The 142,448-nt window shown below is 44.2% G+C and overlaps 5 protein-coding genes across 13 annotated transcripts in view; 2 read left to right on the top strand and 3 right to left on the bottom strand.

Annotated features, from left to right (window-relative positions):
• Window positions 1-31,405: 31,405 nt before the first annotated feature.
• Window positions 31,406-65,031, top strand: MARF1 (meiosis regulator and mRNA stability factor 1). Of its 4 annotated transcripts, XM_083372729.1 has the most exons (28): window positions 31,406-31,491; window positions 33,682-33,880; window positions 34,552-35,274; window positions 35,984-36,158; window positions 36,372-36,598; window positions 36,713-36,830; window positions 37,644-37,816; window positions 39,557-39,991; window positions 41,435-41,598; window positions 42,761-42,919; window positions 44,117-44,306; window positions 44,559-44,737; window positions 45,944-46,024; window positions 46,560-46,796; window positions 48,034-48,153; window positions 48,978-49,153; window positions 50,482-50,702; window positions 51,036-51,178; window positions 51,831-51,964; window positions 54,744-54,946; window positions 55,913-56,140; window positions 56,434-56,664; window positions 57,369-57,578; window positions 59,912-59,972; window positions 60,061-60,195; window positions 61,123-61,293; window positions 62,220-62,437; window positions 63,329-65,031. In XM_083372729.1, the coding sequence occupies exons 2-28, from the start codon at window positions 33,737-33,739 to the stop codon at window positions 63,335-63,337; spliced, it is 5,265 nt and encodes a 1,754-aa protein (XP_083228855.1). In that variant the 5' UTR covers window positions 31,406-31,491; window positions 33,682-33,736; the 3' UTR covers window positions 63,338-65,031. The 4 variants fall into 4 exon arrangements, with proteins under 4 accessions (XP_083228855.1, XP_083228856.1, XP_083228853.1 ...); XM_083372730.1 differs by having other exon boundaries at window positions 34,552-34,701; window positions 62,220-65,031; XM_083372727.1 differs by having other exon boundaries at window positions 62,220-65,031.
• Window positions 65,032-66,210: 1,179 nt separating this feature from the next.
• Window positions 66,211-84,986, bottom strand: LOC310646413 (bMERB domain-containing protein 1-like). Its single transcript, XM_083372874.1, has 6 exons — window positions 83,634-84,986; window positions 72,386-72,509; window positions 70,660-70,733; window positions 69,440-69,554; window positions 68,726-68,808; window positions 66,211-67,179 (listed from the first exon to the last, which is right to left on the bottom strand). Exons 1-6 carry the CDS (start codon window positions 83,740-83,742, stop codon window positions 67,046-67,048), a joined length of 639 nt encoding a protein of 212 aa, XP_083229000.1. The 5' UTR covers window positions 83,743-84,986; the 3' UTR covers window positions 66,211-67,045.
• A 10,025-nt stretch (window positions 84,987-95,011) lies between these two features.
• Window positions 95,012-103,884, bottom strand: MPV17L (MPV17 mitochondrial inner membrane protein like). The gene is made up of 4 exons (XM_083372875.1): window positions 103,354-103,884; window positions 101,997-102,067; window positions 96,994-97,023; window positions 95,012-95,448 (listed from the first exon to the last, which is right to left on the bottom strand). The coding sequence occupies exons 1-4, from the start codon at window positions 103,664-103,666 to the stop codon at window positions 95,266-95,268; spliced, it is 597 nt and encodes a 198-aa protein (XP_083229001.1). The 5' UTR covers window positions 103,667-103,884; the 3' UTR covers window positions 95,012-95,265.
• A 3,022-nt stretch (window positions 103,885-106,906) lies between these two features.
• On the top strand, window positions 106,907-140,427 carry PDXDC1 (pyridoxal dependent decarboxylase domain containing 1). Its single transcript, XM_083372776.1, has 23 exons — window positions 106,907-107,070; window positions 116,085-116,158; window positions 117,871-117,936; window positions 119,089-119,172; window positions 121,320-121,466; window positions 122,474-122,663; window positions 123,635-123,703; window positions 123,872-123,950; window positions 125,147-125,231; window positions 126,154-126,202; window positions 126,808-126,909; window positions 128,839-128,964; window positions 130,340-130,390; window positions 130,506-130,569; window positions 131,253-131,329; window positions 132,462-132,567; window positions 133,009-133,180; window positions 133,386-133,492; window positions 134,107-134,228; window positions 135,423-135,515; window positions 135,617-135,713; window positions 136,042-136,146; window positions 137,790-140,427. Exons 1-23 carry the CDS (start codon window positions 107,050-107,052, stop codon window positions 138,032-138,034), a joined length of 2,331 nt encoding a protein of 776 aa, XP_083228902.1. The 5' UTR covers window positions 106,907-107,049; the 3' UTR covers window positions 138,035-140,427.
• Window positions 140,428-141,845: 1,418 nt separating this feature from the next.
• The window catches only part of NTAN1 (N-terminal asparagine amidase), a 24,664-nt gene continuing 24,061 nt past the window's right edge, over window positions 141,846-142,448 (bottom strand). For all 6 annotated transcript variants that reach the window (XM_083372829.1, XM_083372831.1, XM_083372832.1 and 3 more), the window contains one exon: window positions 141,846-142,448. This exon is cut by the window's right edge and continues 504 nt beyond it. The gene's annotated coding sequence lies outside the window, so the exon portion shown is untranslated.

The raw sequence follows: 142,448 nt of genomic DNA, 5'->3' as shown, positions 1-142,448 counted from the left end.
TTCAACAGAATTGGTCACACTTCCCACAAACTATTCAGGTACTGGAAAAGATAATTCTCCACAGTCATCTGCCATCATTTAACTTGACGCTTTTGCCTTTTTTCTTCCCCAATTCTATCAATTCACTAAAAACACCGAACCAACACCACAGTGTGGTCAAAAAAAAAAGAAAGAACATCAAGCTGGTGACCTTGTGATCGTTGTTGCTGGTTAGATGATCACCTAACACTGGTGATCTAGCACTGATGATGTTACCTAGTTGGATAACAAAACATCTGCAAGAAAACCACCCAGCTCAGAGAGCATCAAGGACCCCACAGTTCTCCTCCTCCTCCTCCTCCTCCTCCTCCTCCTCCTCCTCTCCTTCCTCCTCTTTGCAAACCCCACTCCCTTCTAGCACTGATGATGCCACCTAAGTTTGGGTAATGAAACGTCTGCAAGAAAACCACCCAGCTCGGAGAGCACCAAGGACCCCACAGTTTTTCTCCTCCTCCTCCTCCTCTCCTTCCTCCTCTTTGCAAACCCTACTTCCTTCTAGCACTGATGATGTTACCTAGTTGAGTAATGAAACATCTGCCAGAAAACAACCGAGCTCAGAAATCACCAAGGATCCCACAACCCTCCTCCTCTTCTTCTTCCTTTCTCTTTCTCTTTCTCCTCCTCCTCTCCACAAGTCCCCACTCCCTTCCAGCACTGATGATGTTACCCAGTTGGATAATGAAACGCCTGCAAGAAAACAACCAAGTTCAGAAAGCACCAAGGACCCCCACAGTCCTCCTCCTCCTCCTCCTCTTCCTCTACTCCATAAAACCCACTCCTTTATAGCATTGATGAGGTTGCCTGAGATTCAAGGTGCTGGTGATGACCTATAAAGCCCTGAATGGCTTGGGTCCGGGATATCTGAGGGAACACCTGCTGCCGGCATCAAGCTCCCTTCGTCCAGTGCACTCCCACAGGGAGGGTCTTCTCAGGGTGCCGCCGATAAAAGATTGCCGGCGGATAACACCCAGGGAGAGGGCCTTCTCTGTGGGTGCGCCTACCCTCTGGAACCAGCTGCCCATGGAGCTTAGGACTGCCCCCGACCTTCGCACATTTCGCCGGGACTTGAAGACTTGGCTCTTTGAGCTCTCCGGCCTAGGCTGAGAATTTAAGGCTGAGCGCCAAAGAATGGAGGCCTTTGAACTCTGGTGCTGGAGAAGACTCCTGCGAGTCCCTTGGACTGCAAGGCGATCAAACCGGTCAGTCCTAGAGGAGATCAACCCTGACTGCTCTTTAGAAGGCCAGATCCTGAAGCTAAAACTCAAATACTTTGGCCACCTAATGAGAAGGAAGGACTCACTGGAGAAGAGCCTAATGCTGGGAAAGGTTGAGGGCAAGAGAAGAAGGGGACGACAGAGAAGGAGGTGGCTGGATGGAGTCACTGAAGCAGTAGGCGTGAGCCTAAATGGACTCCAGAAGATGGTAGAGGACAGGAAGGCCTGGAGGAACATTGTCCATAGGGTCGCAATGGGTCGGACACGACTTCGCAACTAACAACAACTGGTTGTTTTAAATGCCCTGTAAACCGCCCTGAGTCCTTCGGGAAAGGGCGGTATATAAATTTAATAAAATAAATAAAAACAAATAAAATAGTTTGATAATGAAACATCTGCAAAAAAACAAAAAAAACCATTAAGTTCAGCTAGCACTAAGGATCGCACAATTCAACCCCGAGCTATAACTATTCTCTTCTATTGGCAGGATCTGTGGTTTGCAAAATGCACCCACTGTTTGAGGGTAGCATCTTGACATACTTTCTTCTCCCGTTCTCATCGTGCTTCTTTTTGGCATCTGGGCCATTGATTTTGGATTGTGGGTCAGCCAAGGACTTCAGCGTGATCTTTTGACTCTTGTTTTCCTGATGCTTTAGGCCCAAGCCAGTCTAAACTGTCACGGCCAAAACCGCCTCAATGGATCTTTGGACCTCCACACCAATTCACGGAATCTAATGTTCCTGGAGGTCAATTTCGCCAAGGAGATAAAAAAAAAGATCCGAGCCTTTTGTGTGAGCGCTGCCCTAAAGCAAGGCATTCTAGATCAACTTAAATACCTGGGGCTGCAGTTCCTGAGTAAGGTGACACCATCCAGGTAAATAAGGTGGGGGTGGGTGATAATCCAGAAAGGGCTTTAAAGAAACTTTATATCTGTACTCTGAGGAAAAATAAAAGCAGAACATGCATCTTGACTCGTCAAAATGACCGGTTGATTTCCCCCCCCCCCCCCGTCGTTCTGCAGAATTGTAAACATTATTAGAAAGCTCCTTTACTTCAGTGTAAAATGGTACCGGCTGCTTCCTTAAGCCTTTTTTTTTTTTAGAATACCGATAATGTTGATTTTTTTCCCATCCGTTTCTTTCTTACGACAGGCTGCTGTTGACATCATCAGTAAAACTGAATCAGCGTTCCTTCCAGGTGGGCATTTCAGGATCCAAGGGACAGAAAGCCGGTGTGGTGACCCTCCGTGGCCATGTGCAACACAACCTTGAAAGCATACGGCTCATCGTACCTCAAGATCTTTCCCTTAATGGATCTCTGAAGCGCCGGATCAATTTTAACGAAGGTAGAGCGTCTCTGTTGGTTTGGACCAGGGGTAGGCAACCTTGGCTCTTTGATGACTCGTGGACTTCAACTCCCAGAATTCCTGAGCCAGCCATGCTGAGGGGAAAGGGAGAGGTTTCCAAGCTGAGCCATGCTGGCTGAGGAATTCTGGGAGTTGAAGTCCACGAGTCGTAAAAGAGGCAAGGTTACCTAGCCCTGGTCTAGGCCTAGGCCGCTTTATGACTCGTGGACTTCAACTCCCAGAATTCCTGAGCCAGCATGGGGGAACTATGGCCCCCTCATGACTTGTGGACTTCAACTCCCAGAACTCCTGAGCCGGCATGGCTCCGCTTGGAAACCTCTCTCTTTCCCCTCAGCAGGGCTGGCTCAGGAATTCTGGGAGTTGAAGTCCACGAGTCATAAAAGAGCCAAGGTTGCCTACCCCTGGTTTGGAGAATCAGATAATCGGGGCCACGCTGAATGCTACCAGGTAGATCTAGGATTTTCAACTTCTGCTGCTTTGGGGAGAACAAAGGTTAACAACCTTCTGTGGTGAAGCCTCGTGGTAATCAGGTTGTAATGGGGAAGCCACATGACCCTGCAAGTCTGCAACCATCGTAAATGCACGTCGCTTGCCAAGCACAGGTAGTCCTTGACTCACAACCACAATTGAGCCCCAAATTTTTGCTGCTAAGAGACACATGTACTAAGTGAAATTTGCTCCGTTTTATGACCTTTCTTGCCACGGTTCTTAAGTGAATCACTGCCATTGTTAAATTAGTAAATTCGCTTAGTTGTTAAAGTGAATCTGACTTTGCTTGTCAGAAGACCAGGATCCTGCAGCTGTCCCATAAACATGAGCCAGTTACCAATTTGGATCACAGTGACCGTGGAGGATGCTGCAAAGGTCGTAAGTGTGAAAAATGGCCGTAAGTGACTTTTTTTTCAGTGCCGTTGTAACTTTGAATGGTCAGTAAATGAACTGTTGTAAGTTGAGGACTACCTGTGTCCCAGTGTTGATGGCGTGGCCAGGGGGATGCTGTTACAATTGTCAAGGCAAGGACCAATGGTAGGACACTTCTTTCAGTGATTTTGAAGGATTGCCAAATCAATGGTTGTAAGACGAGGACAATCTGTCAAGAGTTCCAATTTCTCTGGCAATTCTGGCAGGGCTCTAATCTCGTAAACTTGGTTTATGCCGTCTTGATTCAACCCTGATTTCCTCACTTCTGTCTAACAGGCCTTCTGAGCGTTGCAGTGAACCGATCCGTTTTTTCAATTCATGTCCGAAGGAAATGTCTATTTGGAAATGAAAGCTTCTATAGCGTGAGGGCGGCTGTGACCCAGGATGGCGGTGGTATCTTTTTAGCCCAGGGAAAACTGAAAAATTCCCTGGAAATGAAACAAAGAATCCCAAGGGATGAAGCCCACGTTCAGAAGGGTGCAAGAGCTCTCCATGTTGACCCTGCAAATATTTTCCTTCAGAATGAGGCTGGATTCACAGGCACATTCACACACAACATCAGCCACCTGTATGCAAGAGGTAATGGTTATTGAATGGTTTGCTTCTTTCTTTTAGAATCTTTGAGAAAGTCACTTGAATTCATACTAGCTGGGATTTAAAGCTCAATCCATCATTGTCGTGCGAGGATTAGATTTATTTTTGCCCAGTTCTTCTCCACAAGGACACCTAACTTTTTCTTGGTTCAGAAAAACCTTCATGCCATGAGACTGAGCTCTCCACTAAAGGGTGTCCTTCTCCATTGTCTTCTCTAGGACTTCCCACAGAAAGTAGCCTCCAGGCCATGTATGGTCACAACGATACTTACCAGACAGTAACTGTGGACCTTCAAGGGGGCAACCAGAAGATTAGCATCCTGTTTGAAGTTGAGAAGTTGCACCCAGAAGCCCTTCAAACCCAGTTCGCTGCCGTCATTAACCATAGTATTGCAGAGCTGAAGAAACACGGGCTTCCATCTCAGGTACAATGCATCTGTTACTATCAAGTAAGGAAAACAATTAGTCAGAGATTAACTAATTGCTGCAAGACAGGAATTTGACCCTCATCACTTCTTGAGTCAGCCTAACGTACAGCTTGATAGTGGTCGGGGCAAGAGGCTTATAAGAGACTATCTCTAATTTCTCAGAGGTAAAGAATAGTTGGGTAAAGTTGGACCATAAGAAAGGCTGAGCGCCAGAGAATTAAAGCCTTTGAACTATAGTGCTGGAGAAGACTCCTGCGAGTCCCTTGGACTGCAAGGCGATCAAACCGGTCGGTCCAGAGGAGATCAACCCTGACTGCTCTTTAGAAGGCCAGATCCTGAAGCTGAAACTCAAATACTTTGGCCACCTAACGAGAAGGAAGGACTCACTGGAGAAGAGCCTAATGCTGGGAAAGGTTGAGGGCAAGAGAAGAACGGGACGACAGAGAATGAGGTAGCTGGATGGAGTCACTGAAGCAGGAGGCGTGAGCCTAAATGGACTCCAGAAGATGGTAGAGGACAGGAAGGCCTGGAGGAACGTTGTCCATGGGGTCGCGATGGGTCAGACATGACTTTGCAACTAACAACAAAAAAGAATAGGGGAAGAGAATTTTACTTCAGTCTGGCAAGACCGATGTCAACCTTACAGGTAGACCAGATAAGAAATATAACCAGATCATCTAGTTCTACTTTACTGTAAGGTGAACAGAAACTCACAAGTGTGGAAGTACTATTCTCTCCCATCTCCTTTACAGTCCAAGATACTAGGGAAGATCTCCTACAGTCTTACCAGCTGTAGACTGTGTAGACTCTTATCTGACGATCCCCTAGGCAGCAACTCTTCACCCAATCTCCCAAAGTCACCCCCACATACCATCACACCTTAGAACTTTTCTATGCCCATCTACTGCTCTGCCACTGAGCTAAAAATCTTCCCTGGCATGCACCAAAACGTGACTTGTATTTCAGCTGCACCATCCTTGTTGATTTTCTACAGGTCCAGTGTGATGGAGAACTCGGATCCCATCAGCTTTCTGCTCAATGTAGTGGAGAGTTGGGAAATCATTCTCTAGAGGTACAAGACTTTTCCTCCAAGTTTGGGCAACGATAGCATCGACCATGAAAATAACCTAACTTTAGGCTTAGAGATAGATAATAAGACGTACCCAATTTGTGTCTTTGTCTAGATTGGAGAGAAAAAATAAACTAGGGTGACATTTTGATCCTTTTTCTCTTGTAGGCATCATTTAGAATGTCACTCCGTGGACCAGAGGTGGCCAACAACTCCACGCCCAGTGTAATGTGGGAAACGTTTTCTAATAGCAGTTTTGCTCCGTTGTGTAGCCCTGCCGCATGCGACCTGGCGTACGTTCTAGAAACCAGCTTCAGCCACGCTTGGCCTTACCTTAAGTCTCTGGGCCTCGCCCAAGAGAACAGGGTGAAAATGGCCATCGCAAGAGGGGATCCACACAAAGTCCTTCTAGAAATCGCTCTGGGAAGTTGCAAGTGGACGGGCTATGGGGATCTAAGTGCTGAGGCTGGAGGAACAACTGCAGAATGGAGGCTGACTTTTCTGAACAAATCTGACGCTTTGGAGGTGATCATGCAAGACCTTCTGCTAAGGGTTTCTCAAGCTCCAGAGAGCAGATGAGAGAGGTCTCACACAGTCTGTGAAAAGCAGTGTAGTAGCAAATCCGACATTATAACTTATAAATTATGTACCTATTTATAAATTATAATTATAGCCAGTCTGGTCCAGTGAACAAGGCACCAAGTTCAAAACGGGGAGATCTTGAGTTCTAGTCCTGGCTTAGGCATGCAAGCCAGCTGGATGACTTTGGGCCAGTTTGGAGGTTTTTAAGAAGAGACTGGACAGCCCTTTGTCTGAAATGGTGTGGGGTCTCTTGATTGAGCAAAGGGTTGGACTAGATGTCCCTTCCAACTCTGCAATTCTGCATTCTGTCTTGTCCAGGACAAAGATAAGTCACGGATTGCCTTCCAACGCGTTGTTTTGCTTTGTGTCTCATGATAGGATCGTGGCTTCCCGAATCACGCACAGTTAAATGGATCCCTTCTGAAGGATGGTGGTCGAATGGAGTTTTTCAGCAACTTCCAAACAGGAGACCAAGGGTCCTATTTCGCAATAATGACCAAGGGCCAGCCAAAGTTCATTTTAGAAATGGAGCTAAGACACGGGCTTTCATTCTTCAGCAGGATCCCAACAGAAAACAAGCTGATTGTCCATTGTGGGGAGCGACTCAAGCATGCCCTGAGCTTGGAATTGAAATTTGGCCTTTGCCAACTCCAAGCCAGCTTGGAGATTGATGCAGGAAACCAGTCCCGGTGGCAAGCAGCGATAGAGAACTCTTGCAACATGATACAGGTATAATCTTGGCCCGTGTGCAACGTCAGGAAGGTGAGCTTATATTAAGACTTGCATTTCTGGTGAAACAAAGTCCTGCCAAGCTGGAACTGGGAGAGCACGTTTTAGCTACTGTTCAAGAATAACCATCCTTAGGCGGTGCCATGTTGAAGATTTCATTTTAATTTCAGGATCTTGGCATCCCAAGAAAAATGAACGGATCGGGGCACGTGTTAAAGGATAAGATCAATCTCGATTCTCAAGTGGCCCTTACTGTTGGTGAAAACACTGTCTCTGCATCCCTCCTATTAAAAGGCACGGCTGTAAGTAATTGCTCGGCCAGACTGAGTGGCTTTTGAACCTGGAGTGTGGGGCTATTGCTGAGCCCGATTTGGCTTGCTTCTTTCAATTGTCATCTTTTATTGGCTAGAGAAGATCAGGGCTTTCGATGATCTGGATGGCCTAATGCAGAAATGTCAAACTCGCGACATCACGTGACGTCGCGCAATGTATCGGGACGGTTTTGCCACCGCCGGCAATGGGGTGGGCACAGCTTCTGGATGACGCATCCGGCCCGCGGGGCAGCAGTTTGACACCCCTGGCCTAATGTAAGGCACCTGAGGAATTTGTCACCAGTATAGAAGCACTTGGAGTATTTGCAAATCAATAGAGAAATAATAATCCACATCTGCCTATCCCAGGTCCTTGGAAAGGACTCAATAGGTAGACAAAAATGCCAAATCCAGTCTGAACATCTGGCTGACTGTGCGATGGTCAATGCTACTACTACTACTAATAATAATAATATCCACATCTGTGTCATATATACGTGTGCGTATATGCAAAATGTTACTTTTTTGAGAGCTGTATGCAGCAAAATTTCATTTTAATTTATGCTGATTAGTGTACATTTAAAGTTTCTATTCTGTTCTATTCTACTCTACGCCTGAATTTTGATCACATGACCATGAGGATACCACAACAGTCCTAAGTGTAAAAAACGGTCATAAGTCACTTTTTTCACTGCCTAAATGAAAAAATGAACTAATGTAAGTCGAGGACTACCTGTAGTTTTGTTAACTGGCACACTTGAGTTCCTTTGATCGTCTTTCCCGCAGACTAGACAAGAATTTCAAGCACTTCTGGATCAACACATCAAAGGGGCCATTCACTCTGGCATTCCTGCAAGGACCGAAGTGGATTTAATTTCAGAAAAGAGTAGGACCCTTTGTAAAAGGCTGCTTCAGTTCAGGGTGGATGGCCAGCAGGTAAACCACACTTTCTTTGATCTAGGTTTCAGTTAGCCTGAGTCGGCTGCCTCCATCGCAGGTGAACCCCAAGGGTTAGGGGGGAAAAAAAACATACGTCAAAGTAATATTTTCCAAACCACTAACCATAGAACAAGGGACGCGGTGGCTCAGTGGGTTAGGACGCTGAGCTTGTCGATCAGAAGGTCGGCAGTTTGGCGGGTCGAATCCCGAGTGCCGCGTAGCAGAGTGAGCGCCTGTTACTCGTCCCAGCTTCTGCCAACCTAGCAGTTCGAAAGCACGTAAAAATGCAAGTAGAAAAATAGGGACCACTACGGTGGGAAGGTAACAGCGTTCCGTGCGCCTTTGGTGTCTAGTCATGCCGGCCACATGACCACGGAGACGTCCTCGGACAAGCGCTGGCTCTTCGGCTTTGAAACGGAGATGAGCACCGGCCCCTAGAGTCGGAAACGACTAGCACGCATGTGCGGGGGAACCTTTACCTTTACCTTTAACCATAGAAACATAGAATACACTTTGGAGGTCTTCTAGTCCAACCCTCTGCTTGAGTAGGAGACGCTATACCATTTCAGACAAATGGTTGTTCAATCTCTTCTTTAAAATCTCCAGTGTTGGAGCACCCACAATTTCTGAAGGCAAACTGTTCCACTGATTAATTGTTCTCACTCTCAGGAGATTTCTCCTTAGTTTTAGGCTGCTTCTCTGCTGGTTTAGTTTTGATCTGTTGGTTCTTGTCCTGCCTTCGGGTGCTTTGGAAAATAGCTTGACCCTCCCCCTCCTCTTCTTTGTGGAAGCCCCTGAGATATTGAAACACTACTATCATGTCACCCCTGGTCCTTCCTTTCACCAGACTAGACATTGGCACAAACAAGACCAGACTTCTTTTAAACAAGGGCTTTATACTCAGATATCAAAGATGACCAATGCTCTATTTGCTCCTTGGAGAGGTTGTACAGTTCCTATGAAGAACTGGACAAAAAAAAACAACAACCCCAACTTATCTTAGGAAAAAACAAGGTTGTGATCTTGTAATGGTGGCCTCAATTCTTGCCAAACTGTGGGAGGGATGATGAGGAGTTGAAGCTTCCCAAATCCTAATCTCTTAATCCAAAATAAAGCATGACCCTGTTCCCCCATCTACACTTCCCACTCTCGCCCAATCCTGCATGAAAAGAACAAAATCATTTCCTAGCCTGTTTGCCAAAAGTGTCACTCCACTGTGTGACATCTCTTTCTGCTGATAACCAACAGGTCTTGGTGTCTTCATCTCTCAAGCGTGGAAGAGCACAAATGGCTTATTCTGCCATCATTGAGCAGCCTTTTAACTTCACGATGAAGCACATCGAGGTTAGCTCCCTGACCCAAAGCCGCAAAGGAGCATATGCGCAGCAGGTAATTGGGGAGAATTATCTCCCAGATGTTCTACTCTGCATTCATTTGTTCAAAAATAAAGGTATCCGATTAAGTTCAACCGTTCCTACTTCCAAGGCATGAGATATTACGAAGCTTGATCCGCTTAAATTTGACCAGAGAATTATCTGCCTGGAATGGAGTTACGCCCTGTAAATAAAGGTGAAAATGCTTCAAATGCAGTAATGGGAGCAGATGGTCTTTCTTGAACGGTACTAAGAAACCAGGTTCCCTGATATCCAGCGTTAAACAACCAACATGATATATCATGGTTGACTTTGAGTTGGGACCAGAGAGATCAAGGTTGAAGTCTGCACGTAAAGTTGTAAAGTCTGGGAAGCTTATCAGATGACTCTGGAGCCTCCCTCTCTTGCAGCCAAATTGTGCGGAGTTATTGTTGTCCCCTTTGAGCTTCCAGGGAGAAATTTCTCTTCTGCGTTTTAGATGCAAATCGCTTGGAACCGTGGTCAGCCTGCCTGGGTGAACTTCACTTTTGGAGACAAGTCCAGGATGAGGGATACATTTTGGGATGCTTGTATCACAGCTTCTTCTGGACAGGTATGAACGTTGGCTTTCAGCAAAAAAAAAGGATTTCGGGGTTGGGCAATGAGTGAGCTATCCAGAGACACACAAAAAAAGTTATAAACAGTGGAAAGGAATAACATAATTTTTGGAGACAAATCAGATGTGGCATTACTACAAGTATATCTTTTTTGAGTTTGATAAAAAAAATGGCAATAACATTTAGACTTATACATCGCTTCACAACGCTTTACACCCCTCTCTAAGCAGTTTACAGAGTCAGCATATTGACCCCCCCCAACAATCTGGGTCCTCATTTTACCGACCTCGGAAGGATGGAAGGCTGAGTCAACCTTGAGCCGGTCAGGATTGAACTCAGGGCAGTGGGCAGAGTTAGCCTGCAGTACCGCATTCTAAGCACTGCACCAACATGGCCCACATCTTTTGAGTTCAGTACAGCAAAATCTTTCAATTCCAATAATTTAAAGAGTGCGCAATCAGGGTGGAGAAGGACTCTAAGCTGCTTTTGCTTTACTGTAGACCACAGGAATGGTCCTCTTCTGATGCTTGAGGAAGCTTCAGAAAAATTCCTGGAAAATCAAGAAAGAACATCTGGGAAACAGAAGGTCCTTCGTGCCAAAAGAATTGATTTGATTTTTCTCCAGGGCCGGGGAGCCAAAGGTTGGCCTCCAACAATGTTTTTTTACATTCTCTTTCGGCAGCTTCAAAACATCCTAACTGTTGCAAGTCTCCAGGCCTGTGGCTCCCTTACGCAGACAGCGGCTATGTTGAACCAGCACCTTGATCTTACATGGGATAACAAGACGGTTGTACAACATCTGACCTATGAGGTAAAGGAAAGCTGGTTTCGTCATCAAACTTTCACTCTCCTTCCCTGCTGAGGGCAGGATTTTGCAGTTCCTAGAACACAAAGTGTGTGATCCTGGGTCTCTGATAAAAGATTCAGAGGTGTAAATAGACAGCCGCCAAAAGAGAGTCAGGAATCTTCACTGAATAATCTTTGTTGCTGTTAGTTGTGAAGTCGTGTCCCATCCATCGCGACCCCATGGACAATGTTCCTCCAGGCCTTCCTGTCCTCTACCATCTTCTGGAGTCCATTTAAGCTCACGCCTACTGCTTCAGGGTCTCCATCCAGCCACCTCGTTCTCTGTCGTCCCCTTCTTCTATTGCCCTCCATCTTTCCCAGCATTAGGCTCTTCTCCAGTGAGTCCTTCCTTCTCATTAGGTGGCCAAAGTATTTGAGTTTTAGCTTCAGGATCTGGCCTTCTAAAGAGCAGTCAGGGTTGATCTCCTCTAGGACTAACCGGTTTGATCACCTTGCAGTCCAAGGGACTCGCAGGAGTCTTCTCCAGCACCAGAGTTCAAAGGCCTCAATTCCACCCTGTTGTTGTTAGTTGCGAAGTTGTGTCTGACACCTTGCGACCCCATGGACAACCTTCCTCCAGGCCTTCCTGTCCTCTACCATCTTCTGGAGTCCCTTTAAGCTCACGCTTCCTGCTTTGGTGACTCCATCCAGCCACCTCATTCTCTGTCGTCCCCTTCTTCTCTTGCCCTCCACCTTTCCCAGCATTAGGCTCTTCTCCAGTGAGTCCTTCCTTCTCATTAGGTGGCCAAAATATTTGAGTTTCAACCTCAGGATCTGCCCTTCTAAAGAGCAGTCAGGGTTGATCTCCTCTAGGACTGACCGATTTGATCGCCTTGCAGTCCAAATTGAATAATCTAGTGAAAAGAAGGACTAGAGATGACATGATAGCGGTGTTCTAATATTTGAAAGAAGAGGGGATCAACCTTATTTTCCAAAGCACCTGAAGGCAGGAGAAGAAGCAACGGATGGAAACTGGTCAAGGAGAGAAGCAACCTGGAACTAAGGAGAAACTTCCTAACGGTGAGGACAATTAACCAGTGGAACCGCTTCTCTCCAGAAGCTGTGGATGCTCCAACGCTGGAAGTTTTGAAGAAGAGACTGGCCAGCCATTTGTCTGAAATGGCCTAGGTCTCTCGTTAGAGCAGGGGGCTGGACTAGAAGACCTCCAAGGTCCCTTCCAACTCTGTTCCAATAATTTTATTTTAATTATTGTATTAAGCATTTCTGGAAAGAAAGAAAGAAAGAAAGGAAAAAATACATAACCACGTAGGTCCTTTTTGTCTCCCACCTCTCAGAATGTGTCACTGTTTTATTTCTGCCTCCTCCTTTTCCTTTGAATGCAGAGAAACCAAAGTTTGCACTGGGATAAAATGCTGGTACAAGCTACTTTAAAGGATCTCTTGACCTCGTGTTCCCATCAGCGTATTCTGGGGAAAGCTGAAACGGATTATTCCTCTTGGCTGAATTATGACATGAGACTCGGGATGTGTGACCTGCCAAATGTGAGTGGCGATTTGGGAGGGTTTCAGCCGGAAAGTAAATTTTCATAACTTCTGGATGTGAGGGGTCCTTGATGTTCTTTGGGCTTGACTCTTTTCTTACAGACATTACTAGTAACCTTATTCCCTTACCGGCACTGATGATGTTACTCTCTACATGGGGCTGCCCTTGAGGACCACGCGGAGGCTTCAGCTGGTGCAGAATGTGGCTGCGCGAGTTGTGATGGGAGTTTCCCGATACTCCCGTGTAACACCTCTTCTCCGTGAGCTGCATTGGCTTCCAGTTGCCCTCCGGGTGAGATTCAAGGTGCTGGTGATGACCTATAAAGCCCTAAATGGCTTGGGTCCGGATTATCTAAGGGAACACCTGCTGCCGGCATCAACTTCCCATCGTCCTGTGCGCTCCCACAGGGAGGGCCTTCTCAGGGTGCCGGCGATTAAGGAGTGCTGGTGGGTGATCCCCAGGGGGAAGGCGTTCTCTGTGGGCGCGCCTGCCCTTTGGAATGATTTACCGGTGGAACTTCGGACCGCCCCCGATCTGCGTTCATTTCGCCGGGATCGGAAAACCTGGTTTTTTGATCTATCAGGCCTGGACTGAAGGGGTTTTAGCTTTTAATATTGTTTTAATTGTTGGGCTTATGTAATTTAATCTATTTTAATTTATACTATTTTTATATTGTATTTTATGCTGCCCTGTAAACCGCCCTGAGTCCTTCGGGAATAGGGCGGTATAAAAATTTAATTAAATAAATAAAATAATAAATACCTAGTTTGGTAATGAAACGTCTGCAAGAAAACAATCAAGATCAGAGAGCACCCAGGACCTCACAGTCATTGTCCTTGTCCTTGTCCTCCTCCTCCTCCTCCTCCTCCTCCTCCTCCTCCCCTTACCCCTTGCCCCTCCCATTCTCTTTCTCTCCTCTCAGTAAACCCCACTCCCTTCTGGCACTGATGATGTTACCTACTTGGGTAATGAAACGTCTGCAAGAAAACAATGAAGCTCAGAGAGCACCCAGGACCTGACAGTTATCCTCCTCCCCCTCCTCCTCCTCCTCTTCTTTCTCCCCCTCCCCCTCCCATTCCACTCAGTAAACCCACTCCCTTCTGGCACTGATGACGTTACCTAGTTGGGTAATGAAACGTCTGCAAGAAAACCACCCAGCTCAGAGAGCACCAAGGACCCCTCATTTCAGCTCTGAGCTGCAAATGTTCTCTTTCATTGCTGCTTCTGAATGTCTTCTGGGCTCCAACCCAGAGCTCTCCAACTGGCCATTATTTTCTGAAGACTGACCATCTCCGACCTTATTTGCTTCCTGTCCTCTAGGCAATTGCTCTTTCTGGAAAATTCCAACTAAACCAGGGAGACACTGTCATACGATCCGAAGGGAAAATCAGCCTTGGAGACAATGAAGCGGCAATTATGGTGGCTTTACAGAACAACAGCAAGCTGGAAATGAGGAACTACTCGGCGACATTTTCAGTGAGCTGGTGGTAACTAATAACGGGACATACTGCATCTTTCTGGTCCTTTTTTTTCTTCCTTTAAACTCATAAAAGGATAGCAATGCTGTTTTCTCATTTTGGATTGCCCCAAAAGGTGACTATAGGAAAAGGGGAAGGAGACATGATGTGGCTCAAATTTGATCAAATTTGTACCATTTTGTACCATTAGAGAATAGAATAGAATAGAATAGAATAGAATAGAATAGAATAGAATAGAATAGAATAGAATAGAATAGAATAGAACAGAATAGAATTATTTTTTTCTTTTAATGACCCTGTAATCCCTTGTATTGGGGTGGAATTGGGGCAACTGAATGGAGCTGAGTGCTTACTGGCTGGATGCCCTTCCTGACACCTATGTGGAGCTCAGAGCAGATATTTTCTCTTTGCGTCCCGAGAGAGAAATATCTGCCACTACCTAGGATTGAATTCACAGTCTCCTGATAGGCCACCGTGCTGCTCAAAGATAATAACAATAACAATAACAATGACGAGGAGAAGGAGAAGGAGGAGGAGGAGGAGGAGGAGGAGGAGGGGGAGGAGGAGGGGGAGGAGGAGGAGGAGGAGGAGGAAACTTAGCAGGAACATAGCTGAATGAGGTGGTGATATGAGGTCTTAAGCTTTGGGGAAAACAAGCAGAGGTATATTTGTGCATCCTGTTCTGAGCAATTTTTGACTGCAAAAGCCTCTCTCCCAAGATAAATGCAACTATCAGGAGCTTAGTTATACAGTAGCTGCCCGAAACATCTTTTTAACATACCTAAATTGTGCACTGCCGTTGTATCTTTTCAGCTGGTTAGTGAGTATACACTGCCACCTCATGATCGAGATAGTCAACAGTTTACATCAAGAGGAGAATCCACAATCCATACGAGCCAAAAAAAAACACAAAACCACTCTTGTTACGACATCCACCATCAACTCTCCCACGATATTGTAAAATCAAAGCTCTCCCGAAAGCAGAAATGGGAAATGATGATGTTCATAATGCTTTCTCCCCAAGCCGTGTTTTTAACCTTCTCCCAAAGCTGATGAGAAAGTAGACATGGGCTGAATCCTTCTGGAACTTGAAATGGTGTTGGGTGGAACAAAAATATTGGTGAAAGAGCAGACCCAGCAAAGAGTTGGTTGTGGCTAGGCATAAACAATCTAGCTCAGGGACCAAAGATGGTAACTCTCTATTTCCACACACACCCCCCATAATTACATTCTTCTGCTCTGTAGAGTACGTATGTGATTTGTCTCCCTTGCGTAGCTAAAAGGACCCGAGGCTATTTGGATGTATGTGAAGGCCTATGTGACCTCTTCCGCTGATCAAAGCCAAGTCCTTGTTGAGGGAAAGATGGATCAACCAAATGAGAAGGTGAAAATAGCAGCCATCAAAGGAAAAGGGTGTCTTCGGTATTACACAGGATATTTGAAAGGTAAATTCAACAATAAAGGTGCCTATTCCCTTCGATTTTCAAAATTTGCCTCTTCTGAAAGGAATTACTACATATTTTTTTCTTCCTTCCTTCCTTCCCCCCTTCCTCCTCTCATTTCTTTTCTTTTTCTTTCTATCTTTTTTCTTTTTCTCTTTCAATCTTTCTTTCTGCCTTTCTGCCTTTCATTCTGCCTCCTTCCTCTCTCCCTCTTTCTTTTTGCCTTCCTGCCTCTTTATATCTTCTTTTTCTCTTTCTTTCTTTCTTTTTCTTTCTTTCTTTCTTTCTTTCTTTCTTTCTTTCTTTCTTTCTTTCTTTCTTTCTTTCTTTCCTTCTCTTTCTTTATTTCTTTTCTTCCTTCCTTCCTTCCTTCCTTCCTTCCTTCCTTCCTTCCTTCCTTCCTCTTTCGTTCTGTCATCCTGCCTTCCTCTGTTTCTCATAGGAAATTCTGAGGACAGACTAGAATTTGCAGCTTGTATGAATGGTCAAAAGCATGCCGCACTCAACGCCCGCCTCCTCGTAAACAGACACGAAGAAATGGGATATGTCACCATGGAAGCGTCTAACCAAAGTCTAAATCTGGAGGCCCGTGGCTGTTGGGATCTTGTCATGAAGACTGAGGTGAGATGTCATTCGTCAAAAAAGGACGTGGTCTCTCTTTCTCTCGTTCAATTCTCTAAGTGGCAAACCAATAAACAAATTTAGCTTAAAAAGTAAGTGCATGTACAAGGTTGTAGAGGTGCAGGTACAGTACTAAGCTTGCAACTGACCTTGTTAACAAATTGGATCAATGCTATCATTGTGTTGGAGCCCCCATTTTAAGAAAATCCCTAGGTGGCAGCTTCTCTCAAACAAATTAATCTTTAAATTCTGGTAAAGATAAAGGTAAAAGTTCCCCCGCACATGCGTGCTAGTTGTTTCCAACTCTAGGGGCCGGTGCTCATCTCTGTTTCAAAGCCGAAGAGACAGCGCTTGTCCGAAGACGTCTCCGTGGTCATGTGGCCGGCATGACTAGACGCCAAAGGCGCACGGAACGCTGTTACCTTCCCACCGTAGTGGTCCCTATTTTTCTACTTGCATTTTTACGTGCTTTCAACTGCTAGGTTGGCAGAAGCTGGGACGAGTAACAGGCGCTCACTCTGTTACGCGGCACTCGGGATTCAACCCGCCAAACTGCCAACCTTCTAATCGACAAGCTCAGCGTCCTAACCCACTGAGCCACCGCGTCCCTTTTTTAATTCTGGTAGTTAAGATGAAATTAAGTTGACTTCAGCTCCTGGTGACTGTACAGTATGTTCAACTCTTACCACCTTGATCAATCTTCATCTATAACCCATAGTACTTCGATGGACATTCCAGATATCTCCTTGGTTTCATTCAGTGTCTTCCCCTTCCAATTCCTTCAACCTTGCCAAGAATAACCTGTGGGTTTATTTTTTAATCCATCAACATTGCATGCTCAAAATATATCACTGTCTGCTTACTGGTCTTCATCTCATAAGTCAGCCTTTATTTGTCTAGGACTGATCAATGGCTTCTTCTTGCAGTACACAGCACTCTAAAAAGCCATGGCAAATCCATAATTTTAAGTCATTTATCTTTTCTTTCTCCATGTCCAGCTGTTTCAGTTTTTAGCTTTAGCATCAGAACGACCATTAACTAGTGCAGGAGTAGGCAACCTCGGCTCTTTTATGACTCATGGACTTCAACTCCCAGAATTCCTGAGCCAGCATGGGGAAAACTTTGGCCCCTTCATGACTCGTGGACTTCAACTCCCAGAATTCCTAAGCCGGCATGGCTCAGCTTGGAAACCTCTCCCTTTCCCCTCAGCATGGCTGACTCAGGAATTCTGGGAGTTGAAGTCCATGAGTCATAAAAGAGCCAAGGTTTCCTACCCCTGAACTAGTGTGATATTTATTGTCGTTGAAATGTCCTGGTCAATATTTATTCCACTCTTCCTCTTTCTTCCTTCCTTCCTTCCTTCCTTCCTTCCTTCCTTCCTTCCTTCCTTTCCTTCCTTCCTTCCATCCCTCTTTCTGCTTTCCTGCCTCGTTGTATCTTCTTCCTTCCTCCTTCCCTCCCTTCCTATTAATTAACTATATTAATTACCTTAAGAGTCTTTCCGATTCTTACAGTCAAAACTGGGCGAGATTGCATCTGATCTCCAGCACAGACTGGCGGAAAAAATAAAAAAAGGGGAGGAACGTATTCAGGATTTCAGAAAATCGGTAAGATATTAGGTTGGGATTGTGTGTGCGTGTGTCTATGTGAATCTCATTTTTAAGCGCCAAACTCTGTAGTTTAATCCTTTATTCAAAGAGGTGAGCACGGTTCCATACAAAAATCTGGATTCCATTCAGGTTTTCTAACGACGCTTTGAATCCTGCATCAAACTGGGATTTATTTCCTTGGAAAGAAAAATTATGCTGCTTCCTGATGTCCATCAACTTTACATATCTACTTTTTTAAAAAAAACAAAAGAAATATAGGTAATCCTCAAATTATGAGCACATCTGGGATCAGAATTTCTGTTGCTAAGCAAAGCAGATGTTAAAGAAATCATGTCCAACATACCTGTTGCTAAGAGCCTGAATTTTTATCAAGTGGCCATGAGGATGCTGTGATAGTCATTAGATGTGAGGACTGTCACTTTTTTCAGTGCTGTTGTAACTTGGAATGGTCAGTAAACGAACGCTTGTAAGTCAAGGACCACCTGTAAAAGGATCTTTAAACAATTTAAATTCAGGAATGCAGATAACAGAATAACAGAGTTGGAAGGGACCTTGGAGGTCATCTAGTCCAACCCCCTGCTCAGGCAGGAAACCCCATACCATTTCAGACAAATGGCTGGCCAATCTCTTCTTAAAAACCTCCAGTGTTGGAGCATTCACCGCTTCTGGAGGCAGGTTGTTCCACTGGTGAATTGTTCTCACTGTCAGGAAGTTTCTCCTTAGTTCTAGGTTGCTTCTCTCTCCTTAGTTCTAGATAACCTGGCAAACATGAAAGAAAGGATTTGTGAACACACTCAGATGTGAATTTGACATTTTATGAAGACCATTTTAGGGGCGAGAGAGACACAGAAATCCAGAGAGATCAAATTATCTTCTTTTTCCCCCCGATATGGTTTGTGCTATAGATCCAGCACATTGAATTTCTGTATGATGCTGTCGGCTGGTCTTTAGAAGCCTCCCGAGAGATGGTGCAACTCCTGCATGGTGGAACAAGCAACGTTGCTCAGATGTGGGAGCAGAGTGGATTGAAGCAACTCCTACGGGATCATCTCCCCATGTACCTGTGGAAGCTTCAAAGCATCCTACAACAGATCCAACTGGAGCTGCAAAGTAAGCAGAGATGGGCAAAAGGAAGATATAAGATACAGAGGGAATTGCAGCCTTGAGGGATAGGAAGAAGGCAATGATCAGATAAAAGGGTCCCGAGTCCCAGCCAAGAAAGTAACATGAGTCAACCATCTTACAAAGATAAAGGGAGGGGGGGAGAGAAACACATGCAGATTGGCAGGAAATATTATTATTATTATTATTATTATTATTATTATTATTATTATTATTATTATTATTAACTTTTATTCATAAAACATGAAACTCAGTCAACTGAACACTCAAATTGACTGGCACTAATGGTTGTCATCATCATCATTATTATTATTAAGCTTTTATTCATAAAACATGAAACTCAAGTCAACTGAACACTCAAATTGACTGGCACTAATGGTTGACATCATCATCATCATTATTATTATTAAGCTTTTATTCATAAAACATGAAACTCAAGTCAACTGAACACTCAAACTGACTGGCACTAATGGTTGACACGGGTTGCTGCCAGCATCCTAGGTATCAACCAGGTATCTCCTTAAATTATCATCACCATCATCATCATCATCATCATTATTATTATTATTATTATTATTATTAAGCTTTTATTCATAAAACATGAAACTCAAGTCAACTGAACACTCAAATTGACTGGCACTAATGGTTGTCATCATCATCATCATCATCATCATCATTATTATTATTATTATTATTATTAAGCTTTTATTCATAAAACATGAAACTCAAGTCAACTGAACACTCAAATTGACTGGCACTAATGGTTGACACAGGTTGCTGCCAGCATCCTAGGTATCAACCAGGTATCTCCTTAAATTATCATCATCATCATTATTGTTATTATTATTATTATTTAAATTGTTATCCCACCTTTATTACTTTATAGGTAATTCATGGTGGTAAACATAAATACTGCTCTTTCCACTTATCTTTGTCGGGGGGGGGGACTTGTTAAAAACAAACAGGACGCAACACACAACAAAATTCTCACTTTAAAGATCCAGAGGTTTATTTAAATTTGACACACAAATTCAGTACAACCTATTGCAATAAGGACCAAATGGACAAGCAGTCATTAAGTGTGACGGCTTGGCCAGGTGGCAACACCCAAATCTCTCAAGCAGGCTTTATATACCTTAACACTGTGCCCACCTCTAGCATTCTGGTGCCACCCAATAGCCATCCCAGTTCCCTTTCTTGGGACTGACCTCCTGGAACTGACCACTGAGTTAGTTCCTTATTCTTATTCCATTGTCCTAGTTACCAAGCCAGTTTCCTGTTCTTCCTTGTCCTTGCTCTGACCACTTTCCTCACTACCATTTCTACTCGTGTCATTGTACCCGTGAACAAGGCTCAGTTCCTCCATCCCTATACTATCTGTTTCTGCACTCTGTTCCCCGTGGAGAAATGTGTGGCAAGCACAACCTTTCACCATCTCCTGCAAAGGTCACAGTTCTTCCTTTTACTAAGTATGCCTCAGCAGAAACCGGTCTTTATTTTAATTGACTATCAAAGAAATATGTTGTGATTTATACAGAAAGAATGATTAAGATATTTTTCCTCCCAGGCCTAGAACGGCCCACCGGAAGTGCATGGATGCCATTTCCGAAAGTCCATTGTAGGCTTCAGAGGGCTCCTAGGCCTAGAACGGCCTGCCGGAAGTGCATGGATGCCACTTCTGGAAGTCCGTTCTAAACCTCGGAAGCCCAGACCTGCATCAAATAAGAGAACTAGTTGTTCAGGTATTTGAATTCCACCACTGGATACATGACTTTAAGCTTAAAATAATTTAAGTGCTGGAATTCTTGTAATCTCATTCCTTTTGTGTCAACAAATCTCGCTAAAGAAAACACCGTGGGGATTGCCCTGGGAAAGAATTACTTGGATTTTAGCAGATGTGAAGGACATTGGCCGTTAAGTTCTTAGAAAATACCTATTAAAGCTCCTTCAAGATGATAGGGCTTTATGGTAGATCTTCATGATTTTAATAGTTTTGTTCTTCCTGTGTTTTAAAAACATCTTACTCAAGAGCCACTAACCACCTTAAAAGATGCCTACTATGATGTGACTTTGAAACCGTTGGATGAAGTTTGGCAACAGAAGACCGATGCGTATCTGAAGAAAGTTCAGGCACTGGTGCCCAATGTTGTGAAAGACGTATGGCTGATGGAACCCATCCAGGTTGCAATGAGATTTCTGAAAACTGGCTTTGATGTGGTTGGTATTATAGACTTTCTCTTGCACACAGTTCCGTGTAGGACTTTTCTTAACAGGCTGCAAGGATGCTGCCTTGATCCTCTCAAAGAGAACAATGAGGGTGCATGCTTCCATGTGCTTGGCCAGATCTTGTGAGTAAAATCTCCCACTTCCTGTTATATGTGGCTTCCACAAATAAACTGAAATCAGATTCCTGTCCAAACCTTAACTAGAGAATAGGGATCTGTCGGACTCAAGTGACCAGAGAATAGCTTTAGTCAGCAACTTTATTGCTTTCTACCTAGGCTACAAGAATCACTGCACACTATTTGCCTTCCCCTAACAACAATTGCAAGGACTCCAGGCTAGGTCCCTGCTTGATCCTCCTTCAAGTCTGTCTGGCATTCCCCCAACGGGACTACCGCTAGGCAATGGATCCCAATTCTTCTGCTGAACATAAATAATCTGGAAATCACTGTTTTAATTTTAGGTGGTGGTGTCAAAACCTACAAGATGGCAGGCACGGTGTTGTGATCAACCCCCCCCCCTCCCTTTCAATTATAATGTCCTTCCTGCTACCTTGCAGATTTCAATATTTCCTTAGATATCCATGTTTACTCTGATGCTCTGGGGTTTCGTGCACAATGTAAATGAATGTTTGTCAGCCACAATTGCTGGACTCTTGTTTGGACTGCCTTTTCTGAGCAACGTTTGACAAGAAGACTCTTCCCCCTGGAATAAATTATTCTGAGAAGGTCTGGTCAAGTTGCAGACTTTCTTCATCCTTCCCCAGCTCTGTTCCCAGGCTGAGAATTTGGGAGTACAATTCCACGCTCAGAAATAAACATCACGGAACTCAAGGAAAGGAGTACCGGATGAGAATTTTGGTTTTTATTTTGAACCATTTCTTCTTTTCACAGACCCACCGTTCCTGTCCTCCAGTTTAAAGATCAATTAAATATTTGTTCTGATGGTTTTTTTTTAATTATTTCTGTAGTACTATATGATGGGTGTTTTCCTTGTAAAGCAGGGAAGAGTTGCACAACAGCCCTGAACTAAAAATATAATGCATAAATAAACGTACGCTCGTTTGGCGTTTAAATGCTTAATTCTGTTTTAATAATAAAATCTCTACCTGATTATTATTTTATCATGACAACAGGCAACCCAACAGATACTAAACTGGGCAGAAGCCAAATTATCCCGAATGTTGAGCAAGCTCCGAAAATCTATATCGAATCTGTACAGATTTTCATCCAGGTAGCAAACTGTGGACTTTTTCCCCCCTCTCTTTTATGATTTCTGATTACATGGCTGTCTTCTCCTCGTTTCGCCTCTGGATATGTCCCAACTGTACTTGTATGTTGAGGACTATCTTCCCTCAACGCTAACAGGCTTTTCATGTGGTCCTCAACTTACAACTTTTGTGCCGGTTCTGAGGTGTGGCTTGGTAAAATAAAGACAGAGTCCAGGCATTTGCCTCGATACACGTTGTCAGTGCTGCAAACATTGACATGTTTTTGCACTGACAATATAAGAGGCAGCCTTTTGTTTCAACTGCTTCGCTTTGAATCACAGAAGGGAGGGAAATGTCAAACGGCTATTTTGAGAAGATAAGAAATAGCGGCGCACAGAAAGGGAAGTGAAACTAATTGGATAATGTGATTTATGACATGTAAATAAGGGTGGGAATTGTGTATGATATATGGGCTTAGGGGAGGAAATTTCAGATTCTGGCATCTATCCATGAGTGCCGATGCTGCATTTCTTTATTAAGACTTTTTAGATAAAAAATGCCTGAATTTTGTTTGAACTGTCTCATTAATCGGAACCATGACACACGTTCCTTCAGCTGATTAAAGATGGGGGTCCCTCCAAAGAAGAGGAAACCCCGAGCTGAGGATCACACACATATGTATGCTTTCCTTGCTTATCACTTTGTCACACAAGGGGCGTCACACATGGGGTCAAGCTGGCACTCAGTAGATAAGATCAAGAAGTACAGAAATAGTCAACCACTTCCCTTGGTGCAAAAGGTCATCCACTTTTGTGATTTTTCTGACAAGCGGGGAAGCGAGCTTTACAACCGGGTTGCTAAATAAACAACTTAAGTGATTCACTTAGCCGCTATGGCAAAAAAAAAGGTCGTAAAATGAAGGCAAACTCACTTAGCAACAGACTTATGAGCACAGTTGTGGTTGTTAAGCTGGCTCTTGAGTTTTACGGCTGCGTTTTCAAAGCTGCTTCAAGTCAATAATTCACCCGCGTGGATGCCTTGCAGGAACTGTTCTGTGGCACTGAGTTTGCCTGCCATGCCCGAAGGAGAGGCCACATTAGATTTGGTCAACCTGACAAACCACGTCATTGAAGAGAAAGTCATGAAGTCCCTTCTAAGCTTATATCACATCAATCTGGCTGCAGAATATTACAAACTCAAGCGAGCCGTCATGGAGAGCCCTTTCGAACGTAAGTTCTTGGAGCACCTTCATTTCGATCCCTCCGCTTCTTTTACAGCTCTTGAAAGATGATGATGATGAGGGAGCTAATCTTTGTTTGTTTGTTTGTTTGTAACATGCTGGTTGTGAATTTCCCCCCACTGAAAAGGTCCTTCTCCCCACAAGGGACTCTACAAGACCAAGAAGTAACCCAGGATGTCCAACCTTGGCAACTTTTAAGACCTGGCTGGGGATTTCTGGGAGTTGAAGTCCACAGGTCTTGACCTGGCTAAATTATCAACTTTTCCATTCCATAGTTGAAGGATGAAGGCATCTAGATGGCTTCTAGACAATGAAGACTAGTCTCAAAGACAGCTAGGATAAAATTTGAATTCAATGCCATGTTTCAGAATAATGTTAGGGTTTAGTCAGGGTGTCCTAAAGTCTGATCTTTTTCAGACAAAACGGCCATGCTGGCTGGGGATTTCTGGGAGTTGAAGTCCACAGGTCTTGACGTGGCCAAGATTGGACTCCTTGAAGTAACTATGTGATGCTATGTTTGGACCCCACCCAGATCATGCCTTGTTGATGGGTACCAAGCACCTATGGACATTTGATGGAAAAACGTACAGCTTGACCTCCAACTGCAGTATGCTGCTGGCCAAAGATTTTTCCCAGAATGCCTTTACAATCATCCTAAACCAGAGCAGTGGTGTGGACAGGTCTCTATACCTCAACATGAACAAAAGAGTTGTCATCATTTACCCCGAACAGAAGGTAAAAGTTGGATCTTGAATTAAAGTTTTAGCTATTATCAGTCCTGACAAAAGCACAATGAATGGATGGAGATGCTAAAGTTAATTAAAGGTGCATCCAAGCTTTTAGGTATTTTTTTGATATTTCCAACCTGGTGATACGTATGTCAACTATCCATCCTTCCCTATTTTGGATAACATAACAACAAATCCTAAGGTACTAAACCAAGAATTTGGGCTCATAGAACATAGAATATTGAACAATATGTTTGGAAGGCACCTTGGAAGTCTTCTCATCCAACCCCCTGGTTGAGCAGGAGACCCCATACCATTCTGGAAAATTGGCTTTCCAATCTCTTCTTGAAAACCTCCAGTAATGGAACACCCATCTAGAAGCAAGCCATTCCATTGATGAATTCTTCTCCCAATTTCTCCTTAGTTCTAGATTGGATCTAGGTTGGATCACCTAGATCAGGGGTAGGCAACCTTGGCTCTTTTACGACTCATGAACTTCAACTCCCAGAATTCCTGAGCCAGCCATGCTGAGGGGAAAGAGAGAGGTTTCCAAGCTGAGCCATGCTGGCTCAGGAATTCTGGGAGTTGAAGTCCACGAGTCATAAAAGAGCCAGGTTGCCTACACCTGGCCTAGGCCTAGGCCGCTTTATGACTCGTGGACCTCAACTCCCAGAATTCCTGAGCCAGCCATGCTGAGGGGAAAGAGAGAGGTTTCCAAGCTGAGCCATGCTGGCTCAGGAATTCTGGGAGTTGAAGTCCACGAGTCATAAAAGAGCCAGGTTGCCTACCCCTGGCCTAGGCCTAGGCCGCTTTATGACTCGTGGACTTCAACTCCCAGAATTCCTGAGCCAGCCATGCTGAGGGGAAAGAGAGAGGTTTCCAAGCTGAGCCATGCTGGCTCAGGAATTCTGGGAGTTGAAGTCCACGAGTCATAAAAGAGCCAGGGCTGCCTACCCCTGACCTACATCAACTCTAGTTCGAGTTCAATTTTGGATGGGAAAGAGACTCAGCCTACATACTCAGCTAAGATTTAAGAGTAACCTAAATCAACCATATATTTCTACTGGCTTGCACTTAGCCTTTTGTGAGCAGTCTCCCAAAACTGGTTTTTTTTTAACTTTTTTTTCAAATAGATCTACAAGCAGTACAACACATCCCTGTTGAAGGACTGCGGGAGTTTTGACATTCGTCTCCAAGAAAATGGCACCACCATCCAGGTGGACGCAAACCATGTTGAAATGACTGCAGCTGATGGAGCCTTGATTTTCTGTGACCTTCGTTACGATTTCTGCACCTTCACCTTGGATGGATGGCATCATGGTTTGTCCGAAGCATTCAGATATGACATAAGCATTCCCTTTAAGAATGAACGGATGTTTCTTAAATGCCCTCTTAGAACATTAAAATAATATAGCAGCGTGGTACATTCTCTGATTCTTGCCAAAGCTGCCTTTGCAATCTGCAGCGTTTCATTTTTCCCCCTGTTCTTTCTAGGTGTGTCTGCTGGTCTTTTTGGCACCAACGATAACGAAGCTGGCAATGAATGGACGCTTCCAGACCGCACCCTGGCTAAAAGCTTGTCAGAATTCATACAAGCCTGGCAGGTATTTAGCAGAGGAAATACGGAACTTTCGTAGCCTAAAAGGAAAGATGCAATAACCATTGTCTAAGATAGGGCTAGCGGGCACGATAGCTCAGTGGTCGAAGACACAGAGCTAAAGCTGACAGCCTGGGTTCAAGGCCCGAGCGCTGCATGATGGGGTGAGTTCCTGTTATTTGCTTCAGCTGCTGCCCACCTAGCGGTTCGAAAGCATGCAAATGCGAGTAGATAAATAGGTACCACTTCGGTGGGAAGGTAATGGCATTCCGTGTGCCTTTGGCATATAGCCATGCTGGCCACATGGCCACGGAATATGTCTTGGGAAAATGCTGGCTTCCTCATCCAAGAAATGGAGATGGGCACCAGGCCCTAAAGTAGGAAACGAGTAGACCGGGAAATGTTTATCTTTATTAGCCTAAAAGGAGAGATGCAATAACTGTTGCCTAAGATAAGATAAGATAAGATGATGATAAGATAAGATAAGATGATAAGATAAGATAAGATAAGATAAGATAAGATAAGATAAGATAAGATAAGATAAGATGGGATGGGATGGGATAAGATAAGGCAAGGCAAGGCAAGGCAAGGCAAGGCAAGGCTGAGCAGCAGAAATTTTGTACCGTACAGGAGCAGTCAAGACACAGTTGAAAGTAGCGACAAAGCAAACGAACCAAGATTTGTGCCGATGGCGAAACTCATAAAATATGTATGAATGGCTGGTCTCTTTAGAGATGTGATATTTGCTGAAGGCCTAGCCGTTCATGCTGGGCAAATAACCTTATCCTTCAAGGCGGGCATACGCTACCCAAGGCAAACTCTGAATTGCTTATACTGACAGTGGTGTGTTTGATTTTCTCCTCCAAGGTGAACGACCGTTGCAGTGAGGTCCAGAGAGACGACAAATCTTGCATCAATGTGCAGAGCGCTGAAATCTGCCAGGTCTTTTTCCAGGACTCCGCCTCCCCTTTTAGGAACTGTTTTGGAGTGGTAAGAATATACTTCTAATGATGTATAAATGATTTAGGGATTGGCTGATAAGAAGAAGAAAAAATAGATGGTAGAAAAAAGTGAGTTGGAAACATTTGTCTGGGATGAATTGTAAGAACTGCCCTTGGCAGGGGGGGTTAGACTAGAAGATCTCCAAGGTCCCTTCCAGCCCAATGATTCTATGTTGTAGTCACAGAATAAGAAGCACATTTATACCTATGATTATAACTGCTGTAAAAAAATGGGAAGCTACTTATTCGATGTTCTTTTCTTTGTTTTGCATCTTTGATTCTTTTTTTCTTTTTCTTTCTTCTCTTTTTTTTCTTCTCTTTTTTCCTTTCTTTCTTTTTCTCGTTCTTTCTCCTTTTTTCTTTCTTCTCTTTCTCTTTTTCCTCTTTCTTTCTCCTTTCTTTTTTTCTTTCTTTCTCCCTCATTGGTTTACACAACAGCTGTATGGATGCTTTTCCTGCCCCCCAAAAATCCTTCTACTTCTGTGTTTTACCAGAATGTTCAAACAGATGTTCTTCACTTGAGCCAGACTAAAAGAGAATGCTGCATTTGCCCAATAAATATCTGAACATTTTTCTCTTCCTTTTCAGGTGAGTCCTGAACCGTTCTACCACTGGTGCAAAGCTGATCTGTGTGAACTACAGAGCATCAAAGCAGCCTGTAATTTAGCTGCAACCTTCAGGCACCTGTGCAGTCGAAATTTTGTCCCGGTAGAGATGCCCCTTCAGTGTGGTAAGGTGTCCCACCTCCCTAACACACCACCAAATAAATAAATTAAAACGGCTTATTTAGAAGCGTCTATGGAGATTCTCGGTCATCCAGTTCATGGTTGTCCCAAAGATGTTTTTTCAGGAGACAACTGGGCTTTTCTTGTTTTTCTTTGAAGACATTTCGCTTCTGATCCATGAAGCTTCTTCAGCTCTGACTAGATGGTGGGGGAGATGGAAGGATTTAGATTCGTTAGTTAGTTAGTTCTCTGGGCGTTAGTTCTCTTTCTGAGAGTTGTCGAGGCCACTTGGAGGTTTATCTGTGTCCTCAGGGTCACCTGAGTAGTGCAAATGTGTGTGGAGCCATTGCTGCTTCAGTTTGAGTTGCAGACAACACAGACAACATCCCCAACTGTCTGCGCCTGTCTTTCACAGTGAAGGGACACAGGGCAGAAAACATCCTTGCAGCCAAGAAGGCTCCACACCCATTTGCACGCCTACTCAGGTGACCCCGAGGACACAGACACACCTCCAAGTGGCCTCAACGACTCTCTAAAAGAATGCAAATGACCAGCTGCAAGCAAGGAATATAAATCCTTCCACTCCCCACCATCCAGCTGAAGAAGCTTCTTGGATGGGATGCAAAACGTCTTCAAAGAAAAACAAGAAAGTCCAGTTGGGGTGACATAATAGCAGTGCTCCAATATCTCAGGGGCTGCCCCAAAGAAGAGGGAGTCAAGCTATTCTCCAAAGCCCCTGAAGGCAGGAGAAGAAGCAACAGATGGAAACTAATCAAGGAGAGAAGCAACCTAGAACTAAGGAGAAACTTCCTGACAGTTAGAACAACTAACCAGTGGAACAACCTGCCTCCAGAAGTGGTGAATGCTCCAACACTGGAAATTTTTAAGAGGAGAATGGACAGCCATTTGTCTGAAATGGTATAGGGTTTCCTGCCTTGGCAGGGGGTTGGACTAGATGACCTCCAAGGTCCCTTCCAACATTATTATTATTATTAGTTGCCTCCTGAAAAAGCACCTTTGGGATGTGTTTATTTAGCACTTACCTGGTGACTCAAATATCTGTCACATTACAATCATTGCAAGTTTACAACCATTCATTTAGCAACTGTATGAAGTTACATTGAGACTGAAAATAGTGATTTACAACTGATCCTCGTGCTTTCAACTATGGCCACATGATCCAAATATGGGTGCTTGGCAACCAGCATGTATTTACAATACCTGCAGGGTCCTGGGATCACGTGATCACCATTTACAACTTTCCCAGCCAGCTTTCAATACGTCAAGTCAATGTGGGGGGGACACCAGATTTGCTGAACAACCCAGGCAAAAACGGTCGTTAAAACTGGGCGTGATTCACTTAAGAACTGTCTTGTTAGCAATGGAAACTCTAGCCAGATAAGCTGGGGACTCTCTGCACTCACTGTAAGCGGCCTAGAGTCCTGTAAAATGAATGAATAAATAAATAAATAAATAATGATAATTTTATTTCATTTTAGAGACGGCAGAGACTGAGAAGCAGCTGGTTGTTTGAAACTTTGCTTGCAATAGACTAGAGGGGGGTGGTGTCCTCCTACTTAAATTTCCCAACAGCCCAAGCTCAACACTAACAAGATCGTAAGCTTCATCTTACCAATTTAGTCCCGTATTGGCATAATGAAAAGACTGGAGATGCTGTTAAGATTAGCTCTGACTGTTGCAATAGCCACCAACTGTTCCACCATCTGGAAGAAGTCCTCAAACTGCTTCTGCTCGTGTTTGCCGTATTAAAGAAGACACATCTTGAAAAGTATCTGGCAAAGGGTTCCCATGAAAGAAATGAAGAATGTTAAATTAGATCCCCATCAGTTTAGAATAATTTTGGAGACTTGTTCTAGATTATTTTTTTTTTCCTGCTGCTCCTAATGACCAAATAAGGTTTCATTTATATTCAACCATGTCTGAGATAAATCATGTTGAATTGGAAGGGCATTGGTGTCTGAAATCACCTTTCCGCTTCGTGTTCTGTACAACAGCTCGTTCTTCGGAATCTTCCCATTTTCAGATGATACAAAAATCCACGCTTCTGGACACTTTTAAACCCCTTCGCACAAAGCATACACAAACATGCCCTGGGAAAAAAAATCTCTGAGGAATCTCTGACTTGCTATAGGACTTTAGAACCAAAAACGAAATAGTTAAATAAAAAGCAGAATTAAAATGTGAAATGGTTGCAGTTGTTTTATTGCTGATACTGTATATGTGTGTGCCCATTTTAATAGAATACAGTATAAATAATATAGAATAAAAGGATAGGGTGTTAATATTATAGAAAGGATATATGACATGTTATAATATTAACATCTTATCCTTTCATTCTATATTTATTCTATACACGCACACGTACATATACATATATACATAATATATACATATTCATATATGCATATACACATACACACACACACAGACATATAAAGGAGAAACATATATATATATATATATATATATATATATATATATATATATATATATATATATATATATATATATATATATGACTGATGAGAACAAATAAGTTTGAAATGATCATATCGGTCTCCCTTTATTCTTTGTTAGCAAGCCAAAAAATTTACACAAATATGAGCTGCCACTGCTTTGGCTACTGCCTGTAGATGGCCTTTGGCTAGGCTGAAACAGGAAATAAGATTTGTCCCGTGTCTGGGACCAAGCAAGTGTATTCTGAATGCTTAACCAACATTTAACACATATCTCCCTTGCTTCTTAGCTAACAAAGAGAGAGAGAGAGAGCCTGTGGCCTAGGGGTTAAAACAACTGCTTAAGACGCAGTCAACCCAGGTTCGAATCTCAGAAGGGTATGGCTTATATATCAGCCTGTCAACAAAAGTGCGTATAGTCAAGGCTACGGTCTTCCCCGTTGCAATGTATGGCAGTGAAAGTTCGACCGTAAAAAAGGCCGAGCGCCAAAGAATCGAGGCCTTTGAACTATGGTGCTGGAGAAGACTCCTGCGAGTCCCTTGGACTGCAAGGCGATCAAACCGGTCAGTCCTAGAGGAGATCAACCCTGACTGCTCTTTAGAAGGCCAGATCCTGAAGCTGAAACTCAAATCCTTTGGCCACCTAATGAGAAGGAAGGACTCACTGGAGAAGAGCCTAATGCTGGGAAAGGTTGAGGGCAAGAGAAGAAGGGGACAACAGAGAATGAGGTGGCTGGATGGAGTCCCTGAAGCAGGAGGCGTGAGCTTAAAAGGACTCCAGAAAATGGTAGAGGACAGGAAGGCCTGGAGGAACGTTGTCCATGGGGTCGCGATGGGTCGGACACGACTTTGCAGCTAACAACAACAACTTATTTATTTTATTGGATTAATATATTAAACTTATATATTAAATAGTATATATTAAACTTATATATTAAATAGTATAAACTTATATATTAAATAGTATATATTAAACTTATATATTAAATAGTATATATTAAACTCATATATTAAATAGTATATATTAAACTTATATATTAAATAGTATATATGCATATATATTATAAAGCATTCATATGAAAAATTATATAGCAATACCATACACATACACACACACACACAGAGTACATATACATCTGTATGTGCGCGTACGTATACGTATGTATGCAAAGGCTGGGAATAATGGAACCTGGAGTCCCACAACATCTGGAGACACCTCTTTCCGGCCAAAGCCAGGGAAGAGGCCAGCCGACCTCCCAGGACCAACGAGAGGCACGGCTAGACCGGAGATGGGCGGGCGGGCGTGTGTGCGTGTATGTGGGGGGGGCTCCCTTCGCGACGCTTTTACGACAGCTCTCTCTCTCTCTCTCTTCCCGTCGGCGGCCGGAAGCGCCGCTGGCCGCGGCGGAAGCGGAAGCGCGCGGGGAGGGAGTGGGAGGGCGCAGCGGGAGCAAAACAAAGAAGAGGCGGCGGCGGCGACGGCGGGCGCTGGGATGCGACGGAGGGCGGTGAGTGGCTCCTGGGCGCGCGTTCACACGACACGACACGACACGCATCCCAGCTCAACCCAGCCCGGCCCGCCGGGCTTGCAGCCGGCCAGCTAGTTCAGGCTCGGGGCTGAGTCCCGGCGCGGGAAGGGAGGGGAGTGTCGGGAGGAGGAGGAGGAGGAGGACGGGGGGGGCCGGGCAGGGCTGGAGAGGAAGGCGAATGCCGCGGCGGTTCCTCCAGGGGAGCGCTGGGGTTTGCTCTGGGGACGCCGCCCCTGCCCGGCCGCCGCCTTCGCAGCTCCGGCTGTGGCGAGGGAAGCCCGGGCTGGCTCAGTATTGGCTCTCCGGGCGGGCCCCGAGCTCTGCGCTGGGCGTCGCTCTCGGGGGGGCTCAGAAGCGCTTCTGCCAGGCCTCCCTAAAAGGCAACCTGGGGAGGGAGGGAGGGTGGGGGGGGGGAGGGAAGAGCATTGCAGGGGTGCTCCGGATCAGATCGGGGCTTTCCAACCTCTTCACAGATTGGCCCACTTGTTAGGACGTGACGGTATGTGAGACCCGCCGCCGGTGCTTAGCAAGGTGTCAAAAAAAAGTTGACGGCTTTTTTTTTTAAAAAAAAGAAAAAACAAGAGTGGGGCGTGAATTGGGGGCTTTACTGGTTAGATTCCTTTGTTGTTACAGCAATGGCTAGTTTGTAATGTGGGAAAGTGAAAAAGGTTGGGGTTCGGCGCTGCCTTCTGCTGCAGGGGTCTTCCCACTTGGCCCTTGGACGACTTGGGGACTTCAACTCCCAGAATTCCTCAGCCAGCGTGCCTGGCTGAGGGATTCTGGGAGTTGGTCCACAAGTGATAAAAGGGCCTGCCTGGTCTGAAGACCCTCTGATATAGACTTTAAGAAGAGTGGACTTCAACTCCCAGAATTCCTCAGCCAGCGTGCCTGGCTGAGGGATTCTGGGAGTTGAAGTCCCCAAGTCGTCAAAGGGCCAGGTTTGAAGACCCCCTGATAGAGACTTTAAGAAGAGTGGACTTCAACTCCCAGAATTCCTCAGCCAGCGTGCCTGGCTGAGGGATTCTGGGAGTTGAAGTCCCCAAGTCATCGAAGGGCCAGGTTTGAAGACCCCCTGATAGAGACTTTAAGACGAGTGGACTTCAACTCCCAGAATTCCTCAGCCAGCGTGCCTGGCTGAGGGATTCTGGGAGTTGGTCCACAAGTGATAAAAGGGCCTGCCTGGTTTGAAGACCCCTGATATAGACTTTAAGAAGAGTGGACTTCAACTCCCAGAATTCCTCAGCCAGCGTGCCTGGCTGAGGGATTCTGGGAGTTGAAGTCCCCCAAGTGATAAAAGGGCCAAGTTTGAAGACGCCTGTTCTACTGCAACAGAGGAAGCTTGTTCTTTTTCCCTTCTCCCCCTCACTTCCCCCCCTTTTTTCCTCCCCACTGTGTCCTACTGTTTGCTTTTGTATTTTATTCTATAATCTAATAAAATATTACAAACTGTAGGGAAAAGGGGGGGGGGAATACCAATTTTAATTTCTTCGGTGGCTGTTCCTTTGGTGAATCCCTTTCCCTTTGCTCTGGCAAATGTATGATGGATTTATCCATGTTTATTAATATGTACCACTAGCAGCTAGCTCAGGACTCTTCAGACTTGGCACTTTTAAGACTTGTAGTTTTTAAATTCACTACAATCGTTCGGTTTCTAAAAGCAACAGAACAGGGAATAACAACAACGGTGGAATTTTATTTCACCTATGACCTGTCTTGCAAGTTGGCTGGGTTTGGGGGGGGGACATGTTTGTGACCCCGCACGCACCTTTCTGTAGCATGTCTTCAGCGTTAAGATAATACCTAATTGACTTGAATTGTTTTAGTTGCTACTCCAGGGCATCAGCAATGAGTTCCTTGAGAAGCTAGTTATAATCAAGGTGCTTTTAATAAGCAGCGTGAAGGCAGCACTACGATTTTCAGTGAGCATGTTCAGCTCAACCAATTGCAAAGGTCTTCGGACTTGCGATTCTGCAACATCCAGTAGGTCACAGGTTCTGCACACCCGCGTGATTTCTGAAAATCAATATTTGTTATTGTTTTTTTTTTTAAAGAATTCTGCCTTTTGCTCAGCCGCTCAGAAAGGTGATATAAATGTGTCGGGCATGTTGAATAACTAGGTATTTCGATGGCATGTTATCTGATCTTGTGAATTATACACATTTTTCGCAGTTAGAATGAAAGAAGAGGAAAGAGAGGAGAATGTTGACTTCTGTTTGGACATATAATGGAAGGAAAAATAGCGCAGAACGTCTGTCCTAGATCACTCGGATGGCTTCAGCTGCAGGATAACGATGCGAAGCCCTGGCTCTGGAAATTTTCTAACTGTTTTTCAGTTACCGAACAGAATTTTCCCCTTGCTGCAAAAACGGTAGAGTATGGACTGAACGTTTATTAAGTGGAATGCTAAATTGATGTGATGTGCAAGTAGTCCCCAACGTGCAACTGGTTGCTTAGGGACCAGAGTTAAAATAGTTAAAAATCACCGTGGTTGTTAAAGCGGATCCATGGTTGTTAAGCAAGCCCATTGTCTACGATGGCTGCATTTTGCCAGAAACTGGAAGTCAACACCAGGTTTTTTTAAATTTTAATTCCATTTATATCCCGCCCTTCTCCGAAGACTCAGGGCGGCTTACAAGCTTAGCAGTTTCTGGCGCAAAAAAAAAAGGCCCATAGAGCCCGTGGTCATGTGACTGAGGTGCTGCAAATAGCCATGGCCAAGTGCCCAAAATATGATCACATGACCACAGGAAGAGCCTAGCCATCTGAACTATGAATTCAGGTCGTAAGTACCTTTTTGGGTGGGTGGTGTAGCTTCAAACGGTCGCTAAACAGCTGGTCTAAGTCAAGGACTACCTGTGCTTCTACTGAACTTGAAGTTTTCCGGTCTGAAATCCTTTTTGCACATCTTCAGCAACCTCACCTCGCCTCCGTTTGTCGCTTTCTCTCTCTCTCTCTCTCTCTCTCTCTCTCTCTCTCTCTCTCTCTCTCTCTCTCTCTCTCCTTCCTCTCTCTCTCTCTCTCTCTCTCTCTCTCTCTCAGAACAAGCCCATGGAGAACAGGAAAGGTGCTGCAGAGCTGAAGGAGGCCCCCTCGGCTCGCCACGCTCCTCTGCAGCCGTTTGCGGCCCTTCCCCTCCCCGACGTCCACTCTCTCCAGCCCAAGCAAATCCAGCTCCCACCCAACCCCAAAGTAAGCTGCTGTTCTCATGGCTCTGACTCCTCCCCTCGGGTTCCTCAGTTGCACTTTGGTGGTGGCGGTGGCGGCGGCGGCGGCAACATCGGTGGTGGCGGTGGTGGTGGCGTCAACAGCAGCAGCAGCAGCAGCTTGATTCGCCCCGGGACGGTCTTAAACGCCCCCAACCCTGGGACGATCACTTGGCAGATAGGCTCAGAGTTGGCTTGCCAGTCCTCCTCCTCCTCCTCCTCCTCCTCGCTCAAGAACGGCCCGGCGAGAAGCAACGTGGCTGGCGTGTGCCGGGAAAGCACGCTCCCTTCGTGCCCCCACTTCTCCTGCTGCGGGAAACTCCACTTCCAAGCCTGTCACGGTAGCCTGCACAAAATGCATCCGTTTCCCCCCCATCCGGGCTGCACGGCTCCTGGCTACTTTTCCTGTCCTGAATTCAGTGGGGCGGCGGGACTCTCCGAGGAGCACCTGGCTCAGCCGGAGCGAATGCCTTGCCTTTGCACCAACTCGCTGCACCTAAAGGTTTCACCTCCCCTTTACTTAAAGGGCTCTCACCACTGCACGGAATGTTTAAGCAAGGTTTGTACCTCCCGTTTTTAATACACTAAGCCACTGGGAAGCTAATCGGTTCCTGAGGTCGGGCGGGCCCTTCGGTTCGAGGGCCAGCTGGCCTGAGCACCTGTCCAGGCAACATCCAGGCCTTTCAAAACAGCTGCCGCGGGTGGGCCGTTACAGGTAGCCCTCGACTTACGGCCACAATTGAGCCCCAAATTGCCATCGCTAAGCATGACAGTTGCCAAACGAGTTTTGGCCCCCTTTTGTGTGTGTGTGTGTGTGTGTGTGTGTGTGTGAACTGCATCAGTGCAGTTGTTAGGTTAGTAACACCCGTTCGTTAAGTGGATCTTGGCTTCCCCGTTGACTTTTGACAAGAAGGTCGCGAAAGGGGATCGCATGATCCCGGGACGCTGCAGCCGTCATAAATAATAATACGCGCGTCTGAATTTTGACCACGTGGCCACGGGTATGCGGCCAAGGTCATAAGTGCGAAATACTGCGGTAAGATACTTTTTGGGGGAGGGGGGAGCGTTGTAACTTCGGTCACACTGAACGAATGTAAGTCGAGGACCCCCCTGTAACGTTGGAAGAAATAACCGTTCGCCAGCAGGCAAATTGGCCAAACTTTTTTAAAGAATACCTCTGCGGGAGCTAAAGCTGCTGGTGGAGGTTGGCTTCTGTGCAGGATCGTTGTGCTAAGGCGATGGCGCATGTTTTTTGTTTTCCTCCGCAGTCATCCCAAGAAAATCTAGTAGAAGCAGCTAAAATGTGGCCAGATATTCCTCCTCCCAATGCCCAGGTGGCACCCCTTTCTCTCCCCATGTGTAATGGCTGTGGAACCAAAGGAACGAGGAAAGAGAAGAGTCTTCTCTTAGCCAGTAGCTTTGGCCAGCTGAGTCCCAAACACGGTAATGTCCTTTTGACCACAGCTTTCACTTTCCAGTTAACCCCGCGTGTCCCAACCTGGGCAACTTGTTAAGAGTCTCGGAATTCCTCAAGTCAGCTGGGGATTTCTGGGACTTGAAGTCCACCCGCCTTAAAAAGTTGCAAAGGTTGGGAGAAGGGAGTTCGTCGGAGAGGTGCGGTTATTTTTAAGGTGCTGGATCTTTCTCTGAACGCAGGCTCTCCGGAAATTGCCATCTCGAACCAGTTGCTGGAAAACCTGCCTCCCATTGGGGTCTTCTGGGACATCGAAAACTGTTCAGTCCCGTCTGGTCGTTCCGCCGTGGCGGTGGTCCAGCGCATCCGTGAAAAGTTTTTTAAAGGCCACCGAGAGGCCGAGTTCATTTGCGTGTGTGACATTAGTAAGGAAAACAGGGAGGTTATTGAAGAGCTAAACAACTGCCAGGTGCGCACTCAAAAAGATTCGGGGGAGGTGGGGGGGGAAATCTGTCAACTTTTGGACCTGCTGTGTTTAATCTTTTCCTGAAATATAATTTTCCTCCCCCTCCCCACCCCTTAGGTGACTGTTGCACACATCAATGCCACAGCCAAGAATGCTGCTGATGACAAACTCCGGCAGAGCCTTAGGAGGTTTGCGGACACCCACGCTGCACCAGCCACCGTGGTGCTTGTCTCAAGTACGTATCAACGGCGCTTCATTGGGGCGTCATTTTGATCCTTGCAAAGCTTCGAAACCCATCTGCTTAGTTGCATTCGAAGTCCTAAATAAGGGGAGCTTCACAATTAAGAGAGCCAGCTTGGTTTATGGATTAAAGCTCCAGGCTGGAAGTGAGGAGACCGGGAGTTCTAGTCCCGTCTTAAGCAGGAAAGCTGGCTGGGTGACTTTGGGCCAGTCACCAGGAGCTTAGGAGTTCTAGTCCTGCCTTAGATACGAAAGCCAGCTGGGTGACTTTAGGCTAGTGCAGGGGTAGGCGACCTCGGCTCTTTTATGGCTCGTGGACTTCAACTCCCAGAATTCCTGAGTCAGCTGTGCTATGCTCTGCTGACTCAGGAATTCTGGGAGTTGAAGTCCACGAGTCATAAAAGAGCCGAGGTTGCCTACCCCTGGGCTAGTGCCTCGTTCTCAGCCCAATCCACCTCAACAGCTCAAGCCATCTGACAGCTCTTGTGGGGAAAAAGAGGAGGAAGGAGAATGGCAGCTGACCTTTGGTCCCAATCAATTTAGTAGTAGTAATTACCCCTTCTGTGGATTTTTCTGATGAGTGCGGCCACTGCCTTCAGTTACTTATAAAATAATAAAGGCAGATTTTTAAAAAAAATCTTAACAAATACTCATTGCGGTGTTACTTGCGCTGTGGCACAAACTCCCTTGCCATCCGAAGTTGCCCCCACAGATGCTTATGAGAAATGCACCCTTGTGTAAAGTATCAAAACCTCCCAAAGCCGCTGACTTGGGGTTTGGGGGGCTGTCTTTTCTTTTTTTCTTCCAGCTGATGTCAACTTTGCCTTGGAGCTCAGCGACTTGAGGCACCGCCACGGTTTCCACATCATCCTGGTTCATAAAAACCAGGCTTCCGAAGCACTCTTGCACCACGCCCACGAGCTAATCCGATTTGAAGAATTTATTTCAGATTTGCCCCCAAGATTACCCTTGAAAAAAACAGTAAGTGGCCGATCACCGGTGAGGCTTTGAAGGGTCGTCGGAGAGACGGACGGGCCTCCTCCTTGTATCCGCGGCACAGATTCCTCCTGCTTTAGCTGTCGGCTGCAGTTATTAATGTGGAAATAAAGTTGGGAATGCGAGTAAGCTCGTACAGGTGGTCCTCGGCTTCTGACCCCCAGTTGAGCCCAGAAATTTTGGCTGCTAAGCGAAACAGGTGCTAGGCGAGTCTTGCCCCACTTCATGGCCTTTCTTGACATCGTTGTTAAGTCCTTCAGTTGTTCAGTTAGTAACACGGTTGTTAACCGAACCTGGCTTCCCTATAGGGTTTGCTTGTCAGAAGGTCACCAGAGGGGATCCCGGGACCGTCATAAATAGGTGCTAGTTGCCAATTGTCCCAATTTTGACCACGAGGATGCTGCAACGGTCACGCGGGGGGGAAATGTCGTAAGCTTTTAGGACGCTGAGCTTGTCGATCAGAAGGTCGGCAGTTTGGCGGGTCGAATCCTGAGTGCCGCGTAACAAAGTGAGCGCCTGTTACTCGTCCCAGCTTCTGCCAACCTAGCAGTTCGAAAGCACGTAAAAATGCAAGTAGAAAAATAGGGACCACTACGGTGGGAAGGTAACAGCGTTCCGTGCGCCTTTGGTGTCTAGTCATGCCGGCCACATGACCACGGAGACGTCCTCGGACAAGCGCTGGCTCTTCGGCTTTGAAACGGAGATGAGCACCGGCCCCTAGAGTCGGAAACGACTAGCACGCATGTGTGGGGGAACCTTTACCTTTACCTTTACGGTAACTTAGAAAGTTCACTAAACGAATGGGTTGTAAGTTGAGGACTGTTGGAATTTATTGTTCAAGAGCGACTTGCCCCTTTCACAGTTAAGATACGGTTTAAAACACCTGTTGTCCCTTAGTATGAAGCACATTCTGACAGCAATCCTGTAAAACGTTTCGCCTCTGCAGGGCAGTTTCTCAACCTTGGCAACTACAATGCCCGGCTTCAACTCCCAAAACTCTCCAATCAGCATCCTGGCTGGGGAATTATGGAAGTTGAAGTGACGCTGTCGGTAGACTTCTTGGGTTGGAAGAAGGCTGGTTGTCTTTTGTTCATCTATTGCAGTGATGGCGAACCTTTTAGAGACCGAATGCCCAAACTGCAACCCAAAACCCACTTTTGTATCGTCGGGTGCCGGGTGTGTGTGGCCTGTTGGGTGGGTGTGGCCCGTTGGGTGGGCGTGATCCATTGTGTGGGCGTGGCCCATTGGGTGGGCGTGACTGCGGTGGTAACGGCAGGCTGGGTGGGACTAAAAAGTTCGATCAATCGATTCCAACTTTGCGAGATCTTTTTTTTTCCCCCCCACGAGAAGTTGAAATTGATTGATTGAACCTTTTTTTTTTTTGCACACGGCAGCGCAGGCTTAAAGCGAAAAAGTTTTATAAAACACAACTGGAGGCCTAGGACTGGGGCGACGGCGCGCGTGCCCAGAGAGAGGGCTCTGCGTGCCACCTGTGGCACGTGTCCCATAGGTTCGCCAGCACGGATCTATTCAATTTCTACAGCTTTGATTAATTCAAGCAATCCTTACGGTTTGGCCCGAGAGGGTCTTTTGTCTCTGCGGGTTTATTGATCTGAGGATTCTTTCTATTTTTAAATTGTCCAAGTGTTCAGCTCTGTTGCTTTGCCCTGGCCTCTTGACAAGCATATCCGAGCCCCCCCTTTTTTTTTTAATTCTCTGAAACAGGCGTGTCACACACTGTTATACGTTTACAACCTGCCCACCAACCGAGATAGCAAAAGCGTCTGCCTGAGACTTCGGCGTCTGTCGGACAATTGCGGTGGGAAAGTCCTGACCGTCTCCGGCAGCAGCGCCATCCTCCGCTTCCTCAGCCAGGATAGCGCCGAGCGAGCTCAGAAGCGGATGGAGAACGAAGATGTTTTCGGCAACCGGATAACCGTGTCTTTCACCCCCAAAAACCGCGAGCTGGCAGAAACCAAGAACGCAGGCTCTTCCGTGGCAGACAAAGCCAAGTCGCCCAAGAAGGTCAACCGAAACGCCAAGCTGTGTCTCATGAGCCGGATGGCGAACGATCCGTCTTCCGCCACCAAGGCCGTGGCGGCAAAAGGCCCTCAAGGGCACGGGTCCGTTCCGAAAAATACCACCGTGAAAAGCTTGCAGGTAGGGCGTTTCCCAGTTTATGCCTCTTTGGAAAAATCGAAAGCATTCCTTTCCTTTCTGATCTGATCGATCTTCGCAAAGTTTTTGGTTTTTATTTTTTAAAGGTGTACTTCGGACATAAATGAGTGAGCTGTTTGTTTAGAGCAGGAGTCTTCAAACTTGGCCCTTTAATGACTTGTGGACTTCAGCTCCCAGAATTCCTCAGCCAGCATGCCTGGCTGAGGAATTCTGGGACTTGAAGTCCACAAGTCATCAAAGGGCCACGTTTGAAGACCCCTGCCATAGAGACATCTTGTATTTTTTAAAATCCCCTTTTTAGTTCTTTTTAGGACCACAACTGCTAAGCTTGTAAGCCGCCCTGAGTCTTCGGAGAAGGGCGGGATATAAATGGAATTAAAATAAAATAAATAAAATAAAATGAGCCCCAAATTTCCATAACTAAGCAAGACCATCGTTAAGTGAATTTTGCCGCAGTCCTTTGAAGTGAATCACTGCAGTTGCTAAGTCAGTAACCCAGCTGTGCAGTGAATCTGGCTTCCCCCATTGACTTTGCTTGTCAGAAGGTCACAGGAAGGGGATTACACAACCCCGGGACGCTGCAACTGTCCTAAGTTCATGCCAGTTGCCAAGTGTCTTGAATTTTGATCATGTGACCCTGGAGATGCTGCAACGGGTTGTGTGAAAAACAGTCCTAAGTTACAGTGTCATTGTAACTTTAGAAGGCCCCTAAACGAACTGTTGTAAATCGAGGACTATCTTGTCTAGGTCGAATACAATGAAAGTAACCCTGAGTCACGAGTCATTTTTCTCAGAGGCTGTTGTAACTTTGAATGGTCACTAAATGAACTCTTGTCTGTTCATTTAGAACTGTGGTAGATATTAAATTGATGCTGAACTTAATTACGGCAGCGAGACTTTTAGTAGCGCAATATTGGAAGAAGGAAGAACTGCCGACTATAGAAGAGTGGACTTTAAACGTTTCTAACTTGGCAGAGATGGCAAAGATTTCAGCGTATTTGAAAGATCAATCGCCACAGAGATATACCGTGGAGTGGAAGAGATGGATAGATTATATTCAGCATAAATATGGGACTAAAAAGTTTCATTTAGCATTTGAATAAGTAGCGGATTTATATGATGTATAATTAGCTTGTAGTTAATTTTATTAAGAGTTATAGTGCGATAGAATTTAATATCTTATTGTTGTTTGCATATTTTAGATTATGTTTGTTTGTATTTTTATACCCTGTATTTAGCTCTGGGAAGTCGGGGAGGGGGGAAGGGAGAGTTGGGGAGAGTTGGGGAGAGGGGAGGAGGAGGGGAGGGGTTTTGTATTCCAGAATGTACTGTAAAACTTTTCAATAAAAAAAATAAAAATAAAAATAAATGAACTCTTGTCAATTGAGGGTCACCTGTGGGCATATTATTTTTTTGTCTCCCAAGGAACTGTGTCGCCTTGAATCGAAAACAGGAAGAAGCTCTGAACACCGCCAAGATCAGCTGAAAGAGGGGGTTCCTTCATCGCACACCGGTTCTGCCCCAGCCAGCTCTGTACCCCAGGCGACCAAGAAAGCGGGAGAACCCGCTCACAATAAAAACCATCAAAAGTATGTTGAGATCAAGGCAGACCCCACGGCGGTTTTTCTCGTGAGGCAACTGGACTTTCTTGTTTTCTCTTGGAAGACGTTTCCCTTCTCATCCAAGAAGCATCTTTAGCTCCGACCGGATGGTGGGGGATGGAAGGATTTATGCTCCTTGCAGACAGCTGGACATTGGCATCCTTTTAGAGGGTCGTTGGGGCCACTTGGAGGTGTGTCCGTGTCCTCGGGGTCCCCTGAGTAGGCGTGCAAATGGGTGTGGAGCTTTCTTGGCTGCAAGGATGTTTTCTGCCCTATGTCCCTTCACTGCAAAAGACAGGCGCAGACGGTTGGGGATGAGTCTGCGTTGTCTCCAACTCAAACTGAAGCAGAAATGGCTCCACACACATTTTTATTTTATTTTTAATTCCATTTATATCCCGCCCTTCTCCGAAGACTCAGGGCGGCTTACAAGCTTAGCAGTAGCCTTCATTCTGTGTATATGCCTGCTTGTTAGGGCTTTCACACCCCACCCCAAGCGGCATTATTACAAAGTCAGCTTAATTGCCCCCAACAATCTGGGTCCTCATTTTACCTACCTCGGAAGGATGGAAGGCTGAGTCAACCTTGAGCCTAGTGGGACTCGAACCTGCACTAATTGCAGGCAGCTGGTGTTACTTAAGGAGGCATTAGCCCACTGCTCCACCAAGGCTCTTTATTTGCACTACATTTGCACTACTCAGGGGACCCTGAGGGCTCAGATACACCTCCAAGTGGCCTCGACGACTCTCAGAAAGAGAACTTTTAGAGGCTCGTTGAGGCCACTTGGAGGTTTATCTGTGCCCTCAGAGTCACCTGAGCCGTGCAAAGGGGTGTGGAGCCTTCTTGGGCCTGCTGAAAGGACCGTGTTGTAGACTGGAGGTAGATGATGTCGTGTCCTTCCCCCTCTGTTGAAGGGGGGCTGTTCCGTTTTGACCTAGATGGCCTCTTTGACCCCTCTTTCGAACCGGCGGTCCTCTCTGTCCAAAAAGGTTCAAAGAGAAAAACGAAAGCCCAGTTGCCTCTTGAAAAAGCCCCTTTGGGACAACAATGACCTGGATGACTGAGAATCTCCATGGTCAGAACAAGGCAGATATTTGTCAAAGGCTCTCTCAAGTGCGACGCCTTAATTAAGCCTTTCTTCTTCGCCCAGGAAAGAGATGATGGCAGCCAGAAGCATCAGCAGCTCCCCAGTGGACAAGAAAGAGAAGGAGAACGCCTTCCAGGTCAGCTTTCCTTCAGCCTTCAGCATGCTGACGGCCTCCAGACAGCACAGTCCCATTCTCATCTCTCAGAGTTGTTGGTCATCCAGGTGGGTGTCATTGCATCACTGTTGTTTTTTTTAGAGAGGAACGCCACATTTGACTTCCATTTAGTGCAAGGGTCTTCAAACATGACCCTTTTATGACTCGTGGACTTCAACTCCCAGAATCCCTGAGCCAGCCCCGCTAAGGGGAAAGGGAGAGGTTTCCAAGCTGAGCCATGCCGGCTCAGTAATTCTGGGAGTTGAAGTCCACGAGTCACAAAAGAGCTAAGGTTGCCTACCCCTGGCCTAGGCCTAGGCCACTTTATGACTCGTGGACTTCAACTCCCAGAATCCCTGAGCCAGCCACGCTGAGGGGAAAGGGAGAAGTTTCCAAGCTGAGCCATGCCGGCTCAGGAATTCTGGGAGTTGAAGTCCACGAGTCATAAAAGAGCCAGGGCTGCCTACCCCTGGCCTAGGCCACTTTATGACTCGTGGACTTCAACTCCCACAATCCCTGAGCCAGCCATGCTGAGGGGAAAGGGAGAGGTTTCCAAGCTGAGCCATGCCGGCTCAGGAATTCTGGGAGTTGAAGTCCACGAGTCATAAAAGAGCCAGGGCTGCCTACCCCTGGCGCTAGTGTGTATATTTGTCACATTCCTTTAGTCCTTCGATAAGAAATGCAGAGTCTCGGTCCTTAACATAGAAGAGACAGTTAAAGAGATACGTTTACATGCAGTTTGCTGGTTCCCTGAGACGCCCTTTTGCCTGTAATGCTGTGGCGCTCAAAAGGGGGCTTCTGTTTCTAAGCCTGTGTAATACAGGGAGTCCTCGACTTAACAACAATTCATTTAGTGACCGTCTGAAGTTACAGTGGCACCGGGGGGGGGAAAGATGAGCGGTTTCTGCATTTATGAAGCATTCCCCATGAACATGTGATTCACCATTCAGTTGCTTGACAACTAGTTCATATTTACGACGGTCGCAGTGTCCCGGGGTCACGTGATCCCCTTTGGTGACCCTCTGACAAGCAAAGTCAACGGAGGAAGCCAGACTGATTTAACAACCGTGTGACCAGTTTAACAACTGCAGCGGTTCACTTAACAAATGTGGCGAGGGAAGTCGTAAAATGGGGCAAAACTCAGTTAAAAGAAATTTTTCACTCAGGCACATAGATTTTGGGCTCCGTCGCGGTTGTAAGTCGAGGACTACCTGTATACTATAGAATGAACGGTTCCGGATTCTCTTTCCTCCCTTCGGCTCTAGGAGCGTGTCTCCAAGCGTTTCAAACCGGTCTTCTCCGCTCGCTTTGAACGTCACCAATTCTTCCGGCCATACAGACGGCCCAGATCCCTTTGCAAATGGAGCAGGCATTCAGATTAGCAATCTGGATTACCGACTCTCCCGAAAAGAGCTTCAACAATCTTTGCAGGATGCCTTCACCAAGCATGGCAAGGTAAATAATTCTACCCGTCTTCATGGCTGCCGTTTATACTTAACTTTCGGCCTGGGTGTTTTTATTCTTGAAATGTCTTTTTCAATTGTTCTACTTGCTTTAGAATTTTAGAATTTATAAGCCCGACCCTGGCTGTTTCAGTAGTTCCGTAAGCACGCGACTTACAAATTGCTTTAGTTCCACCTTGAAGATCGTACTGGCTTCCAATTTTACTTTCTTTTGATATGATTTTCGTCTTTTTTTTTAAATCAGGTAAAGAACGTAGAACTTAGTCCTCACACTGACTATCAGTTGAAGGCTGTTGTTCAGATGGAGAATCTACAAGAGGCCATCGCTGCTGTCAACAGCTTGCACAGATTCAAAATTGGCAACAAGAGGATCCAGGTGTCATTAGCCACAGGAGCTGCCAGCAAGTGTCTGGCACTGATTAGGTAAAACGACAGCAGCCATAATACTGCAGCGCTTATGTCTCTGAACTAAATACCTTCTGTGGATTAGAGTAGGGGTCCTCAACCCCCCGGTCTGTGGATCAGCATGCCAAAAAACGCTCCACACAAACAAGGCCCCACCCGCGGGATGCAGGCAGCACGCAAAACCACACGCCCTTCGGTCCATGGAAAAACCTCTCTCCACGGAACTGGTCCCTGTTGCCCAGAAGGTTTTTTTTTTTATTACATTTATATCCCGCCCTTCTCCGAAGACTCAGGGCGGCTTACAAGCTTAGCAGTAGCCTTCATTCTATGTATATGCCTGCTTATTAGGGCTTTCACACACACCCCAAGCGGCATTATTACAAAGTCAGCTTATTGCCCCCAACAATCTGGGTCCTCATTTTACCTACCTGGGAAGGATGGAAGGCTGAGTCAACCTTGAGCCTGGTGGGACTCGAACCTGCACTAATTGCAGGCAGCTGGTGTTACTTAAGGAGGCATTAGCCCATTGCTCCACCAAGGCTCTTCCAAGGTTGGGGGGGCTGCGGGACTAGAGAGAGAGAGAATTTGAGAAAACTGGGGCATCTTTTTGCCCAGGTGATTACACAAAAAAAGGGAAGCAGTCTCATTCTTTTGGGATGGAGGAGATAGGAACTAAGCCACACAGGTAGTCCTCAGCTTACAACCATTTGTTTAGTGACCGTTCGAAGTTACAACGGCATGATTTTACTTTGTAGGTCAGCCTTTTATTTGTTGTTCTTTCTTTCGTTTATCGTGTCCGATTCTTGGAGACTGCCTGGATCGCTCCCTGCTGTTTTCTTAGCATGGTTTTTCAGAAGTGGTTTGCCATTGTCTCCTTCCTAGGGCTGAGAGAGAGAGACTGGCCCCAAAGTCACCCAGCAGGTTTCTCTCTGCCTTAAGGCAGGACTAGAACTCACCCTTTCTAGGTTTCTAGTCTGGTCCCTTAACCGCTACACCAAATTAGCTCTGGCAGACGTATTTAGAGCATATTGGGAGTGAGATTTAGTTGATCTTTAGCTCTTTTCAGACCTCTGTTTCACAGACGCACTTGGCCTATTCAGGCCCGTAAAGAATCTTTGCTACTTGCCAACATAGTTGCTTTCAAGAAGAGTCTCACAATTCTGCAAAGAAAGAATACAGGGATGCCCGGTGCCGATTCTTGATGTTCTCCCTCTTTTTTTACAGTTCAGAAGCAGTATCCATTCTTCAGGATGCCCCAGCCTGCTGTCTCCCCCTTTCCAAATTCACCGAGATTTACGAGAAAAAGTAAGCGGGGAATTTTGCACACGCACAAGGTTGCCGATTCTGACAAACTCCAAACTTGCCCTTTGCGGTCGTCTTGATCCGGAATTTAATCCCTTGCTAGTCCAGGGACGCGGTGGCTCAGTGGGTTAGGACGCTGAGCTTGTTGATCAGAAGGTCGGCAGTTTGGCGGGTCGAATCCCGAGTGCCGCGTAACAGAGCGAGCGCCTGTTACTCGTCCCAGCTTCTGCCAACCTAGCAGTTCGAAAGCACGTAAAACTGCAAGTAGAAAAATAGGGACCACTCCGGTGGGAAGGTAACAGCGTTCCGTGCGCCTTTGGCGTCTAGTCATGCCGGCCACATGACCACGGAGACGTCCTCGGACAAGCGCTGGCTCTTCGGCTTTGAAACGGAGATGAGCACCGGCCCCTAGAGTTGGAAACAACTAGCACGCCTGTGCGGGGGAACCTTTACCTAGTCCAGGGTGTCTGTGATAGCCGCGAACTGCTTCTTCAGCTTTTTCATGTTCACTAAGCAATTTCTTCTTTCTGGTTTCCAGGTTCGGACACAAGCTGAACGTGTCCGACTTGCACAAGTTAACAGACATAGTAGCGATCCGGGATCAAGGCAACGGTCGGCTGGTTTGCCTCTTGCCCAGCAGCCAAGCCAGGCAGAGCCCGTTAGGATCTTCCCAGTCGCACGAGGGCTCCTCTGCTAACTGCAGTCCCGTCATCTTCGAAGAACTGGAATATCACGAGCCTGTCTGCAAACGGCATTGTACGAACAAAGACTTCAGGTAAATTGGCTTCTTCCTTCTCTGCAATCAAAACTGAAAAGCCCAGAAAGTTACACTTGGATTAAATTGGTTTCTGAGTCAGGGTCTTTTAAGGCAGAACTGGTGGGTTTTATTCTCTTGGAAATCCTTTGAAATAACTGGGCTTTTGGGGCTGGTTTTCCAAGCAGTCTTTACAAGCGTAGGACGTTGTTCGCCATTCTGTTCTTTGATCCAAGGGGCTTAGCAATAGCAGTAGCACTTAGACTTAAAAACCGCTTCATAATGCTTTATAGCGCTCTCTAAGGGGTTTACAGAGTCAGCCTATTGTCCCCCCCAAAATCCTCATTTTTACCGACCTCGGAAGGATGGAAGGCTGAGTCAATCTTGAGCCAGTCGAGATCGAACTCCTGGCAGTGGGCAGAGTTTGCCTGCAACACTGCATTCTAACCACTCCGCCACCACGGCTTTTTAGAACCATTTAGTGGTTCTTCCAACAGAACGTAGAAAGGCTGGGGCAAATGCTTTTCCACTGATCTTAGATCCGTTTCCCTCCTTTCATTGATGTGGATGTTGTCAAACCAACATAGATTAAATCCACTTTTCGGCATGCAGGAAATCCTAGACTTAGACTAGACTTAGACTAATTATGGCTGTAAATTCATGCCGCTTGTTAAGCAAGTCGCCGCAAGACTGCTTAATTTTACAACTTGATTTGATGCCTTTTTTGCAGTTGTTAAGTGAATCACCAAGCATCGTTAAGCTAATGTCACAGTCGTTAAGCGGTTCCATTGTCCACAGTGGGCCTTTTTTTTTTTTTTTTTTGGCCATAAGCTGGAAGTAAAAGCCAGTTTCCAGCAGAAGTGTAAATTGCATTCACGCGACAGTGGAACTCTGCAATCCGCCATAAATATGGGCCAGTTGCTCACCGCCCAAAATGGGATCGCGGGACTGCAGGACGGCAGGGGATGACCATGAAACCTGGGTCGTAAAGTCACCCTGGAACTATGAAAAGTCATTAGTCGGGGACGACCTATACTAGGAGAAAGAATTTTTGATTGAACCTCTTAACACTTTACGGTAGAAAAATAAAGTCTAGTTTGGATTCTTGCTGGCTATTGTATGAGTTGGGGGGAAAAAGTAAAGCTTCCAGCATTGAACGCGCCAGCTGTGGGCTATAACTGGGTAAAGTTCTTATATATAGGCAGATTTTCCTCGCTCGGCTTCCTATAAAAACCTGACTTTGTCGTTGTTTTTTTAGCGAGCACGACTTTGATCCCGACTCCTACAAAATTCCCTTTGTGATTCATTCTCTGAAGGCCTTTGCTCCTCAAGTTCATAGCTTGTTACAGACCCACGAGGGGACATTACCACTGCTCAGGTAAGCCGTTGGTCTCAACGCCCATAGGCTGGAGATGCATCCAGCTCTTCAAATTAATCATGGAATATTCGGAACTGATGCGACTCCGTGGTGCCCATCAGGATCCCTACTGGTTTTCACTGACCCTGTTGTGATTCAGGGTCAGCCTGTGGGTTCGGCAGTTGGGTCGGATGACTCAGAGGAGGAGGAGGAGGGGGGTGTTGAAGAGCTAGCTGAGGGGGTTGGACAGCTTGATGAGAGCCCTCAGCCAGGCCCCTCCCACCTGGTCACAACGCAGACCCAGCTGTGTGAGCCTGACAGCGTGGATGAAGATGATCCACAGCTGGCCCTGTTCAAGGACGCCCGACGCAGGAGGCAGTCAATCAGGAGTAAACAGAGGAAGGCAATGGGGCACCTCGGAAGGAGGCAGAGAGAAGCCACGCCCTAAACTGTATAAAAGGGGAATGCGTGGGAGGGCTGGTTTGCTGAAGGCAACCGCTTGAAAAGCTCCTGTTTCATGGTTCGTGTCTTGTTTGTTTTTGTATCAATGAATTTGGCAGGCTTAATTCCAGCCTCTTGCCTTCTTGTAAAAGGGGTTGTCCCTGCCTTTTCTGCAGGGCCGGTAGCAGGCTGGTACAGAACAGACCCATCATTGCTACAATTGGGATGAAACCCAACTCACCCCACCGCCTGCTATGATTAGAAAATATAAAAGGGGGCTGTTTGTGTTTGATCTCCAGCAGTTACACCAAGTTTGTGGACAAGCAGAGAAATACAAACAGCCCTCTAAGCTTTGAGCTAATTCTTTTTATCTTCACTTCCCCCTCCCCTTTTTTTAATTGTAGTTTCCAAGACTGTTATGCTTCAGAATTTAACAGCCTAGAAATGGTTGAGGAAGGCCAGGGGGGCATCCCTCTGGAGCACCTTATCTCCTGCGTTCCCGGTGTTAATATTGCGATCGCACAAAATGGCATCAAAGTTGTAAAGTGGATACATAATAAACCACCTCCTCCTGCCACAGGTATTTATATTACTCCTTGGTTGCTGTCCTAGCTAGCTACCTAACCTCGACCATTCATTCCTTTTCACCCCTGTTGTCTGAATTTGCAAAGACAGCCTGTGTGAAGCAGGAGACTTCCCACCTAGATGAGGTTTGGAGAACCTTTTTCTTCCCAGCCTAGCAGGATTGCCATGGCAACCCATAAACGTATTTGACCGAGATTTTATTTGTTTGTATTCATTTGTATCCTGCCTTTATTGCTTCTACAAAGCACCTGAGATATCCGACACTATTTCCCCCACAGCAACAATCCTGTGAGGTGTGTTGGGCTGGGAAAGAGGGACTAGCCCAGGGGTAGGCAACCTTGGCTCTTTTATGACTCGTGGACTTCAACTCCCAGAATTCCTGAGCCAGCCTGGCTCAGCTTGGAAACCTCTCTCTTTCCCCTCAGCACGGCTGGCTCAGGAATTCTGGGAGTTGAAGTCCATGAGTCATAAAGAGGCCTAGGCCTAGGCCAGGGGTAGGAAACCTTGACTCTTTTATGACTCGTGGACTTCAACTCCCAGAATTCCTCAGCCAGCATGGGGGAAACTTTGGCCCCCTCATGACTCGTGGACTTCAACTCCCAGAATTCCTGAGCCGGCATGGCTCAGCTTGGAAACCTCTCTCTTTCCCCTCAGCATGGCTGGCTCAGGAATTCTGGGAGTTGAAGTCCATGAGTCATAAAAGCCAAGGTCACCCAGCTGGCTTTCATGGCTAAAGCAATAGTTGAGCTCATGGTCTCCCGCTTTCCAGCCTGGTGCCTTGACTTTTTACCTAATGTCAGCTTGCTTTCAGATAACCCAATGTTCTCCTGGGGTTTTGGACTTCAGGTCCATCTTCAGATAGCCTAAATTCATGCTGTTAGGCGAGTTGTCCTTTCAAACGATTGAAAAGGACAGAGTAATTTACTCCCACATCAGATTATTCTTTTTTCCCTTTTCTCATTTCCAATAAATGGGATTAGTGTCTTGAACAGGCACAAAGAATCAGGACCACATGTTCATTTTCAGTTAAGACGATTTGTTGCTGATGCCTCTAGACAAGACTCTAGTCAACAGTCAGCACTAAGTTGGTGTTAGTTAAAGAGTCAACGGAATTCAACGGACCGCTTGTGGGAACATAGTGATCCCAGGCTGATTCCTCTCTTGACTCCTCTCCCGGGCTCTGCCTCTCCTCCCACAATTAGTCTTACAAATGGGGTGCTTCCTCCAATTTCTGCTCCTTGGCCGTGATGTCTATTGCCTTCTCGTGCGTTCCTCCCAATAAAGACGTCTTCTTGGGCGGCGATCTTCTTTCCTCTACTCCAGAGCCTTGGCTGTTGCGTTCCAAGAGCCCCGTGGGCAACCCACAGCTCATCCAGTTCAGTAGAGAAGTGATTGATCTCCTTAAAAACCAGCCCTCCTGCATTATGTCTGTCAACAAGTTCGTCCCCATGTACCATCACCATTTTGCCAAACAGTGCCGTGTGTCGGACTATGGATATTCCAAGTTAATAGAGCTGCTGGAATCGGTGCCTCATGTCTTGCAGGTGAGTTCAGACGTTCTCCTTCCTTGCCAGCGATGTTGGCCTTCCAAGAAGGGGCTGGCATCATGAGGATCATGAAAAAGCAACTCTGGGTTAGCTGGCAGCGTACACTCACCTGCCATCTTGCTTTGTGACAGAAATTCTAGTCCAAACTGTGATCATAAATTGAGCACTCCTTGTAGTGTCTGTTGACTTGGTCTTTGCCCAGCTCTATAGAGTTTGGTCTTTCGATTTTGGTCCCAGCCCATCACGCTTATCGAGAGAAATATAACTTGATTTATGAGCGCTTAAGTTTCGCCGTAGATCTACGTGCAAACTTTTTCTTCTTCTTCTCAGATTCTTGGGATAGGAACCAAGCGTTTGTTAACCTTGACACACAGGGCTCAAGTGAAGCGATTCACGCAAGACTTACTAAAGCTCCTGAAGTCCCAGGCCAGTAAGCGAGTTGTAGTCAAAGAATTCTTACATGCTTATCACTGGTACGTATGTAGAGCTGTGGCAACACATCTTTTTACATTTCCAACTGCAAATATAAAAATATCTGTGTCGTATGTGTGTGTGTGTGTTTTTTTAAAATTTAGCAGCTTAGTTTAAAGCGAGTCATACATTTTCACGGAAAGGGAAAATATACGAATTAAAATCGCCTAAAAGGCAGCAGCAAAATCCTCCAGGTTTAGAGGTTTGTAGAATAGAAGGAAGTGAAAATGAGTTGATTTTAAAACTCGGCTGCTGTTAAAAGATGGAACGCCAGAAATGAGCCAATCCTAAATATATCGGGCGGGGAGGGGGGGTTATATAATCATTTCCATCAAACTACCCTAACGTCATCACACTAGGATTTTTAACCCAGAGGCAATAACCGCATATACACTAAAGTCAAGATTTAAAAGAAATACCTTACAGCGTTCCCGTAAATACATAGCTTGACCAGCGATTATTGCATTGCGAAAATATTTTTCTCGGTACTGGGTTTCAACCTCAAAAAGATAATTTTGCTTTTCTCTTGGTTTCCTGCAGAGGCTTACCATGGGCCAGTAGAAAGCTTCGATTTTTGTGTAGCTACTTCTCCAGTTCGATCTTAATGCAGTAATTTTTGTTTTCCGAGCGTTTCCTGAATTATTAATCTTGTAGGTGTTTTTCGAAAGACTGGGATGTCACGGAGTACGGAGTGTGTGACTTGGTGGATCTAATATCCGAAATTCCCGACACAACCATTTCTTTGTCACTGCAAGATAACGAGATGGTCATCTGTATCCCCAAGAGAGGTATGTTGTTGCCGTTGAAAACTTCAGAAAAATTCTTGGGTCTCTCTCGCTCAACGTTGCCTGCCAAACAAGGTGGGCACCATTCAGGGTTACAACGGCACTGAAGAAAGCGACTTACGACCATTTTTCACACTTAACGACCGTTGCGGCATCCCCGTGGTCACATGATCAAAATTCAGACGTTTTTGGCAACTGACTCGTATTTACGACGGTTGCAGTGTCCCAGGATCCTGTCGTGGCCTTTTGCGACCTTTTGGAGGCAAAGTTAGTGGGGTAAACCAGATTCCCTTCACAATCGTGTGACTAGCTTAACAACTTTCGCTTAACAAGTGTGGCAAGAAAGGCCACCTAATGGGGCAAAACCCGCTTAACAACTGCCCCGCTTAGCAATAGAAATTTTGGGCTCCGTTGTGGCTGTAAGTCGAGGACTACCTGTATTGTGATGAAACGATCAGAGGAGAAGTTGCTATATTCTCAAGAGGGGTAAAGATCCAGGGGACAGTTGTGTAAATCCCCAGCTGAGTTACCAGGAAGAAAAAAGGAAAAAAAGGATTGCCCATTTTGCTGTTTACCTAGGCAGGCTGTTACTTATTGACTGGTGAGCTTTATTTATTGTCTCAATTGACCGGGACTGTAGCTAGTGAGAAGATAAAAGCTGTTTCCACCCTAACGGACTTTGGAATAGATTGACTTTTAGAGAGAGAAAAAAGAATTCGCTTGCGGGAATTCTCGTGACCTCCACCCCATCCTCCACACCACCACCACCCTCTTTTTTTTCTTTCTTTTTTTTTTGCTCAATAAATCTTTCCAAAGAGAGTAAATGAAAATGGTGCTTGGGAATGACGCTGTTTGAATTTAGACAGATGCCAGCGAGCCTGACAGTTTTAAGTGTCTCTCTTAAATTCCTAAAGGAAAGTCAGGATTCCAAGCCTGGGAAATGAACCAACCCCTGAAACGTTAAAAAGAGAGAGACAGACAGACAGAGAGAGGATATGTAATCCCAGTGATTCAATAAATGTTGCAGTTGTCAGGGCTTTTTGCAGTTCAGAATTCAATTGACTTGGATGATAGAGCACTAAAACCTGGTGTTGTGATTCAGGGTCAGCCTGTGGGTTCGGCAGTTGGGTCGGATGACTCAGAGGAGGAGGAGGGGGGTGTTGAAGACCTTGCTGAGGGGGTTGAAGATCTTGCTGATGAGAGCCCTCAGCCAGGCCCCTCCCACTTGGTCACCACGGAGACCCAGCTGTGTGAGCCTGACAGCGTGGATGAAGATGACCCACAGCTGGCCCTGTTCAAGGACGCCCGACGCAAGACGCAGTCAATTAGGAGTAGACAGAGGAAGGCAATGGGGCTCCTCGGAAGGAGGCAGAGAGAAGCCACGCCCTGAACTGTATTTAAGGGGAATGCGTGGGGAGGGCTGGTTTGCTGAAGGCAACTGCTTGGATAGTTCCTGTTTCTTAAAGCTCCTGTTTCTTGGTTCGTGTCTTGTTTGTTTTTGTAGCTATAAATTTGGCAGGCTTAATTCCAGCCTCTTGCCGTTTGTAAAGGGGTTGTCCCTGCCTTTTCTGCAGGGCCGGTAGCAGGCTGGTACAGAACACCTGGCTTTATCCTGTCTGCATGACTTTGTGCCCAAATATTCACTCTATATTAGTGTTCCTTAATTCTTTTTTTTCTCTCTCTCGGGCCCCCCTTTTCAGTTTTAAAAATTGTGGAGGATCCCAAAAGATCTTTTGTTTGTATGGGTTATATTTATCGATATGTATTGTATTAAAAAAAATTAAAAATCTCACTGTTGTAGAATATCTATCGGGTCATGCAAAAATAGCAATATTAAACCCATTAGAGACAGGGACGCGGTGGCTCAGTGGGTTAGGACGCTGAGCTTGTCGATCAGAAGGTCGGCAGTTTGGCGGGTCGAATCCCGAGTGCCGCGTAACAGAGTGAGCGCCTGTTACTCGACCCAGCTTCTGCCAACCTAGCAGTTCGAAAGCACGTAAAAAATGCAAGTAGAAAAATAGGGACCACTACGGTGGGAAGGTAACAGCGTTCCGTGCGCCTTTGGCGTATAGTCATGCCGGCCACATGACCACGGAGACGTCCTCGGACAAGCGCTGGCTCTTCGGCTTTGAAACGGAGATGAGCACCGGCCCCTAGAGTTGGAAACGACTAGCACGCGTGTGCAGGGGAACCTTTACCTTTACCTTTTAAACCCATTAGATACCGATGTAAATACAATATTTTTCATGGAAAAGCCGTACATTTCAGCAAATTAAGGGTAATACTGAGAAGAAGAGTGACATTGTTTTAACTCTTTGAAAATATCTTCAGTACCTGGCAAATAACTTTGGTTTCGAGAGCCAGGTGTTTTTTTTATTTTTATTTTTTATTTTTTTAGTGGTTAAGGTGTTCTAGAAAGAAGAAGACAATGAGTTCTAATCCCATTTTAGGCACGAAAGCTGGTTGGGTGACTTTGATCCAATCATCAGGAGATTGCGAGTTCTAATCCTGCCTTAGCCATGAAAGCCAGCTCGGTAACTTTGGGCCAGTCAATTTCTTTCCCCCCCCAACCCACCACACAGTTGGGGGTGGGGGGGGAGAAGGAGGAGGAAGAAGTATTAAGTATGTTCACCACCTTGAGTTATTTATAAAAACGACGAAAGTGGAACTTGATTTTTGCGGGTCCCCGAGAGCAGCTTGGAGGGAACAACGGGGGGTGGGGGGGGGGCCTCAGACCAGACTTTCATAAACGTGGCTAGAGATGCTCTTCTTCCATTTTCAGAACGTACCAAGGAAGAAGTTGAAAGGACGAAGCAGTTCTGCAAAGAAGTGATTGATTTGCTACGCCACCAGCCCTACTTCCGTATGCCCTTCAACAAATTCATCCCGTCCTATCACCATCACTTTGGGCGCCAGTGCAAACTTGCCCATTACGGATTCACCAAACTACTTGAACTTTTTGAAGCCATACCTGATGTCTTGCAGGTAGGCAATTGTAAGGGAAGGGATGGCAGATCCCTTGGGGGTGGAGTAAAAAAAAAAGCGGGGGGGGGAACCAGCCTAGAATCCCTACCTAGTCACAAAGGAACCACCTTTCACCTTACTGAAACACCTGTGGATCGTGTGATCAAGGTGTTTTTCAAATAACTCCATGCAGAATGTGCCTGATGATGATGATGATGATGTTCTAGGCGACTCTTCTCCATAATCTGCTTGTTCTGGGCGTAGGATTAGGGTCGCTGAAGGAGGACTACCTGTATGTCCATGAGCTTGATGGAAATCCAACTCAAGAAATGAAATGAACCTTTATTGTCAAAGTACAACTATGTGTACATTGAGATTAGCTGAGCCTCCCTCTGTGCTCCCACCCCCCCTACACACAGTGACAACAAACCCTCCATCTTACTACACCATGTGACCCAACTACACCACACACCAGCCTCCCAAGTCAATTCTGCATAAAATTCACAAAAGTTATTTCTCGTTCAAAAGCCTAACAGCCCACGGATAGAAGCTGTTTTTCAGCCTGTTGGTTCGGCTGGCTATACTCCTATATCTCCTACCCGATGGTAGGAGAGTAAAGAGATACCGTCCAGGGTGTGAGTCATCCCTGAGAATTTTCCTCACTCTTCCAAGGTAGCGAGCCCTGGCGATGTCATCCAGTGGTGTCGGGACAGCCCACAATGTCTTGTGCTGTACTCACCACCCTCTGTAATACTTTCCTATCCGCGGCTGTCAGACCAGCATACCAAACCACAATACCATACGAGAGGACGCTCTCTATAGTAGACCGGTAAAAGAGAGACATTACCTGCTATCTTTGTCTTCCCATGGCTTTTGAAAGAAAAAAAAAACTTGCTGAGCTTCGGATCCTACAGTTTTGGATCCCCAATATTCTAGCATTGCCTTCTCCGGTTGCTCTTAAATAACCACGCTGACCTTCATCTCCAGCTCCTGGAATGCGGCGAGGAGAAAATCCTCATGTTAACCGAGACGGAACAACTCAAGGCTTTGGCTGCTCAGTTGGTGAAGTTGCTCCGTTCTCAGAAGGATAAGTGTCTCATGATGGCGGACCTCCTTGCCGAATACGCCAAGACGTTCGGCTACCCTTTGCGTCTCCAGGACTACGATGTGGGCTCCGTTCCAGCTCTGCTGCAGAAGGTTTGCCATGTCATCAAGGTAGGTTTTCAGATGCCACGTGGGGAAAAACCACCACGACGGTGGCCTTCATGGGGGAGGTGGGTCGGTTGCGCAAGGGAGGATCCAAACCACGTGGGAACGCCAGGGCTGAGCAATTCGGAATACCTTGTGAAATTTTCCTTCTAGAATTCTAAATGGTGGGGAATGGCTCTCTTCCCCAATCTCCAGTCCTTCTTCCAGAATTTCCACCTGCTGTAGCTCTGGCAGTTATAGGACTTGTAGTCAACAGGGTAGAAGGCTGATAGCTGCTTCTCTTCTTTCAACTCCTCCAGTTGGTCAACGTAGAATCCGGGAAACAGCTTCAGCTGATCAATAAAAAATCTCTCCGGACCCTCACTTCACATCTTCTGGTGCTTCTCATGACCTTGGATGAAGCCACTGTGGTTTCTGTGCAGGAGCTTAAAAGGCGTTACGAGGCTGCCCAGGGGACTGTCCTCAACCCATGTGAATATGGCTTCATGACCTTTATCGAGCTTCTGATGAGCGTGCCTTATTTTATCGAGGTGAGGAAGACAGCTGGCCTCTTCGATACAGAGGTTATGGAGAGCAAAGCTCACTGTGGTCTCCAGTCTCTAATAGTTAACATTTCACTTGTCTACTTTTCTCTCTATATAGACCTAGTCGTTCTCCAGCCTAACAGATCAGTTGGAAGTGGAATACCAGGGCTGTGATTATTATTATTTTAGACTGGGGGAGCTGTGCAACCCTTTTCAAAGTCAAAGCATCCCAGCCACCCATGTCTATTTTTGATACAAACTCTCCTGATCTCCTTGGAAGTCTTTTGAGGTTGGCATGGATTGTGCCAACGTTCCTAGACGTAGCGTGACCTCAGCATGGATCAAAACCCACAGTTGTGGGATCCAAGTGGGGAATAGAAGAGAAGGTCGAACTGTGGAGTCCTTGCTGCACTCCGAGCTTGGTGGTTTTCTTGCAGACGTTGCATTGCCCAACTAGGTAGCATCGCCAGGGCTGATGATGTTACCCAGTTGGGCAGTGAAACATCTGGAAGGAAACAACCAAGCCCAGAGAGCGGTAAGGACCCCCCCACAGTCCAGGGTGACCACAAGCCACAACTGGAGGGTGTAACACGGCGATGTCAAGGACGGAATCTTTGGGTTTCTAAACAAATTGCATCCTCTTACTTCCTTATTCATTTGTGAAAGCAGAAGGGCTACTTACATGGAAGTCCTTTCCCCTCCCCTTACAGGTTTTTATTGACGGCAGTGCAGAATATGTGAAGCTCACGGATCTTTATGTGTTTGCCAAGAAAGTGAGGATGTTGCTTCATACCTACCATTACCAACAGATCTTCCTCCACGAGTTCTCAACAGCCTACAGCAAATACACAGGAGAAGCTCTTCATCCCAGTACATACGGCTACAATAACCTGGAGGAACTTCTAGGAGCAATCCCATCGGTTGGTAGCTACTGCTTTTTTCCCCCCTTTTCTTTTAAAACGCGCGGGGTTCTTAACGTTCCAAGTGGTAGCATTCCGTAGTACTCGTAAGCGGACGGGCCCGTGGGCCCTATTGTCTACTTAAGAGTAACACTGTCAGAAATTAAATAAGTTATTTTCCTATGATGTCGTAATTGGGCCCATCGTCCTGGAAGACAAAAACTCTCAGAGTCAGTTCTAGTCCAAAAGGAATCTTTACTAGGACATGCTTGGTTGTGGGAATGCAAGACAGGACTTAGTATTGTTTTACAAATTGAGATTTTATAAAGGGTACCCGGTTCAACCCCCCACTTCCCTCAACCCCATTTGGTCAGCCACCATCCTTCTACTTCGTGTCATCCCTTTCGTGGGGTGAAAAAAAGGAACTTCGAATCTTTATGGTTATTGCCTTCTTCCTCTACAGATTTAAATGAAGACACAAGCCAGATGCCTTCTTCCCTAACCCTCCCTTTTGTTCCCCCCAGTTCAAAAGGTTTCCCTTGGTCTTTGAAATAACCTAAGGCAGGCTGAATCCACATACGCTTCTCCTTCCTCGGGAGATGGCAGAATCCATAGGGGAGGGGATAATGTTTTAAACATACATTTATGAATGTGATATAAATGGATTCTGACAGCCGTTCTCCCTGAAAAACGTTCATTTTATAGCTTTCTATCTTACCTGTAAAATCCGTAGACCAGACATGTCAAACACAAGGCCCAGGGGCCAGATCCGGCCCGCGAAGTGGTTTCATGCGGCCCGCGAAGCCATCCTGGAAACAGTGAGGGAACGGCCCCCACTGCCTTGGCCCTGGCCCAGAGACCCTCCCTTCTGCCAGAGACCCTCAGATCTGTCCCACTCCTGCCCGGGCCCCCATAGGCACCCTTGATGCGAACGATGTAGAGCTGTCCATGCCCACCCAGTAGGCCACACGCACTCTAGCCACGCCCACCCAGTAGGCCATGCCCACCCTGGCCACGCCCACCCGGCCCCCCAAGGGCAACCACAATGCTGATATGGCCCTCAGTGAAATTGAGTTTGACACCCCTGCCGTAGACAATGAAAGCGAAGACAGTGGGCCCTTTGGAAGTCTGTGATTAAAACTCTCAGGGCGTATGGCAGCTGCACTGTTTTAGGGGCCTTTTGTTTCAAATGCTTTTTGTTAAAAGTTGCCAACCGTCGCCGTTGTGTTTTTTTCCCCCAAGAAAAGAATAGCTTGCTTTATTCATCCATTTTATTGGCAGACCTATACAGGTAGTGCTCGACTTAACGATCGCAGCCGAGGGGCAAAATTTCTTTTGCTAGCAAGGACTGCCCGTGTTAAAACTGGGGCGCAGCAGCAGCAGCAGCAGCATCTGCCCTCTCTAGCTTTATAATGCCATGAAATTGTGGCTTGGGCTAACTTTCCAGCGTTTTCGTGGAACTCATCCAGTCCAAGCTGGAGAGCAATTAACAAAAGAAGGGAAGTCTGCAGGAATGCTGAGTAGAATGAATGAATGAATGATAACTTTATTGTCACTTTAAATGTACACCAATCGGCATACATCAAAATGAAATTTCGTTGCATACAGCTCTCAAAGGGTCACCACCTCCGATATATACTCCTTGTTCGTGGCCCGCTCAAATTTCACATTGTCCATTTTAGTCTCTAGGGAGTGAACGATGGCAAACAGGACAGATGGAAGTGGGGCTCCATGTGGATTAGCCCTCAAATTCGCTTGTATTCCGACAACCTCGCCTTCTTTCCTTTTTCTGATCCTGACTCTTCCACCTTTTCCTTAAAGAGGCCTTGCTTCTTTTCGCCCCTGGAGCACGCTGCTGCCGCCGCCACCAACTCCTCCAAAAGCCTCTCTCTCTTCCTCTGGGCCTGCCGACAGCCTCATCCAGTTCCTTCACTCCGTAAGCTCCAGGTCCTCTCCTCCTCTGGAAACAGCCCTGATTTGCAATAGAATCCATCACTGGGCCAGCAGTCAGATCTTGCTGCTGGTAGAACAAATTCAAACAGCGCCAACGACTTTTAATGGTCTCACCAACAGTTCCAAAACAGCTAGAAACTCGCCAGGCCAGCAAAGATTGTCGGTCGTATGTCGTATGTTACCTTAGTTCCACCATGTTGCTCAAACACATTAAAATCTTCCTGATCATGTGGCCTATAGCCCTTACTATCCCTCCCAAAACTATTCACCTTCAAGAGCCAATGCAGCCGCAGCCATTCCAGGCGCCGCCATCTTAGAAGAAGAACTTTAAGGCAGCAAGAAGCTTATCTAGGTTCATCTTAATTTGCATCTCACCTGTCGTCTTCCTTGCCTTTGATTAGGTAGTATGGATAAAGGGCCACGGTCATAAGAGGATTGTTGTTCTGAAGAATGACATGAAAAGTAAGTGATGGGGTTAACTTTTGTCCTTTTTTTGGAGGTCGGGGGGGGAGATGTTTCCCTACAGTTGCTAATCTCCTCCCTTCTTTAGCTCGCTTCAGCTCTCCCAGTCTTCCCCTGGCTGATGAAAGTTACGAAAATGAACTGGCCGGTGGCGATGGACAATCCACCAAGGCAGCAGGAGTGGACAGATCCTTAGATTTAATCCTGGAAGCACCCAACATTGGTAACTGATTGATCGCTGGCCGCTATTTGGCACCCAGCCATGTTGAGTCTTTTGGCTTTGAATAAATAAGCTAATAATAATAATAATAATAATAATAATAATAATAATAATAATAATAATAATATATAATAATATTTATTCGGTAATAAATATTTATTCGGTGGCTCAGTGGGTTAGGACGCTGAGCTTGTCAATCAGAAGGTCGGCAGTTTGGCGGGTCGAATCCCGATTGCCGCGTAACAGAGTGAGCGCCTGTTACTCGTCCCAGCTTCTGCCAACCTAGCAGTTCGAAAGCACGTAAAAAATGCAAGTAGAAAAATAGGGACCACTACGGTGGGAAGGTAACAACGTTCCGTGCGCCTTTGGCGTCTAGTCATGCCGGCCACATGACCACGGAGACGTCCTCAGACAAGCGCTGGCTCTTCGGCTTTGAAACGGAGATGAGCACCGGCCCCTAGAGTTGGAAACGACTAGCACGCATGTGCGGGGGAACCTTTACCTTTACTTAATAATAGAGGAGCGAGAATAAGCCATGGACCAGAATTGCAGTTGTGTTTCACTTGTCTTTTTCCATTTTCATCTCCCAGCCCTTTCTCCTCTTTTTTTTTAATCTTATTTGTGACCCACCTTTATTTGCAAATTCTGTAAATCAAGGCAGCAAACATATTCAACAATTCCTCAATTCCTATTTTCCCCCCACAATAACAACCCCCTGAGATGGGTTTGGGCTGACAAGAGAGTGACTGGCCTAAGTTCATGGCTAAGGTGAGACTAGAACTCAGGTCTCCCACTCGCTAGCAGGGTGTCTTCGCCACTAGACCTTCCTAAAGAAATGAGCATGAGTTTGCAAGCTTGCTTTCACGTGAGTCGTTGACTGCTCTTGTTGAGTTTCTCAGAAGTTGCCTTCATTTTCTTCCTCCTCTCCAGTCTCCGGTCAAGCCGAGGAAGAGCTGCTTTGCCTCACCAATGCCTCACCTGTTGATCTTTTATGCCAGCCGGTCCCTTCCTGCCTTCCCTCCCCACAGCTGAGACCAGATCCAGTGGTTCTTGAATCAACAGATCTCATCCGTTTCGAAGAGCATTCGCCAACCCCTTCTGGTAAAAGTTACTGTTCCTTTTAAAAACCTGGCTCCCCTCAATAGTAGCGGACGTCCTGACCGTTAACTGCTTCTTCTTTTAGGAGCCATTGCTTAGCTAAGCCTTACAGGTCTATTGGAAGACTCCAACTCCCAGAATTCCATTGGCTACCAATTCTGGGATTGGTCTAACCCAGGGGTAGGCCACCTTGGCTCTTTTATGACTCGTGGACTTCAACTCCCAGAATTCCTGAGCCAGCCATGCTGAGGGAAAAGGGAGAGGTTTCCAAGCTGAGCCATACTGCCTCAGGAATTCTGGGAGGACAGTCGAGGTTGCTTTCCTTTAGGATTGATTGATTGGATCTCACAAAGGAAGGCAAATCATTCGTGTCCCGGGATAATGTTGCGGAATCTAGTCTGAGTCGGTCACCGGGCGCCAGACGTTTTAGTCTCCTAAGCTTGGAAGACTTTTTCTCTTTCCTGGCGACTGACTCAGGCTGGTTCCTGATTTGACCTCCTTGTGGTCCAAGGGATTATGAAATAGGAATGTGTTGTGTTTACCCTTCAAAGTCAGAGGGATGTCTTGAAGAATCAGTAAAATAGCTTGTCGGCTGAAAAGCTAACAGCTCAGGTTCAAGACCCGAGCAACAGGCGACAGAGTGAGTTCCCGTCCTCGCCCCAGGTCTTGCCAACTTAGCAGCTCAAAAGCCTGAAAATGCGAGTAGATCAATAGGTACCACTTCGGTGGGAAGGTAACAGCATTCTGTGACTCCATGCCGGGCAAATGACCACAGAAATTTCTTCGGGCAGCGCCGGCTCAATGACCTTGAAATGGAGGTGACCAGCGCTCCCTCTAGTCGGCAACAACTTAACAGAGTAAAAATCCTCAGGGACTCATTTACCTTGACCTTACTTTTTCAAAACTAAACAGTCCTACTTTTGTTTCAGAGCTTACGATGGGTCCCGAAGAGGAGAAGGCTGCTGGTCCTTCAGGAGCTAATAAAGAAATCGGTCACTTCTCTGAAGCATCTAAAGCTACAGGAAATACCTCAGCCACTCTGTCTTTCGCATCCGAACATCCGGGATGCAGAGAAGCCACGGAGAGTCCAGCTCGAAAACAGCCCAAAAGCCGAGTCAAATTGGCCGCCAACTTCTCACTCGCACCCGTAACCAAGCTTTAAATCTCGTTCTGGTGTGAAAAGCATCGTATTGTTAAGACTACACAGAAAATAAAGTCGGCTATACTTTTTTTTTTTTAATTTTTAATCACTTTCTAGAAGGCGTAGCTCACCAATCCGTTTTCTTTGTCAGTATGACTACCTTTTGTGCAAACGTTGCACAATCTCAACCGAAGTTAGCTGGGCAGGGTGTTTTTTTTATTATTATTGTTATTGTTGTTGTTATTGGGACTTCAAATATTTGTTAAGAGCGATCTGGAACATTTTACCCTTTTTTTATTCTGTCCCATATCGACAAAAGCAGATGCGGGAAGCCTTGACAAAGAGAACGGATTTTTTAAGTTTCTTGATTACCCCAAAGGTGATGTCAATCTACACGTCACACGTAAATCTTTCGGCTGTTTCTGATTTGCGATTTTGTTGTCCGGGGGGGGGGGGGGGGGGGAGGAAATAACAATGCAGTGTGTAATTTGTCGTGCAGAACAGCCTTTGGAGAGCCTTTTTTAATAAATGGTCACTTAGACGGGAATACGCAGTGGGGTCTTTCACAGTTAGCTTTGTAAGGGCAAAAACTTGGGAATTGGTGTGTGCGTTTTTTTAATGTTGGGTTTTTTTTTTTTGGATGACTTGTAATTAACTATTGCCAAAAAAAACCCCAAACCAACAAACCAAAACCCCCGATCATTGGAGAAGTCGCTTGGTTTGGTACAAACCCCACTTTTAAAGGCCTTCTGTGACAATTTAGTTCCGTCCTGGAAACTCGTAACAAATGGTTTTAAGCTTCCCTTTTATGAGTGCTGCCTAGTGGATGCTGATTTGAGAGGAAGTTAATTTGAGAGAAAAGTCATTTCAAGTGCCGGGGTTTTTTTTTTTTTGAAGGCACCTTGAGGAGCCTCGGGTTGCAGCTGCTCCCTCGAGCTTGCCGGGCCCCGCTGAGATTTCCAAGAAAACAAAATATGCATCGGAATGCATAAATCATGAATCGCACGAGATGACGGGACGTTTTTAAAGACAGGAAAGGCTATGATGCTTCCGCAGTGCTGAAACGGGAGCAGGAGGTAGGAAGGCCAAGGTTAGGGGCCTAACCTTGTTGGCGAGACTTTTTTAAACGTGGAATAAATGGGAAGCTTAATTTGAATCGATAGAAAGAGTTTTTTTAACTGTGTCTGGTTTTTATTCCTCCTAGCGTCGAAAGCGGCTCTTGTGTGTCGTCATTTTTTCGCTTCCAGTTCTTAATGGGGGTATTTTTTCTTCTTCTTGTAGTTGTTGTTGCAGTTGTTGGCATTTAAAAGGGCCAGCCTTAACAGAAGTCAGTGGGATCCTTTTGCCTTCTTTTTAGAAAGAGAGAGAGAGAGAGAGAGGGAAAAAAAAAACCTTAAAAAACGTCTTCCGAAGGTATTATACCCCTTCCCGGGTAAACTTGGTACTTACAATGGATTGTATTTGCCAGGAAAGAAATTTTTTTTACTGCTTGTCAAAAGGAAAAGAACCTACTCTGAGGTTTCCACTGGCCAGATGCTGAAAAATATATATATTTTGTAACAATTATATTTTAAACAGGCTGGGGTTTTCACAGCCAGCAACTGAAGAGAGAGACAGAGAGAGAGAAATACCACCAGGTGGCTATAGGTACTGTGTGTTGTTTTTTTTAAATGGATTTTGTTTAAAAGAGGATTTTTAAACAAAGCCATCTATTAAACCTTTCTGAATTATTATAGCCATGACGAACTCAAGGAAACACTGGAAGTTTGTTTTTTGTTTTTTCCTGAGCTTGAGACATGACACAGTATGTTGGCTAGGCTTACAGTTCCTCTAAAGACTTAGGGTTTATAGGAACAGTTGTTAAGATATATTTTCTTTTCCCCTTTCCCTCTAGTGTTTGGAGTATTTGTGAGACCATCTCTCGGTAGCTTTATGTATAACCTGCATAAAACAAAGGCCTTGTCACTCGTGTGTGGGTTGTGCTAAGCGGAACCGGTTGCTGTTCTGAGTTCTGCGATTGCAAGTCATCTTAAAAAAAAAAAAAAAGTGAGACCCAAGTTTATGGGGGCAGAGAAAAAAAAAAGAAATCAAAAGTCCAGTAGTGTTCTGTATTTGAAATACAGAGGTCGCCAAGGTGATCCCATCATAAATCCCATCATAAATGGATCCATGTGGCATTCTGAACTAAATTGGTGTTTGAAAGTTACACGGTGCTGTTTTGGATAAGTTTGAAGGGGGTTGTTGTTGTTGTTTTTTTTGTGTTCCCCCCCTCTCACAGCTCGAGATTATTGAATGAAGTTTTTTTTTAATTAAAAACAACAACAACATACAAAGGCTTGAAAAAAATAATGTAACTTGACTGATTTGAACGTAAATTAAGATGATGAAATTAACTGTACACTTTGGTCATTTTGATTTCTTTCCTGTTCTGAAATGGAAACCAATCAAGGCAGCCCTCAACTACGCACTCTGGGTGGGTGAAGAGCGACAATGCGGCATATAAATTTGTCTTAATTTGTTTGGGCACTTTTGTGGGTCAAGTAAGTGGTATTTTGTGCATTGGGACCAAGCAGTTGTCAATAAAAATTTCAAGCAAGCAAGTGACCTTCTCTGTCCATTTTTTCCCCCCAGTAAATATATCGGTAAACCTTGACTTACCACAGTTCATTTCGTGACCATTTGGAGTTAGACTGAAAAAAAGTGACTTATGACCATTTTTCACACTTAACGACCATTGCAACATCCTCAGGGTCACGTGACCAAAATTTGGAGGCTTGGCAACTGGATTCGTATTTGTGACCTCTTTTGCGATCTTCTGACGAGCAAAGTCAAGGGGGAAATCAGATTCATTTAACAACCGTGTTACTAATTTTAGAACTTCAGTGATTCACTTAACAACTGTGGCAAGAAAAGTCGAAAAATGGGGCAAAACTCACTTAATAAAGGTTTCACTTAGCAACATAAATTTTGGGCTCAGTTCTGGTCCTAAGTCGAGGACTACCTGTATTTAAAAAGTAGGTTTATATCTGCATAGCAGGAGCCACGCCACCATTGTAAAACATGAGCAATTCTTATTCCTATGATCCCTCAAGCCAGAAGATAGATTGACACTTAAAAAGTTTATATTGGTCAATAGCATGGACTTATTGTTTTAAAGGACGCGGTGGCTCAGTGGGTTAGGACGCTGAGCTTGTCAACCAGAAGGTCGGCAGTTTGACGGGTCGAATCCCGAGTGCCGCGTAACAGAGTGAGCGCCTGTGACTCGTCCCAGCTTCTGCCAACCTAGCAGTTTGGCAGTAGTTTAAGATCGGATGATGCGGAGAGAGACCTGGATCATGGAATTGCCAAAAGTCAGATGCAACCGGATAAACTACACATCACCAACGTCATCATTTCCTACAATTCATTTTGTTTCTGTTTGGAAACCACTTTGGGACTTTCTGCTTGGGGCGGGTGGGGGGGGGAAGAAACTTTGCTTTTGGGAGTTGAGATTTCGTGTTATTATTCTACTGCACAAAAAGAGAGTTGCATGTCAGTGCTTTTTCTTTCTTTCCCGCCCCCCCCCACCATCCTACATTTTTCTCTCTTCCCTTTTTCCTCACCTATTTTACCTTTCATTTATCCTTGCATTTTTTTTTGTCTTTTATGCTCTGATAACTGAAACAACCACATCATTTCCTCGGTTGCAGCTCTGCATCTCCTGAATGGATCAGAACAACGAACTGAAGTCATTACCGATGTTTAAAATAACGCAACTTATTGTCCCCCGCACAAGGGGGTCGGATAAGAAGCCACTGCAAAGCACAACAGAACAGATTGACATCAGCTTCTGATCAACTATTAGCTATTCTATTTAGCGTTTTTATTAACACACATGTCAGTGCAGAAAGGACCCAACCCAGTCACACGGAGGGTGCTGGCCTCCGTTCGCCCACCGATCAAATACCGCCTTGTTGAAGGAAGACGGTGTGGGATGTATCCAGCGCACAACAGACCATGAAAACTGCTACATGTTATTCCTACTTCAGAGCTGGCATTAGGCTAAGAATTGGTCCTACCCATATGCACGGGCTGGATTCAGACCATGGTTTACCACGTCAGGTCAAGACCAACAGTAGCAGACATATTCACACAGCATGCTAAGCACAGTGTTCATCTTGGCTGTCCTTCCTAACTTATGGAGATGACTTAGCATCCTGTGCAAAACCAGAAAGAGAGTTGTGACTCACATCCCAGATCAAAGCCTGGGTGGACGGTCTGGACGCAACTCTAGACATACAAATGGCCCCTGATGTTTACCTGCAAGCCATAAGCCATTCCCACGTCTATGTCTACGCTTTGCAGGTCTTCTCTGCGTTCTGGGTACAGTTAATATCTACTCCTCGTCTTAACCTAGGGCATGCTCGCCGAGGTCCATGCAACACCAAGGAGTCACCAAGAATAGCACATTTCGGCACACAAGTTACTGTAAGAAATACAACAGGAGATTCAACGATCAAGAATATCTGGGTGCTTGATATCCTGATTCCTTTGCCCACCGTGTTTTTTGTTTGTTTGTATTTTGACCAACGGGGAAGTGGGTTGAACAGGCGCTGCCCGAGAGAGATGCTGGAGCTACATGATGGTGCACTGGGTCATCCCACAGCAATCCTTAATGAGAGCAGCGCTGGTTTTGGTAATGGTGGGCTTGTTGGGAGGAAGCGGTGGTAGTTGAGGTGGAGGCTCAGCTTGCTGCTCTGTAGGTACCCCTGCCAAGGTCAGAAGGGAGAGCATCATTCATTGCCAGATTCGGTTTTCTGAACCCTAACCCAAGCAAACCATCATGGATCAGTGGGTAAACCCAGTTACTTATCCATGCATAAATAAAGATTGACCAGATGATAGCACTAGCAACAGCACTTAAGACTTAATAAGAGTGAATCGTAGAGGGGACAACTGGCCACAGCCAACGCATTGCACCAACTCACATGGCCAGCTTGCCAAAGCCATGGGACAACTCACTGTGGGACAATTTAACAATTCTACAGTATTTCATTATTTAAAATCAATTCAAAAATTGTTTGAATTTCTACCATTCACATTTCATTCTGTCCTTCCTTTGGCATCCTTTCCTGAATGATTCTTTTTCATCATTTCTTTGATATTAGCGTAACTATTGCCTGGCAATGGGTCGTCCCACGGCGAGTTGGCCGTGGCGAATTGCCCGGCACTGAGTTGGCTATGCCAAGTTGGCCATGGTGAGTTGGCTGTGGCAACTTGTCATAGACCCACCCACCCCCCATAGAGAGTTACAGCACTCTCTAGGCCAGGGGTCTTCAAACTTGACCCTTTTATGACTTGTGGGCTTCAACTCCCAGAATTCCTCAGCCAGGCACGCTGGCTGAGGAATTCTGGGAGTTGAAGTCCACAAGTCATAAAAGGTCCAAGTTTGAAGACCCCCTGCTCTAGGTGGTTTACAGTGTCAGCCTATGGCTCCCAACAATCTGGGCCCTCGTTTTACCGACCGCAGAAGGATGGAAGTCTGAGTTAACCTTTGAGTCCCAGCAGGGTCAAACTCCAGGTGGTGGGCAAAGTTTGCCTGCAATGCTGCATTTCTAACCACTGCGCCACCAGGACTCTTGATGCAAATAAACTGACTTTAAGTCAGACAAATTGAAGAAAACAAATCTCCTTTTTTATGACCCTGTAGTCCCTATTAGGGGTAAAGTCAGGGCAATTGGATGTAGCTGAGCATTTGCAGCTAGCCGGATGCCCTTCCTGATGCCTATGCAGAGTTCACAGCAGATATTTTTTTCTTTGTGTCCTAGGAGAGAAACATCTGCCATTACCTAGGATTGAACTTTCAACTTTCTGAGTGGGAGGTGAGCTCTTCATCCCTAGACCACCTCAACACTCTTAAGTCACACAAATAAACCAAGAGAGCTGGGTCATTTATATATGGATCTTAAGAATGTCAGTGTAAAATGCATAAGCTCTACTTTGGAACAAGCAGTAGGAGTCATCACAGAGGTGTAAGTAACTGGATCAGAGATCTGGATCAGCAGCAGTTCTTAAAGGGCTGAGATTGAAACCACTTGAATTATACAATCCCATAATACGCTAAAGCACTGTTTGCTTCTGTGATTTACGGAAATAACTATAATTGGCCAGAAACTAGGGTTTATGTAAGCCTTATTGCTTGGCTTTCCACTATGTAAAAAGTCATAAGCATAGAAAATCACATTTTTGGTTTATTTTTCTGTATGAAAGAAACCTTTGTTTTAAATAATTTGGGGAAAAGGCATGCAAACGTACTAGTGGGAGACTGTACAACATTGTCCAAAGGCCTCAACTTAATCCGTAGGAAATCAGCTATCTCCTTGTCTTCTTCCTTCTCTCTGTTTCAAAGCAAAATAACATATTGTTAAAAGTTAGAAAAGATTTTGTTCTGCTTTGTTGTTGTTTTAAAAAAAATTACGATGCCAATTATGTTATGTTAAAGGGGAGTTAAAGCACATTATGAATTTGGTTAATTGTATATTATGCATAATTTTTATTTAGAATATGATTATTATAACTATAATCCTGTATTTAGCTCTGGGAAGTGGGGGGGGAAGTGGGCGGGTTTGGGGTGGGGGGGATTTGGGGATATATTGTAAAATCTTGTTTTTGTAAAACTCTTTAATAAAAAAAAATTGAATGGCACAACCCATGGACGTGGAAAACGTATTGGAAAATTTTAGCCAAACATCAAGAAAAGTCTTATCAAGAAAAGATAGAGAATGACAAATTAATATCCATCTGTATGGAGTCAAGTTAGGAAAACTTGAGGCAGCCATCTAATTGACCTTGAAAAATGTTAATTAGGTTTAGACTGATTTAGTATAAGAGAATTGACTGGAGTAGGTTATTTTTAACAACGCTCAGAAGAAAGCGATATTGCTTTGCCAGGAAAGCTACGTGAATAAGACCATGAAGTCATCAAGAGTTCAATTCAGCTTGAAGGCTCTTCATCTTAACTTCTCTTACCTCAATCTCTCCACTTCGGCATCATCAACCAGAAAGTCTCTTTTCTGCACTAATTTGTGGATTTTCTGGATCAATTCATCCTCTCTTTGATTCTGCAGCTTAGTCTTGTCTTTTTCTGAGAGAGAGAGAGAGAGAGAGAGAGAGAGAGAGAGAGAGAGAGTGTCTATGGTGGTTCTCACTCTGGTTGTCCCAAAGAAGACTGTGTATGTCATTTCTTTCATGTGTGGCCACCTTACAGCAACCTCAATGTTTCTCCAAACTGCTTCTGGTTGCGTAAGGCAAGTATGGGAAGGTGACACACAAGGTGGAGCAGTGGGCTAATGCCTCCTTAAGTAACACCAGCTGCCTGCAATTAGTGCAGGTTCGCATCGCACCAGGCTCAAGGTTGACTCATCCTTCCATCCTTCCGAGGTAGTTAAAATGAGCACCCAGATTGTTGGGGTCAATAAGCTGACTTTGTAAAAATGCCACTTGGGGGGGGGGCGAAAGCCCCTAATAAGCAGGCAGATACATAGAATGAAGGCTACTGCTAAGCACATTGGTTTGTGCTTTAGATTGTAAGCGGCCCTGAGTCTTCGGAGAAAGGGCGGGATATAAATGGGATTAAAATAAAATAAAAAAACTACCTCTGCAAAACCCGGCACTTCACTCATTGCGCAATCAATAGAGAGTTGTGTTTTGCAAACCAAGGCCACCACAAAATGACAGAGAAAATGTTTTTAAGGTTTCCAGGAACTCTTCCTATTTTTGTAAAAGAGAGAGGGAGAGGGAGAGATTTCACGCTCACAAATCATTTAATGGGACTTAACTCTTAAGACAAACTACAATTTGGAACTCTTCAATCACTTTGGGAGGGTTTCCACTTGTTCTTGCACACATCCTGAAATGTGTTCTTGCACACATCACCTGAGAGCAGGACAAGAAGCAACGGATGGAAACTAACCAAGGAGAGAAGCAACCTGGAACTAAGGAGAAACATCCTGACAGTTGGAACAATTAATCAGTGGAACAACCTGCCTCCAGAAGTGGTGAATGCTCCAACACTGGAAGTTTTTAAGAAGAGACTGGACAGCCATTTGTCTGAAATGGTTTAGGGTTTCCTGCCTGAGCAGGGGGTTTGGACTAGATGACCTCCAAGGTCTCTTCCAAAGTATTATTATTATTATTATTATTATTATTATTATTATTATTATTATTATTATTATTATTATTTCCATTACCTGGGACAGCTACTAAGTTCTGCAGCTCTTTCTTAAGGGTCATGATGTCTTTGCACAACTGGATGTCGTCCATCCTAAGAAATGGGAAAAGAAGGGGGTGGGGGTGGGGAAATGAAGAATTGGGTCTCCTATGGCTGCTTTAGGTAGCATCGTAGAATTGAGATCATCCAGTCCAGCCCTATGCTCAGTGCAGATTAAAGCACCCCAGACTGGTAACTGAGCAATTTGCCCTTTTTCATCAGGACATGCAACCAAGGAGAGCACCCCACCATCCCCAGTCATTTCATTGATTGTTAATTTCATTTCATTAATTCTTTCCTCTCATTAATTGGCTCATTTCATCCATTCATTTCATTAATTCGTTAATTTGCTTATGCTATTGTATCTTAACATTCAATTTGAGTCAGGAATACCCCAACCTCATCCAAAAGTCAAACTCCTTGACCATTCTAGTTCTAAAGGAAGGCAGATCTAATCTTGGGGGATAGCAAAGAATTGAGTCAGCCAATAAAAGGGACTTCATGGAAAGATTATTCACCTGAGAAAGAAGGCAGTGTCAGAAAGAAACTCAACATAACCCCACCTTGATTTTGTTTGGTACAAGAAGGGACAGCAAGAAGGTCTTTCAAGAATTTGTTTACCCATGTGGTATGGCTGAATTACTATTATCCTTCTCATCTTTTCTACTACCTACTATTGGTATCTTATGATTATATTACTTTGCTGTTTGTATGTACACTGAAAACTTCTGCACTGGAGAAAATTTATTGTGTGTCCAACCACACTTGGCCAATAAAGAACTATTCTATTCTATTCTATTCTATTCTATTCTATTCTATTCTATTCTATTCTATTCTATTCCATTCCATTCCATTCCATTCCATTCCATTCCATTCCATTCCGTATAAAGATTCTGTTCTATTCTATTCTATTCCATTCCATTCCATTCCGTATAAAGATTCTATTCTGTTCTGTTCTGTTCTGTTCTATTCTATTCTATTCTATTCCATTCCATTCTGTATAAAGATTCTATTCTATTCTATTCTATTCTATTCTATTCCATTCCATTCCATTCCGTATAAAGATTCTATTCTGTTCTGTTCTGTTCTGTTCTATTCTATTCTATTCTATTCTATTCTATTCCATTCCATTCCATTCCATTCCGTATAAAGATTCTATTCTGTTCTGTTCTGTTCTGTTCTATTCTATTCTATTCTATTCTATTCTATTCTATTCCATTCCATTCCATTCCATTCCATTCCGTATAAAGATTCTGTTCTATTCTATTCCATTCCATTCCGTATAAAGATTCTATTCTGTTCTGTTCTGTTCTATTCTATTCTATTCTATTCTATTCCATTCCATTCTGTATAAAGATTCTATTCTATTCTATTCTATTCTATTCTATTCTATTCTATTCTATTCTATTCTATTCTATTCTATTCTATTCTATTCCTTGATTCCCTGCTATGCCTGTTTTTGCATACAGATGCAAAATAATGCTTTAAATTAAATCAGATTCAGGTTGAATTTTTAAAAAATATATCCTTGGATTAAAACCAGTTCACAGAACAACTACCGACTCAGAGAAAGATTGTTGGATTAACCAGGCAGAAGCTGGTCAGATTTCCCCCACCCCCCGAGAGAGTTCAATAGCCTTTTCCATGTCCAGCATCCCACGTCCCATTTGATTCCCAGTTTCCCACAAAAGTTACTCTTCACTTACATAAATCTCAGCTCTGATTCTCTTCTGACCAAGACTTCCCGAAGTCTTTGAATCTTTGCCATTTCCATCTCTATCTCCTCGGGCATCATGGTTGTTTCTGCCATGGAAATGATGTTGAGTTGATCTGCACGGATGTAAGGTAGAGAGAAAAGGAGAGAATTTGGGAATGAAGGCAAATGTATGTGTCCCAGGATAAAGTTGCAGGATCCAATATGGGTTGGTCACCGGGACCAGAGATTTAGTCTTCCAAGCTTCCTCAGGGAACTGATCTCTCTAGCACAGACATGTCAAACACAAGGCCCAGGGGCCAGATCCGGCCCCCGAAGTGGTTTCATGTGGCCCCCGAAGCCATCCTAGAAACAGTGAAGGAACGGCCCCCACTGCCTTGGCCCTGGCCCAGAGACCCTCCTTCTGCCAGAGACCTTCAGATCTGTCCCACTCCCGCCCAGGCCCCCATAGGCACCCTTGATGCGAATGATATAGAGCTGGCCACGCCCACCCAGTAGGCCATACGCACTCTAGCCATGCCCACCCAGTAGGCCACGCCCACCCTGGCCACACCCACCCGCCCCCCCCCGAGGGCAACCACAATGCTGATGTGGCCCTCAATGAAATTGAGCTTGACACCCCTGCTCTAGCAGAATGGGTTGGTCACCAGGACCAGAGATTTAGTCTTCCAAGCTTCCTCAGGGAACTGATCTCTCTAGCAGAATGGAGAGAGTTTGGCCCAAAGGACTAAAACTGATCCTTCCAAGAAGTGAAAACCAACCAATCAACCAAGTCTCCTCCTGACATATTGTATGCCATGCTCCATCCAATTCCTCGGGTTTTCTGTTTCCTTCCCTTGAACAGATGGCTGTGTCCTGGTTCCGACAGATGAAACTCTTCAAAGAACTTCGAGGCATTGTTTGCCTTAAAGAATCTTTATTCGAGTTGCATGGCATCGGCATGTACACGGTCGAAGCCAAAATCTGAATTCTCCTCCCCTGAGCACATAGTATCAAAGCACAATGCCCTCCTCTAATTAACGGTCATAAATCACATTCTCCAATTAAATTTGAAATGCAGGTTTTCCCTCCTGTTGTCCAACCCCACCCCACCCCCAACAAAGAAGAGGGAGTCAAGGTTATTCTCCAAAGCGCCTGAAGGCAGGACAAGAAGCAACGGATGAAACTAATCCAGGAGAGAAGCAACCTGGAACTTGGAGAGGGAATATTTGCTGATGTAACCTGGAATATGTACAAAAAGATTTTCTTATTGGACTTCTGATTACCCAATCTCCATGTTGCTTCATCAATATCTGGATGTAAAATTGGAAAATTAATAAAACGTTGTGTTTTTTTTTAAAAGAGAGAAGCAACCTAGAACTAAGGAGAAATTTCCTGACAGTTAGAACAATTAATCAGTGGAACAACCTGCCTCCAGAAGCGGTGAATGCTCCAACACTGGAAGTTTTCAAGAAGAGAGTGGGCAGCCATTTGAAATGATATTAGGTCTCCCGCTTGAGCAGGGGTTGGACTAGATGACCTCCAAGGTCCCTTCCAACATCAACATCATCATCATCATCATCATCATCATCATCATCATCATCATTATTATTATTATTATTATTATTATTATTATTATTATTATTATTATTATTAATTATGGCATGAGAGAAGGTGAGGGAGAAACATTTGAAGAAATGATGCAACCCAGAATGTAGAAGTGGAAGGGACCGAAGATAAAATTACCCTTGAGTTTTTACCACTATTGTGGCAAAAAAAAAGGTTCATAAAATCAGGTATGAATTCACTTAACAACTGCTTTGCTTAGCGATGGAAATTCTATTCCCAAACGTGGTCCAGGATGGAAATTCTACTCCCAAACGTGGTCCAGGACTACCTGTAAAGCATAAACCAGGTCTCCAAGTGATGTGGGAATTCAGTCAGTCTTGTCTTTCCAGTTGCACTGGATAATTTGGACTTGCAATCCAGAGCTGTAACTGGACAAAGCATCTCCCACTCTGTGCTATGATATATTTTCTGGGCCGGTTCAGGACTATGATGAAGTTTTAAGCTGGCAGCTATTAAAGGGAAGCAATAAAGCAGCTTCTTGTTTGCTGGCCTCTCCGCCTGTCACAGGACTTTTATCGCTAACTACTTAAGAGGATGGAATTTGGTGCCTATGTATTTAATATATTCTGGCAACCTTGTCCTGCAGATCGGAATTCTCCTAACCTATGCAATGGCACGTCTTTGCAATTATTCCCCCACATAATGCCTTATCTGTTTTTCATCGATCTTTCCTCTCGGCCTTCCTCAGGAAATTATTATCCCTCTTTTTTTACCTTGATGGGGATATCATAAACCCAAATCTACCATCACCGAACTGTGAAGACATGCACAACCACTGGAAATGAATGAGGAGTTCGAATTCTTTGTTGCCATTTGTATTTTTACAGCTGCAAACTTCCTGCAATATTAACCGATTCCTCTTCAGAAGGAAAAAAATAATCACATGTAGACCAAACGAGTCAAGGAGGTTTTTCCCTACCAGATCTATCTTCAAAAGATGTTCTGGAAGGATTCTTGGGAACAAAGAATGTGAAAATACGATGGTGAACCATCCTTAAATCCACCAGCTATTGTATATAAACGAGGACCAAGTTCCACCCTCACTAACACTGATGATGTTACCTAGTTGGGTAATGAGATGCCAACAAGCAAACAATCAAGCTCAGAGAACACCAAGGACCTCCTCCTCCTCTCTGCAAACCCCACTCCTTCTAGCACTGATGATGTTATCTAGCTGGGTAATGAAACATCTACAAGCGAACAACCAAGCTCAGAGAACACCAAGGACCACCTCCTCCTCCTCCTCCTCCTCCTCCTCCTCCTCCTCCTCCTCCTCCTCCTCCTCCTCCTCCTCCTCTCCACAAACCTCACTCCCTTCTAGCACTGATGATGTTACCTAGCTGGGTAATGAAACATCTACAAGCAAACAACCAAGTTCAGAGAACACCAAGGACCACCTCCTCCTCCTCCTCCTCCTCCTCCTCCTCCTCCTCCTCCTCCTCCTCCTCTCCACAAACCTCACTCCCTTCTAGCACTGATGATGTTACCTAGCTGGGTAATGAAACATCTACAAGCAAACAACCAAGTTCAGAGAACACCAAGGACCACCACCACCTCCTCCTCCACCTCCTCCTCCTCTCCACAAACCTCACTCCCTTCTAGCACTGATGAGCTGGCTAATGAAACATCTACAAGCGAACAACCAAGCTCACAGCACACCAAAGGAGAGAGCACCACACAAACAGAATGCACAGCTTTAAGAAGTGAATTGGGTACAGCTCTAAACCTGCTTTTGATGGGCACATATTTAAAAGAAAAAGGAAAAAAAAACTAGACAAAACTAATCCAAGGCTGTTCTGGAATGCTGATGTCCATCAGCGATACAAACTACCCTTAGACATGTTATTGAGTGGTTTAAACTATATAATAACATAATGAGCAAACAGTTATCTGCTTCTACAGTATATGGACATCTCTAATAGCTTTCTTGGATGAAGGCACCAGGTGCTGAGCTGGCGTCGGAAGATTTTATTTTTTTTCACTTAGTCAAGTAATTTCTCCCGCTGGCAACTTAAAAGTAATGACTACAGCCAGCCGGACATCGTTGTGCTGAAAATAACAATGAGGACAAGCTTTATGCCACTTCAGTGACAACCGGCTGATGTTTTGAAGATGCTCTTAAACGTGGGGATATAGCCCAACGTTATCACTGTCCGTGGTCCTGAAAGTCAGAATTCTAATAATACTCAAAAGTCAAGTAACATGATTAAAAGGCGGAGGGGGTGGTGGTTTATGTTGGAGCATTTTACTGTTTTATGGTTGTTACTGGTTTTACTGGCGTGGTGAGAGGCCCACAGTTGTTTAGGATAGTCTGCCATGCTTTTTAAGGTGGAAAGATGCCCTAACTCTCACAATGGAAGAGCGGATGGTAAAAGTGATACTGTTGGCAGGGATGCCAAAATTGACTGTTTTAATCAAAGAGTTTGCAGGTAGTCCTCAGCGTACATTGATTTAGTGACTATATTCCAAGTCACTTACTTGGACTTACAGCCAGTAAGTCCCCACAGACATGTGACTAAAATTTGATGGCTTGGCATCGGGCGTGTGTTTACCATGGGTTGCAGAATGCTAGGATCATTTGGTCGTCATTTGTGACCTTTCCCAGCCAATTTCTAGCAAGCAAAGTCAAGGGAGAAAGTTGGATCTGCTTACAGACCGCATAATTCACTTAACAATGGTAGTGTTTCGCTTAAGAACCATGGCAACAAAAAGGTCATAGAACTGGGCACAGCTCACTTAACCTTGCTTAACCATGGAAAAAACTGCTCTCACTTGTGGTAAAAAGTCAAGGATTACTTGTATCTAATTTTGTTTCTACTTGGAAAACACTTCTGGACTTTTTGCTGAAAACTAGGGAAAAAATGAAACTTTGATTTTAGGGTTGTCAGGATGATTTTGTTGCAGAAATGGCTTGAAATTTGAGAGAAATGTAAAGCAAAATGTCTTTTTGTTTTTTACTGCATGGAAAGAAGTCAGAAGTCACTAATCTTTCTTTCTCTCTGCACCCTTCTCTTCCTTTTTCTTAGCTTTCCAATCTTTGTTTCTTTTTGTATTTTTATCTTATAATAAACTTTAATAATAATAAAAAAGGTTGGCCATATAAATAAATTCCTTTCCAGACTATCAAATCTTATGAAACAGCATAAGCGTTTCTGAGTCACATGAAAAGATGCTTTTTAATCATATTTTTAGTGTGAAAAGGTGCCAGCAAACTCCTGATTTTTTTCAGCACCATAGATTAACATGGCTGTCATCCATTGTCCATGCTACTGATGTCTCTTTATAGTCTTGATCATAATCCCAGCTAGAGACTCCAAAAATAGATTGCATAAAGGAATTCATGCAAGTCTTAAATGAGTGAAAACTTCCAGCTTTAGCTACGGATCATTAAATCTTGTTTTGTTTCTCCTCTGACTCTATAGGAGGTGGAGGCAGCTTTGATGAACAAGAGCCAAAAAATTAAAAATTTTCAGCAGCAACCCCTTAATTGTAAGACTTCCATCCTGCTCTCTTTTTAAGTATTTTTTTTTCTGAAACAGCAGTTTAACTGCAACAATCTTTAGATGACCTCATCGCTGTATGAACGGTTTCTCTGCTGTTCCTATTACCTTTAATAGGTATTATGGGACATTGTTCTTACTTGGTTTTATTGTTTATTAATAATTGTTTAATTTTTAATTGCTGCTGATGGTTGCAACTGTGATTTTGATGAGGGGGTGGTGTTGGAATACTTGAGAATTAAATGTGCGTGTTCGTGCATTTATCCAAATGAATGCAAGAGCCAATTTAGTAAGGAATCAAGTCGGGAATCAAGAAAAACTGGGTTCAGAATGGTAATATATACACTGTTGCCCTGAGTTACTTAGAAAAATAATAAAGTTGGGAAATAGATTAGATTAGATTGGATGGATGGATAGATAGATAGATAGATAGATAGATAGATAGATAGATAGATAGATAGATAGATAGACAGACAGACAGACAGACAGAGGTGATAGAGATAGACAATAAAAGATGATAGATGGATAGATAGATAGATAGATAGATAGATAGATAGATAGATAGATAGATAGATAGATAGATAGATCACTAGATTGATATAGAGATTTATTTTAAAAAATGTATTTGTGCTGCATTCTCCATCCAACATATAACCCAAGATACTTTCAAAACATCTGAATTTACCTCCTGCTTTATTGAACAGGTCTCTTGAAAGCTACGCTGGTATTTCAATATATTAGATTTTTGTAAAATATGAAGTATTCATATTTCACTGATGGCTGGGTACCGCAATCACCATTAGCCAGAACACGCTCAATTGGTATTCTTTGGCCCCTTTGCCTTCTCCAAAGGCATTTCCCCTCTCCCCATTTCCCGAACAATGAAGACACTTCCAAGCAAGGCTTTTGAATTGTCTGCACCGTCCCCCACTTCAGAAAGAAAGAAACACAGCTTTCATTTCAGACCTGATTGCCTCTATTTAAGGTTATTTTATGCAGGATTTAATTGCTTCCCTTTCACAGCAGGTGCTTAGCACTTCCAAGGCGAATGAAGGCACCCGCTCAACATAACACCTGCCGCAGGATATTAGGCGGATGCGAAAGAGAGTTTTGCAAAAACCTCCCCTTTTTGTACCAAACAAGGCATTTCACCCCTTGACATTTATGCCACGTTGGTTTTATTTATTGATGGTGCTTTGACCTGGTTTTTCAAAGTGGCAGAACTCTTCACCCAGCATGCTGGCTAGGGAATTCTGGGATTTGAAATCCAATCCTCTTAAAGTTGTCAAGCTTTTTAAAAAAAACACCATTGGCATAGTCCAATGAGTCATTAAGGCTAGGAGTTTCTCTAGGAACTATAGAAAACGGTTTAGAGATCTACTGGCATATCACTGGGTGGCTTGCAAAGAGCTTCAAGAGTATCCACAGCCCCAGTTTCATCATTGATTGTAAAGATGAAAACCAAAAACAAACAGATGCTCTGTCACAGCTGGCCCTTGCAGGCTCATTCCTGGGCTGAATTGTGCAGCCGTGCGCGGCAAGCAAAGCCTGTGAAGCAGTGATAGCATTAATTCACACCACAGCATGGCCACAGATGAGCCTCCTCAAGCAAAGATCTGGTTTTCACTTGGCCGAAGTTATCCCTTGTGAATAGAATAGAATAGAATAGAATAGAATAGAATAGAATAGAATAGAATAGAGAATGGAATGGAATGGAATGGAATGGACAGTCTCCTGCTGACTGGCCCAAAATCACCCAGCTGGCTTTCATGCCTAAGGGGAGACTAGAACTCAGAGTTTCTTGCTAATTTGTCCAAAGTCACCTAGTTGATTTTCATGACTAAGGCGGGACTAGAACTCACAGTCTCCTGGTGATTGGTTCAAAGTCACCCAGCTGGCTTTCATGGCTAAGGCGGGACTAGAACTCACAGTCTCCTGGTGATTGGTTCAGAGTCACCCAGCTGGCTTTCATGGCTAAGGCGGGACTAGAACTCATAGTTTCCTGGTAATTGGTTCAGTCACCCAGCTAAGGCAGGACTAGAACTCACAGTCTCCTGGTGATTGGTTCAGAGTCACCCAGCTGGCTTTCATGGCTAAGGCGGGACTAGAACTCACAGTCTCCTGGTGATTGGTTCAAAGTCACCCAGACGGCTTTCATGGTTAAGGCAGGACTAGAACTCACAGTCTCCTGCTTTCTACCCTGGGTTCTTAACCACTAGATCAAACTGACTCTCTATTTTATATATCCTGGTTATTTTCCCCCCCTCCCTTCTCCTTCCTCTTAACCATATGCCTGTTTCCTTCCTTTCTTTTCTTTTCTTTTGTGAGAGAAATTGCTTAACAGAGGGGAAACAGGCGGCAGGTACTCGCACTCAAGGACAAGAAATAAATGGATTTCCGTGCAGAAATCTGTGGCCTTTATCCTCTGTATGGCCAGGAGCTACGGAGGACAAATAGAACAAGGAGAAAGAAAATCCAAATCAAAATTAGACTCGCTATCTCAATAGCAGCTAGATAATGTAAGCAAAAGAAGGAATCTTCTAAAAATCCAAGCTTAGTCAAAAGGAATCCAATGTCACATTGTGTTCCCTAAATAATAATAATAATAATAATAAAATCCACGTGCACGCAAGTTGTGCCAGGATGCCAAATCCCCAGGGGGTTTCGCTGGCAAGACCAGCAAGCTACAGTTTTGCCCACTCGTTTCTGGAATCTTTCCGCTGCCAAAAGACACAAAGATCTTGAAAATTTGTACATTTCAACGTTGTCACAGTAGACTCGCCACACAGCCTGGCTTGCCACCAGACAACTGTCATGGGAGGGGGCAAAGAAAGCCTGGGGGGTGTGAGGGAAGTTTGGGAGGGAAATTGGGAATGCAAGGGGGCCGACGGGGAAGCCTGAGACAAGACTCCACATGTCACGGTCGCCCAGCTGGGGAAGTCCGAGGCAGACATATCACTCCCAAAATAAAGAGGGTGCAAGTGATTGGTGGACAACAGACGATGGGAAGTCCGGGGGGGGTGGGTGGGCGGAAAGGTAAATTTTTCCAATGCTGTTTTCACGCAAAATCGTCAGAACCGGCTTTTCTACTTCGGTAGAAATAGAATGGAATCTTCTGTAAAAAAAAAATGGTTAAATAAAATGTCCCAGGACTTTTTCTTTTGCTGTCTAACATAGTGGGACACATAGTTTTGCTCCCTCCTTGCAGGGGCAAAAGAGTGGATTTTCAGCAAACCCCCCCCCAACTAATGAAACTTCACTGGTAGGCTAGGTGATGGGAAAGGTGGAAGGAAAAAAGACAATTACGAACAGCAGCAAGGCGGAAGGACTCGGTGACATTGGTGATGGGGCCACTGTTGGAAGAGCTGAAGGACCCAGATAGAGATCATCATTAAAAAATAAATGAATCCTGCTCTTAGTATAGGCTACACTCAGTGACCATAATGGTATGTGGGAAAGAGCTTGGGCGACTAGGTCAAGAGATGCTAACAAGGGAACAGTCAGATAAGAGATAGCACAGTCCTTGGCTGGATAATGGGTGGGGCAAGAGGCTAACATCATTATCATCTGTATGTGTAAAAGCTTTACAGGGAAAGAAAGAAGAAAAAGAAAGAAAGAAAGAAAGAAAGAAAGAAAGAAAGAAAGAAAGAAAGAAAGAAAGAAAGAAAGAAAGAAAGAAGAAAGAGAGAAAAAGAGAGAGAGAAAGAAAGAAAGAAAGAAAGAAAGAAAGAAAGAAAGAAAGAGGAAGGGAGGGAGGGAGAGAAAGAAAGAAAGAGAGAAAGAAAGGGAGAGAGAAAGAAAGAAAGCTGTAATGGGATCCCTATCTAGTTTATCCCAACCTTTCTAATTCAGTGTCTCAAAACTCCACAACGGCTTGACTTCAGAAGTTGTGGGTGCCCCACTTCACTTAACAACCAAATTGCTGGTCAAAATTGTGGTTGCTAAATGAGAACTATCTATCCCATCATGGACTAAGGTGATGGCGCAGTGGTTAAATTGCAGTATTGCAGGATGACTCTGCCGACTGTCCGGCGTTCGATCCTGACCGGCTCAAGGTTGACTCAGCCTTCCATCCTTCCAAGGTCGGTGAAATGAGGATCCAGATTGTTGGGGGCAATTAAGCTGACTTTATAAAGTGCTTAGACAGGGCTGTTAAGCACTTGGAAGCAGTATATAAGTCTAAGTGCTATTGTTGAACCATTCCAGACAAATGGTTGTCCAATCTCTTCTTAAAACGTCCAGCGATGGAGCACCCATAACTTCTGAAGTCAAGCCGTTCCACTGATTGATTGTTCTAACTGTCCAGAAATTTCTCCTTAGTTCTTGGTTGATTAATTTCCATCTGTTACTACTTGTCTGGCCCCTCTGGTGCTTTGGACAATAGGTTGATTCCCCCCTTCTCTTTGTTAGACTAGACGTGGCTTACCGTTACCAAGGAAGGAATCATAACTGAACTGCTTTCATAAAATCTATGCTACTCAAAACTTCGGTAGTTCATTCCCTCCCCCCCCCAGCATCTTCAGGTAGGCAAAACAACTGGCAAATTTTTCAGCCATGAAAATGGCAAAGGGATATATCGCATACCGATCTTCATTGTCCCAAGAAACAAACTTTTGACTCAAACAAACGTTTTCTTAGATCCCCCCTCCTGTCCGTTTTAGGAGTTTAAAACACTAAAAAAAGCATTATTCTGGGGAGGAGGGGAAAGGAGAAGTTTTTGTATTCCCAGGTTGTTTTGATTCGGCATGTCTTGAAATGAAAAGAGAAACAAAAACCCATCTTCAAGGCAAGCGTGACTTCTGTTAATTTCAACCGTGCATTTTTCTTGATGACCTTATGGAAATTATCCGCCCTAAGCCTTCCCCAGATCGTCTTGGATTTGCAAGTCCACTTCTGTCCCTGGAATTCTCAAGCAATCCTCCATCAAAGCACACACCAAGGCTAACCCAACTGAGCCTCCAACATCAGCCAAGGATCCTACAAAATATAGGAATTTTTTCCCCAATATCCTCTACCACTTTCTTAATAAGAAAAAGGACATTGGCTCGTGTCTATGTTGTTAGTTGCGAAGTCGTGTCCGACCCATCGCGACCCTATGGACAATGTTCCTCCAGGCCTTCCTTCCTCGTGTCTATAGAGGTTCTCAAACATCCAGATCGTGGATGTCCCCAAAAGGAGCTTTTTCCAAAAGGCAAGTGGACTTTCTTGGTATTTTTTTTTGGGGGGGGGGGTTTCCCCTTGATAACATTTCAGTTCTTCGGAAGAACATTCCTTCCGCTTTGATTGTCACAAGACCACGGTAAGGGATCTTCCAAGTACAGAGGGGATAGGACAACAAAGAGCTAGGTTATCAACTGAACTGAAGAAGCATCCTGCATGAGCAGTGAATTCTTTTCAAGGGGGGGGGGGAAAGAATGTCCGGTTGCCTTTTTTGGGGGGGGGGAAACCCCCAACCTCCAGGACATGACATCTCGTTTCTTCGCAACCTTGTTGACCGGAATAAAACAGGATGTTGCTGAGGGCGAATCCCTTGCCTCTTCTGAAGATGCTGGGAATCACAAGAGGACCAACACGCTCCGGATTTCTTTGGGTTGGGTGGTCACAGGACCACCATAAATAAGGGGGTCTTCGGAGGAGTGGGGAGATGGGAAAAGACCAAATCCTGAAGGTGACCAACCGCCGGATCAACCTTCTCTGACTAATCCCCCCCCCATCTCCTTAGGGATGCTAAGAGGCATATCTTCACTGTCCAGCCCGCACCAAGAACAAAGGTTTGAATTAAAAGATTTCTGGGCCACCCAGGAAATCAGAAATCACTCTCTTCCCCTCCCCTCCCCCCCCACTTTCCTTTTGTTCCTAGGAAACCAACAGGACAAGGCTGGATTAGAGCCATGGGTTGTGTGAATGTCACAATCGCTTTCCTTTCCAAGTGCTGATGCAAAACAGCTGGCGGGGGTCCTTCCTTCTCTGCATGCACAGATTTCCCCTTTGGTTGGCCTGGAGGGGCGAGGCGGGTGTGCATGTGTGTATGTGTGCATGTGTGTGTGTGTGTGTGTGTGTGTGTGAGAGAGAGAGAGAGAGAGAGAGAGAGAGAGAGAGAGAGAGAGAGAGACCCAAGCCTCTTCCACTTACTTTTCCCGAGCCCATCCGAGGGTTTCCACTCCGTCTCTTTCACCGCCCCATAGCTTCTCGGCGCTTTCTCGGCTCCCAAGCTGCTGGAAATGGACTGCTTTAATTCCATGCTGTTGTGTGGATGCTAGCTAGGCCACCCCTGTCTGCTCTTCCAAGACTTCAGCCAGCCTGGGACCCACTTCCCTTTAGTCCATCCCAGCTGGAGGGGAAAAAAAAGAGAAGAAAAAGAAGAAGAGAAATGCAGGGTGGAAAAAGGGGGAGGAAGGATCGCTCAGTCCGGTCGTCTTCGGGTCCTTCCTTGTTGTGGGTTGTTGTTGTATTGTGTGTGTGTGTGTGTGTGTCTTTGTTTGTTTTCCCTTCGATTCCTGCTGCGGCCAGATTGGCAAGCGCGCGGCTGAGCTCACTGCATCCTTCCCTTGCGTTGGTACCCTAGGAGGAGAGAGCGAGGTGACAGGAATGCAGTGCGCAGACTCGGAGGGAAGATGCTCGCTAAGCCTTCCTCTCTCTCTCCCCCCACCCCCCAACCCCCCAGGCCCAAGGGAACACAAGGAAGGGGAAAGGAAGGGAAGGGGAAGGAGGCAAACAATGGGATGCAGGGAAGAGAGAGGTGGAGAGGCCCAGGAAACAGCCTTGAGAATCAGGCAGGCGTAAAACAAAAGGGAAGCATCAAGAGGACACCAGCTCTGGTCTTTTGACCCCATCTTTGCCACTCTCTGCTCGCTTCTTAGGGCTGGGGGTGGTGGTGAAGAAAGGATGGACTCACCTCTTGGATGTGATGATTGATATCCAACTCTCGGGGGTCAGCGAGGTAGATCTTCAGAGGAGCAGGGATTCCATCCTGGGAAGGTTATGAGTTCAAGCCAGCCTGCTTTTGGCCAGTTTTTTCCACCCCCGCCCCCAAAGATTGGTTCTGATTGGGCTGGAGAGCAGGGGAAATTAATATTCAGACCCTGTTATTAGAGTGGATGTTCAGTTGGGTTTGTACCACACGTAGACCAGGTGAAAAGGGGTGGGGGAGGGAAGGGTGGAGTGTGATTCTGCCCATTGAATTGGGCATGGTTTGGGCAGGTAGAGCGAGCCAAGGTGTTCTATTCAAAGCGTTGCATTATATCTGTTAGCAGATTACAAATGATTTCAGGGGTTTTTTTTGGGGGGTGGGGGTGGGAAAAGTCTAAACGAGAATGTTGAAAACAGGACATATGAGGCAGCCGAGAGGAGTGACCAAAAAAGAAGTTCTATATTGATGCTATTGCTAATTGGATATATGTTAGGAAAAAAATGTTTGCGTTTAACCTCTTTGTTACTAAAACACTAAGAACCCTATTAACCTAACGTTAATGTAAAAAGGTAAAGGTTCCCCCGCACATGAGTGCTAGACGCCAAAGGCGCACGGAACGCTGTTACCTTCCCACCGGAGCAGTCCCTATTTTTCTACTTGCATTTTTACGTGCTTTAGAACTGCTAGGTTGGCAGAAGCTGGGACACGTAACAGGCGCTCACTGTTACGCGGCACTCAGGATTCGACATTTATATGTGTGTGTGTGTATGTGTGTGTATATGTATAAACCCTCTGGCTTTGCATAAAGGAATAAACAGAAGTAGATATAGATATATAAATGGAGTTGCAGGTATAGATGCAGAAATACAGGTAATCTTGAGAAATAGAAGACTATTAACTTTAGAGGGTCACGATTTGCAATATGGCTGGCATGCTTTCCTATGGACGGAGAAACAAGGTCTTTTCTCGCATTTTCAAAGACACCGGATCAGGCAAGCGCTACTCAATACTTGGAAAAAAATTAGATCTCACAATTACACCAAAATACCGGTCTGGCTATCCACCCTTGAAGCGATAGTTTACCCAAATCTGTTTGATTTGGGTAACATAATCTCATACAAGGATATTCTGAATGAGGAGGGGGAATTGAAACTTAGGAATGAACTAGAATTACAAGGTATAAAACTCGATTGGTGGGCCTACTTACAAATCCAATCGAGATTTAGGAAGGATAAAAATGAATGGGGGATATATACCTCTGAAACAGCATTGGACAAAATATTATTGGGACCGGACTCTAAACAAATAAGGAATTTTTATAAATTACTTTTGGGATATAAGCTGTTTGAAGAGCAAGTGAAAGACCCCATGTTGATCTGGGCTAACAATTTAGGACATAACATCGACCTAGATACTTGGCAAACAATTTGGGATAGGAATAAAAGGATAACACTGGCCTCATCGTATAAAGAAAATTTATTTAAAATGTTTTACCGATGGCATCTTCCCCCAGCCCGCTTAGCAAAAATGTACACAACAGTATCTCCCAAATGTTGGAAGTGTTCTGAAGAGATAGGCACATACTTCCACACGTGGTGGTCTTGCAGTAAAACACAAAAATTTTGGAGAATGATTTGGATTTGGCTGAAAGAAATATTGAAACAAGATCTGGAGTTTAGTCCAGAACTTTTCTTGTTGGGAATCACGAAAGAGAAATATCCTAAAGATGTGCTATACTTAACGATCCATATTATCACAGCAGCTAGAATATCATTTGCGCAAAAATGGAAAAAGAATGAGATCCCAGGACAAAAAGAGGTTATTAGGAAAATTTGGGATTGCGCTGAAATGGACAGATTAACTTTGGAATTAAAGAATAAAGATCAATCAGACTATTATAGAATTTGGAACAAATTGTATCTTTGGATGGATAAAAAGAAAGGTCTCTATTAGGTTTTACAGACTAGCTCACTGTTTTAAATATCGTGGTATTTCACCGATTTGTAATCTAAGTGTATTTAAGTGTATTTTTGATGTATATATATACATGTATATATATATATATTTAAACATTGTAGACAAAAAGGTTTGTCAGCTCGCTGGTACTGTGTCCAATGTTTTTAAATAATAAATTTAATAAAAAAAAAATTAAAAAAAAAAAAAAAAGAACTGCTAGGTTGGCAGAAGCTGGGACACGTAACAGGCGCTCACTGTTACGCGGCACTCAGGATTCGACATTTATATGTGTGTGTGTGTATGTGTGTGTATATGTATATATATATATATATATATATATATATATATATATATATATATATATATATATATATATATATATATATATATACCGGTATATATAGTATTATACCGTGGCTTAGGCCAATAAACTTGGTTTAGAAAAGCGTTCGCAATTTCTTTGAATGTGTGTTTGTTTCACAGGGATTCAAGCTCTGTGTTGACTCATCAGGGCTGGTTCAGACAATATACCCAACATCCTCAAGGGGATTGCATGATCTGTCACCCCCGTTTATGAACAATACGTTTACCTTTGTAAACCAGTTTATGGCTTAAATTAGATGCAAGTGAACGGATTCCTTCTGGCTTATTCAAAGGAACAATCAAGTACAAGCTACGTATCTGCCCTTTCCAGATGTTTGATTAGATCATAAAGTTTCTCCCTCTGCATTTATTTTCTTAATATTTTATGGCTTTGGGACAGACGTGCTGTTGTAGCCAAACACATTTCTGTGTTTATACAAATCTGCTGCTGTCTTGCTGTCCCGTTTTGGGTTGCTTCTTAGACAGTCAGTGTTTCTCCAACCCTCTGGCTTTGCATAAAGGAATAAACAGAAGTAGATATAGATATATAAATGGAGTTGCAGGTATAGATGCAGAAATACAGGTAGTCCTCAACTTATGGCCACAATTGAGCCCAAAATTTCTCTTGCTGAGACATTTGGTAAATGAATTTTGGCCCCATTTACGACCACAGTTGTTACGTGAATCTTTCCAGTTGTTAAGTTAGTCACACGGTTGTTAAATGAATCAGCCTTCCCCATTGACTTTGCTTGTGATAAGGTCACCAAAGGGCGTCACGTGATTCCCCGGGACACGGCGACCGTCATAAATATGAACCAGTTTGAATTTTGATCAGGTGACCATGGGGGACGCTTCAACATTCATTAAATGTGAAAAAAATGGTCATAAAGTCACTTTTTTCAGCACCGTTGTAAGTTTGAACTGTCACTAAACAAACTATTGTTAAGTCAAGGACTAGCTGTACAGATGTTGGTGTATTGTATGTTATGTAGATGTAGCTACATAAATGTAGTCATAGGTATAGATGTAGCTGTAGATATATAGAGGTAGGTGTAGATACAGATTTAGTGGTAGATCAAATTTAAACATACAGACATATTCAAAATAATAAACTGGCAAATAAGCACATTGCCAAAAAAGGAGGCAACAGTTTCTTGAGAATGAAATCAACAGGTAACAACAACAACAATAAAGTTGGAAGGGACTTTGGAGGTCATTTAGTCCAACCCCCTGCTCAGGCAGGAAACCCTGTACCATTTCAGACAAATGGCTGTCCAGTCTCTTTGCATCACATACGTTGAGTACAGTGAGGTGGTTACCCATTTAGCTCCGCCCATGTTTCTAGTCCCTATGTTAAAGGGCTGAGATGGGCTTAGGTTGTTTGAGAGGCCAGGATAATAATTTAAGAAAGTGTTTTAATGGCATTCTGAGGAAACAGGCCAGACAGCATGGTGAGTCACAAACTTAAGTAGCAGGCGCTGGTGCAAATCTACAGCTAAATCTGGGGGTGATGACTGAATTATTGGGGGTGGGCTGGACTGCCTGCTGGAAACCACCAAAAAAAATGGGGGAGGGAGAAACATTAATGCCATCTGGAGTAGGATGGGAGAGAAGAGCAGAGGGGTATGAAGGCAACCGCTGTCTTACAACAATTATATTTATTTATTTATTTAATTTAAATTTTAAATTTAATATTTATTAATTTAATTAATCTGAAGACTAAAAAAACAACACAGCAGGACCATAAATTGCCCTATGAGAAGACATCCTTGCAATCATGAAGATCAAGAAAGAGAAAGCCAGTGATATTGATCACCCAGATGATACTACAAGCCTCCAGTCCAGGGTGTCTATGCAATGAATAGAATAGAATTTATTAAATTTATTAGCCAGTCAAATTATACAGGATAAATCTAAATGGGTAGAGTAGAGTAGAGTAGAGTAGATTAGAGTGAGATAGGGATAGGGATAGGGCAAGGGTAGGCAACCTTGGCTCTTTTATGACTCGTGGACTTCAACTTCCAGAATTCTGGCTCAGGAATTCTGGGAGTTGAAGTCCACAAGTCATAAAAGAGCCAAGGTTGCCTACCCCTGGGATAGGGATAGGGATAGGGATAGGGACAGGGATAAGAATAGAATAGAATAGAATAGAATAGAATAGAATAGAATAGAATAGAATAGAATAGAATAGAATAGAATAGAATAGAATAGAATAGAATAGAATAGAATAGAATAATAGGAGTAGAGGAATAGAATAGAATAGAATAGAATAGAATAGAATAGAATAGAATAGAATAGAATAGAATAGAATAATAGGAGTAGAGGAATAGAATAGAATAGAATAGAATAGAATAGAATAGAATAGAATAGAATAGAATAGAACAGAATAGAATAATAAGAGTAGAGGAATAGAATAGAATAGAATAGAATAGAATAGAATAGAATAGAATAGAATAGAATAGAATAGAATAGAATAGAATAGAATAGAATAGAATAGAATATGGAATGGGGAAGGGAAGGGAAGAGAATAGAATAGAATATGGAATAGAGAATAGAATAGAATAGAATAGAATAGAATAGAATAGAATAGAATAGAATAGAATAGAATAGAATAATAGGAGTAGAGGAATAGAATAGAATAGAATAGAATAGAATAGAATAGAATAGAATAGAATAGAATAGAATAGAATAGAATAGAATAATAAGAGTAGAGGAATAGAATAGAATAGAATAGAATAGAATAGAATAGAATAGAATAGAATAGAATAGAATAATAGGAGTAGAGGAATAGAATAGAATAGAATAGAATAGAATAGAATAGAATAATAAGAGTAGAGGAATAGAATAGAATAGAATAGAATAGAATAGAATAGAATAGAATAGAATAGAATAGAATAGAATAGAATAGAATATGGAATGGGGAAGGGAAGGGAATAGAATAGAATAGAATATAGAATAGAGAATAGAATAGAATAGAATAGAATAGAATAGAATAGAATAGAATAATAGGAGTAGAGGAATAGAATAGAATAGAATAGAATAGAATAGAATAGAATAGAATAGAATAGAATAGAATAGAATAGAATAGAATAGAATAGAATAGAATATGGAATGGGGAAGGGAAGAGAGTAGAATAGAATATGGAATAGAGAATAGAATAGAATAGAATAGAATAGAATATGGAATGGGGAAGGGAAGGGAAGAGAATAGAATAGAATATGGAATAGAGAATAGAATAGAATAGAATAGAATAGAATAGAATAGAATAGAATAGAATAGAATAGAATAGAATAGAATAGAATAGAATAGAATATGGAATGGGGAAGGGAAGGGAAGAGAATAGAATAGAATATGGAATAGAGAATAGAATAGAATAGAATAGAATAGAATAGAATAGAATAGAATAGAATAGAATAGAATAGAATAGAATAGAAATGTTTATGGATTTAGTTGTTTGACCATATCAAAAACCCTAAGCAAAGGATAGTTTAGTTTAGTTTAGTTGTTTGGTCATCTCATTAGGACCTTTCTTGCCACAGTTAAGTAATCACTGCAATGGTTAAATTAGTAACAGTTTTTGGTTGAATCTGGCCTCCCCATTGACTTTGCTTGTCAGAAGGTCTCAAAAGAAGACCACAGGACCGCTGTGGAGGCTGCAACAGTCATAAATAGCGGCCAGCAGCCAAGCCTCTAAATTTTGCTGACGTGACCATGAGGATGCTGCAATGGTTTTAAGTGTGAAAAACGGTCACGTGTCACTTTTTTCAACTATGAACAGTCCCTAAACGAATGGCTTATAAGATGAGGACTACCTGTAGTTTTGTTTTGCAAAATCTCTCAGGCACATCTGCCCATTTACTGCACACTTTGTCTCCACGGCCCAGTTGTGTTTAGCATTCCGTGTCAAGTCGTCCTGTCGAGGTTGCGGTGTTCCGTTGAGTTTCGCCACTAATATCGCCGCTGGGTTTTTGAAAAGCAGCTGGTGGATGAAACGAGAGCAAGGTGGACTTAATTCTTTGGATAAAACAAAGGGAGACTTCTATTCCCATCGCCCAGGCCCTAACACTGATCCAAAGGAGGGGAGGTGTGTTGAAACTCTGCCCTGCGAAGACCTTTCTCGTGAATTAAATGGGCAGGTGCGCTGACGTTCCTGATCCAAGGGGAAGTCAGAGGGTGTCTGGGCTCCGGGGTGGCTTTGTAAAGGAATCGAGAGATGACCTCGGGATGAAAGAGTCCTTAAACAATGACCCAAGGGTGCTTTTCCAAAAGGCAACTGGACTTTCTTAGGGATTTTTTTTTCCCTTTGAAAACATTTCGCCTCTCATCCAAGAAACTTCTTTAGTTCTAACTGACTGGTTAGAATGGAAGGATTTATGCTGTCTACAGTCATCTGGTTGTTAGCAATAGCACTTAGACCAGGGGTCTTCAAACTTGGCCCTTTGATGACTTGTGGACTTCAACTCCCAGAATTCCTCAGCCAGCGTGCCTGGCTGAGGAATTCTGGGAGTTGAAGTCCACAAGTCATAAAAGGACCAAGTTTGAAGACCTCTGACTTAGACTTATATACCGCTTCATAGTGCTTTACGGCCCCCTTTAAGCAATTTACAGAGTCAGCATATTGCACCCCGGACAATCTGGCTCCTCGTTTTAGTGACCTTGGAAGGATGGAAAGGCTTGAGTCAACCTTGAGCCGGTCAGGATCGAACTCCAGGCTGTGGGCAGAGTCAGCCTGCAATGCTGCATTCTAACCACTGCATCACCACAGCTGTTAGCTCTCTGAGGCCACTTGGAGGTTTATCTGTGCCCTCAGAGTCATGTGAATCAGAGTAAATGGGTGGGGATGGCTGAGAGGACTGTGTTGCAAACAGATGAACATCTCCTGTTCATATACAGATAAATCTCCAAATGGTCTCAATGACTCTCGGACAGCTAACGACCAATGCTCAAGAGTTCAGATTGAATTTGGCATTTTTGTCCACCCATCAAGTCCTGCCCAGGGACTTGCGATAGGCAGATGTTGCTGTTTGACGGTAAAGGTATCATCGCCAGGATATAAGCTGCTCCAAGTCAAGCTGCCTTTTGCAATTGACCAATGGTGATTTTGTCAATGCCGCTGGTATTCAAGTGGAATCCGGATATCACAAAAACATTTGGATGGCGGGTGTGATTATTATTTGCAAGACCGTTAGTTATAAAGTGGCATTTATTAAGTTACGTTCATATTATAAGTGTTTTTAGGAGTCAGTGAACCATCTGAAACTGACCGATGAGCTGAAGGGTTTAGGGACTCCTTCGTGGTTTAAGGAGATAAAAGTAAGAAACTCAGAGCTTTCGAAATTCTGTAACTGTAGGGAGAAGATGACCTTGATGGAAATTTACAAAAACGGTTACCTAGGCAAAAGAGGATGAGACAGAGAGAGATAACATTTGGCAGCGACTCAAACAGAAGCCACCCTGATTCTCTGAACTGTAACAAGAAAGCAGAAACAGCACAGTTAAAGAATCGCAAGATTCTGTTATTCTAGCCAATTTCACTTCAATGTAGTTTTAGACTTCCTGCAGAGTTGATTTCCTAGAAGAGCTGACAATTATTATGTCCTACTATAAGAAAGCTGCCTTCCTGGAATTATTGCGGTGTCTCTTCCTTGACCGGGTTTACTTTTGATGGGTTGGCATTAATTTTGAAATTGCAGCTGGGAACTGCAGCAAAGTGGAGGCTGTTATCTCCGTCTGGTAGGAAAGAATTTGATCAAGTGGGGGCTATCGCAGACCAGGCCTGTAATTTTGATCCTGGAAATTGTGGTGTGATTCATCACAGTTTTCTGCTCCAGCTCCTGAGTCCTTAACAAGTTGATATAGCTAAGGAACGATTTTTTTAAAAATTTTCGTTTCATGTTGCATTTTTACAGCACATGGTTCTGCAAAGCTAAGGGATTAACTTAGTCCTTCCTTTGTGAGTTTCTCTCACAAGGCAGAAAAGGTGTCGAGATGCTGGAAAGAGTGCAGAGAAGAGCAGCCAAGATGATCAGGGGACTGGAGGCTAAAACATAGGAAGAACAGGTGCAGGGATTGAGTAAGTCTACTTTAATGAAGAGAAGGACGAGGGCCGACATGATAGCAGTGTTCCAATATCTCAGGGGCTGCCCCAAAGAAGAGGAGGGGGTCAACCTATTCTCCAAAGCACCTGAAGGCAGGAGAAGAAGCAATGGATGGAAACTAATCAAGGAGAGAAGCAACCTAGAACTAAGGAGAAATTTCCTGATAGTTAGAACAATTAATCAGTGGAACAACTTGCCTCCAGAAGTTGTGGGTGCTCCAACACTGGAGGTATTTTTTAAAAAAAAATAAAAAAAAGATTGGACAACCATGAGGACCCAGATTGTTGGGGGCAATAAGCTGACTTTGTAATAATGCCGCTTGGCGGGGGCCGAAAGCCCTAATAAGCAAGCATATACATAGAATGAAGGCTACTGCTAAGCTTGTAAGCCGCCCTGAGTCTTCGGAGAAGGGCGGGATATACCGTAAATGGAATTAAAATAAAATAAATAAAAGTAAATTAAGCTGACTTTGTAATAATGCCGCTTGGCGGGGGCCGAAAGCCCTAACAAGCAGGCATATACATAGAATGAACGCTATTGCTAAACACATTGATTTGTGCTTTAGATTGTAAGCCGCCCTGAGTCTTCGGAGAAGGGCGGGATATAAATGGGATTAAAATAAAAAATAAAAAAAATTGTCTGAAATGGTACAGGGTTTCCTGCCTGAGCAGGGGGCTGGACTAGAAGACCTCCAGGTTCCCTTCCAACTCTGTTATTCTCCTGCAGATGAGGAACTAAGAAGACTTAAGAAGGTGGGAAAGAGAACTGGCGGCTTTTTCCTTGCCCCTGTCTGTAAAAACGAGCTGTGAACAGCCTTACCCCACAAGGTTTTTGCTTCTTTTCAGCTGCCATTCCACACTGCTTGTGTCAAAGTGCACCAGGCATCTGGATCACATCGTTTCCTTTGCAAAGGCAATGCTGTTCTTCTTTCTCTTCTTCTCAAGCATTTTATGAAACCTTAATTTAAGGATAATTTGGGGAGAGCTTCAGGTGTGCGTTATCCGGCCCCTGCCTCATTTAATTAACACAGCACGAACACAGATTTCCCTCACACATGTAAGGCACAGAGATATTTATCGATGCACACGTGCGCACCATTAACGAGCCGTTATTAAAGCCGTTAAAAAGATTAAGAAAGCCGTTTGACACGGCCTTTTCTGTAATCACGGATTGCATTCAGGTATCTGTAGCTGGGGTTTGTGTGTGTGTGGAATTGCCACAGGAGACGGGAAAGTATTTCAGCAGTTTCAATCAGCGGATGCTCTCCAATTCTTCCATTATCCAGAGATCATTAAACATGCACGCACGGAACAACAGGAGAGATTTCTTAATTTACCAAATTACCAGCCCTCCCGTATCAGTTAACAACATCATTTTGGAAAGAAAAAAAAAAAGATCAAGAGGGATTCTGCAGAGTAAGACACGCTGTTTGGAAAAACCTGGATAAGACTGAAAATTACATAGGAAATATATTACGTAGCACGCAACCTGTCATACCACACCTTTTACAGCATTAAAAATAACGGAATTACAATACAGCTAAACAAGGTTGAGATATTTTACTCCTCACTGTATTGCTGAGTAAAAGAAAATTTTGAGAACACCGCCCCCTCCAATATATTTGTAAAGGGGGGGAGGGGTTCCTTACAAATCAATCTTATTTAGACTGCTTTTTTTTAATTAATTCCATTTATATCCCGCCCTTCTCCGAAGACTCAGGGCGGCTTACAAGCTTAGCAATAGCCTTCATTCTATGTATATGCCTGCTTATTAGGGCTTTCACACACCCCCAAGCGGCATTATTACAAAGTCAGCTTAATTGCCCCCAACAATCTGGGTCCTCATTTTACCTACCTCGGAAGGATGGAAGGCTGAGTCAACCTTGAGCCTGGTGGGACTCGAACCTGCAATAATTGCAGGCAGCTGGTGTTACTTAAGGAGGCATTAGCCCACTGCTCCACCAAGGCTCTTTTTATGTTTTTTTATGTTTTTTTTCCCAATACCAATATGTTCCAGCATATATAGAAAATATTACCCATAAGAATCTTAATCACTAACAACTACATCTACAAGATACATACAGGTAGTCCTTGACTTACGAGCGTAACTGGACCAGAACTGTTGTTGCTAAGCGAGGCGGTTGTTAACTAAGTCGCACCTGATTCTATGGCTTTTTTGGGGGGGGGGCACGACTGTCAGGTGAATCGCTGCAGTTGTTAAGCGAAGCACGAGGGCTGTTAAGCGAATCCGGGTTACCCCAATGACTTTGCTTGTCGGAGGTCGGTTGGAAAGGTTTGCGAATCGTGATCGGCATTGCCCCTGAGGTAAATATGTGCTCGTTGTCAAGGGCCCAAATTTTGATCGTTGGCATCGTGGGAATGTCGCGAGGGTTCTCGATGAGATTGGCGATAAGATTGTCTTGGATTCCGTTGACGGTTTATTTCCCCGACGATGTCTTGCCTGGGCCCATCTCCTCCTCCGCGTGGAACAGCTGGAAAACTGAAGCGGCTGTTCCGTCACCACTTTGTTGTGAAAAGCAAAGGAAAATGGCCCAGAGGAAGCCACAGACACCGGTAAACGCTGTTCTCAGGTACACCGGAACCAAGCTGAAGTTGGAAAGCTGTTTGGAAGGAATGAAGGGAAGCTGAAGGAAGATTTTGCCAAGAGGATCCCAGCAAGGTCTCGGGACTTACAGACATTGATAGAAGAGAATATCTGTCGCTTGGGGTTAAAATGAGGGGTCCTTGGTGCTCTCCGAGCTTGGTTGTTTTCTTGCAGACCTTTCATGACCCAACTAGGTAACTCCATCAGTGCTAGAAGGGAGTGGGGTTTACAGAGTGCAATGGGAGGGGGAGGAGGAGGAGGAGGAGGAGGAGGAGGAGGAGGAGGAGGAGGAGGAGGAGAATGATTGTGGGATCCGTGGTGCTCTCCGAGCTTGTTTTCTTGCAGACGTTTCATGACCCAACTAGGTAACTCCATCAGTGCTAGAAGGGAGTGGGGTTTACAGAGTGCAATGGGAGGGGGAGGAGGGGGAGGAGGAGGAGGAGGAGAATGATTGTGGGGTCCGTGGTGCTCTCCGAGCTTGTTTTCTTGCAGATGTTTCATGACCCAACTAGGTAACTCCATCAGTGCTAGAAGGGAGTGGGGTTTACAGAGTGGAATGAGAGGGGGAGAGGGAAGAGGAGGATGGTGGGGTCCCTGGTGCTCTCCAAGCTTGGTTGTTTTCTTGCAGACGTTTCAGTGCTAGAAGAAAGTGGGGTTTACAGAGTGCAATGGAAGGGGGGAGAGGGAGGAGGAGGAGGAGGAGGAGGAGGAGAATGATTGTGGGGTCCGTGGTGCTCTCCGAGCTTGTTTTCTTGCAGATGTTTCATGACCCAACTAGGTAACTCCATCAGTGCTAGAAGGGAGTGGGGTTTACAGAGTGGAATGGGAGGAGGAGGAGGAGGAGGAGGAGGAATTGGAGGAGGAGGAGGAGGAGGAGGAGGAGAATGATTGTGGGGTCCTTGGTGCTCTCCAAGCTTGCTTGTTTTCTTGCAGACGTTTCATGAGCCTAACTAGGTAACATCATCAGTGCTAGAAGGGAGTTGGGGTTGTGGAGAGGAGGAAGAAGTGAGGAGATCCGTGGTGTCCTTGGTGTTCTCTGAGCTTGGCTGGCTTCTTGCAGGCGTTTCATTATCCAATGAGGAGGAGGAGGAGGAAGAGAAGGCAGAAGAGGGGGGAGGGGGAGGAGGAAGAGAAGGCGGAGGAGGGGGAAGAAGAGGCAGTGGAGGAGAAGGAGGAGGAAGAGGAGGATGGGGAGGAAGAGGAAGAAGGGGAAGAGGAGGAGGAGGAAGACTATGGGGTCCTTGGTAATTTAGCGGTAATTTAACCGCAGAATGTGAATGAATCCTCTGTCTTTCATTAAACCTTCATTTTTGTCTGCTCTTAACCCCAAATGAAGGCAGGAAATATTCTCACAAGATTGAGAATACCAAAGGCCCAACACAAAGTCCACACTAATAGAGACCCACCCACTACTACAGCTTCTAACAATACAACGCCTTAAGAACAAAACGGAAAACCAGAAGCTTCTTTTTACAAAGGGGCGGAAATCTCATAAGGAAACCGCGAGGTGGATTTCAACACAGCAGTAGGTTCTTGCATCCCAGGTAAGGCCGACACTCACCTGTACAAAAGGCCAGTACATCAACCCTGTCTGGAATAAAAAGAACAAAAACAGTTCTTGGATTAGAATCATGCAAATGAGAAATATGAGAAAAATTATCCATCGCCCTCCCATAAAACATCACGCTTATGTTTAAAATAGCTAATCAAGATGGAGGGGGGGGAAATTACAAACAGGTTGTTTTAAAAATAAAGCATTCCACACTCAGAGGAAAAATGACATCTTTCTGTGCCCAGCGTGTAAATAGCTAGCTGTCTGTTGCAATCCTCCAAGGTTGCTCTCAGTGTAGGCTGTTCCAACTCGCCGATGGAGCATCCAAGAATCCCAACAGGATGGAAATGTATTTTAATGTATGGAATGAGCTGTCCCCGCATTTATGTTTCAGCCTCACGCTATGCGGTTGTGTCGTTTGCTTCCATTTGCTTCGGTGTGTAGCCTAATCCCGGCCACTGCGCTTGGTAAAGTAGGGTTTGTAGCTGAACATTAGGGAGGAAAAAAAATCAGTTTTTAGATGGGTGGAATTGATTAAACCAAATTGATAAATGTAGAGATACAAGGCCAAAGTTTGCTCTCTCGTTAGAATAATCCCATAGATTTGCAGTGGGAAGTGAAAAAGGTCCCACCAGCACATGTTGTCTAATAAACCCTGCAGTCTAAGTCTTGATTAATTGCTTTGGGTCCTTAGTTTGGTTCCACCACATTATGGGGGAATCCAGTTTGCTGGTTATTCACAACCGCGAGCTGAAATAACGGAGGATGCAATGAATATTTTTTGAATATTATGACTATTATAAAAACAAAAAAAACATGTGGAAGGAAACACTGATTATATCAGACATGTCAAACACAAGGCCCGGGGGCCGGATCCGGCCCGCGAAGTGGTTTCATGTGGCCCGTGAAGCCATCCTGGAAACAGTGAGGGAACGGCCCCCACTGCCTTGGCCCTGGACCAGAGACCCTCCTCCTGCCAGAGACCCCCAGATCTGTCCCACTCCTGCCCAGGCCCCCATAGGCACCCTTGATGCAAACGATGTAGAGTTGACCACGCCCACCCAATGCGAACGATGTAGAGTTGACCACGCCCACCCAGTAGGCCATACGCACTCTGGCCACGCCCACCCAGTAGGCCACGCCCACCGAGGCCATACCCACCCGGCCCCCTGAGGGCAACCGCCATGCTGATGCGGCCCTCAGTGAAATTGAGTTTGACACCCCTGGATTATATTCATACACTGCCCCCAGCTATATAACTCAGGGTGTCGTGTTTCAGATTAATGCAATCCGTTGTGGTCTGCAGAGCGTGGTTTAGGATTGAATATGCTTTACACGCCCAGCTCATTTGGCTCTGCGCAAGAAATCCTAATTTGCAAATCATGGCTTAGTGCAGCGTGCCAAGCCAGCATATGCACGTGGGTGTGAAAATTTGTGTTTTTAAAGTATTCTTTTATCCATTCTGATTTGGATTGCGCCACTTTAAGAAAAGCCAAAATTACAGCACAGCCAATATGTTTGTCCCTTTGCCAGATTGGTAAAACTTTTCAAGAAATTAAGGGTTCTTTAATTAGCAAACAGGACAAACCCCCTTCAAATGGCTGTCTTTCTTTCACAGGGAACTTTTTTTTTCTCTTGGGCTTCTCCTAGGCGCCTTTCAAGAGACCTGAAATCTGAGCGATTAAATGAAGCGTGATATAAAGCAATTAAAGGTAAAGGTAAAGTTTCCCCTGCACATGCATGCTAGTCGTTTCCAACTCTAGGGGCCGGTGCTCATCTCCGTTTCAAAGCCGAAGAGCCAGCGCTTGTCCGAGGACATCTCCGTGGTCATGTGGCCGGCATGACTAGACGCCAAAGGCGCACGGAACGCTGTTGCCTTCCCACCATAATGGTCCCTATTTTTCTACTTGCATTTTGACGTGCTTTCGAACTGCTAGGTTGGCAGAAGCTGGGACGAGTAACAGGCGCTCACTCTGCTACGCGGCACTCAGGATTCGACCCGCCAAACTGCCGACCTTCTGATCGACAAGCTCAGCGTCCTAGCCCACTGAGCCACCGCGTCCCTTGATAAAGCAGTTACGCAACCACAAAAGGGTGTGTCTTTGTGCCTGATTAAGTCTGGTCCACAAACATTCACTTTCTCTCCCCCCCTGCTTTTTTTTCTTTAAAGCAAGACTCTACCATTTTCACTTAACAGGGTTTGTTTATTCCATAATCTATAATAGTGTTTCTGAAACATTTTTTTTCCTCTCAGAGGGATCCCCAAAAGAGCTTCTGTTTGTCCTGGGTTATATTTATTGATATTCAGGGCTTTTTTTCTCGTAGAACGCTCAGAACGGAGTTCCGGCACCTTTTTTGGATGGAACCTTGTAGGGTAGGCAAGGCGGGTTGTATGATGTGTGTGAGTTCCGGCACCTTTTTCTTTTACAAAAAAAGCACTGGGGATATTTATTCAATTAAATTAAGATTAAAAAAAATCTTTTAATTTAAAAATTGACATGCGTGCTGCCCCTACCATTTCTCACACTTGCTGGTTGAGATTTTAATACTGTATGATTTTTCAACATGGACGAGCAGATAACATTGATTTTGGAGACCTCTGATCGCTGTTGGGGGAACCACACCTTAAGAAAGACTACAGAATTACGCAACACACTAAGAGGTGTAATAGTGTAAACATATATAAACCTGATATCTATTTGTCTCAATCAGCTGGCTAGCTGCATTGGCTCCCAGTTGTCTTCCGAGTGAGATTCAAGGTACTGGTAATGGTGTTCAAGGCCCTACATGGCATGGGTCCGGAGTACCTCAGGGATCACCTGCTGCCGGCGTCAACTTCCCTCCGCCCTGTGCGTTCCCACAGAGAGGGCCTCCTCAGGGTGCCGCCGGTCAGGGAATGTCGACTGGTGGCCCCCAGGGGGAGGGCCTTCTCTGTGGGCGCCCCGGAGCTATGGAACCAGCTACCGGTTGAGCTCCGGATGGCGCCCGACCTTCGCTCCTTCCGTCGCGATCTGAAGACACTCTTATTTGAACAAGCCAGCCTGGCCTGATGGGGGATGGGTTGAGATTTTATTGTTGTTTTTAATATATCTATTTATCGTTTTAGTTTGGGCATTGTGTTTAATTCTTTTTTAACTTTTGTACCTTTGTATTTTTATATGTTTGCCCTGTTCACCGCCCTGAGTCCCTCGGGAGAAGGGCAGTATACAAATAAAATAATAATAATAATAATAATTATTATTATTATTGTTGTTGTTGTTGTTATTATTATTATTATTATTATTATTATTATTATTATTATTATTATTATCCTACAAGAAAAGTGCATACTATATATATATATTTTTTCCAATTGTGCACAAAATCCAGTTTATTTTTAAAACAGTCTCAGTTTTCTGCTTTGGTTTCTGGCTACCTAGATGAAGGTGTTCAGCCTCATTTTTCCATTTAAACATTTGCAAAGTTGAATTAGAGGGAGAAGGCAAAAAGTAAACAGACTTAAAAAAAGAACAGAAAAGGGAACAAGGAGAGAAAGAGAAGAGACCTGTAATTTTAATGGGAAATGCTCGCATTTCAGTCATCCATAGACCAATATTTTTATCTTGCGTATACAGTCCATACAAAGGCAATTTGTTAAGAAAACCATGGCTGATATATTGGGGGCTGATCTGAATATATTTATTCTGTCTTCTATTCTGCCTTGTAGGCTTTTGGAAAGCTCTTTACAGATGCATTATTTTTTCAGCCAAAGCAATTCCCTACGCTGCTGATCCAATGAAAAATGTATTTTAGATTTCCAGGATTCTGCAATAACAAACTTTGTTCAAAAGGCAGCCTTCCCCCCCCACACACACACACACATTTTTTGCAAGAGAAACGTTTGTTTTGACCTCCGGATGAAAACATTTGTTTTCACCTCCTGCCCTCTGGGAAAAAAGAAATCAAGCTGATTTCAGGGGGGGGGAAAAGGCTGCTAATCCTAACGGCTATGTATTATTTCTAGAATTAGAACAATGTACTTGGACAAATCATCTGCTAAAAAAAGGCAAGTAAAAGATCTGCTACAGACAGTCCCCAAGTTACAACAGTTCATTTTAGTGACGGTTCAAAATTACAGCGGCGCTGAAAAAAAGTGACTTATGACCATTTTTCACACTTATGACCATTGCAGCATCCCCAAAATTCAGGCACTTGTCAATGGACTCATATTTATGACGGTTGCAGTGTGCCGGGGTCATGTGATCACAACTGTAGTGATACACTTAACGACTGTGGCAAGAGACAACGTAAAATGGGGCAAAACTCACTTAACAAATGTCTCACTTAGCAACAGAAATTCTGGGCTCAATTGTGGTCGTAGGTTGAGGGCTACCTGTACTTGGAAGGCGTTAGTTACTATTCAGTTTTCTTTCACTGATGTGAACAAAGTTAACTAAGATTATTTCCGCATAATGACTAACAGACAGAAGAAGATTTTGCTTAGAAAATGGATGTAAAACAGGGGTCTTCAAACGTGGCCATTTTATGACTTGTGGACTTCAACTCCCAGAATTCCTCAGCCAGCGTACCTGGCTGAGGAATTCTGGGAGTTGAAGTCCACAAGTCATGAAGGGGCCATAGTTCCACCATGCTGGCTGAGGAATTCTGGGAGTTGAAGTCCGCAAGTTATGAAGGGGCTAAGTTTGAAGACCTCTGATGTAAAATATTTCATAATGTTAGAAGCTTCATGTGAGGTATTGGAGTAAATTAGTCAGGGTTTTTTTTAAAAATTATATTGCATAAGCTTAAGAAGACAAAAATGAAAGAACAAAGAGACAAAAGGCCTCTTTGTTAATTGATATGTCAGATTGGCTGTTTATCTGGCCGTATTTTGGTATCTGTGCCCGATTTTCTTATTTGTGCTACTTATGTCTTGACCTATTTCATAATATATAATGGAGTTTTTTTTTAAAAAAAAGTATGATGCTATAGATGTTTTAATTGATAGGCACCTGTGTGTGAGGCCAGCTTACCTTATACGTGTTCCAGAATTTCTGCCTGCAGTCAGCAAAAATATCCTCTTTTCCTTGAAGCATTCTCATGCCTGATCAGAAATGGTTTTAAAGGAAAAAGAGACTTTAGAAACGGAACGATGGGACAAATGTGTTCGAACAGCATATGGGTCTTGCAAAAAAAAGAAAAAGAAAAAAGGAAAACAGATGGCCTTGTAAAGCAAAAAACTGTGCTTCTGTACACAAAGAATAATTGTCTTAATTTTCTCCCACTACCTCCCCAGCGACTGTTGTGGCTCCCCGTGTTTGTGTGTGTGTGTGTGTCTTGTGTGTGTTGGGGGGATGGGTCAAGGTCGCCCACCACCTCCCCAGCGATTGTTGCAGCTCCCCGTGTGTGTGTGTGTGTGTGTGTGTGTGTGTGTGTGTGTGTGTTTGTGTATGTGTGTTGGGGAGGACGGGTCAATTCCAGCTGTCGCCCACCGCCTCCCCAGCGATTGTTGCAGCATCCCGTGTGTGTGTTTGTGTATGTGTGTTGGGGGGGATGGGTCAACTGCAGCTATCGCCCACCGCCTCCTCAGTGACTGTTGCAGCTCCGTGTGTGTGTGTGTGTGTGTGTGTGTGTGTGTGTGTGTGTGTGTGTGTGTGTGTGTGTGTATTGGGGGTACGGATTAACTCCAGCTGTCGCCCGCCGCCTCCGCAGCGAGTACTGTGTGTGTGTTGGGTGTGTGTTGGGGGGAACGGTCAACTCCAGCTGTCGCCCACCGCCTCCCCAGCGACTGTTGCGGCTCCGTGTGTGTGTGTGTGTGTGTGTGTGTGTGTTGGGGGGACGGATTAACTCCAGCTGTTGCCCGCCGCCTCCCCAGCGACTGTTGCGGCTCCGTGTGTGTGTGTGTGTGTGTGTGTGTGTGTGTGTGTTGGGGGGACGGATTAACTCCAGCTGTCGCCCTCCGCCTCCGCAGCAAGTACTGTGTGTGTGTGTGTGTGTGTTGGGGGGAACGGTCAACTCCAGCTGTCGCCCACCGCCTCCCCAGCGACTGTTGCGGCTCCGTGTGTGTGTGTGTGTGTGTGTGTGTGTGTGTGTGTGTTGGGGGGACGGATTAACTCCAGCTGTCGCCCTCCGCCTCCGCAGCAAGTACTGTGTGTGTGTGTGTGTGTGTGTTGGGGGGAACGGTCAACTCCAGCTGTCGCCCACCGCCTCCCCAGCGACTGTTGCGGCTCCGTGTGTGTGTGTGTGTGTGTGTGTGTGTGTGTGTGTGTGTGTGTGTGTTGGAGGGGGGGGAGTTGGTTCCCGCCGAGCCCTCTGCACGTGCTCAGAGGCGCCTGCGAGCGAGCCAGCCAGCCAGCCAGCCAGCCAGCCAAGGCTCTTTGCCCAACTCACCGGAGTAGAAAGCCAGGATGGCTACGGGGCCGCCCAGCAGCTGGTCGCAGCCCACCTTAGCCAGCACGGCAGCCGGGCCCCGTCCGGGCAGGAGCCGCTCCAGCCCCCGCAGCCAGAGGTAGTTGAAGTTGGCGTGGAAGGTCAGCGCCACCAGCGCCACCCGGCCCGTCTGAGCCCAGTCGGCGCGCTGGCCCGGCCGGCGGCGGCGGCGGAGCTGCTGCTGGACGGCGTCGCCCGCCGCGAAGAGGCCGCCGTAGAGCAGCGCGTTGCACAGCCAGGGCGAGCGGCGGACCAGCCGCGCCAGGCGGTGCATCCTCGCCCCGAAAAGCCTTCCCTCCTCCCCGGTTCCCACCAGCCGCGCACACGCCGCTCCCTCCGGGCGGGTCGTCGGCGCTGCCTCCCGTGCCTGGGAAAGAAGCCCGCAGCCCCCGGAGTCGGCGGAAGGGTGTGGAATAGAAGAACAAAGAGTTGGAAGGGACCTCGCGAGGTCTTCTAGTCTGACCCCAAACACACACACACATACACACACGGCTGCTCTGGCAGGAAGCCCCATTACCGTCTCGGGCACGTTTCGTGCAGTTTCCCCGGCGACAAGAGGAAAAGGGTTTCCACAGCTACCTTCTGAACGGAATTTATTTGCCAACTTCCCCGACGTAAAGTCATTGCCCGTTTAAGAGCTAACCAGGGCTTCTACCCGCTTAGCGTTTCTGGAGAACAGTCAAGCTCAGAATGGGGGGGGGGGGAGGAATTGCAAAATTAAAATATTACAGAATAAGAGTTGGGAGGGACCTCGGAGATAGAATAGAATAGAATAGAATAGAATAGAATAGAATAGAATAGAATAGAATAGAATAGAATAGAATAGAATAGAATAGAATAGAATAGAATAGAAAATATGGAATGGAATGGAATGGAATGGAATGGAATAGAATAGAATAGAAAATATGGAATGGAATAGAATAGAATAGAAAATATGGAATAGAATGAATAGAATAGAATAGAATAGAATAGAATAGAATAGAATAGAATAGAATAGAATAGAAAAGAAAATATGGAATAGAATAGAATAGAAAATATGGAATGGAATAGAATAGAATAGAATAGAATAGAATAGAATAGAATAGAATAGAATAGAATAGAATAGAATGGAATAGAATAGAATAGAACAGAAAATATGGAATGGAATAGAATAGAATAGAAAATATGGAATAGAATGAATAGAATAGAATAGAATAGAATAGAATAGAATAGAATAGAAAAGAAAAGAAAATATGGAATAGAATAGAATAGAATAGAAAATATGGAATAGAATAGAATAGAATAGAATAGAATAGAATAGAACAGAATAATAGAATAGAATAGAATAGAATAGAATAGAATAGAAAATATGGAATGGAATGGAATAGAATAGAAAATATGGAATAGAATAAATATAATAGAATAGAATAGAAAAGAAAATATGGAATAGAATAGAATAGAAAATATGGAATGGAATGGAATAGAATAGAATAGAATAGAATAGAATAGAATAGAATAGAATAGAATAGAATAGAATAGAATAGAATAGAATAGAATAGAAAATATGGAATAGAATAGAGTAGAATAGAAAATATGGAATGGAATGGAATAGAATAGAATGGAATGGAATAGAATAGAAAATATGGAATGGAATGGAATAGAATAGAATAGAATAGAATAGAATAGAATAGAATAGAATAGAATAGAATAGAATAGAATAGAAAAGAAAATATGGAATGGAATGGAATGGAATAGAATAGAATGGAATGGAATAGAATAGAATAGAAAATATGGAATGGAATGGAATAGAATAGAATAGAATAGAATAGAATAGAATAGAATAGAATAGAATAGAATAGAAAATATGGAATAGAATAGAGTAGAATAGAAAATATGGAATGGAATGGAATAGAATGGAATGGAATAGAATAGAAAATATGGAATGGAATGGAATAGAATAGAATAGAATAGAATAGAAAAGAAAATATGGAATGGAATGGAATGGAATAGAATGGAATGGAATGGAATAGAATAGAATAGAACAGAAGAATAGAATAGAATAGAATAGAATAGAATAGAATAGAATAGAATAGAAAATATGGAATGGAATGGAATAGAATAGAAAATATGGAATAGAATAAATAGAATAGAATAGAATAGAAAAGAAAATATGGAATAGAATAGAATAGAAAATATGGAATGGAATAGAATGGAATGGAATGGAATAGAATAGAATAGAATAGAATAGAATAGAAAATATGGAATAGAATAGAGTAGAATAGAAAATATAGAATAGAATAGAATAGAATGGAATGGAATAGAATAGAAAATATGGAATGGAATAGAATAGAATAGAATAGAATAGAATAGAATAGAATAGAATAGAATAGAATAGAATAGAAAATATGGAATAGAATAAATAGAATAGAATAGAATAGAAAATATGGAATGGAATGGAATGGAATGGAATAGAATAGAATAGAAAATATGGAATAGAATAAATAGAATGGAATGGAATAGAATAGAATAGAATAGAAAATATGGAATAGAATAAATAGAATAGAATAGAATAGAAAATATGGAATAGAATAGAATAGAATAGGTATAGGAATAGAATCTGGAAGAAACCTTGGAGGTCATCTAGCCCAACCCCCTGCTCAGAGAGGAATCCCTATACCATTTCAGACAAATGGTTGTCCAGTTTTTTCTTTAAAACTTCCAGTGCTGGAGCATCCACAGCTTCTGGAGGCAGGCTGTTCCACTGATTAATTAATTGCCCCTGGCTCCAGCCCAGAAGGGGGTCCAGACTTCCTGCCCTGGTTGGAGGGGACCAAGGTTTGGGTCCATCGGAACCCCGTAAAGTCTCTGGATACCGTAAAGTCAGGGGGTCTTCAAACTTGGCCCTTTTTATGACTTGTGGACCTCAACTCCCAGAATTCCTCAGCCAGGCACGCTGGCTGAGGAATTCTGGGAGTTGAAGTCCACAAGTCATTTAAAAAAAGGGCCAAGTTTGAAGACACACACACCCCTCCCTGGTCCAAGCCAATTGCAAGCAACTAGGCCTAAATCCCACCCCGTGTGGCCTCCATTCCGGGTCACATCGCCCGCAGGGACGGAGCGCGCCCGACCCAGTCAGCTGCTCAACCCTCACTGAGCTCCATCCAAAGCCGCTTGGACCCTGGAGACTCACCCTCCCTCGCGCATGCTCAGTCGGGGGAAGACGTCACCTCTTTCCTCGAAGCCTCCATGAGGAACGTTCCATTCGCCAAGGGAGGAGGGGGAGATTCTGCCAAAGCATTAAAATCTCCCAAGTGGGAATTCTCCGAGATATTTTTTTTTCTCCCGAGTATGGGCGGTTTGAAAATTTGGAGGGGGGGTTTTCTTCCCCCCTCTTGGAGCTTTATTCTTCCTTCCTTCCTTTAGTGATTTATTTGGTACGGCCCGCGCTCTAGCTCCGCCCAAACCCCGCCGCGCCTCCTTGTCAATCGGGCGCGCTACGGAAGCCGAAGCGGCTCTCGGGACTGGTCCGGGGTGGGCGCGCGGCTGCCCGTCCCTCCTCGGCCCCGCCCACTCGCCGCTCCGTCAGCGCGGCTGCCGACGTGGAGCCGGCCGAGGCCGCGGCCAAGGCGGAAGTAGAGCCGGGCGGAGGAGCCGCAGTCCGCCGGAGCACCTGCCGCCATGGAGGGCTCCTTGGAGAAGGTCGGCGCCCCGCAAGGGATTCCCCGGAGGGAGGGGGAGGGGGAGAGATCCCTGGGTGGGGGAGGGGGCGCAGTGTGAGCCCAGATGGGGGAGGGTCTCCTCCATCACCTCTCGCTCTCTTCTGCGATCCTGTGCGGCGCTGATCGCCTCTGGGCATCCCGGAGGATCGGGTGCTGGTAGATGCAGCAGTGATGAGTTGTGCATTAATAGCAATAATCATAATCATAATCATAATCATAATAATAATCATAATAATAGTAATAATAGTAATAATAATAATAATAGTAATAATAGTAATAATAGTAATAATAGTAATAATAATAATAGGGGTATGCCTGGGTGTGCTGTAGGGGTGTGGGTAGGCGTGATACGCGTCAATGTGTGTGTGTGTGTGTGTGTGGTGTGTGCATTAATCATTAATTATACACTCGTTTGTGCATTGGACATGTACGGATTTATTATTTGTTTTATCACATTTCTATACTGCCCATCACACTTGCGGGACTCTAGGGATCTTTGCAGATAAAGTGGTGTGTGTGTGTGTGGGTGGGTGTATTGCCTCAACACTATATACGTTTGTGTATATTGCCTTAATATTATATGTGTGTGTATTGCCTTAATAATATAATATATAATAATAACAACAACAACAACAATAACAATAATAATAATAATAACAATAACAATAACAATAATAATAATAATAATAATAATAATAATAATAGGGGTACGCCTAGGTGTGCTGTAGGGGTGTGGGTAGGCGTGATACGCGTCAGTGTGTGTGTGTGGTGTGTGCATTAATCATTAATTAATGTGCATTGGACATGTACAGATTTATTATTTGTTTTATCACATTTCTATACTGCCCATCACACTTGCGGGACTCTAGGGATCTGCAGATAAAGTGGTGTGTGTGTGTGTGTGTATTGCCTTAATACTATATACGTTTGTGTATATTGCCTTAATATGTGTGTGTGTGTGTATTGCCTTAATAATATGTGTGTGTGTTGCTTATATGTGTGTGTATGTATACATCTGCGTGTGTATATTGCCTTAATATTTATGTGTGTGTGTATTGCCTTCATATTATATATATGTGTGCATATTGCCTTAATAATATATGTGTGTGTGTTGCTTGTGTGCGTATGTATATAGGTATACATCTGCGTGTGTGTGTTGCCTTAATATATATGTGTGTATATTGCCTTAATAATATATGTGTGTATTGCTTATATAAATGTGTGTGTGTATATATGTACATCTGCGTGTGTATATTGCCTTAATATGTGTGTGCACATGTGTATTGCCTTAATATATATGTGTGTGTGTGTTGCCTTAATATATGTGTGTGTATGTGTGTATGTGTGGTGTATTTATATATATCTTTGTGTACATTAATAATATGTATAGATGTGCATTAATTTTATTATATAGTATATATCATATATGTTGCACAAACACAAATGTGTTTATGTGTGTGCACATAGGTGCGTCTATATGTGCAAATGTATTTAGACACCTATTTGTTACACTCCTAACTTCATCCGTGACCAATTAATACATTAAATGGATTCTGTTCATTACACGATGTACTTCTACTTACATCATTGCATCTGTATTTAGAGAGAGCCAGTAGAGTGCTTCCATGGGGAAGGAACTGGGCTAGGAGTGGGGAGACCCAGATTCCTTAATTTCAAATGTCCTGAAACTGCAGTTCTGAATTCTCAGCCCAAAAACTTATTGGGAACTTGGGAAGTTGCAGTCTCCATATTTGTGAACTGCTCCAATTGTAGGGAAAAACGGATACGTGCAAATCATATATTTGGAGTTGGTGTTTGCTTTTAATTTGTACTAACAAGCAGGCTTCTGGCAAGTTTGTGGCATGCAGTTTTCAATAGATTAAATCTTTTTTTTTCTTGGCACACTTTCATGTACACATCCGATGCCATCTATACGGTAAATGTGGACAAGAACGTAACTGTGTACAAATCTGTCAGTTTGTTTGATAAAATCACTTGCAGTCTAGCGGGAGACTGGATGTAACTCCAGCAGTGGAAGAAGTCAGTCACTTTTGCTTTCTGTTAATCTTTTTTGAGAATGGATTCCTATGTAAGCTCTAGATTCAGACTTTGGTGCTGAGATCACTAATCACAAGGATATCAGATACCCAGATTTTGAAAGCATAAAGTTACAGACGTTTACATGGGTGACTTGGGCCAGTCCCTCCCTCTCTCAACCCAACCCACTTCACAGGATTGTTGTGGAGAAAATAGGAAGAGGAAGGAGTGTTATTTATTTATTTATTTATTTATTTATTTATTTATTTATTTATTTATTTATTTTAATCCCATTTATATCCCGCCCTTCTCCGAAGACTCAGGGCGGCTTACAATTTAAGCACAAACCAATGTGCTTAGCAATAGCCTTCATTCTATGTATATGCCTGCTTATTAGGGCTTATTAGGTATGTTCACCAGCTGGAGTTATTTATAAAATAAAGAAATAATGAAGATAAAAATAAATACATGCTCTTCCGGTTTACGGGAGCTAAATTTTGTGAGGATTTGGGGACACCCCCCCCAAAAAAAAATATTTTGAATGAATTGATCTGTAGTCATTCGTGCTTTGAACGCAGAACCGAAATCAAAAGATATAAACCTTCAGCCACCTTACTCTACTTCAAGGATGCTAAGGTGAAGTTGTAAAATCGGCTAGAGAATCACAGAAGGATTTATCGATAGGGAAGCCATTAATGTTCCTGAGCTTAAAGATAAGTAACTCGCACAAGGAAGAGGAATTGTAATTTGATCTGGCACTGTTGAATGCTTAAAGTATCCGTTAGCCTTTTCACTGACTACAGTTGAGAGATCTCCTGTTATGAATGCTAGAGCAATTTATTCAGGGGTTTTTTTCCGATGTGTCAAAAGCGTTTTGAGCTATTTTCATGCTCCTATGAATAAGATGGGAAGCACGTGGTCCAATGAATGGAAGAGGTTTGACCTCGATTCTCAGATTTGAAGAGACTGGAATACATGAGGAGGCTCCGATAAATCATGTGAAAAATTGCTCTGTCAGGGAATTTCATTGGATGTCACTTGATATTGTGAGATTATTTTCCAAGTTGAAGTCTCGGTTGAGTTTAGTGTCTTTCATTGCAAAAGGCATGAAACAACAGTTAAAAGCCAAAGCAGCTGTCTTTTTAGTCCATAAAATAAAAGTTCCTGAGAGAATAAGGAAGAGCATGCCGTGTGTGTTTATTTGCGGTTCCGGAATCAGGATTTCAAACCAGTTTGTTCACATTTGTAGAGTCCAAAGTTCTTTCCGATAAGGTCAGTGACATGTCAGCGCGGTCTTTTTACTTCCACTGGTGGGTGGTGCCCTTCTCGACCGGTGTGGTTGTGAGCCTAACTTTGCTTTGCTGCTGGAGGGTCCAGTGCGCGTGAGAAGCTGATGGTGGAAAAAGCTACGCAATATTTGATAAGACGTTGTGAAACCTTGGATCTGCTTCCTTGAAGGATGGAAAGCCACAAGGCTCACAGTCTTAATGAACAAGGATGCTTTTCTCAGGATCCAAGGTCCAGGTGCGGTGTTGTGCCTAGTACAGGGGTCAGCAACCTGAAACAGTGAAAGAGCCACTCGGAACCGGTTCCCTCACAGAAGGAAAAACTGGGAGCCGCAAAAAATATGTGCGCATGCGCGTACATGCGTGCATGCGGAGAACAGGGTTTGACTGAAGAGTGGAGCCAAGGCAAGATATGCACCTACCCTGCATATTTGAATTGATTGGTTGAACTTTTTTTAGCCCCACTTTTTTGGGGGGACTGCACATGGCAGAGGACTGGGAGCCGCAGGAGATGGCTGAAAGAGCCACATGCGGCTCCGGAGCCGCGGGTTGCAGACCTGTGGCCTAGTACAAGTAGTCCTACTTAACAACAGTTCATTTAGTGACTGCTCAAAGTTACAACAGCACTGGGGAAAAAAGGGATTGATGACCACTTTTGACCCACCTGTTGAAGCATCCCCGCGGTCAAGTGATCAAAATTCAGATTCTTCGCAACTGACTCATGTTCATGACGGTCGCAGTGCCCCGGGCTCAGGTGATTCCCCTCTTGCGGCCTTCTGACAAGCGAAGTCAACGGGGAAACCAGATCCACTACACAACCGTGTTGCTCACTTAACAACTGCTGGAGTGATTCACTTAAACACCGTGGCAAGAAAGGTCGTAAAATCCTAGGCTCCATTGTGGTCGTCAGTCAAGGACCGTTGGGACTCGTCTTGCCCAACTGGTAATCCCGCTGTGTTTGATTCGTTAGATTCATTAGAGTGAGAGCTAATGAATTCCCTTTTGATGGATATCTTCCAGTAGAGGCTACAGTAGATGGAGATGTTTTCATTTGGATTCCTGCATGGAAGGTGGACTTCGAGGAGCAAAAGGCTTTCCCAACTCTTGACTTTTTGTTATCTGCCATTTCCAGAATTCCTAGCCTACGTTTGGCTGAGAATTGAGAAGTTGTCGTCCCAACGCATCTACTGGTAGAAGAGAGTTGGGCGAAAGCTGGCTGAGTTATAAAATGGTTCCAGAAGAGTTAACAACAAAAGTGGAGTAGGCCAGAGAAATGTAGCCAGATATCACATGTTCTTTCAATACTTCCCACTGCCCTTACATACATTCCTATTAGATGAAATGATAGGTCATCGTTGAACATTCTCAGCCATCTGTTACAATCCAGAGTTGGAAGGGACCTTGGAGGTCATCTAGTCCAACCCCCTGCTCAGGCAGGAGACCCTATATCATTTCAGACAAGTGGTCGTCCAATCTCTTTTTAAAAAATGTCCAGTGATGGAGCATCCACAACTTCTGAAGGCAAGCCGTTCCACTGGTTAATGATTTTATGATGACTGATTACGACTCAACTTCTCGATGAAATAACGTACAGATGGCCATGTTGTCTGAAATTTAATTTACCGTAATTCTTCTTTAACACACCCCTGGATGATATCTGAAATTGTGATTTGCCAGTTCAGTAAGCCCGATGGAAGACCTTATTATAGTCATAAGATTGAGCTTCAGTTGATGAAGACTGCTTCTGCCTTTCTTTACTCTTACAAGTACACTGTATATTTTGACCCTTAAAAACAAGTAGCATCTCGGCGTATTTGTAAAATAACGGAACTGGTGTGGTCAAAAGGATTATTATTATTATTATTTGTTTCCAGCTAAGCCAGTTTCTAAGTAGGTCTTAGCTGAAAGAAGTAGGAGGATGGCCTTATTCTCATTTGTCATGAGAAAGAGACAGTATATATATATTTTTATTTTATTTATTTTAATCCCATTTATATCCCGCCCTTCTTCAAAGACTCAGGGCAGCTTACAATCTAAAGCACAAATCAATGTGCTTAGCAATAGCCTTCATTCTATGTATATGCCTGCTTATTAGGGCTTTCACACACACACCCCAAGCGGCATTATTACAAAGTCAGCTTATTGCCCCCAACAATCTGGGTCTTCATTTTACCTACCTCGGAAGGATGGAAGGCTGAGTCAACCTTGAGCCTGGTGGGATGCGAACCTGCAATAATTGCAGGCAGCTGGTTAGTATATGAATATAGGCAAGCATAAATGTATTTTGCCTAAAAAAGAAGTGAAGATTCTACTTTCCTGACTTTTCGTAGGTTGTAAATGTAATGAAGATCTGAAAAAATATGCAAAAAAAATTAAATACAGAAATGGTTTTGCTCGATTTTAGCTCTTGCTGTCTTACTCCAGACTTATATTGAGTTGCCTTTCTGTATAAATACGCATTTCTTAACCTATCTTCCAATGTATCTGTGGGAGTAAAATATGGCTTAGTGCACCTTGAAATAAATGTTGCTGGTGATGAAATAATGAGGATTCCCCGAAATAATTGAAAAACAAGTTTGAATTAAATCTGTCCAAAGCATTTTCTGATGGAAATCTGACATACAAAAAATGGAAATATAGAACAACCTGAGCAAATTGAAATTTTAAATATTAAAAAGCAATGACGGAATTCTCCAATTCTCCAGTGGTTTCTTAGAAAAAGGCAGATTTCCCCCCCCCCCCCAACCAGGCCTTTGTTTGCCATGTCCCAACAAAATGACACAAATTGTACTTGGTTTATTTGTCATACCTTAGCAATCCCCCCCCCGCCCTTGCTCATGATATATTTTGTGCGATTTTTGCAATAATGACCCCTCTGTTTTATCAGGCGGATAAGAATTTAGCACAGGTTTGTTTAAAAAAAAACTTGGTAACGGGTCTTTTCATGTCGTGCATTGCCATCTTGACTTCAGTTGTGAGGGCTTGCGAAGAACAGGTGGAGCTTCGCCAAGTCGTATTAAGCGAGATAAAAATATTCTTCTGTAGCAAGGGAAAGAATGAAGCAAGCTCATTATCGAAGCGGCACGCCGGGGGATAGGATACGACGATTAGCCTAACGGTTCTTTCGAGAAAAGAAATTAACATTAATTTCTATAGAAGGGACTCACTTAAGCTGGGAGATGAACTGAATGCAGCAGCCTCTCTCCCTGGGCTTGATCAACATTGAAAAGAAATGCTTACCAAACTCCTTTGGGATTGCAGTTTCTAGAAACATCTGCAGCCCAGCGCTGTTGATGCAGCTGTGAGATGCCACCGGCTCTTTGATCCTTTTTGTTTGTTTGTTTGTTTTATTTTAAAGGTGGATCAGACTTTCAGCTCCAAAGTATATTTAAAAGAAAATATTATAAGGTTCCCCTAGACCAGGGGTAGGCAACCTCGGCTCTTTTATGACTCATGGACTTCAACTCCCAGAATTCCTGAGTCAGCATAGCTGACTCAGGAATTCTGGGAGTTGAAGTCCATGAGTCATAAAAGAGCCGTGGTTGCCTACCCCTGCCCTAGATGCTGAGCTTGTCGATCAGAAGGTCGGCAGTTTGGCGGGTCGAATCCCGAGTGCCGCGTAGCAGAGCGAGCGCCTGTTACTCATCCCAGCTTCTGCCAACCTAGCAGTTCGAAAGCATGTGAAAAATGCAAGTAGAAAAATTGGGACCGCTACGGTGGGAAGGTAACAGCATTCCGTGCGCCTTTGGTGTATAGTCGTGCCGGCCACATGACCATGGAGACGTCCTCGGACAAGCGCCGGCTCTTCGGCTTTGAAACGGAGATGAGCACCGGCCCCTAGAGTCGGAAACGACTAGCACGCGTGTGCGGGGGAAACTTTACCTTTACCTAGGCTAGGGAGGGAAAAAAGATATAGGGAGGGGCTCAAATAACAGAATAACAGAGTTGGAAGGGACACTTGGAGGTCTTCTAGTCCAACCCCCGGCTCAAGCAGGAGACTTCAATCAAGCGGGAGATAACCGTTTGTTGAAGTCTTATTTCTACTCAACCTCTCAATGTTGAGAGTTGGGGGAAAATATTCAGAGAAGAACAACGAAGATGATCAAAGGCCTGGAGACTAAAACACACGAAGAACGGCTGCGGGACTTGGGTTTGGCTAGTCTAAAGAAAAGAAGAAATATAGGGGAGACAGGATAGCAGTGTTCCAGTATCTGAGGGGCTGCCACAAAGAAGAGGGGGTGGGTGGGTGTCAAACTATTCCAAACCACCAGAAGGCAGGACGAGAAACAATGGTTGGAAACTGACCAAAGAGAGAAGCAACCTGGAATTAAGGAGAAACTTCCTGACAGTGAGGACAATCAACCAGTGGAACAGCTTGCCACCAGAAATTGTGGGCAGGCTCCATCACTGGAGGTTTTTAAGAAGAGGCTAGGCAGTCACTTGTCTGAGATGGTATAGTTCTCCTGCTTAAGAGGGGGGCTAGACTAGAAGACCTTCAAGGTCCCTTCCAGCTCTATTCTATTCCATTCCCCTGGTGGCTTATCCAAGTTATATTGTGACTTAGCTTATATTTTTTCTGAAAAGGCTCCAAAGATTTTAAAAAACATTTACCACCTAGTCACCTGCAATGTACATCATTAGGCATGTGTTTTGCGGCTGTGGATTTATTGACGCTCCTCTGCGATGCTGGGTGCAAACCCACTCACTTTCCAGGATATTGTGTGTGTGCGTGTGTGTGTGTGTGTGCGTGCAAACCCACTCACTTTCCAGGATATTGTGTGTGTGCGTGTGTGTGCGTGCAAACCCACTCACTTTCCAGGATATTGTGTGTGTGTATATGTGTGCGCGCGTGTGTGTGTGTGCAAACCCACTCACTTTCCAGGATGTGTGTGTGTCTGTGTGTGTGTGTGTGTGTGTGTGTGTGTGTGTGAGAGAGAGAAAGAGAGAGAGAGAGAGAGAATGAAATCTTAAAGCATTAACCACTATTTTATTGTCTCTCTTAGTTTACTTTAATCCTTAGGCCAGACAGCAATTATAAATAACATAAGTGCGGCTCTTCATATAACTTAAAGAGCTTATCTTAAGTTCATACATATCCTTTTTTTTAAAAAAATAATACATTATTCCGGCGAGCAGATACTTACTCCTTGCAATAAGAAGCCCTTCCTTCCTTCCTTCCTTCCTTCCTTCCTTCCTTCCTTCCTTCCTTCCTTCCTTCCTCTTTCTTTCTTTCTTTCTTTCTTTCTTTCTTTCTTTCTTTCTTTCTTTCTTTCTTTCTTTCTTTCTTTCTTTCTTCCTTTCTTTCTTTCCCGGCTCAAGGTGGATTCAGCCTTCCATCCTTCTGAGGTCGGTAAAATGAGGACCCAGATCGCTTGGGGGGGGCGGGGGGCGGGCGGCATAGGCTGACTCTGTAAACTGCTTAGAGGGGGCTGTAAAGCACTATGAAGCGGTATATAAGTCTAAGGGCTATTGCTATCGTTGCTAGCAGTATGCCTACCGTGGCTTGGGATATCCAGCCCATGTAGGTAGGACTCCAGAAATGGCTCAAGAGAAGCTATTACATCTTCTTGCTATGGTTTATGAGATTTGGGGACGCGAGAAGATTTCAAACTTTACCACATAATTGACTTATTGTTTCGTTTCGTTTTCATCTTTTCCTTCTAAATAACAGATGGTTGACCCTACCTTAGCAGAAATGGGAAGGAATCTCAACGAGGCCATGAAGCTGCTTGAAGATAATCAAAGGTATTTAATCGTCTTGGCTTGGCAGATCTCAAGACGTTAGGCTGCTAATAATTGTCCTTGATTATCCTGTTTTGGGGAAATTATATACTTGTCTGACATCTCCCAACCGCTTCCTGTTTTGGATTGTGCAGGACTCATTTAACCAAAGGCTAAAAGCCAAAAGGCCATAATAAACTAGAGTTCGTTATTATTTATTGAGTTTATTGATAATACACTACAGTGCGTTGAGGGTACAGCTGAGCTGTCTCCCTCCACCTCTAAATACCTCTCTCAAGGTGCAGTTAAAGGTGGAGATGGATAGGTAGGAGACATAATTAAAGTTCTGTGGGTTGGTTTGTTTATTTTTTTAATGTGACAGTTGACTAAAAGGAACAGAGGAATTGTGTTGTTCTACTTGTGGAAAGTGATGGTGGTGAAGAAAGGACGGAATTGATTAACTCTCCCTCCTTGTGTAATCAAATGTGGTGATTTGTTGCTGTTAGCTGCGAAGTTGTATCCGACCCATCGCGACCCCATGGACAACGTTCCTCCAGGCCTTCCTGTCCTCTACCATCTTCTGGAGTCCCTTTAAGCTCACGCCTCCTGCTTCAGTGACTCCATCCAGCCATTTCATTCTCCGTCGTCCCCTTCTTCTATTGCCCTCAACCTTTCCCAGCATTAGGCTCTTCTCCAGTGAGTCCTTCCTTCTCATGAGGTGGCCAAATTATCTGAGTTTCAACTTCAGGATCTGGCTTTCTGAAGAGCAGTCAGGGTTGATCTTCTCTAGGACCGACCGGTTTGATCGCCTTGCAGTCCAAGGGACTCGCAGGAGTCTTCTCCAGCACCGTAGTTCAAAGGCCTCGATTCTTTGGCGCTCGGCCTTTCTTATGGTCCAACTTTCACTGCCATACATTGCAATGTGGTGATTGGAGCTGGCCAAAATATGAAATTTACACCTGGAGCAGGGAGACAGGACTCAGCTAAAACCTCCGTTGTTCTTATTCTGGGCTGAAGCTAAATATAACATTAAAGAATTGAAGCAATTCTGAGCTGCTAAGGACGTCCCTTTGGTGTTGCGCTGAACTCAGCTTTTTTTGAAAAGCAAGCTTTAGCCATGTTCACACAATGCAGTAAACCACAAACCAGCCATCGAATTAGGTTAATGACGTCAGCCTAAGTTACGTCACCACAGCTAAGCAGTCACGCTAAAATGAGTTTTAAACAGCCGACGGCATATTACAGATATTTCCTTACTCATACAAAGATTTTCTTGCCTATCCTATTGTTGGGAGAGAAAAAAAAAGGATATTTTTGGTTTCACGTGTTCCTGCGAAAATTGTGCAAAGCTGATTTTGTTTAAAAAAAGAAAGCACAAAAATTGCAGTATTCAGAGGTCAGAATGACATTTCCCGTTACGAATCATCAACGGGATCTGCTTTGCTTTTGATAAGACAGATGAGTCATCCTTTGATTAAAGGCAGTACACAATGGGATAAATAAATACATAAATACGGTAAATAAATAAGGCTAGCTGACAAACGTCGTTTGGCATGGAGAAATGTTTTAACCTGTCATTTCATTAAAAGGGATCGGATTCAGCACTGTGGCAGTCATGCCGCTAATCCAGTGTGTGGCTCTTTTGAACAAAATAACACAATCCAGCTGTAGCAAGGAAACATACTGCATATTGCCCAATCTTATCACCAATCCTTGCTGTTTTGTGTTAAAATTAGGAAAGCAGAAGAGGACAATGAAAAGAACTACACAAGGAAGGATATTCCCGGGCCACTTCAAGGCACGTAAGTGATCTTGAATTAGGAGTTTCTCCTCTCTGTTTATATGGGGTGTTTTTTATTTCCTGCTAATAATCTGGCTATTTTGATTGTTGGGAATTGGAGTAGGGGAATGAAAATAATCTGAGTTCATTGGCCAAATTGTGCGATGTTGGTAACTGATAACCACAATAATTGTCCTCAAGGTGATGTGTGACAGTTGCCAACGTTGGGGCAAATGGATCATTGATTTGTGTAAACCTGAAGAGGCCGTTTAAGGCAGCTGACTCCAATTTCATGCTCAATACAAAGGTAAAGGTAAAGGTTCCCCCGCACATGCGTGCTAGTCGTTTCCGACTCTAGGGGCCGGTGCTCATCTCCGTTTCAAAGCCGAAGAGCCAGCGTTTGTCCGAGGATGTCTCCGTGGTCATGTGGCCAGCACGACTAGACGCCAAAGGCGCACGGAATGCCGTTACCTTCCCACAGTAGTGGTCCCTATTTTTGTACTTGCATTTTTTACGTGCTTTCGAACTGCTAGGTTGGCAGAAGCTGGGATGAGTAACAGGCGCTCACTCTGTTACGCGGCACTCGGGATTTGACCTGCCAAACTGCCAATCTTCTGATCGACAAGCTCAGTGTCCTAACCCCCTGAGCCACCGCTCAATACAACAGTCTAAATCAGTGTTTCTCAGTCTTTTTAAATTTCATTTTGTTTCTATAGCAAACTTCTTAGCTGCCCCCCCATCTCCCTCTTAAAAGGGTTGTGAGCAACTATAAGATGGGTGGCCTTCAACTTGCCGCGGTCGTTAATCAAATCGCTGTGGTTGTTAAGTGAATCACGGGGCCCATTAAGCAAAAAAAATGAAACAACCCCCCCCCCCCAGTTCTCTCTGTGGACTTTGCTTATCAAAATAGCGATCCTGTGACTTTGGAGATGCTGCAACCATGCTGGTTGCCAAGTGTTTGAATTTTCATCATGGGACCACAGGGACGCAAGAGTGGTAAGCGGGAGGACTGGTTGTAAGTCCCTTTTTTTTTTCGAGGCATCGCAGCAACCTTTGGTGGCTGCTAAACAAATGATTGCAAATCGAGGACTACCCGCATTCAGTGGGGTCTACTTTCAAGTCATCTCATGCCTCCTGACCAAGATGGATTTGTGTTTTGTCTCCTTTCCCCCAGCGGACAGGACATGGTGAGCATACTCCAGTTAGTTCAGACTCTAATGCACGGGGATGAAGAAGAAGAATCGCTACAGTCTTATCGGTAACTCTTTGTTAAATAAAGACCTTTTCAAGATTGTGGATAAGGGCTGAAGAGGTCAGGCAGAGAGAATCGGGACCAGAGGCTAGGTTCTGCTTAAGATGCATTGCTCAATCTGTACCCAAGAATCTAGTCAATTAAGGGCCAGCACTAAATTGGTGCTAGATAAAGAGTCAACAGAATTCAAGAGGGGTTGGGCTTACAGCATTTGTGGACACATAATGATTCTAGGCAGAGCACTCTCTTGACTCTGCCACCCTGACAGGAGACTCTTCTCTGACAGGAGAAGGACTGCTTTTGCTCATGTTTTCTGGAGATCCAAAGTCATTACCTTTGAAGATTACCTTTTAATATATCCAAGGGTTTCCTTGGATTTTGCTTTAAGCATGTTTTTTGAAAGGAATATTTTTTTAAAAAAGCATACTTAAAGCAAAATCCAAGGATAATCAGGTTTTGCAAAGGTTCTTAGGCCTTGGGTGGGTGGACTCCAGCATCTTTGAGAAGATGAAAGTTGACGGTGTTTTCCGATCTACAGGTTTGATTTCTTGTTCCTCATGAAAAATAGACAGATTAGCGTTAGGTGGCGTTGATTACCTGTAAAATATTAAAAAAAAAATAGTAATAGCGTGAAGGAAGATGGAAAAAGTACCTGGCAAAACTTCTTAATTTTTTTTTAAAAAAAAATCTTTAAAAGTTTCAGGGGGCAGAGGGACTGAAGTCTACACCACACGTTCTCTTGAAAAGAAAAGATTTTTAGAAGCCTTTAGAAGAGCGAAGTAAGCAGCGGAGAAGCACGAGGTTCCGTTTTAGGCCCAGCGCTCTTCAATATCTTCATAAATGACTTAGACGAGGGAATTGAAGGGGGAAACTCATCAAATTTGCAGGCGACACCAAATTGACAGGAGTAGCCAACACCCCAGAAGACAAACTCAGGATCCAAAAAGTTCTTTTTTATTATTATTATTATTTTTATTATTATTTTTATTATTATTTTTATTATTATTATTATTATTATTATTATTATTATTATTATTATTATTATTATTATTATTATTATTATTATTATATTATGTTACAAAAAAAGATTTTCCCCAAAACCCACCCACCCCAAACCACCCCCCTTCCCCCCGCACTTCCCAGAGCTAAATACAGGGTTATAGTTATAATAATCATATTCTAACTAAAAATTATCCATAATATAAAATTAACCAAATTCATAATGTGCTTTAACTCCCCTTTAACATAGATACATACAAAGTACTAACACTAAAATTAATAACAATATCCCTCTAAAATCTACTCAGAAGCTAAATGGAACTTTTTAGTCCCATATTTGTTCTGAATATAATCTGTCCATCTCCTCCAAACAGAAATATATCTTTCTTGTGAATGATCCTTCAAATAAGCAGAAATCTTAGACATTTCTGCAACATTCGAAACTTTAAACCCCCATTCTTCTATAGTAGGCAAACTATCCTTCTTCCAGTATTGTCCCACCAGTAACCGTGCTGCTGTTATCAAATTCAACATCAAATTGGTTTCTTTAACATCACAATTTACAACAATGCCCAATAAAAACAATTGCGGAGAGAACTTTATCTTTCTCTTAAAAATCTGTTGAATGTTCCACCAAATTTTAACCCAAAAAGCTTTTATATTTCTGCAAGTCCACCACATATGCAAGATCCAAAAAGATCTTGACCAACTTGGAGCAATGGGTCCTAGCCAACAAAACGAGTTTCAGTCTGGAGAGAAGCAAAGTCTTACACTTAGGCAGGAAAAACCAAAGGCACAGACTGGGCCTGGCTTAAAACCAGTAACTGTGAGAGGGACCTTGGAGTCCTAGTGGACGATCCCTTGACCGTGAGCCTTCAGAGGAAAGAAACCCATCAGGCCAATGATGGCTTAAAAGCAAGTTAAAATCCAATCTACAAACAGAACAGTGGATTGGATTTTAACTCGGTCTTAAGCCATCGCCAGCTTGTCTAACCACGCTTTTAGACAGAGAACGAATACCGCTTAATTACAATAACATTCAATAAAATGCCCACTGAACATTTTTCTGTATATTAGGAAAGGCTTTTTTTCCCCCCAGCTACAAATAAAGGTGTGATTTGTGTCGTATTCTCCTTTTTTTTCCTGGTTTGCAGGCTTCAAAATGTGGGGGAACGGGGACATATGGCTCTCTTAGGACACAGCTTGGCGGCTTATATTTCCATCCTGGACAGAGACAGGCTGAGGAAACTTACTACCAAAATCCTTTCTGATACAACTTTGTGGCTTTGCAGGCTCTTCAGGTAACCTTTGTGTGACTTGAACACTTTTTGAGTCTGCCCTTTTCTCAGAAGAACGCAGGAAAGAAAGTCGCATTTAATCTCAATCTCCGGAAAGTAATGAGCAAAGCAACAGGCTGCTTTTATTGTCAGTATTGTTATTGTCGTTAGCCTATATACCGTAGCCAGGAGATCACAAGTGCTATTGCAGAGTAGCATGCGTGTGCGCTTCCCAAGATGCACCACAGCAGGTTGAGCTGGCTTCACCCCAGAGAGAAAGATGAGTGGCACCCAAGACCACATCCCTTCCCGGAGCTGCCTCAAAAACGGGCGCCGCAACCAGGAAGGTTCAGAGCTGGCAGGAATCCGACTGCCTACACAGAGCACCAGCTCGCCTCCCCACCAAAGTGGTAGCTATCTATCTATCTATCTATCTATCTATCTATCTATCTATCTATCTATCTATCTATCTATCTATCTATCTATCTACCTGTCTACCTGTCTACCTGTCTATCTGTCTATCTATCTATCTATCTATCTGCCTAGAACAGGCTTTCAAACTGTTAGGTTGGGGTCTTCAAACTTGGCCCTTTGATGACTCGTGGAACTCCCAGAATTCCTCAGCCAGAGCACGCTGGTTGAGGAATTCTGGGAGTTGAAGTCCACGAGTCATCAAAGGGCCAAGTTTGAAGTCCCCTGTGTTAGGTGGACAGAAGCTGAGGCAAGTGACGGGAGCTCGCCCTGCCACACAGCGTTGGGACTCGCACCGCCGGAGCTGAGGCCACCTCCAGTGTGGATCCGAGCCGCTGCACCTCTTGTTGTCGGTTAATAAACAGTGCGTTCCGTGGGAGATCAACTCGGGTTGCCTCTCATGCTGCACTTTCCTAAGACCCCTTTTCTGTGTCTTTCAGCCACGGAAATTACAAGCTTAACAGAACGCTGTGAAGAATTGCTTAACTTTTTACGTGAAGCAAGTGAGCCGGCCCCCTTTTCCAGGATGCTCGTGTTTAATTCATAATTGCTCTTCACAGGTTTGAAAATGGGTCAGCCTATTACCATGAAGACGATCGCGAAGGACTTTTAAAAGTTTGCAAGCTGGTGATTCACTCCCGCTATGACGATTATGCCACCGAAGGTTTTAATGCCTTATATAACAAGCAGCCAGTGGTGTACATCAGTGCTGCAGCAAGAACTGGCTTGGGCCAGTTCCTCTGTAGTCAGGTAAGTTGAAATGGGTGCAAACGTTTTGGCATACAAGTCATTGTTACCTCCTCCTTTGACGCCCCCCATCGTATTGTTCAGTAAACCCTCTGTTAATTTGATTGATTGCTTGATATCCCATCGTTATGATCTAATACTCCTCCTTCCTCTTATTTTCCCCCACAACAACAACCCTGTGAGGTGAGTTGGGCTGAGAGAGAATGACTGGTCCAAGGCCACTGAGCTGCTTTCATGCCTAAAGTGGAACTAGAACTCACAGTCTCCTAGTGATTGGTTGAAAGCTGCCCAGTTGGCTTTCATGGCGAAGACGGGACTAGAATTCACAGCCCCTGGCGATTGGCCCAAAGTCACCCAGCTGGCTTTCATGGCTAAGGCAGGACTAGAACTCCCAGTTTCTTGGTGATTGGCCCAAAGTCACCCAGTTGGCTTTCACGGCTAAGGCGGGACTAGAACTCACAGTCTCCTGGCGATTGGCCCAAAGTCACCCAGTTGGCTTTCATGGCTAAGGCAGGACTAGAACTCACAGTCTCCTGGTGATTGGCCCAAAGTCACCCAGTTGGCTTTCATGGCTAAGGCGGGACTAGAACTCACAGTCTTTCTAGCTTGGTGCCTTAACCACTAGAGCAGACTAACTCTCTTAACCATTTGTACTGGCAACACTCTTATGAGTGAAGTGTTTTAGTTTAAAATCACGGCAGGCCACAACCGTAGAGTTGGAAATGGTCAGTGCACTTGATGATATGGAGACAGTTGCAGAAAGTTTAAACTAATCTACTTTGCAATAGTCCGAACATCTGGAACACAGCTGTCAGAGATCCCCGAAAACGGTTTCTAAGATGATTTTTTTACTGTGGCCCAAAGGAAAACCATTATGTAGTCAATATCTCGGGTGGGGCCCGTAGTAACTTTGAACGGCCACTAAATGGCCGTAAAACAAGGACTTAACTGGATTTTTGTATCTCTTTCCGCAGCTCGGCTTACCTCTTTCTTGCATGTGTCGAGTGCCGTGTAACACGATGTTTGGCTCCCAGCATCAAATGGTGAGGTTTGTTTTATAAAACACTACCCCCTCCAAAACAGTCACACTGGTGTTGCCTATTTGGATGCTTTCTTCATATTATTATTATTATTATTATTATTATTATTATTATTATTATTATTATTATTATTATTATTATTATTATTAATTTCATTTTGCTTGGTGGTAGGATGTTGCTCTGTTGGACAGACTGATCAAGGAGGACCTTGAATCTGGGAAGCTGCCAATCTTACTGGTGGCCAATGCCGGTGGGTGACTTTAGCAAACATAAACAAGCTGTTTTTTGGTGGTGCCTGGTTGTTTGTTGTTGTTGTTGCTGTTTGTCCCGTAACAAATGTCAGTGGCTTAACAGGCAGGAGAAGAAAATAAGAAAGGAGCCACCGCAGTGGTGGGATTCAGCCGGTTTGCACCACTTCGGCAGGACCGGTAGCTAATTTTTTTGTTGGCCCAGGCCCAGAATGGACTTCCAGAAGCAGCATCCATGCAGAGAACCAGTGGTTCACGTATTTGAATCCCACCACTCTGTCTGTCTGTCTGTCTGTCTGTCTGTCTATCTATCTAATTTCTATCTTCTCTCTCTCATCTATCTTTCTGTCTATTCATTTCTCTCATATCTATATCTGTGTCATCATATCTATCCATCTATCTATCTATCTATCTATCTATCTATCTATCTATCTATCTATCTATCTACTATCTGTATCCATCGTCTGTCTGTCTATCTATCTGTCTATCTTCTATCTCTATATCCATGCTGTCTGTCTGTCGGTCTGTCTGTCTGTCTGTCTATCATCTATCTATCTATCTATCTATCTATCTATCTATCTATCTATCTATCTATCTACTATCTGTCTATATCCATCATCTCTGTCTGTCTGTCTGTCTGTCTATCTCTATCTATCTCTATCTATCTATCTATCTATCTATCTATCTATCTATCTATCTATCTATCTATCTATCTCTATCTATCTATCTATCTATCTATCTATCTATCTATCTATCTATCTATCTATCTATCTATCTACCCACCCACCCACCCACCCACCCACCCACCCACCCATCTATCTATCTATCTATCTATCTATCTATCTATCTATCTATCTATCTATCTATCTATCTATCTATCTATCTATCTTCTATCTGTCTATATCCATCATCTCTCTGTCTGTCTGTCTGTCTATCTATCTGTCTATTCATCTACCTAATTTATCTATCTTTATCTTTATCTCTCCTATTGTTTATCATCTACCATCTACTATATCTGTCTATCCAGTGATGGGATCCAGCCGGGAGTTTACAACTCCGCTGGGGAAGGGAGGGAGTGATGGGGCCTGTGATCCAAAACATTTGCAGAGCCCCTGTTTGCTCAGCTCTACCTCAATGGCGCTGTCATCCTTGCCAGCCTGTCTTCTTAGCCTCCCTTTGCCGTCTCCTTTCCATACAGGCACCCCAGGGGCAGGGCACACCGACAAACTCGGGCGGCTCCGGGAACTCTGCCAGCAGCACGGCATGTGGCTCCACGTTGAAGGGTACGGCGTCATTCTTAGAACCGTTTTATATGAAATGTTCAGTCAACTCCAGGCGAGAGGCACGCCCAGTAGACAGCACTGGTTCATGCAGACTGAGGAGGTTATCGCTGCAGCTGTCAGAATACTACACAGTGCTGGACAGAAAAGGGCATGGAGAAAGGCTCTCCTGATGGGAGCAATTTATAATAGGGACAGATTGCAGCCAGCTGGATCCTTCTTCTACGTCAGATGCTGAACAGAGATATAGTTTAAAACAGCCTACTTAGAATGCCGAGTTCTGGAGAGAGACCTCAACACTAAACCTCTCTTCGCCCATGGGGCTACCCAGCTGGCTTTCATCCTGCCAAAGGCGGGACTAGAATTCTCAATCACCTGGGGATTGGCCCAAAGTCACCCATCTGGCTTTCATGCCAAAGGCGGGACTAGAACTCTCGGTCTCCTGGGGATTGGCTCAAAGTCACCCAGCTGGCTTTCATGCCAAAGGCGGGACTAGAATTCTCAGTCACCTGGTGATTGGTCCATAGTCACCCAGCTAGCTTTCATGACAAAGGCGGGACTAGAATTCTCAGTCACCTGGTGATTGGTCCATAGTCACCCAGCTAGCTTTCATGATAAAGGCGGGACTAGAATTCTCAGTCACCTGGTGATTGGTCCATAGTCACCCAGCTGGCTTTCGTGCCAAAGGTGGGACTAGAACTCTCAGTCGCCTGGTGATTGGTCCATAGTCACCCAGCTGGCTTTCATGGCTATGGCAGAACTAGAACTCCTCGTTTCTAGACTGGTGCCTTTACCAGTAGGCTGAACTGGCTCCCCTATTATAAATCTTCTTTATGTTATCTATTTATTTTCAAATGTATTTGAATATAAATTAAAATGTGTGTCATGGTCAACCTACTGAAAAGGGCCTGCTTGTTTGTTTCAGGGTGAATTTAGCCACACTGGCTTTGGGTTACGTCTCATCTTCCATACTGGTATGTTGTGCCCCTGCTCTTGTTTTGGCATATTTGCCGGTGTTCCTCTGTAACCAAAAGCACCGCTTTTATGTTCTTCCCCAAAGCAGAAAGGCAGAAAGTTTGTAAATCTACTTTGAGGTGAAAAATAACCTGGAAAGAGTTGATGTCCAAACTTTCAGCTCTTCCGTACTCCCAAATCGTTTGACTCATTCATCATTCTTAAATTCTCAGAACGGATTTCCCCCTCTCCCCCCCCCCCCATCTAGAAAGGAGATGTAGGACTTGGCTATATTTTCGTCAAAAATTATCCATCGGTCAGAAGTTAAGGTTGTTTTTGTTTAAGTACCGTAAAACATCCCGCAGTTGAGCCGAGCTTTAAACAGGGAAGAACGTCAGCCAAATGGTTTTGACAAAACCGAATATTTTTTTCGTATTGAACCAAGCATGTAAATCTTGTCTCTCAAAGAAAAGTGAAAGTGAGCTATTTTGGGTCGTGCTTTGCCTCCTGGCTGGACTCGGCCATGTCTCCTTAGAGATAACCTTATCTTGTTTTTTTTTAGATGCACAGAAAAAAATAAATAAAACTGCATTTCTGATCTTCTCACCCCACCCCCTTTTTGTAGGCAGCAACCAAATGTGACAGCATGACACTGACACTCGGACCGTGGTTGGGTCTTCCAGCAGTGCCGGCAGTGACTCTTTACCGACAGGAGGATCCTTCTTTGGTAAGCGGGTGGCCCAGGATGCAGTGGCAAGAGAAGGCGGGCCCTGAAGCTCTCTGCAACTCAGGATTGGCTGCAGTACATTGCAGTTGACTGCCACTCAAGGAGTCCAGTTGCTCACAGTCCTTGGGAAAGACTAACATCTACTCCATGATTTTTTTTAAAAACCGATGTTGATGATCTTTGAACTCAGGGCGTGCTTGTGTTAAGAACAATGTACGGTCCCACTCAGGCCAAATTCAGCCCGGTAGATATTTCACGGAGTAGACCACTTCGTAAAAATCTGCGCTTGCTCCTTGGTAGGGGCACTAAAGGGCCCAAATGGACAAATGCAATGTGAGATGGATGAGCTGCCTTTTGCTGGATGTAGGAGAAGGGACGGGCAGAGCCTGGCGGGTGGAGTCAAGAGAGGAATCAGCCTGGAGTCATGATGTTCCCACAAATGGTCTGCCTCCAACCCCTCCTGAACTCCGTTGACTCTTACCGAGCACCAATTTAATGCTGACCATTAGTTGGCTAAATCCTGGTGTATAGGCATGAACAACAAATCAGCTTAACAGGAACTTAGCATGCGGTCCTGATTCTTCTCATTTGACATGGGGGAATTCTTAAGTGGTGCGGTAAAAGTGGCAGAGATTTGATCTTCTGAAGTTCAGTATCTGAGGGGCTGCCACAAGGTGTTGGGGGGGCAGGTTGTTCACCAGAGCACCCGAGGGAAGGACGAGAAACAATAGTTGGAAACTGATCAAGGAGAGAAGCAACCTGGAATTAAGGAGAAACTTTCAGACAGTTAAGGACAATCAACCAGTGGAACAGCTTGCCTCCAGAAATCATGGGCGCTCCATCACTGGAGATTATTAAGAAGAGAATAGACAATCACCTGACTGAGATGGTTATAGGTTCTCCTGTTTGAGCAGGGGGCTGGACTAGAAGACCTCCAAAGTACCTTCCAGCTTCTATTCTATTCTGTTCTATTCTATATTTTCTATTCTATTCTATTCTTCTATTCTAATCTATTCTATTCTATTCTATTCTATTCTATTCTATTCTATTCTATTCTATTCTATTATTTCTTTTCTTATTCTATTCTATTCTAATTCTATTCTGTTCTATTCTATTCTATTCTATTCTATTCTATTCTATTCTATTCTATTATTTCTTTTCTTATTCTATTCTATTCTATTCTATTCTATTCTATTCTATTCTATTCTATTCTATTCTATTCTATTCTATTCTATTCTATTCTATTCTATTCTATTCTATTATCTCCGAGGTCCCTCCCAACTCTTATTCTGTAATATTTTAATTTTGCAATTTCCCCCCCCCCCTCCATTCTGAGCTTGACTGTTCTCCATTCCATTTATTCTATTCTATTCTATTCTATTCTATTCTATTCTATTCTATTCTATTCTATTCTATTCTATTCTATTCTATTCTATTCTATTCTAATTCTAATTCTAATTCTGTTCCTGTTCCATTCCATTCCATTCCATTCCATTCCATTCCATTCCATTCCATTCCATTCCATTCCATTCCATTCCATTCCATTCCATTCTATTCTATTCTATTCTATTCTATTCTATTCTATTCTATTCTATTCTATTCTATTCTATTCTATTCTTCATTCCTCTATTCTATTCTTATTCCATTCTATTATCTGCACAGTTGACTTCACATTAGGGGGGCAAATTTCAGAATCACTGCTTTTTCCCTCCTTGATACTCTTTCCAGTATGAATTTGGGGTCTAGAAGACCAGTCTTTTAAATCTGGCTTTCAGGGACTGAAGTAGTAGGAGAAGATACGTTGAGCTGCTGGGCGTCTTCCCTGCTCCTCGAATGACCTCGGCTGAGCTTTCCAGACGAGCAGAGTCAGACGCAAGAAGAGGGGTGAAATAACATCTGGCCTTTACTTCTCTGTTGGGTTTCTTGCAGTCGCTGGCAGCAGGCCTGACCTCCAGCCAGGTGGTAGAGAAACTGCGTGCTTTGTCCCTCTGGCTGTCCTTGCAGTATCTCGGCCACGACGGAATCGTGGAGAGAATTAAGCACGCCTCACAACTGGTAAGGAGCGCCGATGGGTTTGGGTTTCTGGGCCTTCCTCGGGATGTGATTTGATTTGTTCACAGAGCTCGGGCACTCAGATTTATGGGCACAAAAAGACTTGTTTCCTTCTTTCCCAAGGGTGCCAGCAGTGGGGGAGAAAACAGTGTCAAAAGCAAGGTCTCCACCTTGGTGACTTGAAGATGTCTGGATTTCAACTGCCAGAATTCCCCAGCCAGCCAGTGTGGACTTTTAACCCCAGAATTCACCAGCCAGCCAGTGTGGACTTCAGCTCCCAGAATTCCCCAGCCAGCCAGTGTGGACTTTTAACCCCAGAATTCCCCAGCCAGCCAGTGTGGACTTCAACTCCCAGAATTCCTGAGCCAACATGGCTCAGCTTGGAAACCTCTCTCTTTCCCCTCAGCACGGCTGGCTCAGGAATTCTGGGAGTTGAAGTCCACGAGTCATAAAGCAGCCTAGGCCTAGACCAGGGGTAGGCAACCTTGGCTCTTTTATGACTTCTGGACTTCAACTCCCAGAATTCCTGAGCCAGCATGGAGGAACTATGGCCCCCTCATGACTTGTGGACTTCAACTCCCAGAATTCCTGAGCCAACATGGCTCAGCTTGGAAACCTCTCTCTTTCCCCTCAGCACGGCTGGCTCAGGAATTCTGGGAGTTGAAGTCCACGAGTCATAAAGCGGCCTAGGCCTAGACCAGGGGTAGGCAACCTTGGCTCTTTTATGACTCGTGGACTTCAACTCCCAGAATTCCTGAGCCGACATGGCTCAGCTTGGAAACCTCTCTTTCCCCTCAGCATGACTGGCTCAGGAATTCTGGGAGTTGAAGTCCACGAGTCATAAAAGAGCCGAGGTTGCCCACCCCTGCCCTAGGACAACTTGCTACGAGACACTTCAATAATTCAGTGTAGTTATTTAAAATAATTTTAAACGTGATTTTAATTTTTGTCACTGACATTTCATTTTGTCCCTCTTTGGACACCCTTTCTTGACTGATTCTATTCCACAATTTCTTTGATATTAATGTAACTCTTGTCCCTCACGGTGAGTTGTCTGTGGCCAGTTTGTCCCTCAGCGAGTTGGCTGTGGTGATTAGCCACGGCCTGGCTGGGAATTCTGGGAGTTGAAATCCACCCTTCAAGTTGCCAAGGTTGAGAAAAAGTGCTAAACAGAATAGTAAAACTATGCGAGAACATTTTGAGCTTGAAATGTTAGTGCATTTTGAGCTTGAAATGTTAGTAAATAAATAAATAAATCTCAATATCACTGTTTGACTTGAGCGCATCGCTTCACGCTTTATGGAAAGGTACACAAACCTGATGCCCATTTTACTCACCTTTGGAACATTTCCCTGATTTTATACATTTGTTTCTTTAGAGTCAGCGACTCCTGGAAAACCTGAAGAACCAAGATTTTATTCGAACCTCGGTACGTTTCTATTTTCAACCTATATATATATACTGTATATATAGTCCAGTTGGGGAAAGTTGATTTAAATAGCGTGTTAAGACTTCACCTTATTTTCCCAAAATTTGTTTTCCAGGTCGAAGATGAATTTAGCTCTCCCGTGGTGGTGTTCAGGTTTTCCCCAGAAAAGTCACATATCGGTGAGGATTTGCAGAAGGAAAGCTCCTCGTGATCTACAGACTCTTATTTTGCTGAAAAAATAGCAATCTTGCCAATAGTTTTGTCGTTAATCGATTCTCGTTCACGCTGGTGCCTGTTTTAGCATCAGCAAGTGAGAAAAATCAGACACTTAAGAGAAAAGAGCTTTTGTACCTGGCTAATTTGGGGTTCTGGTTTTCTAATACCTCACCAAACACAGATTGTACAAGGATGATTTAAGATACTGTATTGTTAGGTTTATTAAAGATGGATCTTCAAATTGTTACCTGTGCAACTGCTTTCAGAAAGTTGTACAAAAGGAACTGTTTGATATTATGACGCCCGCTGCTCACATGAGCAAAATAGGCCAGATATCTGCAGGAAAATCAGGGCTGTAAGCTTTTTTATATCCCATATTATGTTATTTATTGAGTGATCGATTAAACCAGTCTGCTACCCATCGCCTAGATTATTGGGATATTATTTAAGCGAGCGCCTGGTGCCGTGTTTGTATATTAAAATCTGTAAAGAATTAAACCGTGCCATCTTAACATGCATAAAAATAACTGAGAAACTCGTTGAGGGGGGAAAAACCCCAAAACATTTCAAATGGTGGGATGAAGTTTAGCTTGTGTTAATTTCTTCCTGCTAAATCTTCTTTTCCCCCTTTCTCTTTCGGATTCAGATCAGATGCTACAAGCTGCGCAATTGGCTGCGGTCACCGAGAATGAGGGAGACATTTGTGATACCTTTAACCAATGGGTAAGTAGAATTATTTCTTAACAGTGTGTAGTTTGGGACTCAAATCCTGGTTTTTTTCGGGGGTGAAAAATAGCCCGGTAACAGGTAGTCCTTGACTTACAACAGCTCCCTTAGTGACAGTTCAAAGTTACCGTGGCTCTGGAAAAAAAAAGACTTAATGACTGTTTTTCACAATTAACAACCGTTGCAGCCTCCCAGGGTCGTGTGCTCAAAATTTAGATGCTTGGCAACTGACTCCTCTTCATGACGGTCGCCGTGTCCTGGGGTCTTATGGTTGTGACTGTCCGACAAGCCAAGTCAAAAGCGGAAGCCGGCTTCACTTAACAACCATGTCACTGGCTTAACATCTGTCTCACTTAGCAGTGGAAATTTGGGGCTCAGTTGTGGTTGTAAGCTGAGGACTACCTGTAGGAGCCCATTAGACTCGATGATTAGATGAGTTGGCATCAAAACTTTCTCAAAACAGAGAAAAGAAATGTACAAATGTTTCTTGCCACACAAAGGAACAATATTTGAGTAGATTTGGTGACTGCTCTAACACTGAAGGATTTTAAGAAGAGACTGGACAGCCATTTGTCTGAAATGGTATATGTTCTTCTGCTTGAGCAGGGGGCTGGACTAGATGACCTCCGAGATTCTGTTCTGTTCTATTCCATTCCATTCCGTATTATATTATTTATTCTACTCTACTCTACCCTACTCTACTCCATTCCACTTCACTCCACTCCATTCCATTCTATATTATCTACTCTACTCTATTCTACTCTACTCTATTCTATATTATATTATCTATTCTACTCTACTCTACCCTACTCTACTCCATTCCACTCCACTCCACTCTATATTATCTACTCTACTCTGCTCTGCTCTGCTCTACTCTACTCTACTCTACTCTATTCTTCTGGTACCCATGTTCTGATTGCATTCTTCTAGGTCAGGGGCAGGCAGCTATGGCACCACTTCAGGAGACTTTCATTCAGAGCAAGTTTGAGCATGCAAAAATCAGCTTGCAGACAATAGAAGCCTATTTTGGAGTCTTCATAGACCAGAAGACAGCTTGTAATTTATAGGCAGCAAGTGGGAGATCTGTTATTTTCCTTGACCTGGGCTTGCTTGCTTTTTATTTTTTTAGCTTGGAGAGCAACTGGCTCAGTTGGTCCCTGCCAGTGGGGTGGATCTGGTGGATCTGGAGGACGAAGGCACATGCGTGCGTTTCAGCCCTTTAATGACTTCTGCAGGTAACCATCTCCCTTTTGTATCCATTGGGCAATTTTCATTGATGCGACAAATGATGCGCTTCCTTAAAGACCATCATTAGAGCCGTGGTGGCGCAGTGGTTAGAAAGCAGTACTGCAGGCTAATTCTGCCAACTGCCAGCAGTTCGATCCTGACCGGCTCCAGGTTGACGCAGCCTTCCATCCTGAAGTTGGTAAAATGTGAGCCTGTTGCCAAGAATCCGAATTTCGATCACGTGACCGTGGGGAAGGCTGCGGTGGTTTGTGTGAAAAACGGTCGCAGGTCCATTTCTCAGTCGCTGTGGTAACTTCCAGGGGCCACTAAACCATTGTAAGTTGAGGGCTGCCTGTATTACCCGGGTGTGCTTGGGTTGCAGGGCGACATTGCAGGAGGTGTCCCTTCTACCAAAGGGAGACGACACGCTGACGTGCCAATCTTTTCAGTTTTAGGAACGGAAGTGCAAGACGTGGATCAGCTGATGGACTGCTTAAAAATGAAGGTCCCAGTTCTGAACTGCACGTTGCAGCTGAGAGAGGAATTCGAACAGGAAGTCAAGAGAACCGTCGGCCTGTCCTACGTGGAAGATTTGAGCTGGCCTGGCCTTGGGGTGGTCAGGTAGGCGTGTTCAGCCGACACAGGGCAAGCCACCTAAGCATATGAAACAAGAGCCAAGCCCTACTGCCTCGTAGCACTGATGGTGTTACCTAGTTTGGTAACGCAACCACAGTTCAATAAGGATTGGGGGATAGGTGGGGGAGGGAGTGGAACAGGAATGGAAGTAAATCAGTATTTACTAAACCTTTTGACTTGGTTTCGAAAGGTATAAGGGCCAAAACGAAGAGATGCCGGAGAAAGACGCGGAGAAGATAAACAGCTGCCTTTTGAAGAAGCTCAACGAACTGGAATCGGACCTGTTATTTTCATTAGGTAATTGGCTATCTGTGAAATGTGTGTATGTGTATGTCAGAAAGATGATATATAGGGCCGTGGTGGCGAACCTACGGCACGCGTGCTGCAGGGGGGCACGCAGAGCCCTCCCTGTGGGCACGCGCGCCGTCGCCCCAGTCCTAGGCCTTCTGCTGGCTTTTATAAAACCTTTTCGCTTAAAAAAAAAAAAGGTTAAATCAATGAATCAATTTCAACTTCTCGTGGGAAGAAAAAAGATCTCGCAAAGTTGGAATTGATTGATTGAACTTTTTAGTCCCACCCAGTCTGCTGTTACCACCGCAGCCACACCCACCCAATGAGCCACACCCACCCAATAGGCCACGCCCACCCGGCACCCAACGATACGTAAGAAGGTTTTGAGTTGCAGTTTGGGCACTCGGTCTCTTAAAAGGTTTACCATCACTGGGGGCTGGACTAGAAGACCTCCAAGGTCCCTTCCAGCTTTATTCTGATTCTGCACTAGTCAAGTTTGGTTTAGAAACTGAACGAGCCTTACATTATAGTCCACCTTAGGCATGAAAGCAGTCTGGGTAACTGGGCCAGTCACCAGGAGAGAGAGAGTACAAATCTTGAGAATCTGGTCTTCCTTCTAGGGCCAGAATTTGGAGCAGAGAAGAACTGCATTTATATCGGAATGGTCACAGAGGATCTAGATGTCCCTGAGCTGGTGGAAACTATTGCAGCAACTGGCCGTGAAATTGAAGAAAATTCAAAGGTGTGTACAGAAGCTCCAAGAACATAGGTCATGTCTGTGGGGCTGCCACAAATATCTCAGGGGCTACCCCAAAGAAGAGGGAGTCAAGCTATTCTCCAAAGCGCCTGAGGGCAGGACAAGAAGCAACAGATGGAAACTAACCAAGGAGAGAAGCAATCCAGAACTAAGGAGAAACTTCCTGACAGTGAGAACAATTAACCAGTGGAACAACCTGCCTCCGGAAGCTGTGAAATCTCCAATACTGGAAGTTTTTAAGAAGAGACTGGACAGCCACTTGTCTGAAATGGTATAGGGTTTCCTGCCTGAGCAGGGGGGTTGGACTAGATGACCTCCAAGGTCGCTTCCAACATTATTATTATTATTATTATTATTATTATTATTATTATTATTATTATTATTATTATATTATATCTAGCCCCCATAGCCTCCGCTATTCCTAATTGCAGCGCATGTAGTGCAGCAGTTTTTATCCACCGTGTCGTTGCACATTTGTATGCTATGAAGAGTGCCACATAAGGGAGCCACAATTAATGAGGAACAGAATTACAGAATAGTAAGACTTGGAAGGGACCTTGGAGGTCTTCCAGTCCAACCCCCCTGCTCAAGCAGCAAACCCTGTTACCATTTCAGACAAATGGCGGTCCAATCTCTTCTTAAAAATCTCGAGTGTTGGAGCACCCACAACTTCTGGAGGCAAGTCATTCCACTGATTAATTGTTCTAACTGTCAGGAAGTTTCTCCTTAGTTCTAGGTTGCTTCTCTCCTTGCTTAGTTTCCTTCCGTTGCTTCTTGTCCTGCCTTCGGGGGCTTTGGAGAATAGCTTGACTCCCTCTTCTTTGGGGCAGCCCCTGAGATATTGGAACACTCCTATCATGTCACCCCCCCAGTCCTTCTTTTCTAGACATACCCACTTGATGACAGGAAGTGCTCCATAGTTGTGTTACGTTGAACACTGACACCCCCTGGGCAGAATATGGCTCCCATTTCTCCCCCTGAGTCTCATGAGGCTTCCAGTTTTGCAACCCAGATGTGCCATCGTGCAAGTTAGCACCTTGTCAGTGGACGTGGAGTTGGAAGTTCACAAGTCTTAAAAGTTGCGAAGATTGGATACCTCAACCTTAAATACTTAAAACATGGACTAGAAACTCAACTGGCATTTCTCATATATGTTCAATTGGTTCTCTTTCTGATCAGCTTTTGGAAAACATGACCGAGGTTGTTCGAAAAGGCATCCAAGATGCACAGGTTCAGTTGCAGAAAGCCAATGAAGAACGCCTCCTGGAAGAGGTGAGCGGATTGTGGGAAGTCTTCTCCTTGCCGGGATACCTCTTCTTGATATTTTGCTGGGCAAGAACCCTTCATTTTTTGGATTCTCCTGTTGTTTCCAGGGCTTGCTTCGACAGATTCCTATGGTGGGCTCTGTGCTCAACTGGTTTTCCCCATTTCATGCCTCGGCGAAGGGACAGACTTTTAATCTAACGGCAGGTGAGATGGCATTTGACTGGCTGGGTCTTGAACCAGGATTAATTATCCCGAGATAAGAGGAAACGCTGGAGGCTTTGCAGTTGACCAGCTTGAAGGACGTCCCTAGCCAACATCCAGGGTTTTTTTCCCCCCTTTCATTTTCCCACCATTGCTTGGACATGAGGGTTGACCATTGTAAAAAATAGGATGTCTGGAGCTTGGCTAGATGAGGGGGCCTCCAAACTTGGCCACTTTAAGACAAGTGGACCTCGACTCTCGGAATTCCTCAGCCAGCCGTGAACGATGCATTTCTCCAGATCTGATGCGTTTGCACCCCTTTTTTTGACAGGTTCTCTAGAATCCACAGAGACAACATACGTATCCAAAGTCCAGGGCACGGGGATCACCCCGCCTCCCACTCCCACATCAGGCCGTGCTAGACAGAAGTTTCCTGGTAAGTTGGCTTCATCTTCGGTTTTATTTTTATTTTTATTTTATTTTATTTTATTTTATTATTTTATTATTTGACTTTATTTTATTTTATTATTTTTTATTTTATTATTTTATTTTATTTTATTTATTTTATTTTATTATTTTATTTTATTTTATTTTATTATTTTAAAAAGGACCTAATCATGCTACAGGAATATGCTCAGGTAAGTCACCAAGAGCCAAATTCTATTTCATGGAATCTTCTTTAAAAATAATAATAATAATAATAATAATAATAATAATAATAATAATAATAATAATAATAATAATAATAGTAATAGTAATAATAGTAATAATAATAATAATAAATCAACCATGATTTTTCTTCCAAATCTACTTTGGTAGTCCTCACTGTTGAGCAGGCTGTAAAAACAGTAAACTGACATAATTTTTAAAGGCTGAAGAAATCCATAGCCCAGTGAAATAAGAAGGGGAATGTGTGAATGGCCTTGGGTGGCAGGAGGAAGAGGTACAGTCAGATAAGAGGTGCAGGAAACATCTCAAAAGAGATCCTCCTTATTTTATTTTATTATAAAGTGTGGTGGTGGTGGGGGAAGAAATGTCCTTTTAGACTTGCAAGATTCTGCTAATGTAACCTAAGCAATCAAGACAAGAGCTAGTACAGGTAACCTTCGACTTAACGACCACGATTGAGCCCAAAATTTCGGTGGTTAAGTGAGACATTTGTTAAGTGAGTTCCCCCCCCCATATTTTACAACCTTTCTTGCCACAGTTGTTAATCGAATCATGGCAGTCGGTGAGTTCGTAACCCGGTTGTTAAGTCAGTCTGGCTTCCCCGCTGACTTTGCTCATCAGAGGGTCACAAAAAAGTGATCCCGTGACCGCGGATCATAAGTATATGCCAGTTGCCAAGTGTTGTGATTCCTCGCCAGCCGGTGGATCCGGCAGCTGAGTCTGAAGACTCAGAGGAGGAAGAGGAGGAGGGGCCTGGAGGAAGGCTCAGAGGAGCTCCAAGACTTAGGAACCTGGCCCCTCTACTCGTGCTCAGGCTGAGACACGGCTGTGCTGGAAGTCTGAGTTGGACAGCGAAGAAGCACAGCTGGGAAATATTCAGGATGCACGAAAGCGCCGGCGAGAGAAGCGAGTAGGACAGAGGAACGCAATGGGGCGGCTCCAAAGGCAAAGGAGAAGGCACTAGGAAGCCACGCCTGGGCTGAATAATAAAAGGGACAGTGTGGGAGGTGCTGGTTGCTGAAGGCAGCCGTTCGTGTTGAGGATGGAGTTTCTGTGGACTGGGTTTGTTTGCCTTGGACATTGACTCAGGTCTGTGAATAATACAAGGGGTTTGGGTTTTTCTTGCGCTTCCTGCCTGCTTGATGGGAAGAGGGGTTTCTCCTTGTGAGCATAACCAGGACTCACGGGGGCTGGGACAGAACACCAAGCCTCTGGATTTTGATCCCACGATCATGCTACAAGGGCGGCAACTGTAAAAAAACCCTGGCCGTCAGTGCCGTTGTGACTTGGAACGGTCCTTAAAAGAACTATAAATTTCGAGAACTACCTATACTTCTGGGTGTCCTTCTTAGGGCGGACAAGGCTAACAGAGGCGAACTTTCCCTTTCTCATTCCCGTCTTCCCTTCCAGGTCAAAAACTCTTTAAACGGGCCGGGAGGAACTCGGACGGGGTCAGCGAGACCAGTTCCGCGAGCCAAGCTGCTGATTTAGACAGAGGAGAATTCCCAGCTTCTCCCGCCAAGCCGGAAGACGCGGGGCCGTTGAGCCAAAGCCGGCCTTTCACCCAGGGGGCCTCCAGCGCTTCCCCAGGCACGAAGTCTCAGGCCTCGGGAAACGTCCCCTCGCCGTCCGAGGAGAAAGAGTGTCTTAGATAAAAAAAAAAAAATCAAGGATCTGCGCACGAAGACTTTGTGCAGGGGAGGTGGGGGGGTTGTAAAAGTGCATTTCGCTCCAGAAGAGAAAAACGAACGAGGCATTGAAAATGTGAAGCCTGCCAGCGGTAGTCAGTACGAATTGCTATTCAGGTGTGATTGGCTGGAGATTTTGCACAAAAATTAGTGGAAGGCTGCTTTCTCTCTCTCTCTCTCTCTCTCTCTCTCTCTCTCTCTCTCTCTCTCTCTCTCTCTCTCTTTCTTTCTTTCTTTCTTTTCTTTTTGATTTGTCTGCTTGGCTCCAATTCCTCTCGTTTTGTCCTGCGCACCCGTTTAGCGCCAAGGTTGGACCTGAGTGGCCAAGGAACATTTATTTCCCTCCTTTACCAGGGAACATGCAAGAATTAGGAGCCAAAGAAGAGTCTCCCCCCCCCCCAAAAAATGCCCGATTTTAAAAAAATAAATCAAAAGGTGCTTTGCAGAGACTTTTTCTTGCTTTTCTAAATAGGATCGCACTCTGTGCTGGGGTTCAACTAATCTAGTTCCCGTTTGCTGAACCCCACTAGCTGCTGGCTATTTTTTTTATTTAGCAGGCGTTTAAAATATTTGTCACAAGTCTAGCTGCCTTTACTGCGAACTTGGCGCTACTTCGGAGGGGGGGGCGGTTAAGCGGCTTTCAGATTCCCCCAATCTTTTGCCTCAACACGCCGTCCGTTCCTTTTTTCAGCACTGCGGGTGGACAAGAGAGGGAGAACAAGATTTTGCCATTTCACAGGATCCTAAGCGTTGGCTCAGGTAGCTTTAGACGTTCCTTGCCAGAGCCAAACTTAACTGGCCATTTAAAAAAAAGGAGGAAAATTCACACAATCCAGTTTGAAAGGTTTGCGTTGAAGGGACGTCCATCCTTATCGCTCCACGCTGCCTTTTTTCGAGCAGATGGCTTTATCTCGAGACTGGTGGCATGTTGATGGGTTTCCCCCCCTCCGTTGCTGTTGTAGCTTTTCTCATCGGTTGGTTGCGTTTGTTAAATATTGTAAATATTCAAGAGAAATTAGCTTATTATACAGTGCTGCACTAAGGAAAAGAAATACACGCACTAAGCTGATTTGGCTTTGAAAGTGACAAGAGTAGATATTCAAGCGTTGATTCCTCACCCAAGTGATGAATGACGCCTGTTGTTTTTTGAGACTGGATTTAGCTCTTTCTCTGCTCAACAGAGCAACTTTCTTCCTTAAGAGAATTGGCTGAACTCGGATCGCTCTTCCCCTGCTCGCCCCTTGTTCGGATTTAAAATGAGATGTTTCACGCGGACAAAAATAATTTTTTGAGCAATGTTTTGCCTATAGCGCAGTTTTCCCCCCCAGTCGGCTGCTACTTGGGTACACCGGACCCGTTTTCATCCGGAAACCCAAGAATTTGGGGAAATGAAAGTCAACATCCCGAGACATTAGCAGTTGGGGAACACTGCGGCATTTAAGAGAGTTCCATTTCCATTTAATTAATAAATAACGCTAGTGGAAGCTAAGGGACAATTTGATTCTCAGCAGTTGAAGAAGTCGATCCCATTCTAACACATATAATGAATTAAGGAGTGGTTATTCTCAAAATCATTTTTTTTTCCTTTTTGGTGGTGGTAATATAGTCCAGTGTTGAGTCGGTAAAGTATCCTAAGCAGAAAAAGTGCCATTCCCTCAACCAAAAAATAAATAAAAATAAATCCAAAACAGACCCACGTGGTCGTAATAGTAGAAATTGCTAATTTGGAAATGGGAGATATTTTTTTCCTGCTATAAAACCCAAGTATCCAGACATGATTCACATAAGTTATGGAGGTCTCACCAAACTAGATCTTACAGCGATTGCTAGAATATTCTCCTCTCTTCTAATAATCGACTTGAGGATCTGTTATCCTTTGCACTCAACTGGGCATTAAAGGTTCAAGCTTTGCTTATTATTATTATTATTATTTATGGAGGTTGAGAAGTAATGATCAACATATCTAGGGCAACCAGTTTCTTCAAGCTCAGCTAGAATTGATTGAAGCTCTTCCATGAGTACTGCAACAACGGGCTTTAATGACCAAAATGTTTGTTAAAGGTTAACAACAGCTTGTTCTTTCTTGATTGAGGGTTATTGCTGGTTAAATGTACAGTTAACTCCCAACTATTAAGGGTTGATTATTTTTTCCAAAGTGCAAATTGAATTGTCTTCCTTTTGACTTGTTTATTTAGTGCAATGATTTATATTAACCTGGGTTCATGGGGGGGGGGGGAAGGTTAAAAGTTATAATTGTTAATATAAATTTTAATGTTTTTATATCAAGCTGGCAGTTTTGCTGGAATACAGTCCTAATTTAGATACTTCTTAAATGCTTCAATAAAAGTTCTTCAACTTGTTGTCTCTTGAGTTTGTGATGGTTAAAAGAAGCAACCAGCAAAATCCTAGAGAAGTAGGGAATGTACACATCAGAAGATTTTAATTATTTCATCCCGAAGGTTGCTATTTCTGGCAGTGGTTGGATTCACACCTCATATAAATCAGGGGTCTTCAAACTTGGACCCTTTTATGACTTGTGGACTTCAACTCCCAGAATTCCTCCGCCAGGCAGAATTCTGGGAGTTGAAGTCCACAAGTCATAAAAGGGCCCAAGTTTGAAGACCCCTGATATAAACCATATGTGGTTTTAAGTATCTTAAAACTGAACAAGTTAAAGACAGCCCTGCAAATGAAATCAAGGTCTAGAAATTTGGATAATTTCTAGATTGTGGCGTTTTCGGACCTTGGTTTGTTTTCTTGCAGACGTTTCGTGACCCAACTAGGTAACATCATGGTTCGTTTTGTCTTTTGTTTTCAAAACTGTACTTGCCTTGTGCCTATAGATCCCTGAGCAGGACACAAAAACCCAGCCAGAAAAACCACAAAACCAGTTGTGTTTCCCTACTGCTACCTAACCAAATCAGACTTGAAAGAGCAAACCAAGTAACCAATCTAGGCTTTTAATTGGTCTACTGCCCTTAAATGAATTGTATTTGATTCACTGAAGCGGATTGTTATTTACACTTAGTCAGTCGCCACCATCACCACCCCATATCGCTTTACAATTAAGCACTGTAGGTGAATCCAGCTAAAAAAAAATATAGCTAAAAGTGCCATGCTGGTAGTCCTCAGCTTAACAACCAGCCACTCAGTGATCATTCAAAGTTGTCATGGACCCCTCAGAGGAACTTACAACCAGGTTCTGAAGTTCCAATGGCTGCTTCCCCTCTAAATTAACTTCCTTAGGTCTGGCACATTCACAAATACCTCAGAGGGATGCTCAGCCTTGTCCAGAAATTGTAGAACAGCAGCAAAGAAAAAAAAAACCTACCTACTTCAGACACACGTAAATACCTCAAAAGAAAAACCAGATTAAATCAGCAAAGAGTTTTAAAAGTTTTGGATCCTTACTTAGAAATGGGCATAAGAGACATGGGAGAGGGTTTTTTTTTAAGCAAATGGAGAAGATTTAAGCGAGGGACTGCTTTTAATCCTGATATATGTTATTTTGGCTACATTCAACGGTTTGATGGATCTGGTTAAATGAAAACCCCCACCTCCTCGGTTGCTGCGAGACACAGCGATGGTGAGATTCAGCCCAGATCCTCCCAGATCCTCTGACAGAATGGGAAGCTGAACAGTGGAGAAAAATACAGCATGAAAAAGCCAGAACAAAAACGTGGAACGTTGTCCATACAAACGTGTGCCTTGAAAGTCGTACCTGAAGCCACGTGGTTTTCTTGCAGGAGCAATGACCAGTTATGGAGATTCATGGTAGAAAAAGCAGCTTTAGAAAGGAGTTGAGGAGAAACACACACACACACACACACACACACACACACACACACACACACACACTTAACCCGTTGAGCTGCACTAAGATCCAAAGTCTCCATCAGAGGACAGGTATGTAGTAGGCAAGTCCCACCCAACATATTTGCTTGCATACATTTGGTCCTCAGTCCGAGAAGAAGGTCATGGTCAACATTCTTTAGCTGTTGCTCGGAGCCTCAACACAAATATCTATTATTAGTCTGGAGCAGTTTCTTCTCATGTGGCACCAACAAGGTCTAGCTTCATTTGAAAGCCCCCCCCCCATCACGACTGAGAGAGTTCCAGAGAGGAGCAAAATCGTCTTAGGTCTTCACCGAAACGCCTTGTGTCAAGGTCATGTTTTAGCCCTACCGGATGCGTCCTCATGTTGGAACGGGTCGGGCCTTGAAACGGACCATCTGTGCAGGACGCTTCATTCCAACATGGGATGGTCCTGTGCATCTCCAGCTGATCATTTTATCAAGGACATGGCTCTGACGAAGCAAGCAGAATGGCTACTTTGACGCCGGTCCTGAAGACATGATGAAAGCAAGAAAACTTGAGGGAG

The sequence above is a fragment of the Vipera ursinii genome (genome assembly GCF_947247035.1).
Source record: "Vipera ursinii genome assembly, chromosome: 13".
Taxonomy (NCBI): Eukaryota; Metazoa; Chordata; class Lepidosauria; order Squamata; family Viperidae; genus Vipera; species Vipera ursinii.
Note: the sequence above shows the minus strand (reverse complement) of the source record. Positions and strands in the feature narration are given on the sequence as shown.

What these genes read in the sequence shown, in the direction of transcription:
- MARF1 (XM_083372727.1), top strand. Translation starts at nt 33,737, where the DNA reads ATGGAAGGAAAAATAGCGCAGAACGTCTGTCCTAGATCACTCGGATGG. An exon ending in CACCGTGGTGCTTGTCTCAA is followed by an intron (nt 36,831 to 37,643) that starts GTACGTATCAAC and finishes TTTTTCTTCCAG; the next exon opens with CTGATGTCAACTTTGCCTTG. An exon ending in GGGACATTACCACTGCTCAG is followed by an intron (nt 48,154 to 48,977) that starts GTAAGCCGTTGG and finishes TTTTAATTGTAG; the next exon opens with TTTCCAAGACTGTTATGCTT.
- PDXDC1 (XM_083372776.1), top strand. Translation starts at nt 107,050, where the DNA reads ATGGAGGGCTCCTTGGAGAAG. An exon ending in ATGTGGCTCCACGTTGAAGG is followed by an intron (nt 125,232 to 126,153) that starts GTACGGCGTCAT and finishes TGTTTGTTTCAG; the next exon opens with GGTGAATTTAGCCACACTGG. An exon ending in GACAGGAGGATCCTTCTTTG is followed by an intron (nt 126,910 to 128,838) that starts GTAAGCGGGTGG and finishes GGTTTCTTGCAG; the next exon opens with TCGCTGGCAGCAGGCCTGAC.
- LOC310646413 (XM_083372874.1), bottom strand. Translation starts at nt 83,742, where the DNA reads ATGGAATTAAAGCAGTCCATTTCCAGCAGCTTGGGAGCCGAGAAAGCG. An exon ending in CTCGGATGGGCTCGGGAAAA is followed by an intron (nt 72,510 to 83,633) that starts GTAAGTGGAAGA and finishes ACATCCGTGCAG; the next exon opens with ATCAACTCAACATCATTTCC. An exon ending in TGTTGTACAGTCTCCCACTA is followed by an intron (nt 67,180 to 68,725) that starts GTACGTTTGCAT and finishes TGACCTTGGCAG; the next exon opens with GGGTACCTACAGAGCAGCAA.
- MPV17L (XM_083372875.1), bottom strand. Translation starts at nt 103,666, where the DNA reads ATGCACCGCCTGGCGCGGCTGGTCCGCCGCTCGCCCTGGCTGTGCAAC. An exon ending in CATCCTGGCTTTCTACTCCG is followed by an intron (nt 102,068 to 103,353) that starts GTGAGTTGGGCA and finishes ATTTCTGATCAG; the next exon opens with GCATGAGAATGCTTCAAGGA. An exon ending in TGTACTGGCCTTTTGTACAG is followed by an intron (nt 95,449 to 96,993) that starts GTGAGTGTCGGC and finishes CCTTCCAAACAG; the next exon opens with CTTTCCAACTTCAGCTTGGT.